This window comes from Cetorhinus maximus, chromosome 12, assembly GCF_964194155.1.
Source record: "Cetorhinus maximus chromosome 12, sCetMax3.hap1.1, whole genome shotgun sequence".
In the NCBI taxonomy this organism is placed as follows: domain Eukaryota; kingdom Metazoa; phylum Chordata; class Chondrichthyes; order Lamniformes; family Cetorhinidae; genus Cetorhinus; species Cetorhinus maximus.
Window position 1 is genome coordinate 78203537 of NC_135890.1, and position 101562 is coordinate 78305098.

At 42.8% G+C, this 101562-nt stretch overlaps 1 protein-coding gene across 1 annotated transcript; it reads right to left on the reverse strand.

The window, feature by feature from the left end:
* Window positions 1–23879: 23879 nt before the first annotated feature.
* Window positions 23880–98598, reverse strand: LOC144687610 (solute carrier family 2, facilitated glucose transporter member 11-like). The gene is made up of 13 exons (XM_078553957.1): window positions 95941–98598; window positions 74938–75076; window positions 65798–65896; window positions 65535–65695; window positions 55961–56085; window positions 54661–54790; window positions 52533–52681; window positions 47378–47565; window positions 35165–35275; window positions 32643–32744; window positions 27900–27975; window positions 27056–27183; window positions 23880–25415 (listed from the first exon to the last, which is right to left on the reverse strand). The coding sequence occupies exons 2-13, from the start codon at window positions 74944–74946 to the stop codon at window positions 25257–25259; spliced, it is 1437 nt and encodes a 478-aa protein (XP_078410083.1). The 5' UTR covers window positions 74947–75076; window positions 95941–98598; the 3' UTR covers window positions 23880–25256.
* Between the last annotated feature and the right edge of the window lie 2964 nt (window positions 98599–101562).

Genomic DNA, 101562 nt, shown 5'->3' on the forward strand with positions numbered 1-101562 from the left:
CAAAGAATACCAACAAAACTTCACTTAGCACCGGATGTCACCTGTCATGGAATATATCAGTGCTAAAAACAAAAAGCTAAAAGCTACTGCGGATGCTGGAAATCCAAAACAAAAACAGAATTACCTGGAAAAACTCAGCAAGTCTGGCAGCATCGGCGGAGAAGAAATCAGTTAACGTTTCGAGCCTTCATGGCCCTTCGGCAGAACTGCAGCATAGTTTCAACAAGGGAGAAATATAAATTGGTTTAATTGGGTGGGGGGTGGGGAAGAGACACATTGAGGGTGTGGTGTGAGCAGATAATCAAAAGATGTCACAGACAAAAGGGTCAAAGAGGTGTTGAAGGTGGTGGTCTTTGTCTGAGAAAAGTGCTAATTAAGAATGGAAAACAGGATATTCAAAGTACAGCTCTAGTGGGGGTGGGGTGGAAAGACTAAAGGTTTTAGTTTTAGATTTAAAAATAATGGAAATAGGTGGGGAAAGAAGAACCTATATAAATTATTGAAAAAAAAGCGGGTGGGGGGGGAAAAAAAACGGGGTGGGGATGGGGGGAGGGGGAGTTTAAGATCTAAAGTTGTTGAATTCAATATTCAGCCCAGAGGGCTGTAAAGTGCCTAGTCGGAAGATGAGGTTCTGTTCCTCCAGTTTGCGTTGGGCTTCACTGGAACAATGCAGCAAGCCAAGGACAGACATGTTGGCAAGAGAACAGGGTGGAGTGTTAAAATGGCAAGCGACAGGGAGGTTTGGGTCTTTCTTGCGGACAGACCGCAGGTGTTCCGCAAAACGGTCGCCCAGTTTGCGTTTGGTCTCTCCAATGTAGAGGAGACCGCATTGGGAGCAATGAATGCAGTAGACTAAGTTAGGGGAAATGCAAGTGAAATGCTGCTTCACTTGAAAGGAGTGTTTGGGCCCTTGGACGGTGAGGAGAGAGGAAGTGAAGGGGCAGGTGTTGCATCTTCTGCGTGGGGCCAACGCAAACTGGAGGAACAGCACCTCATCTTCCGACTAGGCACTTTACAGCCCTCTGGGCTGAATATTGAATTCAACAACTTTAGATCTTAAACTCCCCCTCGCCCCCATCCCCACCCCGTTTTTTTCCCCCCCCACCCGCTTTTTTTTCAATAATTTATATAGATTCTTCTTTCCCCACCTATTTCCATTATTTTTAAATCTAAAACTAAAACCTTTAGTCTTTCCACCCCACCCCCACTAGAGCTGTACTTTGAATATCCTGTTTTCCATTCTTAATTAGCACTTTTCTCAGACAAAGACCACCACCTTCAACACCTCTTTGACCTTTTTGTCTGTGACATCTTTTGATTATCTGCTCACACCACACCCTCAATGTGTCTCTTCCCCCCCCCCCCCACCCACCTTAAACCAATTTATATATATCAGTGCTGCTGTTTGCCTACTTACCTGTAGAAATCTGATTCCATAGGCTGAGATTTGATGCACCAGAGGACAGTATAGGATATTCCAGATAACTAAGACTGACTGCTCTGCATGTCAAGCTCACAAGGAAGCCAGAGCTCTCAGTGGGTGTGACCAGTATAATTTGGATGTAGTTATCACTCTTAAGTGACAAGATTTATAACCAAAGCATGACAATCACTTGATGCCAATAAATAGAATGAGTTACTGAATTTTAGCTCACATTCCAATGGGAATTAATCCAGGGAACAAACATTAGCACCTCATTTAACACTACAAGTCTCTATTTTTGAATCTGGCTGTTAGACTTCAGCTTGTTGGCACATTTGTGTAATTAATAAGGCTTAAATGATCAAACTGTATTGTACACAAGCTGACTGATGAAAAGTTTTTGTAAGTATTATTGGGATGATTCATGAATTTTGGGGTACGTTGTAACAAAAGTCTTAAAGTTTAAATGCCAAATACTGTGATGTAGCTTTAGGCAAGAATACATGGGTCCTTTGAGAGTGAACTGAAGTAATAGCTAGGACATATTTGCACATTTGGGTTCCATTGAGTCTAGCTTAGCAGTAAAGAGAAGCCAAAGCTACAATGATGATTAGCCAGGAAGGTAGCCTAAGGACTAGATGTTCCAGAGTCTCCTGTCAAAGATACAAGTTATAGTTTAGCAGTTAGAAGGGACGCCAAGGCCACAAAGCTGATCGGCTAGAAGGATGGTCTTGGGCTTAGAAAGTTCCAAGGAACTCTGGTTAGAAATACAAATTTCAGTTAGGTTGTGGGGACATTAGGGAAACTCTTCCCATTGGTCAAGAGTTGCAAATATTGGGTTAGAAGTCTTGGTTGTGTTGTTTCAGGTGCACATACTTGGGCTAAATGTCACAAAGCTACCTGCAAAAAGGGTATAAAAATAGGAGTGCATCATTGAGTGCACTTGTCAAGGGTTAACATTTGTCACAGGATACTTACTGGAAGACATTTGTCAGGAGAGAGAGTCAGGAGTCATTTGCTAGGATGTTAGCATTTGTGTGGGACATTGCCAGTCGATGGGTATTTGTCACAAGTTGAGGGGTTGACGTAAGAACCCAGTATTATGCTTACTTAGTGACTAAAGTAACTGATACAGGGCTGAGGATTGCCTTGTGAGCTTGACATGCAGAGCAGTCAGTCTTAGTTATCTGGAACATCCTATACTGTCCTCTGGTGCATCAAATCTCAGCCTATGGAATCAGGTTTCTACAGGTAAGTAGGCAAACAGCAGCACTGATATATTCCATGACATGTGACATCACGATGCTAAGTGAAGTTTTGTTGGTGTTCTTTGCAACGTAACAATTTTACTTTGCCAGGCCACCATCTTGGTGATAGAACAACTTATCCTTTTCAAATTCAAATCTGACCTGGGCCGATAGATGAAAGCCTCCTCTCTTTGCAAGGTTCCTATCAAATAGATTAGGGGACAGGGTTGCAGTTCATTTAGGGTCAGATGTCTGTTGATACCAGATTTAGTTATGTGCAGTTTCTGAAACAATCTCAGCTTAACATTTAAGATGAAGCCATGTTGGATGTTCCTGATATACTATTATAGATAAAAAACAGGTGCATTAATGAAATAAGTAGAATTTACAGCACAGAAATAGATCTATGCCAGTTTTTATGCTCCATACGAGTTTCCTCCACCTTCATCTCACCCTATGAATATATCCTGCTATTCAGGTCTGTGACCTTCATCAAAGTGCATTGGAACCAGCTGGAACCTGGAAACCTTGAGTATTAGAGATCAGTGGACCCAGTATAGACAGAACTCCCAGGGCTAAAGTAATTGCCTTAAGGGAGAGTGAATAAAAAGCATATAATCACTTAGCTACAGAGGATTCATTCAGTCAGTTAAAATCTAGCTTGGGAGAATTTCTTTTTTCATTTATTCCATGGATGCGGGCATTGCGGCAAGGCTAGCATTTTTTGCCCATCCCTAATTGTCCTTGAACTGAGTGGCTTGCTAGGCCACTTCAGAGGGCAGTTAAGAGTCCACCACGTTGCTGTGGGTCTGGAGTCACATGTAGGCCAGACCAGGTAAGGATGGCAAATTTCCTTCCCTAAAGAACTTTAGTGAACCAGATGGGCTTTTACATCAATCAATGATGGTTGCATGGTCGTCATTACTGACACTAGCTTTCAAATTCAGAGCTTATTAATTGAATTTAAACTCCACCAGCTGCCCCAAAGGATTAGCCTGGGTCACTGGATTACTAACCCAGTGACATTATTTCAACGCCACCATCACCTCCCACTCCCACTCAAGTTGAAGTCCTAATTTGGTTAAGCTAAAATCTTGGAAGGATGTCGTGAGACAAGAGATCAGGTTGAAGGAACCAAGAAGCGAAGACCCCAGAAGTTCTGAGATTTATGGGAAAGGTAGACCAACATGCATTGAACTTGTGTGTTGTACCTCGACTAATGAAGTATTAAGTATCAATCTTTATTGTCCAATAAACCTTGTTAGCTAGCTCTCTAAATTAGTGATGTTGCCAATATGGTTATTCCTCGACAAGAATTTTCTTCCTCTGGGGTTTAGTATCGAGTCCGAATCCCTACAAAGCTATACTGGCATAAATTAATCCTGTTTCTGTCAGAAAATAGGCTGAAGTTCCATTCTGCTAGAACTCCACCACTTTTGCATTGCCCCATTTTCCACCATTTTTTCCAGTTGCACCCCACTTCTATTTCACCCTTAATAGTTTTTGCTCTCGCATGAACAAAACTACCATTCAGGGACTGCCGCCTCCAAAGAAAAGACAAGAGTGAATAAATAGAGCACGGTAGACATTGTAAAATTGGTAGAAATTTTTAGGGGTGCCTTTAGCCCAACTCACCCTTTGGGAACTGATAGGATTGAGTGGAACACCCATTTAACCCCTGCCTAATGTTACATTCCATTCAATTCCAATTCAATTTCTGACTTGATTTTTGGTACCAATGACTTTCCCATCTACTTTTGTGTCTTATGCTGCAGGGCATCCATTTCCGCATCCCCTCCAACTCCAACACTCCACCCCTATCATTTCAGGCAGGGTTAAATGGGAACTTATTGGTATTTTTGGATTTTGTAAGAAGAGGAAGCAGCAATGGGGGGATACCAAGCTTTCAGGCAACATTGGAGGTGCTTGATACTCATCACTAGTGCTTGCCCGCTTAAATATATAGGCAGGAGTGTACATGGCTTTCTAATAAGAGGCATGGAGTATAAAAGCAAGGAAGTTATGGTAATTCCTTATAAATTACTGGTTAGGTCCCAGCTAGAGGGTATTGTGTCCAATTTTGGATTCATTCCAATTGGCCAATGTGGTCATTAGATACGTATTTGGGAACTAATGAAGTTCAGTTCCACATGCCTGGATGGGTCCAATTGTGGAAAACACTCAAGAAGCTCAATACCATTCAGGACGAAGCAATTCACTTCATCGGCAGTCCATCAATCACCCTTAAACATGCACTCCTTTCACTATCAGTGCACAGTGGCTTCAGTGTGTGCTATCTACAGGATGCACTGCGGCAGAACCTTTCAAACCCCTAAGTCCTGAACCATCCCGACTTTGGACATATATTGCTGTTCCTGCATTAGTGCAAAGTTAAAATCTTGTAACTTCCTACCAAACAACACAGTGAGGGCATCTTCACCACTCTCACTTCCAGTTGATCAAGAAAAAGGTAAACCATCACACTATCAAGGGTAACTAGGGATGGGCTTAAGTGCTGGCCTTGCTTGCTATGGGGTCAAACCAAGGCTTTCTACTACTGAAGCATCATTTCCTCCCTTTTGTATTCATTTCCTTTGTATTCCAGCCTCCCTTGAAATAAGAACCTACATTTCAATAGCTATTTCTGGTTGTTTTTTGTACCTGACTACTGGAGTTTAATAATTTATGTACTTGGACTCCCAAATTTCATTGGTCCTCTACAGTCCCTAGTTTCTCACCATTTAGAAAATACTCATTTATCTTTCTCAGGTCAAAAGTGGATGACCATACACTTACCCACATCAAAAATCCATTTGCAATAATTATGCCCACTCACTTAATTTGTCTCCATCCCTTTTCATCTTTTGGTTCCCATCTATACTACTTACTGTCCCTCCTAACTTAATGTCATCTGTAAACCTGGATAAAGAAAGAAGGAAATACTTGCATTTATTTAGTACCTTTCATGATCTCAGGGTGTCCCAAAACATTTTACAGCCAATGGAATGCTTTTGAAGTATGGTCACTGATGTAATATAGGAATATACAACTCTCTATACCTTCATTGAAGTTATTAATAAATAAATATGGTGAAAGGTTGAGGCCCCAGAGTGCCTATCTTTTATCCTTACTATTGTCTGCCAACCAATTCTCAACCCAAGTCAAAAGGCTACTTCCAATTCCATGCCCATTTTTGCTAAAAAATTTCTTGTGTGGAACATTAGAGAATGTTCTTATGGATAAAGGTAACATCCATACACACTTCCTTTCTACGTTATAAATGAGCTGCTCAAAAGATTCAATTAGAACAGTCAGACATCATTTATTCTTAACGAAGCCATGTTGGTTCTCTCTGATCAACTCATATTTATTTACCACCTAGAAGTTCCTTTCCAAGTCACTCACCATCCTGACTTGGAAATATATAACTGTTTCTTCATTGTCGCTGGGTCAAAATCCTGGAACTCCCTCCCTACCAGCACTGTGGGTGTACCTACACCTCATGGACTGCAGCGGTTCAAGAAGGCAGCTCACCACTACCTTCTCAAGTGCAGTTAGGGATGGGCAATAAATGCTGGCCTAGCCAGCGATGCCCACATCCCATGAATGAATTAAAAAAAAACCAGTCTCTCTATCACTAATGACAGATTCTAGTAAATTTTTGTAAATAATTGAGTGACATTAGCAAATTTCTGATCTAATGCACAGTTCATGAATCAAAAGGGCTTTGAAAAATAACTAACACTTCTACAATTCCCTCACCTACTTATTTTAATACCTGAAACCATCAGATCTTGGAAGTTTATCTATATTAAATCCTATCAATTTCACCATTACCATTTTATTACTTATACTGAATCCTGTAAGTTTCTCCCTTTGATTACTTTCTGATTTCCCTTTGGCATCTTATCCTCTTCCTCTACTGTGAAAATGCATGCCATTACCTTATTATCTATATCATCTACATCTGTCTTTAATGGACTCACATCTTCCTTCGTCACTCTCTTATTCTTAATATATCTAAAACTTTCTCTATTTGCTTTTATATTACTTGAAATTTTTTGTGTTTCCCTTTCACAACTCAAAGTTTTCTTTGTGCCTCTTTATTGCTTTCTATATTTCTCCCAGCCGTCTGATTACCACTTTTGAAAATTGTATAAGTCACATCCTTTAGTTTTATACTCTCTCTTACTTCATCTGTTGGCCATAGTTGTAGACTGTGCAATTGAAACTTTTTTTTTCTCTTTATATGTATGTATTGGCCTTGTACTAAACATTTATTCAAATATCTCCCACTGTTTTACATGTTAACAGCTCAGCCCAGTTTAATGTTTTCAGCTTATGCCTCATCCCTTCAAACTCAGCCTTACTTAAGTTTAAAACCTTGGTTTGTGTGTGATCTTTCTCCTTCACAAGCTTAATGTCAAACTCTATCAAGTTTTGGTCACTATTTGCATGATGCTTCCTTACTGTCAGGTGATCAATTAGTTCTGGCTAGTTAGTCATTACTAAATCGACTATGGCTGTTTCCTGTTGGTTCAGCATATTCTCTAGAGTTCATTGCCTTTGTGACTTGAGCTGTTTTGCATCTTCCAATCTATGTGCAAATTAATCCTCCTGTTATAACTCCTTTGCCTTTGCATCATGCTTTCCTGATCACTGTCTCACTGCTGTGATGAGATCTGTAGACAACTCCCATCAGCGTTTTTATCCTTGGCTATTTCTTAACTCCAATCAGTCTTTCCAATGCCTGCTCAGCCTCATTCGATGTCCTTTTTTCAACTGATGTAACATTATCCTTTAGCGATATTGATACTCGTCTTCATTCATTTCAGGGCAGTAGGGTCATTTGAGACCTCAAGGGTAGTTGCCCCTGCCTTTTTCTGAATCATGCCAGGCCCAGGTAAGTGTTTCATGCTCAGGGTTACAAGCCATGGTCAATGGCAAAACCAGCAAATTTTTGGTGGTGATGGTGGAAGAGTTAGAACCACAGGGCACAAAGCTGCTTAAAGGCAGAGGATGCTTCAGGAAGAGGACTTGTATTTCCTTAAGTATACGAGAAGGCAACAGAAAACCACATCATATATTCTTTTCCCTAGTCTTATTGTTCATTGCTTATTGGAGTTGAAAATGAGAGGCTCTTACTGACAACTGAAGAGGGCAGCGCAGGACCACAAGACATGGATAAATGGACAGAGGACCTGCCCTTGGGAAGATCACTAACCTCTTTAATCTATTTCCCTGTCCTTTCTAAAGGCCTTATAACCTGGAACATTAAACACCCATTCATGACCAGCTTATAGCCGTTTTCCTGATATGTAATTTATGCTCCTAATTTGCTTGTTTTACTCCACATATCGTGTCAATGTGCGTAGAGATTTCTGATTTGGCTAACAGCCCATTGTCAGTTTTGACTAGTTTCTACCTTGGAGAGACAGTGGAGTCGTGGCAATGTCACTGGATTAGTGACCCAGAGGCCCAATATTTAACTCTCAATTAATATCAATAAAACAGATTACCTGCTGATTATCACATTGCTGTTTGTGTGAACTTGCTGTGTGCAAATTGGTTATCATATTTCCTACAAAAGTGGCTACAATTCACAAGTACTTCATTAGCTGCAAAGTGGTTTTGGATGTCCTGAGATGGTGAAAGGTGCTTTATAAATGCAAGTTTATCTTCTTTCTTTACAGTGAGCAAGTCACCAATGTACTATTTACTAAAGCAAGTAAATTTATCTCCTTCCTCATGGTTAATCGGGGCCAGCACCAAACGGTTGTCAATGATGTCATTTTGGAACAAGCCCATACCACAGAATCTAAATGTAGTTGTGATCTTTAAAGTATGATACCTTAGGGCGGGTGGGGTTATGGGGTTAAATTCTAACATGCGGTATAATTGAGGGTCGAAGACACAAACTTGCCCACTTCCACCGACGAGCCCAGTGGACAGTTGACCCCTGAGAAGGGAGTCTCGGAAAAACCAGCTGAGGCCTTTGAGCTATGACGCTCATCACGTCTGAAGAAGTCCTTTGTAGTCTTCCTTTGTAAAGTGAAGTCCCTACATACACTGCTCCTCAGATAAGGTAAATTGTGGTTTTAAATTGAGCATTTTTCCAATGAGATCCAATCACTAGTGCAGTACTCCCAGGAGTGATGCTGGTTCCCTTCCTGGTAATGTTTATTAATGATCTGGAACAGGAGTTAGAAAGTAGTTATTAAATTCATGGATAATGCTAAATTATGCACAAGAATTAGGGCCATTTTTTATGTTTTTGGTTATCAGGTTCACTTTGTCTGGTGAACATTAGCTGCGCTCTTGATATTAGTTGGTGCTTGAAACAATATAAGCAGAGACCGATTAACTGAACAAACACTGGTAGTTTATTGGAACTAAGAACAGAGCAATAACACCATGTGTGCTTCTTCAATAACCTCTAGCTGTAGACTTCCAGTTAATCAAGAAACCCACGCTGTGTACCGATTGGTCAATATAGTCACATGGTCAACTAACTACATTCTCTTAAAGGTACATAGCACTCCAGTTTACCACATCCCTTCCCCTTTACTTGAAAGTACAATTGACAAGCATGACAACATGAACAACTATTTACAACTCAAGTCTCTCAGGGGACTTCTTCAGACATGTTGAGCGTCATAGCTCAAAGGCCTCAGCTGGTTTTTCCGAGACTCCCTTCTCGGGGGTCAACTGTCCACCGGGCTCGTTGGTGGAAGTGGGCAAGTTTGTGTCTTCGACCCTCTCGGGTCCAACAAGCCCCACCGGGACTTCCAAATCATGTGACATTTCTTCCATGTGCAGTGTAGACTCAAACACAAATGATGACAGCATTCCTTCTTCCGGGACTGTCTCTCTTCTCCTGAGATGATCCACGTATTGTCTAATTATTCGGCTGTTTACCAACACATTATAGGAGAGGGGTCCTGTCACAGCAGTCATTTTGTCTAATAGCCAATTGGCCCATCTCCAAAGTTCTTCAGGAGAACTGTGTCTCCCACCATTAAATTTCTTTCATGATTATGGCCATCATGTCTAGCCTTCTGGGCCTCTTGGCTTCTCTCCACCCTCCCCTATAAATTCGGCCTGATAAAATTAGACGGGTGCGGAGACATCTCTTCATTAGTAATTCAGCGGGGGCAATACCGGTGGTCGTGTGTGGCATCATCCGGCATATGAACAGGAACAGTGACAATCCGGTGCTGATGGAATCGCCGTCCAGCTTTTTCATCCTGGACTTAAAAGTTTGGACCACCCGCACAGCCAAACCATTAGAGGTGGGGTGGTAAGGCGAGGTTTTGATATGAGGGTTTCCATTGAGGGTTGTAAATCTGTGGAGCTCCCCGCTGGTAAATACAGTCCCATTGTCTGACATGAGCACCTCTGGTAACCTGTGCACTGCAAGACTCTGTTGCAAATGGTCTATGGTGACAGCAGACGTGGATGACCGGACTTCGCAGACATCCATCCACTTGGAGAGGGCGTCTATTTGTAAAAGGAACGTCGTACCCAAGAAGGGCCCCACATAGTTGATGTGGAGGCGCACCCATGGCTGCCTGGGCAAAGGTCATTACTGGCCGAATTACATAGTGCTCACCCAAAGTGAGTGCCGTGACAGGACCCCTCTCCTATAATGTGTTGGCATTAGCAGGATGATGATGCTCACACGCAGCTATTTGTGGTGGCTATGGATGGACGTGGACATCGAAACCCTAGTTAAAAGTTGTCTTCAATTCCAGCAGGTACAAAAGCTACCCCCCCTTAGCTCCATTGCACCCCTGGGAATGGCTGGGCGGCCATGGGTGCGCCTCCACATCAACTATGTGGGGGCACGATGTTCCTTTTACAAATAGATGCCCTCTCCAAGTGGATGGATGTCTGCGAACTCTGGTCATCCACGTCTGCTGTCACCATAGACCATTTGCGACAGAGTCTTGCAGTGCACGGGTTACTAGAGGTGCTCGTGTCAGACAATGGGACTGTATTTACCAGCGGGGAGCTCCACAGATTTACAACCCTCAATGGAAACCCTCATATCAAAACCTCGCCTTACCACCCCACCTCTAATGGTTTGGCTGTGCGGGTGGTCCAAACTTTTAAGTCCAGGATGAAAAAGCTGGACGGCGATTCCATCAGCACCGGATTGTTACTGTTCCTGTTCACATGCCGGATGATGCCACACACGACCACCGGTATTGCCCCCGCTGAATTACTAATGAAGAGATGTCTCCGCACCCATCTAATTTTATCAGGCCGAATTTATGGGGAAGGGTGGAGAGAAGCCAAGAGGCCCAGAAGGCTAGACATGATGGCCATAATCATGAAAGAAATTTAATGGTGGGAGACACAGTTCTCCTGAAGAACTTTGGAGATGGGCCAATTGGCTATTAGACAAAGTGACTGCCGTGACAGGACCCCTCTCCTATAATGTGTTGGTAAACAGCCGAATAATTAGACAACATGTGGATCATCTCAGGAGAAGAGAGACAGTCCCGGAAGAAGGAATGCTGTCATCATTTGTGTTTGAGTCTGCACTGCACATGGAAGAAATGTCACATGATTTGGTAGTCCCGGTGGGGCTTGTTGGACCCGAGAGGGTCGAAGACACAAACTTGCCCACTTCCACCGACGAGCCCAGTGGACAGTTGACATATAATGTGAAAATGGTGACCGTGGAGGTATTGATGGAATTCCTGAACACCAAACACAACAGACAAGCCCTCCTTCTCAATTTGAGAATATCATCGCTCTGCAATACAGGGTGGTTGAGATGTATAACCAATGGGTTGTTCAGAGGCATCCGCCATCCAATGTGAAAGTAAAGCCCCTACTCGATAAGGGAATTCGTCGCAAGTTAAAATCAATTCTTTCTTTGGGACAAAGTGGACCAGTGGGGCTGATGATCTTAACAATTGCTTTACCTTCAGAAACACATCCTGGTGCCAAATCCATTTATGGTTTTCCTTCAGCAATGTGTATAATGGAGCCAGTATGGTTGATAGATTTGGGAGAAATCTTCTACAGTAGTTTATCATGCCTAAGAAGGCCTTTCATTCTTTAGTGTTTCTCAATGCAGGTGCCTCGCGAATAGCCTTTTCTTCCACGGGATGCAGGCCCTGTGCGTCGACCTTATGGCCCAAGTAAACTATCTCTTTGGCTTGGAAAAGACATTTTTCTCGCTTAAAGCGCACCCCCGCTTGTGAGAAGCATTTCAGCACCTCCTCCAAACTAGCTAAGTGTTCTTCGTCAGTTAGTCCAGTGACTAAGATATCATCCAGATAAGCCACGATGTGGGGCAGGCCCTGAAGCAGATTTTCCATGGTACGCTGGAAAATAGCACACACCAATGAGACCCTAAAGGGTAGTCGAGCATATTGATACAATCCTCGATGTGTATTGATGGTCACAAATTCCCTAGAGCCTTCTTCCAACTCTACCAACTGGTAGGCGTGGCTCATGTCGAATGTTGAATATGTGATGCCCGCCCAATTTCGAGTATAATTCGTCAATCTTCGGTATCGGGTGTCTATTAAGTTTGGCCACTCTATTTACAGTTAACTTATAGTCACTGCGTAAGCGAACACTTTGGTCTGGCTTCAGTACGGGTGCTATGGGTGTCGCCCACTCGGAAAATTGCACCAGTTGGAAGATACCCAACTTTTCCAGCCTGTTCAGCTCAGTCTCAACCTTGTCCCATAGAGCATAAGGGATTAGTTTGGCTGTGATAAATCTGGGGGTTGCATTAGTATCTATGTGGATTTTGGCTTGTAGCCTGCGAATCCTTCCCAGCTTGTCACTGAAAATGGAAGCGTACTTTTGTAACAATTCCTGTAAGTTTCTCGTTCTGATTTGAAAAATCTCGGCCCATTGCAATTTAATCTTTTTGAGCCAGTTGCAACCAATTAAACTGGGACCCGCCCCAGCTACTACTATAAGGGGTAAATTTGCAGACTGATCCCCATACTGCGCCACATAGTTGACATATCCCTTTCACTCTTATCTCTTCACTCATATATGTTTTTAATTTAGTGTCCGGTTGTTCCAAACTTAAAGGATGGACTCCTTTATTCAAGTGTCTGAATGTATGTTCTCCTGTGACAGATATTGATGCCCCAGTATTGACCTCTATCTTGATGGTTGTTCATTGACTCTAATGACTACCTGGATTGGCTCAGTTCTACCCACTTTCAGGCTGTATAATGAATAGATGTCAGAATCTGCTTCCTCTGGTTCTTCAAGGAGACAGATTTCATGATTTATATCTTTGTTTATAAAACACTGTCTCAGCCGGTCTTTACAGAGCTGCATTATGTGACCATTGGGGTGGCAGAAAAAGCATTCGATATTTCTGAACTGTCAATCTCCTGCAGGCTGCCTGGATGCATTTCTCTCATTAATGTCGTGGGTTTTCACTGTAGTACTGTTGTTCATCAATGGTCTGTACGTAGTGGGCGTTCCCTGCCGTTCTGCAGAGTCCGACGTTTTCGCGCCTTTTGTTACCGGCCCTTCCCACCCTACAAGATGGACGCTGCCATTTTGTGTATCTTTTATTGCCTCCGAGTCTCTCACACGGAGTCTCCATGGCTGTTGCCAATTCTAATGCCTTACTGAAGTCTAGATTAGTTTCAGATAGCAATCGCTTTTGAATAGCACCATCCCCAATTTCACATATCAAACGATCTCTCAACTTGTCATTAATTGAAGTTCCAAATTCACAATATTCCGTTAATTCCTTTAAAACAGCCACATTGCCAGCGACTGTCTCTCCCGGGAGCTTATTCCTCGAATTGAGTTTAAAATGCTGCATAGTGACTGAGGGCTTTGGCTTCAGGTAGTTTTTTACAATGTTTACTAACACGTCGAACGTCTTCGTATCGGGGGTGTTGGGTGATGTGAGGCTGTGGATCAGCCCATACGTTTTTCTCCCGCATGTAGACAAAAGAATTACCCTCTTCTTGTCCTCCCCCGCGATGTACTTAGTGGTAAAGAAGAATGCTAGGTGTTTGACGTAATGAGACCAGCCATCGGAAATGGGGTCGAATGGTTCAAGATGCCCAAACTGCGGTGTACTCGATGACTAAGGAGACTGCGCTTTCAAACAGCTTTCAAGGTAGTGGCGAAGTAACATAGCTGGCTCCCTGCGGCTTTCTTGATTGCCGTCAATTGATCCGGTTTATCCTCGTTGCCAGTTTTATGTTTTTGGTTATCAGGTTCACTTTGTCCGGCAAACGCTAGCTGCCCCCTTGATATTAACACATTAGTTGGTGCTTGAAACAGTACAGGCAGAGAGACTGATTAACTGAACAAACACTGGCAGTTTATTGGAACTAAGAACAGAGCACTAACACCATGTGTGCTTCTTCAATCACCTCCGGCTCTAGATGTAGTTACCCGAGAAGCCCGCACTGTGTAGTGATTGGTCAATACAGTCAAATGGTCAACTAACTACATTCTCTTAAAGGTACATAGCACTCCACTTTACCACAGCCATAGAAAGAGAAAACAGATTGAGGGAGTGGGCCCAAGACTGACAATATTACCATATATCACTTGCTCTAAATTGAACCCTCAGTTGAACTTCTGAGCCATTATAGACTGAAGAATGACAATTGGTGCATGGAGGAACACCACCCGTCTTCCTTTCCCTCAAAAGTGAGATCCAAATGTCATCAATGGTTGGGATTTGGAATCTGACCCAGTGAATGAAAGTCAAAATTCTTATTGCTGCAGTTGCACTACATTGAAAGTGATTTCCTTTTATTACACAGAGATTATTTTGAAAATTAGTACAGTGAACACGGCATCATGTGTCTATGATTACAAGCCTAGACTTGAAAAGAAACACAGGAAAAGAAACACAGTGCCACAGGTAACATTAAGTAAAACAAAATATTGTGGATGCTGCAAGCCTGAAATAAAAACAGAAAATGCTGGAAAACACTCAGCTGGTGAGTCAGCATCTGTGGAGAGAGAAACAGAGTTAACTACCCCATAGCCCCCCACTCCACACCACAAAGACGTGTGGTTTTGGTTCAGGTGAGGGTTCAAAATTTTTTAAAGTTAAAATAAGATCCCAACCAGCCTCAAACATGCCCACTCCAGTTCTCATATAGCGATGATGACTAATCTGTTGGCAGGTCGGCCACATAATAGGGAGGTCCAAAGTTTGATGCCTGGTCAGTCCTGAATTGCTGTTCAGTGACCCCTGTTAGAAAGTGAAAAACAGAATTGTATCATATGAACATGTGAATTAGGAGCAGGAGTAGGCCATTCGCCTCCTCAAACCTGCTCCACCATTTGATAAAATGATGGCTGATCTCATTGTTGCTTCAATATCACTTTCCTGTCTACCCCCGATACCCTCTGAGTCCCTTGTCAATCATGAATTTATCCAACTCAGATTGTGGTCAATTCATCAGCTGTCAATCATTGTCTGATCTTGTATAAGTAGAATAAATACTTGATGAGCTAGCAAGTATAAGCTTGCAGTTGTGAAACTGTATCCCAGTGCTTGTCGGTATCTTCAGAAGACGTGAAGTGAAAAAAGTGCAGAGAGTTTACAGGGCTAAATTATGAAGATAAGTGGCATAAACTTGGCTTGTATTTCCCTGAATATAGAAGATTGAGGGATTATCGGATTAAGGTGTTAAATGTTATTAGGGTCAGTAAACAGAATTTTATGGTGCCCTGTGGGCAGGTTTGCAGGTGGGGGGGTGGGGGGACGTCTAAAATTCTATGGGTGCCTTTCCTCCTATCTACCTGCCTGCCCTCAACCTGGCCATGATTTAACAAGCAGCAGGCGAGGCCTTGGGTGGTCCAGCTGTCCTCATGCCAATTGAGGCCCTTAAGTGGCCAATTAATAGCTGTTTAAAGGCCACTTCCTGCTCGGCCACAATGTTTCAGCCAGCGGGAGGAGGTCAGCGATTGTTGGGAAGCCCAGCAGGTAAACCTGCTTGGGCCTTGGGTGGAAAAGAGATCATGTCTCCTTCACAGGCTCCCTTTTCTGATCAGAGGGCCCCCACGTGTTCCCTCCACTCCTGGCCACAACCTCCTCCACTCCCCTCCAGGCCCCACTGAGAACCCCCAACTTTGCCTTTCATCCAGCTCCTGGTTCTTTTCCTTTGAGGACTGGATGAAGTCCCAGTGGCCATCACTCCCAACCTGATTGGCTGGTAGCTCTCAGAGGTGAGATCTCTTCTCCAAATGAGGGTGGAAGACCCACCTCAAGCCATTTAACCTGCCTCAGAGCATTAAATGCTGTGGGACAGCCTGCAGGACTGGGGGTGAGTTTTACGGTGACTTTTTCGGTGGTGGCGAAAAAAGGGTGTAACGATAAACCCAGCAACTACAGGCCATTCAGTTTAACCTCAGTAGTGGGGAAGCTTCTAGAAACATCACTTGGGTGAATGCAGGTTAATTAAGAAAGCCTGCACAGATTTGTTGAAGGCAAATTATGTTTAACCAATGTGCTGGGTTTATTGGTGAGGTAACAAAGAGGGTTGATGAGGGTAATGCTGTTGATGTGGTGTACATGGACTTCCAAAAGGCATTTGATAAAGTGCCAAACAACAGATTGTGAGCAAAGTTATAATGTATGGAATAAAAAGTGCAGTAGTGACATGGATACAAAATTGGCTGAATGACAGAAAACAGAGTAATGGTTAATGGATGTTTTTCAGACTGGAGAAGAATTTGTAGTGGAGTTCTCCAGGGGTTTGTTTTAGGACCCTTGCTCTTCCTGATATATATTAATGACCTAGACCTTGGTGTACAGGCAACAATTTCAAAATTTGCAGATGATACGAAACTTAGAAGCATAATTTTGAACTGTAAGGATAGTGTAGAGCTTCATGGGAGATTCTGCAGTCAAATTAATAATTACATGCAATGGAGTACTAGTCTTTTCAGTGTCAGTAAGGGATCAGGAAATGAGGAAGGATGTATTAAGGTCAGGAAAACTTCTCTGTACAAAGTAACAGTGCAGAAGCCTGGGTTCAAAGCCTTACATATAAGGGAGGCCAAGAAGACCCTCCAAGGATAGGCTGTGAAAACAGCAGCTAGTCCATTTTGTCCACAGAATCTTGGAGCACTCTTGTATGTGAAGCCTAGAAACCCCCAAAATCTGTACTGCTGGCCATGCCAACTTGGTGCAAGAACATGATGTGGGCTCGTTTGTACATAGATGTAGATCTCAATTTTGCGCAATAGTGTAAAACAGGCAATGAAAAATCGGCAGCCACTTTTACCTCTCTCCCTAAAACAGAAATAAAAATGGGGAGACATGTAGACGTGCTCCTGTTTTAAACCATTGCATAAAGCCAAGATCTATCTCAATTCTTTTAAGTTAGAGGAAAAGGGCCTCAAGACAGGTTGTTCTCCATCACTGGTCCATCTCTTGGCTGCTGGGCAATATTCATTAATTCAGACATGTACCTGTCTATAAGATAATTAATATAAATGCAGAAATAAACTGACACATATTAGCATTTAACCTGCTTCCTTATATGGTTCATCAGATGCTTTAAGTAAGCACGAGACTTAATAGTGTTGTACACGGAACATTCTTAATTGATAACCAGCAGCAATCAGCCTAGCTGTATACAGAGAGAATAGGTTTTTGGTTTCTCTATCATTCAAGTGCTATTAAAAACCCTGATCCTTTATAAAGCATATTTTCCCTAAATCAAAGGTGCTTGTCACAATTTTGTCTTCATGATATATCTATTCTCAAATCCTTTGAAGACAATTTATTCAAGTAACAGTTGTAGTTCTGAGGAAGAATTATCCTGAGCTTGAAACGTAACTCTTGTTTCTTTCTCCACAGATGCTGCCAGACCTGCCGAATTTTTCCAGCACTTACTGTTTTAATTTCAGATCTCCAGCATCCACAGTATTTTGTTTTTATAAACAGTTGTCGTTGTTTACTTCAAAGCTACTTCGCTCACACAAAATATCTAAGCCCGAATTTTCGCTGCAGGCACAGGAAATGGAAGAAGGGATCATTTCCAGGTCTCAAACCCATCCCCTGGAGGAAACAGAAATGGACTCTGAGTTTGACGGGGCGACCCCTTAATTGATATGGAGATGGGGGGATTTGACAGCCAATTAAAGACGGTGGGGGTGGGAACAGAGTCAGAACAACTCAAGTGCAGGCCCAACTTAAACTGTCATGGCTGCTGCTTTGCTGCTGTGACTGAACAGTGAAGGTTCACAGAAAATTTCATTTCCACAATGTCTCAGGAGAACTAAAGACCTGAAACCCAGGACAGGGCAGCCCTTAGATTTTCAGATGTGGGCCTGGAGGTCATCTTGGAGATTGTGAGGAGGGGAGGGAGGTCTTCTTCCCAGAAGGTAGCAGCAGAAGGCCACCCACACAGACCTAACTGACATGGATGGACATCACTGCCACTATCAGCAGCAGAAGTGTGGTGAGAAGGACCTGGATTCAATACAGGGAAATGTTCAATGGCCTGATACGCTCTGGCAAGGTGCAGGTGTGTGCTACTCCCAACCTTCAGGATAGGTCTCTGGGTACTCACCCTCCAGTAGAAACATCAGCTGAGGATGCATGCTGCTCCTGAACATGGAAGGAATGTGTGCCCTGGATACTTACTGACATCTCAGAATGGCTCAGAGCCATGCGCTGCTGAGGTCTTGTCAACACTGAAACATGCAGCTTCTAATGTCAAGAGCAGTTGGCATTGACTGTAGAGGTCAGCAGTACCTTATCTCCCTCTCTTCTGTCCTTGCGGGAGAAACGGTATTTAATGCCCAGGAGGGGGACCAAACAGGGTGGAGGTGTCCCCTAGCTTCACAGCATCACACCAGTGAAGGAGGGAGCAATGGAAATAGTTGGAATCACAAGCCATGAGGAAGTCAGCCCTGGCAAGATGAGCACTCATAGCGGAGATGGTGAGTACAGAGGGCAATGTGCTAAATGCACTCCACCCCATCAGCATGCAGAGCACTAAGCTGCATTGGGAAGCCTCAGCACATGCTCAGCTTTTGCTCTCCAAGGCTAGTTCTCATCATTTCTTCTTGCGTCTCCCACATGTGCAGACATCGACCCAAGGAGACCTTCTCCCTTCCAATAACTGGGCCAAGAGAACCAACAAAGAGCTCTAGATGCAGCGTCACACCTTACAAGCATACCCTCCACCAACACAGATATACTTACACCTTGGTGGGTCCTTGCATGCATACAGATAGGGTGGCGCTAGGTGAGGAGCCGGCATTAGTGAGCTGGAAGAGGAGGCAGGGACAGAGGTAGCTTTGGGCAGTCTCCTTTGGAGGATGGAGGACAGACACAGCCCTGTTCAGTTAGGCACAGATGCAAGGCCTCAGGAGTCAAAGAAAAGGAGGCTCTACCTCAGTGGTATTCATGAGAAAAGTAGTACAGGCCAATTGGGTGGAAAATTTTAATTGGGTTGCAAGTAGATTTTAAAAATATAGATTCACTGTTACTTTTTCTTCAAAAAGGTATCTTTGTACAAAAAGCACAAAAAATGATAAAAGTTAAACTGTACAGATTATGCCAAGTGTATAGTTCCTAACATATTTTATAACTTACTCTTCATAACTTACTAACCCTTATAACCGATTAACTCTTTCTACTTACCTCCTGCTCGCCATCTCCCTCCCCCTCGCTGACCCTCCTACTCATCAACCCTCCTGCCTGTTGTCTCTCCCAAACCCTCACAGTGAGTGAAGGCTTGGGAGAGGTGTAGTAAGAGGGAGGAAGCAAGTGAGGGAGCGAGGGACTGGGAGTGGGAGGGTCAGGTAGAAGGTAGGTGGCAAGTGGGAGGGTCAAGAGAGGCGGCAAAAAGGAGGGAAGTGGGAGGATTAGGGAGGGAAACGGCGAGCAGGAGGACCAGAGAGCCGGAGGGTCAGCGACCCAGAGAGTTGGTGAGCGGGAGGGTTGGTGAGCAAGCCACAGCAAGGATAAATGCAGGCGGCAAGCAGCCCCAGACCTGTGTAATGAATACTGTTGCTCCATCTAGACCAACAGCAACAAATATGTGTACATATGTCAGGGCTCACTGAGGCAGTACTGGGTCATGGGCTGAGATTGGAGTCGTCGATTCAGCTCGTGTGCATCACAGTGGTTCAGGGTTTTGAGGACATTAGCTCCTCTACTGAAAGAGTGGCCAATCTCATGGAGAGCCATGTGTGACAGCATTTGGAATGCATGCAGGAAATATGCACTGATATACATAGAATGCAAGGCACACATATATGGATTTGTCCAGTCAGTGCTCCTGATGGTGCAGAGATGTTTGGAGTATTTGCAAGTTGTACCCCTGCTGGTGCTCCCTTCCAGTTATCTGGAGCGTCATCCAAGGGCTGAGGATGTCACTGAGGAGGATGGTCAGTGTTCCACCCCTCACGGGGTGCCGTCATCATCTTTGGTCTTATTGGCTCCTGAAAGTGGGAGAATCAATGTAGCAGGGCAATGAATGAGAGTACCATCACCCCTCCAAGCCATTCACCATCCTGACTTGGAAATATGTCGCTGTTCCTTCACTGTCGTTGGGTCAAAATCCTGGAACTCCCTTCCTAACAGCACTGTGGTATACCTACACCACATGGACAGCAACGCTTTAAAAACGTGGCTCAGAACCACTTTCTCAAGAGCATTTAGGGATGGGCAACAAATGCTTGCCTTTTCAGTGATGCTCACATCCCAGGAATTAGTAAAATAAAATTGATTGGTCATTTTTTTTTAACAATTATTTGTGAATTGAACAATGTCCCTTTGAGCAGCAGTAAGGCTGATTTTAGTTGCAGCCTTTTAAAAATTGATTTTTAAATAATACACTGTTAAAAACAGTTTAATTAGCATGTCAATTATTTAATGATACATACATTGTATGGGACTGTTTAAGCCCTGTTCAGGAATTTGACTGATATCACCCGAGTAGATAGCACTGTTGGAAACTTTGGATACAAGTACATCTTCAACATCATAATTCAAATGTGCTTTACCATATTACAGTTATATACAATAGCACTCACTAATTCTCCAAGAATGCAGCATTATAAAAGATTCCTGCTCATGCACTGATTCTATCCTGTCTCTGATTCAGTGATTTTGCCATGTGCACTCAATCTGAGGTGAGCTCAAGAGCAGCATTTGTTTAACAAAAGTGTCATCATGTAATAAATACTATTATTTTCACTTAGTTCATAGAGTGTTTTATATTGTCCCTATACGGTTCAGCAAATTAATACTGTCCTCATATTGATGCCTTTGGAGAGGATCAGTCATCATAATTGGACCTTTCATTATCAAATTTTGATTGTCATGATGCAGTCTATCTTCCATACCATTAAACTGATATTTCTGGTATCTGTTTTCATTCAGCAACTCAAATTTTTCACTGTTTCATTGACTGATTCCCACAATCTCAGATTAATCGTATCCTAGCTGTGTTATTAACACCTCCGCGTACTCTTACTCTTTTCACAACTGTTGCTGTTTCTTGTGATTTTCCTGCATGTTTTGGTTTGGTCCTTACATCTCCCTTATCTGAATGACATTTAAACTCTGTACACACCATTGAGGTTTCCCATTTACCTTCTCTTTTCTGGGCTGTAAAGCTTAATTTAAGCATCTTTAGTCTTTCTTCATAGCCCTTTATTCATGGGAATCAACTTCTTGCTCTTCTCCATATCTTCAGCAAAGTATAAATTTCCTCTCGTACAATTGCATCCAGGTCAACAAACAGTACTTCTAAAGGGACCTAATAAGTGCATTAAGAAGCTTCAGCATAACTTGCATTTGTATGGTTAAAGGTAACCTGAGATGTAGTGTACTTGGCTTTCCAAAAGGTATTTGAGAAGGTGCCACATCAAAGTAAGAGCTCTTGGTGTAGGGGGTAACATATTTACGCAGATGGATGATTGGTTACCTAACAGGAAGCAGACAGTAAGGATAAGTTGATCATTTTTAGGTTGGCAAGCTGTTACAACCTATACCAATGACTTGGATGAAGGGTCTGAGTGTATGGTTGCTAAATTTACCGATGACACCAAGATAGGTAGGAAAGTAAGTTGTTAAGAGGACGTAGAGAGTCTGCAAAGGAATACAGGCACGTTAAATGAGTGGGCAAAAATTTGGCACATCAAGTATAATGTGGGAAAATGTGAGCTTGTTCACTTTGGCAGGAAGAATAAAAAAGCAGTATATTATTTAAATGAAGAGAAACTGCAGAAGTTGGTGGTCCAGAGGGATCTGAGTGTCCTGGTACATGAATCACAAACGTTTGTATGCAGATACAGCAAGTGATTAAGAGGGCAAATGGAATGTTGGTATTTGTTGCAAGGGGAATGGAATATAAAAGTAGGGAAGTTTGACTGCAGCTTTATAGGACATTGGTGAGACCACATCTGGAGTACTGTGTACAGTTTTGGTCTCCTTATTTGAAGCAAGATATAATTGCATTAGAAGTAGTTCAAAGAAGGTTCACTTGACTCATTGCTGGGATGAAGGGCTTACTTTATTAAGAAAGACTGATTGGGCCTATACCCTTTGGAGTTTAGAAGAATGAAAGGTGATCTTATCAAAATATATAAGATCTTGAGGGACTTGATAGGGCGGATACCAGACAATGTTTCCTCTTGTGGGAGAGACTAGAACAAGGGGACACAATTTAAAAATAAGAGGTCTCCATTTGACTATGGAGATGAGGAGAGTTTTTTTTCTCTCAGAGGGTCATTCGTCTGTGGAATTCTCTTCCCAGAAAGCAGTGGAGGCTGGGTCATTGAATTTATTAAAGGCTGAGTTAGACAGATTTTTGATGGACAAGGAAATCAAGGATTATGGAAGGCAGACAGGAGACTGGAGTTGAGACCACAATCAGATCAGCCATGAGCAAGCTCGAAGGGCCTACTCTTGCTCCTGAGTCCTAGTTTCCTATGTATGGTGCCTTTAACATACAAAATGTGCCAAGAAATTTTTAAAAAGGGGGAAAAAACAAAATTAATAAAGGGAAGGACATTGAGATATGGTTGGATAGTTAGGAGAGATTGCTAAAAGCTTGGACAAAAAGGTTTAGAGGCAGGGAGAGAAATGGAGAGAAAGACTCTGGTATCAATTCTGGTATGGAGATAGGAGCATGTACAAAAGGTAAAGCTTAAGAACAGAAGGTGGGTGACGTTACTCCGGGAGGTTGGGTCAAAGCCAGAAAGGACTTAAAGAAGGAAATAAGGATTTTAAAAGCAATGCCTTATTGGATAATAAGCCTTTGTACGAATAGCAGGTTCAGGGCAATGGGCATTGAATTCTGAACATGAGAAAGGTGGTTAAGTTCTGAACAGGTTGGAATCTAGTGGGGAAAGGGAGGCCAGAAAGGAAGACATGGATGAAATAAAGGGCCAGATTTTTATTTACCTGACCTGCCAAGGAATGAGAGTCAAAATGGAATGGCGAACCTGGCTGTCACATTCCCATTCACACTGTGGAGTTTTAATGCATGATATCACTGATCAGTTCCTGCCCAGAAGCCAGCCTGATTGCCAGTTTTGGTAGCTCCACATCAAGATAGGGCTGACCTTGGAGTCATGGTGAGGGAGAGGGGCTGGTCACAAGGGTTCCTCTGGAAGGCACACTTGACCCAGGAAGTAGGTGAAATGGCACTCACCTCCCGAATGAGAAAAGTTAAATTCAAGAAGCTGAAAGACAATTAGGTTCGCAGTCTCATTATCATATTTATGGTGTTAATCCACCTCCATGAAACAGTTTAATCCCCCACCCACCTTCTTGCCTCAGGTTAAAGCCAGAAATGGGCTTTAATGAGGCAAGTTTAGGTCGGTAATCTGATTTTTAAGACTTTAATCCCACATTCAACCCAAACAGGTCCATTTTTTGGGGGTTAAAATTCTCAAGAGTCTAGACTGACTAGCATTTTGCAGTGACAGGGTTAAGGTAGTGGCAAAGAGTGGTGATGTTATGTAAGCAATCTTGATGAACAGGATGTGGAGTTTGAAGCTCAGCTCAGGGTTGAACAGGATATCAAGGTTTCACACAAACTCTCAGCTGAGAGGACAGACCCTCAGCTTTGTGACTTCCTGGAGACTAATTACTTGGAAGAACAAGAGGTGGTGATGGGGTTGAGATGGTGGTGGTGATGTTTAACAACTGGATGTTTAAGTGTACAAAAAGAAGCTGATTCAACACGTTGGACAGTATCACCAAGTGGCAGCATACAAATAAGGAATAGGACTGGACCAAGTTTAGATCCTTGGGGAACTCCAGAAGTAATGTCGTAGAAGTAAGAAGAGATGGAGATTGTTGCAGATGCTGTAACTACAATCAGGTTGGTAAGAGTGGAACCAAGCAATGGCAGTCCCATTAAGTGGGACAATGAAAGGGAGGTGTTAGAGAGGGAGGATGTGTTTAATCATGTCAAAACTCTGGAAAGAGGTTGAGAAAGTGGAGGGGCTGTAATGCAACATGGTTATAGTCAAAGAGGATGTCACTTGTGACCTTGGTTAAGGCTATAAGGCAGTGCAAGGAACAACTGGAGGAATTCAAACAGGGAGTTGTAAGAGAGATGGGATTTTATACAGGAGGCAACAACAGAGTCAAGGAGTCATTGCAGCACAGGAGGCGGCCATTCAACCCATTGAGTTCACGCCAGTTCTCTATCGAGTAATCCAATGAGTCCCATTGTCTCGCTATATCCCCATAGCCCTGCAAGTTAATTTCTCTCAAGTGCCCATCTAATTTCTTTTTGAAATCATTCATGATCTCTACTTTGAGCACCCTCACAGGCAGTGAGTTCCAGGTCATTACCACTCGCTACATAAAAACATTCTTCTTCGCATACCCATTCATCCCTTGCACAAAAACTTAAATCTGTGTCCACTAGTCTTTGTACCACCAGCGAAGGGAAACAGCTTTTCTTTATCTACATTAACAAAACCTGGCATAATCTTATATGCCTCGATCAAATCTCCCCTCAAACTCCTTTTACTCCAAAAGAATAACATCACCTTCTCTAATCTAACATTATAGCTAAAATCCCTCATCCCTGGAACCATTCTGGTCAATCTCCTCTGCACCTACTCAAGAACCCTCACACATTCTTCCTGAAGTGTGGTGACCAGAACTGGACGTAATATTCTAGCTGTGGCCTAACCAAAGCTTTGTGAAAGTTCAGCATAACTTCCCTGCTTTTGTACTCAGTACCTCTATTAATGAAGCCCAAGATCCTATATGTTTTGCTAACTACTCTCTCAATATGTCCTGCCAACTTCAAAGATTTATGTACATCAACCCCCAGGTCCCTCTGTCCCTCTACACAATTTAGAATTGTGCCATTAAGGCTATATTGTCTCTCACTATCCTTTCTTTAAAATTGCATGATAAAGGACATTGGAAAGGAAACAGAGATTGGGTATTTGCATGAATATGCAATATAAACCTTCATCTGTCATGAGCTCTCAATCCAGTGAAACAGATAATAGGAAAGCTAGACTAGCCATCAGCCAGCCAGACTCTACAAATGAAGTCATGCAACCACAACCATAACAGATATATGCACTAGTAATTACAATATTTTCACAAGTCACAACTCGCTGATCCCGTTGAAATTACGTTTGTGAAACTCCTTGGAAATTTCCAAAAAGGTCTTCCCCTTTGTTTCTGGCAGGAAGATTCCAATGAATAAAGCAGCGACGAAGCTCAGGCAAATGAATGGCACATAACAGAAACTGCCCAATCCCTCCTGAAAGGCAGAAAGGCAAGCATACAATGTTTTTGTTCTAAAGAATGAAGTCATTTGGACGTTTTCTACTTTTACCTTATGTCAGGTTTCCCTCTCCCACCCCTTTACAGCAGTTCTGCCTCTAGGCTTCACCAATGGTAGAGATCCCACCTTAAATCAAATGGTTGTGATTAGTCTAACTCCAGAGAATTGAGCACATAATCTATGTTTCTCTTCTCTTCTCAGACAGCCCCTGGGGATCGAGGATCACTTGTTTCCACTCAGGTTCGATGGGCTCTGAAATGGCTCATAATTTACGATCTGCAGACTCTGCCACATGGGGCAGGTGGTTGAAGGGTTGGGTAGATAGTCGTTTGGAGGGTAATCTAGGCTACCACTTCAGCGCAATATTGAGAGGCTGCAGCACTGTCGGAGGTGTCACCTTTCAAATGGAACTGAGGCCTGATCTATCCTCTCAGGTAGATAAAAAAAGATTCCACCAAAATGTTTGTGACTGAGCATGGAAATTGTGTGTCCTGGCCAATATTTATTCCTCAAGTAACATCATTAAAATGATTTAGCTGACTGTTGTTTGTAGGATCTTGCTGTGTGCAAACTGTTACTGTTTCCTATATTACAACTTGACTACAGCTCCAAAACACCTAATTGGCTGTGAAGCACTTTGGGATGTCCTGAGGATGTGAATGATGTTATATAAATGCAAATTCTTTATTTTCTCTGTAACTTTTACAGAAGTCACCAGGTAGTGACCAGGAACAGCTGTAGGTGGCTTCCTCAGTGGGTAAACACCTGGCCTTGAATTGTACAAGCAGGACTGGAAAAGCATAAGTTTCAAAAAGTCGGCACAGAAGTGAAGGGCCAAATGTTCTCCTCCAGTACTGCATCATTCTATGAAGGTGGGGTTGATGGAATGGAGATCCTGTTCCAATACCTTATCTTCTGCCTCCAACACAGCACCTCATCAATCCACCAACCAAGATTACTACCAATGCCCAAACTACCCAAAACTGTGGGGATCTGGGGTGAAAGAACAGAGTGGAGCAGTAACTGTTCATAATTGGCCTGAGGTTCCCAAACTCCATTCCAGTCCATGATGCTTTTATGACATATACTGGTGCAATGTTCCCATTGGCCAAGAAGAGGGAGAAATCTACCTAGAATCAGCATGAGCTCTGGTTTTGTTGGTTTAGATTTGTTTAGTTAGTGCTGCTGTGAAACTGCGCTGCAAGATGCCTGGAGCCACGTGAGTGATTATCTACATGATGAATGGTGCTGATGGAGAGCAAGAGTTGAGCCAAAGCTCAACTGCTCTTAAGGGACAGCGAAGGAAAATCATTCAACCAAGTACCCTAGGCGTCTGCTGTATAGCTCCCAGCCACTGCCTAAATAGCAGCAAAGGCTCAACAATAGACCCCTCTGCCCCTCAAGCTAGATAATTCTACAAAGGTCTCATGAGAACAGGGAAAGTGGGGGAAGGAAAAGGATTTTTTTTTTAAATAGGAGAACAATCCATTATAAAGAAGGAGTCAGAAAGCATGCAGAACATCACAAGGGCTGCGGTTGTTAGGAAGCAATATGACAGCGAGAGGGTAGCTTGTCACAATATTAAGTATCATTTAATCTGTGTTCAAGGTACTTACAATAATGAATGGGAAAGTCATTCCTACAACAATAAGGTTTATCCAGAGCAGAGAGCCATTGATCATGTAGGCTGCCGGCCGTGCAGTTTGGTCAAAGATCTCCATCGGTATGATCCCAGTTACTCCAGCTAAGGGCAAAGAGGTCACAATGGATTTAGAAGTTGGGGTGCACAAGCAAACTTAGTATTTGGAGTAACAAGCAGTCAACAGAAGAGAATATCTCCTCACATGTTATGGTCATTATAACTGATACACAACAGAAAGCACTGGTGTAAAGAAAGACCTGCAAGGAGTGACACTGAACCAAATGGGGTCCCAGTAACTCCTCATGATTATTCACACATTACTGCTCACCACGCCCAGAAGCTCATTTTCTGATAAGAATGAACAACATGTCACAAAAGTGCTATTTCATTGGCCACTTCTCCTACTAAGTTACCCATCCTCTGTGGGATTCCAGACAAATGTTTTGGCATTTCTGTATGAAGAAGCTGAGGTTTTAGTGCTAGGTAATGAAATAAAGCTCCCTTACATCACTACAACAGCTTCCGAATCAGGCATGGCAAAGGTAAGATGCAGCATTTCTTGCTTTTCCATTCTGCAGGTCTCATGTCATTCAATCCATTACCTCCCTTGATGTGACTAGGGTACGTGTTGTCCCCACTCCCTTGGCTTTTTTGGTCCTGATTCTATAAAATGCATATTTATCTTTCTGTTTTGAAGGGCTTACTGTGAAATGTTAACCTGTCTACTTTTTCTAGATGTTGACTGACCTGTTCTGTAATTATAACATTTAGAGTTTTTCCTTTATGTGATTATAATTACAATTCAGTGAGTGACCTACCTGGTCCAATTCCAAAGCTTAAGATGGATGCAAAGATACAAATCATGCTCATGTATGGCATCCAGCTGATCTTGTTCTAAGTGATGACAGACAGTATCAGTAAGACATGCAGGGCTTATCTTTCCCATTTACAACTAACTGTTGGACAAATTAATTCCAACAGTGCAACAAAAAAATTATACTCCGACAATGACTAGGTTCAAAGAGCTCATTGAGTCGTTGAATGTTTTTTCGAATGAGAAGTTGAGCCACACAAACCTCTCCCAGATCTGGTCCCTGTTTTGAGTAAGTTTAACCTGGACACTGAAGAGCTACAATTAATCTCATCACCAATGGGTTGTGGAGATAAATCAGCTGAAGTTTCCACTCTGGATTGTTATGCAGCAATCCCTGGTCTAAGAGCTGTGTGTGGCCACTGGATACGATACCCCTACAGTCAACAGTCTGTCCCATATTCACAGACAAGACTGACATGTGAATAATGTCCACTTTGGGCATGGTATTGGAGGAACCATAACCCAGCAGGGAGCCTATGCCCTCAAAACATAAAAGGAAGGAGAGGGCAGGGGAGGAGTGGTGAGGTGAGAAAAGGAGGTGAGGGCTGGAAATTATCAACAATTGATAGTTTATAAATGGTGAACATGGTTGTATCACATCGCTCTTACATTAGTAGCTGAGTTTGCCTGTTTATTTTTTATAAAGTTGTTCCAGTACAGCTACAACACTGGCATCTACCTGTCAATGTGGAAAATTGCATAGGTACATCCTATCCACAAAAATCAGGATAAATCCAACCTGGCCAATTACTACCCTATCAATTTACTCTCAATCATCGGCAAAGTGATGGAAGGTGTCACTGACAGTGCTATCAAGCAGCACTCACTCAGCAATAACCTGCTCGGTATGACTCCAACTAGTGGAGAGTTTTCCCCCTGATTCCCATTGACTTCATTTTGCTAAGGGCTCCTTGATGCCACACTCGGTCAAATGCTGCCCTAGTCTCAAAGGCAGTCATTCACACCTCACCTCTTGAGTTCAGCTCTTATTTTCATTTTTGGACCAAGGTTGTGGTGAGGCCAGGAGCTGAGTGGCCCTGGTGGAACTCAAACTGGGCATCAGTGAGCAGGTTATTGCTAAGCAAGTGCCGTTTGATACCACTCTTGATGACCCCTTCCATTACTTTACTGATGATCGAGAGTAGACTGATGGGGCGGTAATTGGCTGGGTTGGATTTGTCCTGCTTTTTGTGTACAGGGCATACCTGGGCAATTTTCCACATAGCCAGGTAGATGCCAGGGTCGTAGCTGTACTGGAACAGCTTGGCTAGGGGCGCGGCAAGTTCTGGAGCACAAATCTTCAGTACTATTTCCAGAATATTGTCAGGGCCCATAGCCTTTGCAGTATCCAGTACATTCAGCCATTTTTTGATATCACATGGAGTGAATCGAATTGGCTGAAGGCTGGCATCTGTGATGCTGGGGACCTCCAGAGGAGGCCGAGATGGATCATCCACTCGGCACTTCTGGCTGAAGATTGTTGCGAATGCTTCAGCCTTATCTTTTGCATTGATGTGCTGGGCTCCTCCATCATTGAGGATGGGGATATTTGTGGAGCCTCCTCCTCCAATGAGTTGTTTAATTGTCCACCACCATTCACGACTGGATGTGGCAGGACTGCAGAGCTTGGATCCGTTGGTTATGGGGTCGCTTAGCTCTGTCTATCACTTGCTGGTTATGCTGTTTGGCATGCAACTGGTCCTTTGTTAATAGTTTCACCAGGTTGACACCTCATTTTTAGGTAGGCCTGATGCTGTTCCTGGCATGCCCTCCTGCACTCTTCATTGAACCAGGGTTGATCCCCTGGCTTGATGGTAATGGTAGAGTGGGGGATATGTCAGGCCACGAGGTTACAGGTTGTGTTCGAGTACAATTCTGCTGCTTTCCCAGTCTTGAGTTGCTAGATCTGTTCGAAATCTATCCCATTTAGCACAGTGGTAGTGCCACACAACACGATAGAGGGTATCCTCAATGTGATGGCAGGACTTCGTCTCCACAATGACTGTGCGGTAGTCACTCCTACTGATATTGTCATGGGCAGATGCATCTTCAGCAGGCAGGTTGGTGAGCATGAGGTCAAGTATGTTTTTCCCTCTTGTTGGTTCCCTTACCACCTGCCGCAGACCCAGTCTAGCAGCTATGTCATTTAGGACTTGGCCAGCTCAGTCAGTAGTGGTGCTACCGAGCCACTCTTGGTGATGGATATTGAAGTCCCCCACCCAGAGTACATTCTGCGCCCTTGCCACCCTCAGTGCTTCCTCCAAAAGCTGTTCCAACATGGGGGAGCACTGATTCGTCAGCTGAGGTACATGGTTTCCTGGCCCATGTTTGACCTGACGCCATGAGACTTCATAGGGTCTGGAGTCGACTGTATACCACTGCGCCGCCACCTTTGCTGACATTCCTCACAGGAATCATAACCTTACAGATAACGTTCCAGACTCCACCATCACCATTTCTGGGTATGTCCTGTCCCACCGGCTGGACTGTCAGGCTGCTGCTTGACTAGTCTGTGAGACAGCTCTCCCAATTTTGGCACTTGCCCCAGATGTTAATAAGGAGGACTTTGCAAGGTCGACAGGATGTCACTGTCGTTTCCGCCTCGGTCAATGCCGGGTGGTCCGTTCGGTTTCATTCCTTTTTTGTGACTTTGTAACTGAGGGCATTACTGTGTGTCTGGAGTCACATGTAGGCCAGACCAGGTAAGGATGACAACAATCAAAAATGGTTTCATGGTCATCATTAGACTTTTAATTGCAGATTTTTATTGAATTCAAATTCCACCATCGGCTGTGACGGGATTCGAACCCAGGTGTCCAGAGCATTACCCTGGGTTTCTGGATTACTAGTCTAGCGACAATACCACTACACCATCACCTCCCTTTGGTCTCACCATATAATTGAAGTAAGGCTTCCCTATTCTTATACTCCAACCCTTTGCAATAAAGATCAATAAATCATTTGTTTTTCTAATATGAGCTGCAGTAGGCTATTTGGCTCTGCAAGGCTGCTCTACCATTCAATAAGATCATGGCTGATCTTCTACCTCAGCATGACCATTTCGCATTATTCCATATCCCTAATTCCCTAGTATCCAAAAATCAATCGATCTCAGTCTTGAATATACTCAATGACTGATCATGCACAGCCCTCTGGAGTAAAGAATTTCAAGGTTTCACAGCCCTCTGAATGAAGAAATTTCTACTCATCTCAATCCTATAATAATTGACCCCTTATTCTGAGGCTGTGATGCCTAGTTTTAGGCCTCCCAGGTAGGGGAAACATCCTCTCAGCATCTACCCTGTCAAGCCCCTTCAGAATGTAATATGTTTCAATGAGATCACCTCTCATTCTTTTAAACTCTAGATCTAGTTTACTTAATCTCTCCTCAAACAGCAATGCCTCCATCGTAGGAATCAATCTAGTCAATCTTTGTTGCACTCCCTCTCAGGCGCGTTTCCATTCCTTAGGTAGGGGGATCTAAACTGTGTACAATACTCAAGGTGTGGTCTCACCAAGGTGCTATATAATTGAAGTAAGACTTCCCTATTCTTATACTCCAACCCTTTGCAATAAAGATCAACAAACTATTTGCTTTCCTAATTGCTTGGTGTAACTGCTTATTAACTTACTGTGATTTGTGTACATGGTTACCCAGGTCCCTCAGAATACTGATCTTTCAAACTCTCACCTTTCAAAAAAATATTCTGCTTTACTATTTATCCTCTGAAGTGGTTAACTTCATATTTCTCCACATTATATTCCACCTGTCACATGTTTACCCACTCACTTAAACTATCTATATCCTTTCCAGCCTCTTCGTGACCAGCTCACAACTTACTTTCCCACCTAGCTTTGTACTGTAAGCAAACTTAGATACATTGCACTTAGTCCCCTCATCCATTATGAGGAAGATGAGAGGGGGAAAACACGTTCAAAGACTTAGGAAATATGAATTACCAAGGCCAAAAAGTAGTAGGAACTGGTATGAAAACCTCGACTAAGTAAGGGTAAGTAACTGATGCCTGATGGCATGAAACTGGTACCAGTGGAGTTTATTCAGTACGATCACTAAAACAGATCACAACTGTTTCAGGCAATATCTATTTGGCTCCTCAAATAGTGCAAGGAGCTTTCAGTATGAAATACTTCCTGCACATGTTTATTTACTCTCTCATTTAATAGTTGAAATATTCAGGTTTATTACTGGCCAACAACCTGGTGGAGAAAAAGGGCCTCATTGGGCTTCCTAGCCGGGGAAAGCTTCCCTGCCAGTGAATGCAGCTATTTAAAAAGGTTTGGCATGGTCAGCACTATATCAATCTGAAAATCAACCCAGATTGAGATTTGCAAAATGTGATGCTAGACACCAGGAGGCTTTATGCTGAGGTGGGATAAACAATGCCTTTACATATTTGTTTCAACATCATTCCTGTAATTTACTAACTGAAAATTTCTCGTCGTGGGGATCCCAAGAAGTTTGAGAATTTTGATACTAACTCCACTTCAGCAGACTCTTCCCATTCTGTTCACTTCAATGAAAATACAAGCCGAAATCAGGAGAATTTACAATGGGCCTATCCTAAATAACACCCAAATATAAGTTGTCCTGAAATTGGGAGTCACATTCTGAAAATGCACGAATTTCAACCTTTCTTTTAACAGTGAGAAAGAGACTGTGACTCACCTGGAGAGTCAATGAGATGGTGAACAATATTCCAAAACCAACCATCAAACTGTAACCTCCCATAAGTAGCACTCTGCGCCCAATCCGGTCAATAAACAGGTTCTGATGAAGGAAAACCATGTACAACATGTTGATTACTCATACCTCCTTCTACACCCTGCCCCAGTGAAGGTAGTAAACCTTCCCAGGTCTGGTAAGATACACTGCAAATTTGTGAAAACTCCCACACTGTCTAAACAATAGCAAAGCACAGAACCTGGCATAAACCCATTCTCATGATGCATCTGGGCTCTGATTCTGTAGCTTACTGTGATCTACAGTTTGGAATGGTCTTTTGGATGCCTCTGCAGTCTGCACCATATACTAGCTTATTCATGTGTTGGCTTTGAATAGGTTTGAAATCCCGGTCATAATATCATTCGATATTAAGTTTCAGTCTGCACCAGTTGAGTAATATATTTACACGCCTGCATGGTACAGTATAGTAGTGCAATAACCCATTTACAAGATGACCTAGTAGAGTATAATAACCTGTTCACAGCCTGGCCTAATCTGGATCAGTGCAATAACCTATTTATAGCTTGGCCCAGTCTGGACCAGTGCAACACCCTAGTCTTGTCTGAATCAGTGAAGTAACTCATGCACAGCCTGACCTGGCACAGTATAGTGATCCATTCACAATCTGGTCTGGTACAGTATAGTAATCCATTCAACACCCATGACAGTACTAGAATACAAGATCACCAGATAATCAAAGATGAAGGAAGCCACTCAACCCATCCTGATTCAGCTATTCAGGCATGTCATTCCAATGTAAAATCCAATTGTTCCCTAAACAATTCCAGGGTTTTTGGCTCTACTACTCTCTCTGGAAACTTATTTAACATGCTGAATATTGCGTGAAGAATTTTGCAATAATAGTCCTTGTTAGCAGATTTCTTAGTGGTTACTATTGCAATAAACTAAATTGTGTGAGTCTGGCGCAATAAATCTGCTTAGGATTCACTCCCGCATGGTTTTTTTAATAACAAGGTTTATTACAGTAATTTGATCTTCCAACTGTATTAAATGACAGTCAAATAATACAATGTGGTTCTCAGGTTCCAACTGACATCAGAGGGCATTCTTGGAAGTAGAGAAGATCACAAGCCCTGGACTGAGCAGCTTCTGGCACTCAGGCCCATCATCTAGTTGCATTGCATCTGACCCTCGAGAATTCTCTGATCTTAAAGGGGACTTGGTTCTATTCTTATACTAAAATACAACCTAGGCCTGTGCTTACATTAGATGTAGTTTGCACATTTAGCTGAGGTGGCAGTTATAATAATTTCAGCCTTTGCCTCTTTGATACGAGCTTTGTTCATAGTACAGTAAATACTTAAACCAAATGTTCATCCCATTTCCTAGTACTACTGTTCATATCTAGAGACAAGATTCTCTCACATTTGCTGTACCACTAAAAATACTAAAAAAAAGGAATGCTAGGATAGATTGACTTTTAAGATCATCTTAAAACATTCTAAAAGTCCTAAAATGACCTTTTATTAGGTTGAACCCTGAAGTTTTACTTCAGCAGTTTAAAGTAATATTCCCAATCAACATTTTCTATCTGCTTAACAGTCTTCCACCTCCTTAACAGTCTTATAAACCCCTATAAGATCACCCACACCACATGGACTGCAGCAGTTCAAGAGGGCAGCTCACCACCACCTTCTCAAGGGCAATTAGGGATAGGCAATAAATGCTAGCCTAGCCAATGATGTCCACATCCCATGAACGAGTAAAAGGTCCACTATTCCTAGGTTCATTGCCTTAGTTTCACCCTCAAATATCTCAACACTATTCACGGAATTCACAATGTTTATTTTTGCTGTCTCAAGGTTGCATTGTACTGAAGTGAGAGACTTTTCGCCTGTCACAGTTTCCATAATAACCAAAGAAAAATGAATGAGGCAGTTATTAGAAAATAACTGTAACAATGAACAGCTTGCTATCCAGCAGGGAAATTAAAGATTTTTAAAAATTTACACTATCTGATTACCCTATATCTAGCATTTCAGTCTGTGTATTAACCAGTACCTGACACCCTGTAGCCTCAAGACAATCACACCTTTGTCTTATCTTCTAATCCTCTCCAGTTTGTCATTATCTTGCACATAACATGTCCTGAGCACAGTACCCAATCTTGGACATAATGCAGTTCACCCAATATACTATCCATAAAATAATGCCTCCCATCCCATAGTGTATAGTATTCTTCAATCTGTGTATTACCCTGTGTAAAGCACATTTCAATTTTGTATTATCCCTTTCAATTTACAAAGAAGAAGGGTCCTTGATAACTGTTAAGTTGTCCCATGGACTGAACATGAGCCAAAATGGAAGGTGGGGAGATGATTCTACTCTAGCACCACTATGCTCGCTGTAATTTGTGTGGGAAACAAAAGGGATTTGGAGCAAAATAAATAAGCATAAGCAAATAAACTAATAAATGCAGTGAAGCAAAGGAAAATTAAACGTACACTTGTTACTGCAGTGATGAACTCACAGCACCCAGTTCCAATTGTAACATACTGGATCTTTTCATTGGGAATTCCTGCAGCACGAAACACATACACAGCGTAGAAATATATCTGGTGGAGAAAACAACATTAAACCCTGAGTCCAACAAAATATATACAGGCTCTGGTAAAACACTTATTATGCAGTGACATAAATAGAATACATATAAACACAGGGCTTGCTGTTCTCTGTATAATATAATAGGCTCCACAGGCTGTTATTTCCTGTGATATACATTGTTTAATATAATACACACATGGCCAGCTATTTCCTGTTTTATACAGTGCATTTTACAATATACACAAGGTCTGCTATTCCCCATGATATACAGGGTTTTATATATTATGCACATGGCCTTCGACTCTCCGTGATATACACTGCATTAATATACATAGGGCCTGCTAGCGCCTGTGATATACAGTGCCCTACATAATATACACAAGACCCACTATTCCCCGTGATATGCAGTATTCTGTTATATGATACAAGTGCAGCTGATTTCCTGCAGTTTTGCTCTCAGGTAGTCAAGAGTTTTGAAGCCTGTTTGGCAAGTATGTTAGAGATATCTGCCTTACCATTAACAGTGTACTGATTTTACTGTAGTGAGTTCCATATTCTCCACACTCTGAGTAAAGAAGTTCCTCCTGAATCATTTTTGGATTTATTAGTGATTATCTTACATTCATGTCCCCTAGTTTTGGATTCCCGACAAATAGAAGGATCTTCCCTACATCTACCCTATCAAATGGCTTCACAATTTTAAAGACATCTATCAGGTCATCTTTCAGTCTTCTCTTTTCTAGAGAAAAGAGCCCCAGCTTGTTCTGTTTTTCCCAATTGTGTGATATGATCCTTGTAAATCTTTTTTAAACATCTCTGGTGCTTCTCGATGTCTTTGTTGCTATATGGAGATCATAGTTCCACACAGTGCTTTAAGTGTGGTCTAACTGAGGTTTATGTTCAACATAAATTCTCTGGTTTTGAATTCTATTCTTCTAGAAATGAAGCCCAAGGCTTTGTGATCATTTTTACAACTTTGTTAACTTACAATGTCAATTTTGATTATTTATGAATCAGTACCTTTTGACCCCTTGGCACCTCTACCATGTTTAAATAATTGTTTTCTAAGTAGTGGGTGCCCTCCCTATTCCTCCTACCAAATTGCACCACCTCACACTTACCCAACATTGACATTCATTTGCCGATTAAACACTAATTTTGCAAGTTTGTTAACATTTTCTTGTGATCCCAAGTGCAGGTCATTTATGTAAATTGTGCATAATTCTGATCCCTGTGGAACAGCATTTCCCAACTAGATGTTTTTCTATTACATCTCTGAGTAAGGATTCCAATATCTTTGTTATCAGTAACATTAAGCTAAATGATCTATACGTCCCTGAACTTTTTCTATCTCCTTTTATAAACACAGGAATAATACTAGCTATCCGCCAATACTCTGTCACAATTCACTTTTCTATACACATACCTAAGTACAAACTAAACTTGTCACAGAACATTGTCTTCTCAATACATGCATTAGCATCCTTTAAACACTGATAACTGTTAATTACTGTCAATCAAACTCTCAGGCACTGAAAATTAATTATTAAAAGTGTTGATATGGCAGTGGTAATTGTCAAGCTGACCAAATGCCAAAGAGAAACTTGGTCAAGCTATCACAACGATTTGCAATTTGTATTTTTATTACGAGAAGGTATGTGTACTGAAGTCAGAAGTATGTATACTGAAGTCAGAAGTAAAGGTTCCACTACCACTTCTGGAGATTTTCTAAAACATTAATTAACAAAAGAAAAGAAAACGTAAACACATAAGATTACAGTTACACAGTTAAATTTAGTCTTACAACATTCCCCAAAAGATTTCTACTTAGCTAGACTTACACATAAACACTCTTTTCCAGGCAACAGTCTCTATAGATTCTTAATCTATAAAAAATCCAGTAATATTACCACAAGGCACCCACTGCTACTACTGGGGAGGTATTTCACAGGGCTTCTCTCTCCCTCTCACTCGACAATAGAAATCCAAGGCTTGTAACAAAACCTTGCTTTCTGGAAGAAACAAACACTTCTCTGGGGTGGCTAGAGGCTGCTTTCTTCACAGGTCTGTCCTCGCACAGCACATTCTTCAAGATCACATGGCCACATCTCTCATACAGTTTTCAATCTTTCCTTACATATGTCTTTCTCTTTCATTTTTAAACCCATTGTCTGTAACTTTCTTTGGAAGTTACCTTTCCCAGAATATAAAAATCTTCCATGTTGTCTTTATGGCCACTGCTTTTGGGAAAAATAAACTTAATAACTTGTTTTATTAATTTATGATCTTTGCCAGTTGTAAAACCTCCTTTCTTCCCTTTGAAATTCAACAGCTAAAGATTCAACTCTTCATTTATCTCCTAATGCAAATTCCTATTCATGTTGCATTTACTTGTATCCCATCTTAGCTTGTTCATCTCCACATCAAAATGCCTGCTTTTACACCTAACTCTTTGATAATTTAAACCTTGCAGTCTGTCTTCAAGTTAATTAGTCACACAAACACACACACAGCCCCCACAAGCCTGCTTCACAGTGCCCCACAGTAATATTAAAAAGAATGATTTTTTTTTTTACAGGCATTAATTGTTGTTGGAGATTTTCTAAATGTTAGATTCTAATTTTTTAATAAAAAAATGTATTTTTTCCCTCTGCGTCCCATATCATTTAATTCAATCTTTCTTTCCCTTTGCTGCATCACTCTTTCTGTACTTGATTTGGCATTGTATTCAACCAATAAATTTGCACCTCCTTTTCTGTCCTTCCTCTATATAGTTCTCAATCCTTCAATCTGATTTATTAAGGAGATTCACATTTGATTGCCCTAGTCACTCAGGTCCCAGATGCAATGTCATCAGCGCACACTTCCAGCCACTTGCCATAGAGTCATTTATGGCACAGGAGATAATCATTTGGCCCATTCAAGTCCATGCCAGTCTCTTCAGCGCAATCCTGTCAGTCCCACTCACTCACTTGATCCCTGTGGCCCTGCAAGTTTATTTCTTTCAAACGCCCATCCAATTTCCTTTTGAAATTATTGATTGTTTCCGCTTCCACCATCCTCATGGGCAGCAGGTTCCAGGTCATTACCACTCGCTGCATAAAAATGTTCTTTCTCACATTCCCCCGAATCTCTTGCCCAAAATCTTAAATCTGTGTCTCCACGTCCTTTTACCATTAGATAAGGAGGAAAATTTTCGATGCACATACATTTTCAGGTTCCTCCGTTCGTGTTTGTGGTGAGGCGGTGGCGTAGTGGTATTGCCACTGGACTGGTAATCCAGAGACCCAGGGTAATGCTCTGAGGCCAGGGTTCAAATCCCACCACGGCAGATGGAATATCTTGAAACCATTGTTGATTGTTGTAAAAAACCCTTCTGGTTCACTAAGAAGATCTGCTGCCCTCACCTGGTTTGGCCTACATGTGACTCTAGACCCACAGCAATGTGGTTGACCCTTAAAAATGTCCTCTAAACAAGGGCAATAAACGCTGGCCTAGCCAGTAATGCCCACATTCCATGAACGAATAAAAAAAAGCACTTGTACCATTAAATCCATATTGCCTCTTCCTATCCCTTCTGCCAAAATGCATCATCTCACTTCTCTGTATTAAATTCAATCTGCCACTTATCTGCCCATTTTGCTGGTCCACAATGTCCTGTTGCAGGCATTTTGTATAATCCTCACTGTTTGTCTTCTCCAATTTTGCTATTATCAGCAAATTTTTTGAAAATTTAATCCATATTCCAAGATGCAAGTAATTTAACATAGCAAAAAAAGCAGTGGTCCTAGCTTGGGGAACACTACTGTCGACCATTCTCCAGTCCAAAAAACAACCATCTACCACGACTCGTTGCTTTCTGTCCTTAAACCAATTTTTTACTCAATTGGACACAGACACTTCTATTCAATGAGCCACAATTTAGTTAACCAGCCTTTTATGTGGTATCTTGTCAAACGCCTTCTTAAAATCAATACAGAAAAATCCACTGCATTCCCTTCATCAACCTTCTCTGTTACTTCATCAAAAAATTCAATTCGATTACTCAAGCACCATCTTTTACAAGCTGTGCTGAATCTCCTTAATTAACTCAAACCTCTCCAAGTGCTTGTTGATTTTTTCCCCGAATATGGATTCCAAAAGCCTTACCCACCATTGATGTTAAACTAACTGGCCTGTAGTTGCTAGGGCTGCCCTTCAGCCTTTCTTGAATAAAGGTGTCCCATTAACCACTCTCCAATCCTCTGGCACCTCCCCCATTTCTAGAGAAGATTGAAAGATTAACCCTTCCTCTACCTTCAACCCCACTTCTTTTAGCAATGTGGGATTCAAGCCGTCCAGACCAGGTGATTTATCTACCCTAAACATGGCCAGTCATTCCAGTAGCTCCTTTCTTTCAATTTTCGCACTGTCCATTGCCTCCACTATCTTCACTTCTACCAATACTTTGTTAGATTCCTCTTCCTTACTAAACACTGATACAAAGTGCTCATTGAGTATTCTAGCCTTGCCTTGAGCCTCTAAGGATTCATCACCCTCTGTTCATCCTGAACAGGGCCCAATCTACCTCTTACAGCCTACTTACTATTTACACGCCAGTGGAAGATTTTGGGGTTCTCTTTTATGTTGACTGCCATTCTATTCTCATACTCTCTCTTTGCTAGTCTTATTTTCCTCTTCACCTCCCCTCGCAACCTGGTCTCATTCTCACTTGAAAAATATACTCTCTGTTTTTGTTTCATATAATCTCTATCTCACTCATTATCCAAGGAGCCCCGTTTTTGGCTCTCTTACCTTCTGTCTGTACACAAACCACCTCTTCCTTAAATATCACCCATCGTTCCATTACAGTTTTTCCTGTCAGTGGTTCCATTTTACAATACTAGTTCCCTTCTCAACGCATTGAAATTAGCCCTCTTCCAATTTAGAAGCTCGATGTTAGATTGTTCCTTGCTCTTCTCCATTATAAATCTTAACTTTATGATACGATGATCACTCTTATCCAAATGTTCCCCCACAGTTACTGGGCCCACTTGGCCCACCTCATTTCCTAGCACCAGATCTAGCAATACCTCCTTTCTAATTGGGCTGAGAACATACTGATCAAGGATGTTCCCCGAACACATTTCAGAAATTCGTCCCCCTTATCATCTTTTACTCCAACATTATCCCAATTGTTATTTGGGTAATTAAAGTCCTCCAGTGTCATCAATCTATAGGTTTTGCACATCTCTGTGATTTCCCTGAAGATTTGTTCCTCTATTTCTCGCTCACTATTTGGAGGCCCGTAGAATATTCCAAGCAGGGTGATGTTACCCTTTTCGCTTCTCAATTCTAACCAAATGAATTCTGTCCTTGTGCCCTCTTTGCAACATTACAATGTCTTCCTTGATTAGTACTGCCACCCCACCTCCCTTTATCCTTCTCTATCTTTTCTGAAAACTTTATATCCTTGAATATGAAGTGCCGCGTCATCACCATTCTTAAGCCATGTTTTCCATTATTTCCACTACATCATATTCCCAAACTGATATTTGTGCTTGTTGCTCACCAGCCTTTTACACCACACTTTGTACATGTACATACATGCATTGAAATCACGGGCAGGACTTTCGGGTCGGCGGGCACGGTGGGCAGTCCCGGAAGCGGCTGGAAAACGGGCCGCTGCCTGCGATTGGCCCAGGACCGCAATTTCACGCTGGCTGGCTGTTAATTGGCCAGCCAGCGTGAAAGGCACACTGAAAGGCCCAGTGCTACCGGGGTGGGGGGGTGGGAAGAGGGTGAGCGCTGAAGTCAGCACGGGTGCAGGGGAGCACGGAATGAAAGCTCCCTGAAGGCAGAGAGCTACTTCAGGGAGCTGAAGAATTTTAAAGACAAAAATAAACATTATGAAATTCCAAAAAAAAATCCCACCCATAAGAATCACTCACCTAAACATATTGATGATAAAAATTCTGCCCAAACATTTTTTTTTTAAATTAATATCGGAAACCTCATCCTGCCCTTGGATGAGGTTTCCTCAAAAATCCAAAGGCCACCTGGCTAATTTGCCTGCCCGCCAACCGTAACGTTGGACGGGCAGTGAAAAATCCAGGTCAATTTCTACATTAATGGCCTTAATAGGCCTCTTAATTGTTGGTGGGCGCACTGTCAACTCTTAAGCGCGCCCACCGACCGAAATTTTGTACAAGTGCAACATGACATTGGGACGCTCACCTGACATCATTGCGTGCTATTTTACACCCAATTGGGTTGGGCACATGCCCACCCGCGTGATGTAAAATTCTGCTCCATGTCTCTGCATTTCTCACAGTCCTTCTTAGTCCCCTCCTATCTATTATGCTACTACTTCCTTCTCTACTACTGTCCAACATTCACTCATTACACTTTATTCCTCTTTTCTACTTCTATATACTGGTGCCCACCCCCTGCCAATTTAATTGAAACTCTCCCCAATCACATTAGTGAAGCATGCAAAAAATTTAAAAACATAACCATGCGCAAGGAAGTCTAATGGCAGGCACCATCTGCTACAGTAAAATCAATGCCAATGTTATGACAGGCATTGCTCCCTGGAAAACTATGCGCGGAGAGTAGAATGGGCAGCCATTCGCCGCTATAATTCTGCATTATAGCAACTGAATCAGGTGGAGTGAGAGCAACACAGGACATATCTGAAAAGAGTGCTGAAGGGTGGGCTCCCAAGTAATATTTAAAAAAGTACTCCCATGCTCTCTGCCTCTTGTCCTCCTGCTTTGTACAGGTCCTTTCTCCAATACCAATGATATGACAGGAAACTGGCTGGTGCACAACGGGCACCTCTTTACTAGATGCTGGCAGCCCCAGCACATCATGAGTGACATGCATAGTTATGTAAATGAGCTGGTCATGCAATATTGAATAAGGTCAGTCTGCTTGTGTAGGAGGCACCTATGTGCACAGGCCAAGCACAAGGTTATTGTCACCTCAGAGTACTCTGCAATATACACAGGATCTTTTTAGCTTCTGTGATGTGCTCTTGCCCCTATAGCCCTGCAAATTGCTACTTTTCAACTATTCATCTGATTTTTTTTTGAAGGTGTGAGGAACCTATTTTTGGAAAATTTGAAGGACATTGAATGTTAGACATTCTCCCTCCTGAGTTATTTTTAAAAGTCTGCAAAATTAATTCGGGACTGTGAGAAACCACAGGTCAACAGACAGATGTCCAGTGGAGACACTTGGAGAAGGAAGAGGTACTTTGTATATCTAAGTTAACAAAGAGCTGCTGTTACCAGGCTAAAGACTCTCGCTGATTGGTTAAAAACACCTAGCCTGAGGGAAGTATTCTCTGAACATTTTATTCTTTGAAACTCTCAGAGAGAGTGTGTATGTTTGCCTTAGAAGCAGGCTGCAAGAAGACTCTCTTTCTCTCTCTGCCCCACCTTTGCGTTACATGCGGTCTAGAGTAAGTTAAACTTTCATCAGAAATGTGTCATGAGAATAGCTCGTCTGTTTTTTTTTGAAAGTCTGCAAAGTTGTGATAAGTAAAAGTCATCAAGGACAGTTTCACCAAAGGTCCATCTGAAAGAACTTCCAGATCTATTGTGACCTGAATTCTGTTAGATCAACAGAGTTGAGATCTTTTCAAATTTTATCCTTTTAAAAGAAACATTCCCATATTCCAGCCTCTGCAGGGAACTGTGTTTGTTTTTTCCCACTTTGTGTTTGTGTGAGTGTATGGGGGTTTGAATATCTGTTTTTCTTCAAAATGGGGAAAATTGTTACACTTCTAAACTACAACATGTATGTTAACCAGTTTTATAACTTGTTTTTAAAGAAAGAAGTTTGTTTCATTATAAATCAAATTTATTTTGTGTTCGCTGAAGGGAGCCTGGTTAGAGTCTTTTTATACTGGGGATAACAGTATCAAAGGTAAACAACTGACCAGTTTTGATGGTGAGTTAGATATTTAAACTATTGCTACGACGTGTGGAGAAGTGGGGTTAGAATTGACTGCGCACTCTCCCATCATGGTCTGTAACATAAGATTGGGGTCTCTCATGGGATTTGAAATGCAGACAACAAATGATTGGATGCAGATTAATAAGAATTGTCAAAGGATAAAAAGGCAGATACTACTTTTCTGAATCATTGGTAACCAACATGGCTTTGGAAGTTGCTATGACTTTTTTAAAGATGGAAGATTTATCCCTGACTGGTTTACAAATAGTAACCAAGGCTAAGCTAAGGGAATTGGCAGATAAATTGAAGTTAGAATTAACCGAAGAGGCGAGGAAAGCAGACATAGTTGAATAGCGCAGCATTTGAAATTGGAAGGGATGCAAGTGAAACCACATTCTCCAGGGAGTGAGTCAATTGAGTTAGCTAGGATTCAGTTGCAAGTGGAGCAGCTTGAACATGAGAAAGAAATGGAGAAACTTAAACTTAAACAGGAAAGAACAGAAAGAGAATGAGCATTTAAGCAGCTAGAACTGGAATTTCAGGCCAGAGAGAAGGAATGAGAAAGGGGATACCAGCTTAAAAGGCTGGAATTTAAAACAGAGGCACCAGATGTTGGGGAACGTTTTGCAGATGGAAGAACTTATCCTTACCCAGAGTCCAGTGGGGGGATGTTTAAATTTGTACATGTCCTTCCAAAGTTTGAGGAAAGGGATGAAGAAGCGTTCTTCATTTCATTTGAGAAGGTACCTAAGCAAATGAAGTGGCCAAATGAAGTGGCCAAAAGAAAATTGGACATTGCTTCTGCAAAGCAGATAGTGGGGCAGAGCTCATGTGGTTTACACATCGCTTTCAGAAGTGGTGTCTACGGTTTATGATGCAGTAAAGAAGGATATTCCTAGTGCGTATGAACTGGCCCCTGAGGCATACAGGCAGAAGTTTTGAAACATAAGGAAACAGCCTGAACAGACCTACATTGGGCAGAATTTTGCCCTTGATGGGCGGGCAGGCGTCACCGGCTCAGCGGCAGGCGGGCAGCCGATCGCCGCCGCCGAAACGGGCCCCGCCGCCATTTTAAGTGGGTGGGCCTTAATTGGCCCACCCAGCGGGCCGCCCGATGGGAAGCGCTGTTGGGGGGAGGGGGGGATTCCCCAACTGTCAGAGTGCGCGAAAGAGCGCACATCTCCCTGAGGCAAAGTGCTGCATCAGGGAGATCGCTGAAAGGCTGGCAAATATAAAAAATAGAACAATACAAAATTCATTAACATGTCCCCTTCATGTGAAAATGTCACACGAGATGGGACACGTTAATGAAATAAACAAAAACTTTATTAAATGCTTTTAAAACCGCTATCAAACCTCATCCCGCCACTGGATGAAAAAATCACCTACCCGCCTGCCCGTTGGGCCCATGCGCCGAGCCAAAGTTTGCACGAGCCCCTCAAAATCGTCGACGATTGGCAAGGTAAGGGCCTTAACCAGGCCTTTAATTAATGGCAGGCATGTGCCCGCCGACCAAAATATCGCGATTCCGTGCACTGACGTCGGGACGCGCGTGCGACATTTTAAGCGTTAGCATGCAGGCTCCGCCAGCCGCACGCCAGCCAGAAGATTCTGCCCATTGAATTTGAGAGGGTAAAGCAAACTAACTTTGATCGTTGGATACGGGCACTAAAGATAGAGGCCGTGTATGAGAGCCTTAGGGAAATAATTCTCCTGGAGGAATTTGAAAATTCAGTTCCTCCAGTAGTAAGAACTCACGTAGAGAACTAGAAGGTTTCAACAGCTAGACAGGCAGTGGTAATGGCTGATGATTATGAACTTGTCCATAAATCCAAACCCTTCTTTCATCAGCCCCACAAAACCCGAGAAGGATAGAAAGTTGGAGGGTGAAAGGAAGGCACGTAGCCAGGCAAGAGAAGGGACAGCTGGGAATGTGCTGAAATCTCCTCCTCAGACCAGAAAGGAAATTTCTGAGGGTGGGTGACATCTGAAGGCCTTAGTTTTTCCATTGTAACAAGGTGGGACACATTCAGGAAAATTGCTGCAAATTGCGTAGGAAATCCATGGGGCGTAATAGAAAAAGAGCCCCGGCTGAAAATACAACTGATCAAGTTGTAATGTTAACTGCAGCTGTGAGTCCGAGTGTGAACACTGCTGAAAGTACGGGGGAGGTGAACAAGATACCTGAAAGCTACACGGAATCCCTGTCAAAAGGAAAAGTAGTTCCTTATCCCTCAAGTGAAGCAGGTAAACCTATAGTTAGGGATACAGGGGCAACCCAAACTCTTTTGCTGGGGAAAGGCCTGACTTGTCTATCAGAGAGTTCCCATCACGGTCCGTAACAAAGGTTACCATTGAATTTGCTTCCACTACCCATTCAAGCAGTGCAGGTCATATCAACTCGCTGCATAAAAAAGTTCTCATTTCCCTTGTGGGTCTTTGCTAATTATCTTTCATCTATTTCCTCCAGTTTCTTGCTGGAGAAAATAATTTTTCTTTACCTACTCTGTCAAATTTTAGCTTCTCTAGCCTCTCTACATAACTGAAGTCCCTCATCCTGGTGCCAGTCTAATAAATATCTTCTGCACCATCTCCAAGGTCTTGACATCCTTCCCAAAATGTGATGCCCAGAATGGGATAATACTGCAGCTAAGGCTTACCTTGTAATTTATAACAGTTCATCACAATTTCCTTGCTACATATGAATAGACAAATTAGGAGCAGGAGTGGGCCACTCGGCCCCTCAAACCTGATCCGCCGTTCAATAAGATCATGGCTGATTTGATTGTAACCTTAGCCCCACATTCCTGCCTTACCCCAATAACCTTTCACCCCCTTGTTAATCAAGAATCTATCTAACTCTGCCTTAAAAATATTCAAAGATTCTGCTTCCACTGCCTTTTGAGGAAGACTCACTACCCTCTGAGAGAAAGAATTTCTCCTCATCTGTCTTAAATGAATGACCCCTCATTTTTAAATAGTGACCCCTAGTTCTAGATTCTCCCACAAGAGGAAATATCCTCTCCACATCCACCCTGACAAGATCTCTCAGGATCTTAAAAGTTTCAATCAAGTCGCCTCTTACTCTTCTAAATTTCAGTGGATACAAGCCTAATCTGTCCAACCTTTCCTCATAAGACAACACACCCATTCCTGGTATTAGTCTAGTATACCTTCTCTGAACTGCTTCCAATGCATTTACATCTTTCCTTACATAAGGAGACCAGTACTGAACAGAATACTCCAGATATGGTCTCACTAGTGCCCTGTACAACTGAAGCATAACCTCCCTACTTTTGTAATCAATTCCCCTCACAATAATGATAACATTCTATTAGCTTTCCTAATGACTTGCTGTACCTGCATACTAGCCTTTGTGATTCATGGATTAGGACTCCCAGGTTCCTCTGAATCTCAGAGCTCTGCAATCTCTCATCATTTAGATAATAAGCTTCTGTTTTATTCTTCCTGCCAAAATGAACAATGTCACATTTGCCCACATTGTACTCTATGCCTCTATTTATAAAGTCATAGATCCATTATGCTTTTTTAAAAAATATCCTTAACAACTTGTCCTGCAACCTTCAACAATTTATGTAAGTGAACCCCTTGGTCTCTGTTCCTGCACCCCCTTTAAAATTGCATCATTTAATTTATATGGCCTCTCCTCATTTTTCTACCAAAATGTATTGTGAAATGTAGTCACAAGGATGAAGGCCAGCAGAGGATTGGAAAAATTAAGGCTTTGTTATTAATGCCTTTTGCAACACATTCTAATGAAAGTTTACATTAGCAGCCCTGCCTACGTAAGATCCTGGGCATCAAATGGAGAAAGCATCACCAATGAAAAAGTACTCCAGCGGACTGGTCAGAGGTGCCTGCAGGACATCATGATGGAGAGGCGACTGAGGCTGGCAGTAGAATGGATACCACCAGGTGAATGAAGAACATGGGGCTGGCAAAAGAAGACCTGGCAAAATACATTTAAGGAGGACCTTCAAGAACAGGGCACCAACTGGTCTGGAGCGAAAGAAATTGCAATGGACCAGGGCAGGTGGTGGAGACTTGCTGCCTGTTGTCCTGCATGGGACAGGGGGAGCTAAATCTAAGTAAGACTTGCTTTTTACATTTCCAGGTGCGAAGCTTCCAGTGATGTCAGTCCTACTTACAATGTCATTCCCACATAACTGTATTGCGCTGCCCAGCACCAAGGTGATGATCAACTGCCACCGGACGGAGCGGTCTTGGAAAAGATCCCATAGTCCTTTTGCACTTTGACCTCTGAGCGCTGTTTGTTCCTCCAGCAGTTCACCCATTTCCGTGGTGAGGTCAACATCACCACGTAATCTATTCAATGCTGCAGAAACAGAAAGGGTGATGCTATTGGCAGTCAATCGGAAACATACACAATCTGATAGATTCACCAATAGAAGGCCTCTGTAAATCTCTCACACAATTAAAACTTACAATGTTGCACCAACTCTTGTTACATATTGCTAGTGAATTTCCTATATTATTTTGTCTCCCAATTCTATCACAATCCAATTTTTCTCAATGGATGATGCCTTGGATATTTGACAGAGTATCTCCCCACATTGCCGAGAGGATTCAGCACCATCCAGGAAAATCTCAGATTTGATGTCTGGCCAGAGTTGAATTAGAGGATATTAGGAGAGGAGCAGTAGTGTTGTAGAATTGGTGTTGATGCACCCCGACTAAGGGGAGAAAGTCAGATAGCCAGTGTTCCTGCTTCTAAATACTGTTAGGAACGTATGAACCAGAATGCGCCATTCAGTTCCTTGAGCCTGATTTGCCAATCAATTAAATTGTAGTTGATCTGTTTCTTAACTCAATTTACATACATTAGTTCTGCAACTCTTAATACCCTTAGGTTAAAAAAAAATCCATCAATCAGTTTTGAAATTTTCAGCTGACCCAATTCTCGCCCCCCTCAGCCTCAACAACTCTTGGGGAAGAGAGTTCCAGATTTCCCTGAGAGAGCAAAGATCTGCCTATCCCAACCTTAAATATATTCAATGATAGAGCATTTACAACTGTCTGGGGTAGACAATTCCAAAGATTCATAACCATCTAAATGAAGAAATTTCTCTTCATCTCAGTCCTAAATGATTGACCCTTAACCTGAGATTGTGCCCCATGTTCTAGGTTCCCCATTCAGGGGGAACAACCCCTCAGTGTCTACCCTATCAAGCCCCTTCATAATCTTGTATGCTTCAATGAGATCAGCTCTCATTCTTCTAAACTCCAGACAGTATTTGCCCAATTTACTCAGCCTCTCACCATGGGATAACCCTATCATCACAGGAACCAATCTAGTGAAGCTTAGCTGTGCCAGCTCCAATGCAAATATGTCCTTCTTTAAATATGGAAACTAAAATTGCGCACAATACTCCAGGTGTGGTCTCACTAAAGCCCTATACAACTGTAACAAGACTTCCTTATTCTTGTACTCCAATCCCCTAGCAATCAAGATCAACATACCATTTGCCTTCCTAACTGCTTGCTATAACTGCATGCTAACTTTCCGTGTTCCTTGTATGAGTACACCCAAATCTCTCTGAACATCACATTTTGAAGTTTCACATTTTTAAGAAAATTCTGCTTTTCTGTTGTTACTATCAATGCGAATAACCTCATAGTTCTCCACAATATACTCCATCTGCCACCTTGTTGCTCACTCACTTAACCTGTTTATATCTCTGCAGTCTTTTTGTGTCCTCCTCACAGCTTACATTCCCAACCACCTTTGTATTGTCAGCAAACTTGGATACTTCACTCTTGGTCTCTTCCTCTAAGTCAGGAATATAGATTGTAAATGGCTGATGCCCAGCACTGATCCTTGCGACACTCCACTAGTTACTGCCTAACAACTTGAAAAATTCCCCGTTTATCCCTACTAATCAATCTGTCTACCAATCAATCCTCCATCCATGCAAATGCATTATTTCCAACTCCATGAGCACTTATCTTATGCATTAACCTTTGTCTGATGTTGTATTGAATGCCTTTTGAAAGTCCAGGTATACTACATCACTGGTTCTCCTTTGTCTACCCTGCTGATTACATCCTCAAAAAGCTTTAATAAATCTGTCAAACTTGTTGTTGTTGGCTTTGTTTGATCATACTTTGATTTTCCAAGCACATTGTTAAGACTTCCTTGATAATAGATTCCAGCATTTCCCAATGACTGATATCAGGCTAACTGGCCTGTAAGTTCCATGTTTTCTCTCTGACTTCTTTCTTGAACAGTGGAGTTACATTTCCTAGCTTCCTATCCTCTGGTACCATTCTAGAATCTAGAGAATTTTGGAAATTTATAACCTGTTTATCCACTATCTCTCCGGCTACCTCTTCTAGAACCCTAGGCCATCAGGTGCTGGGGATTTGGTGGCTTTCAGTTCCTTAAGTTTCTCCAATATTCTTTCTCTGCTGATATTAATTACCTTAGGATCTTCACTCTTAATAGCCCCTAGGTCACCCTTTATTGTCATCTACATTGAAGACAGATAAATTATTTGTTCAACTTCTGTCCTATTTCTTCATTCTTCATGATAATTTAATTGTTGGCATAGACAGGAGAAATTAAGAGACCAACATTTACTTCAGTTAGTCTCCTTTTTATATACTGGTAAACGCTCTTATAAAGTGTTTTTATATTCCTGACTGCTTGACTCTCATTCTATTTTTCCTCCTTTTAATCAACTCTTTGCTCACCCTTTATTGGTTTCTAAAACAATCCTCAGGGTTGCTACTATTCTTTGTAACATTATAAGCCTCTTCTTTTAATCCAATACTATCCATAACTGCTCTAGTGGGCCTTGGATAGATCTTTCTTGCTTAGATTTTGTTTTTTATTGGAACGTACTTTTGTTGAACATTTTGAAATTGTTTAGAGTCATAGAGGTCTACAGCAGAGAAAAAGGCCCTTCAGCCCATCAAGTCTGTGCCGGTCAAACAAATGCCTAACTATTCTAATCCCATTTTCCAGCACTAGGCCCATAGCCTTGTATGCCATGGCATCACAAGTGCACATCCAAATACTTCTTAAATGTTATGAGGGTTTCTGCCTCTACCACCTTTTCAGGCACTGAGTTCCCACCACCCTCCGAGTGAAAAAATTCTTCCTCACATCCCCTCTAAACCTCTTGCCCCTTACCTTAAATCTATGCCCTCTGGTTATTGATCCCTCCACCAAGAGGAAAAGTTCCTTCCTGTCTACCCTATCTATGTCCCTCATAAGTATAGACACCTCAATCATGTCCTCCCTCAATCTCCTCTGCTCCAGGGAAAATAACCCCAGTCTATCCAATCTCTCCTCATAACTAAAACTGTCCAGCCCAGGCAACATCCTGGTAAATCTCCTCTGCACTCTCTCTAGTGCAATCACATCCTTCCTATAATGTGGATTCCAGAACTGCACGCAATACTCGAGCTGTGGCCTAACCAGCGTTTTATACAGTTCTAGCATAACCTCCTGCTCTTATATTCTATGCCTCGGCTAATAAAGGCAAGCATCCCACTTGCCTTCTTAACCATTTTGTCGACCTGTCCCGCTACCTTAAGGGACCGGTGGACATGCACACCAAGGTCCCTCTGATCCTCAGTACTTCCCAGGGTCCTACCATTCATCGTGTATTCCCACGCCTTGTTTCTCCTGCCCAAGTGCATCACCTCACACTTATCCGGATTAAATTCCATTTGCCACTGATCAGCCCATCTGACCAGCCCGTCTATATCCTCCTGTAATCTAAGGCTATCCTCCTCACTATTTACCACCCCAACAATTTTCATGTCATCTGCGAACTTACTGATCAACCCTCCTACATTCAAGTCTAAATCATTTATATAAATACCACAAAAAGCAAGGGACCCAACACCGATCCCTGTGGAACCCTACCGGACACAGGCATCCAGTCACAAAAACACCCCTCAACCATCATCCTCTGCTTCCTGCCACTCAGCCAATTCTGGATCCAATTTGCCAAGTTGCCTTGGATCCCATGGGCTCTTACCTTCGTTATCAGCCTCCCATGCGGGACCTTATCAAAAGCCTTACTGAAGTCCAAGTAGGCTACGTCAAGTGCATTGTCCTCATCTACACACCTGGTCACCTCTTCTAAAAATTCAATCAAATTGGTTAGACATGACCTCCCCTTAACAAAACCATGCTGACTGTCCTTGATTGCTCCCTGCCTCTCCAATTTCTTTAAATGTTTCCTACTGTTTATTTATCGCCACATCTTTTAGTCTATTTGCCCAATCAATCTTAGACAGCTCTCCTCTCACACCTATGTAATTGGCTTTATGTTTCTCATTTGGGACTGAGTATGTTGCTTTCAAACTTAATATGGAATTTATTTGTATTATAATCACTCTTTCCCAGAGGATCTTTTACAATGAGATTACCAATTAAATCTGCCCCATTTTACAATCCTAGTTCTAAAATAGCCTTATCCCTTTGATGCTGCCTGACCTGCTGAGTATATCCAGAATTCCAGCAACCTAATTTTTCTCATTTTTGATTAGCTTTATCCCTAGTTAGTTCCTCAATGTATTGTTCCAGGATGCTGTTGTGAAAACATTCTACAAATTTATCTTCCAGATTTTCCAATTTGATTTGTCCAGTCTATATGAAGATTAAATGCCCCCATTATTATGACATTGCTTTTGTTACAAGTTCCAATTACTTCTTGCTTAATGCTCTGTCCAATAGTATAACTACTGTTCGGGGGCCTATAATCTACTCCCAGCAGCATTTTCTGAGTCTTGTTATTCCTAATCTTCATCCATTCTGATTCTACTTCCTGATTTTCTGAGCCAAGATCCTTTCTCACTAATGTCCTTTATTATCAGGGCTACTTCTTTTCCATTCTGTCTGTCTTTTTGAAATGTTGTCTACCCTGGAATATTTATTTCACAACCTTGGTCACCTTGTAACCATGTCTCTGTAATTATGATTAGATCAAAACCATGTATCTCTGTTTGTGCCACTAATTCATCTATCTTATGCACATCTGGATGTCAGATGAGGATGAGATGACACAGCAGTTACCCACCTTATAGTAAAATGCACTGTGCACACTCATTGGCAAGGTGCATACATGAAGAATGTTATTTGGGTGGGGTGGCAAAAGGCTGTAAGTCCTTTTGGACCCATATGCCAGGAAGATAACATTTTCAATAGTTGAGCAGAGAAAATGGAAATAGTTCTGTGTTTTAATATAGTGCAAGGCCTAGGGTAACCTCCAAGATTTCTGAGCCAACGGGCAAAAATATTTATTCTCTCCTCTCTGAACCACTTACCCTTCACGCACAAGTTCTCGTTCCCCCTGTCAATCAGCAGGTACCTGGGGCTCTCTGGGCACCATGGCAGAGTGATGAGTTGGATTAGAGCTGGCACTGCACAGGACGCCAGCAGTAGAGGCCACAATTCTTCACTGCCCAAAATCTCCCTGCAATTAATATTATGAAATGGCTTCATTTCCTTATGAATAGACTTTATGCTACCAACACATTCAATCTACATAGTCACAATATGCACAAAGGAACAGCAGCGGGCAGCAAATACAGTACAGTCCCTATCATTTGATCGTAATTACAGGCTAAAGGAACCCGAATTATCTCTGAATGTGAAGGCCCCAAAAGCTCCTCTTGCTTTCCATCCGTACAACACATTGGCATCTGCTTGAGAACTGTTGCAGAACTACGGTGGCACCAAGCCCTCCTTACATTTATTATAACCATAGAAATTAATAATAAATAGCCAAACTGAAGTGTAACAGAAATCACACAACAGACAATTCATGATATAAAAAGAATTGAGAATCAAGTGTTATAGTATGCAACACTTCGATGTTAGGTAGATGGACATGTAATTGTCAACCACACTGACAGCTGCTGACACCATAAAACCAGAAATAACTGTGCTTCATTTGATAGTGAGCTATGTAAGAAGATATGAGGTGACTGAAAGCTTGGCCAAATTGGTAGGTTTTAAGCAGTGCTTTAAAGGAGAAGAGGGGTAGAGAGGTTTCAGGAGCAAATTCCAGAACTTAGGGTCTTACCAACTGAATAATTAGTTCTCAGTGCTTAGTCCTCAGGGTGTGAGATACAGGCTGTAAAATAAACAGAGAACAATGGATATCCTGAAATGAGTTACAGTTTGTATGTAGAATATAATGTACTGATGATTGTAATATTGAATACTATCTACCTGAGAGTGAATTAGAGACTTGGATTTAAACCAAGTTCAAACAGTTTACACAGAGTATAATAGCTACCCAAGAATTAACTACATGCCGATCAAAGGGTTGGACAATTCAGATATAAAATAATTACGTCCAGACCTGTCTGGCCCTTTCAACTGTGGCTCATGCAACTTCCTTTTTCCATGTGCTCTGGGGTGTGGGAATGAACATTAATCCCATGTAACTCAATGAGAGCTGGATGCCACTGTAGCTCTGTATCAGTTCTCAATCAGAGGTGAATGAATTGTAGGGATGGAAAACAAGAGGATCTTTTGGTGCCTTCACATTCAGAGATAACTCAGATTCCTGTAACTGGGAGTATTTCAATAATCAAGTGTTACTTTGCCTGAAACTTAACTAACAACAACAGCTTACATTATATAGCGTTGTTAATGTAGTAAAACATTCAAGGTGCTTCACGGGAATATTATCAAACAAAATCTGATACTGAGCTATATAAGAAATGCTAAATATGTAAACATGGCTGAAGTCTTAGAATGTGAGGTGAGGAGAATTTGTATTTTTACATAAATCAGGGCAGTTTGAATTTCAAAGAGAAGCTAGGCTAAGCATTGTGTTTATTTTTCCCAAGGGTTACTGGCAGTATTAGCATCATAAAAAGATTTATATTATGAGAAAGGTAAAGTTCCAAAGACATATGGGAACAATGGAATTTACATTAAAAGGGAGAAACATGTATAAAGGAGAATGAAGCAGTGTGTCAGAAAAAGCAGTGTAAGATCTAACAGGAGTGTGAGAAGCCTCCAGTATTTGTGCATTAAGCCTGCTGTCTACAGAAACCAAAGCTGGGAAAAGCCACTTGAATTCTACTATCCAGGGAATTTTTATTGACTTTCCTGAATCTGTTTAAAACCTATTATTTTATATACTGTTGCCTTAACGGGGGTGTAACTGGAAGCCAGATTAACTAGGGCTTTTAGGAGTTATTATAGTAGTAATTTGTAGACCTATGTATGTGCTAGAAATCTTTTCTTTTGTTAATAAATGTTTAAGTTAGTTTTCTAAAAAATTCTCTGAAGTCTTGGTGGACTTATTTTTTCTGAATTCAGAGCACGCATCTCGAAATAAATACGAAGTGCAAAACCGTTGTGACCATGTGATCAAGTTTCCCTCGTGGATTTGATCTGCCTGGCACACATCATCTGCCCCGTCATAACACTTACTTAATTCCGACGGTCTGTCCCAGCACTATTCCAGCTGCAGTGAATGGAGCAAATGATAGGGCCACCATGCCTCGGATTTCCTTTGGTGCACTCTCACCAAGATACAGGGGGTTAATGTTCATTCCCACACCTCAGAGCAAAAGGAAAAAGGTATTTGCATGAGCCACAGTTAAAGGACTGGACAGATCTGCAGCAATGGACCTCAAAAGGATAAAACAGTAAAAACTGGGAAATAAGAATGCTGGTCCAAACTGGTCTTGTATACCTTAAAATGGAACACCAGTAAAAACTGGAAAATAAGGGTACTGGCCCGAGCTGCTTTTTTCCCTTCTAGGACTGCAGCGGTTCAAAATGGTGGCTCACCACCACCTTCTTCAAGGCAATTAGCAATGGCAGCAAGTGCTGGCCTTGCTAGTGATGCTCACATCCAATGAAAAAAGAATCTGGGTGTTCTTATCCATTTTTGTTTATAATATTGCACTGATTAATTCAGCCTATAAACTTGGTCCACAATGCACTAGTTTCTAGCTTGGATGTCGGCTTGTGTTAAATAGCTGCACTAAATTTTTGCCCCATCTTCCCTTGTTTTCCCATAGCTCTCTGAAACTACTGACTTAATGAGGGAGTGCAGTTTTACATGCTGCTCACTCTTCGTGTGTGAGCTTGGATGGTGCATGTAAACAGAGTCTTTAACTCTAGGAAGGGAAAGGCTAACGCAGCCTCACCGAATTCTGCTCCCAGCTTACGTCCAGACACGTGTCATTTTTCAGCATGGTCAGATGACTGTGGTCAGGAGTGCAAACCCCAACTGATTTTGCTCCCCTCCTATCCTGAGGCCAACTGTACCAATTGACTATAACCCAATATCTGGCATGTACCAGATCAAATTCTGCATATGATAGTTTTGTTGCTTCCAGCTTTGAAAAGCAAAGGCCATCAAGGCAGTACACTGTCCCACAGCTGACTAGTAGAGGGCAATGCCCCACTGTTGCCAAGAGGACGGACTATGTTATAGCCATTATGTGAAGATAATCCTCAATTGAGCTGGAGTACAGAACTTTTAATCAGCCGGAGAAGAGTTTCCAAAAGTCCAAGCAAATTAAAAAGTCAATGCTTGGTTAAGTGACCCCAAAACTTCAACACTGAACTTTAAATTTAAATGACTTCCAAGATAACAATGCCCTTGGTGCAATTCCTATCTCTATATCATTCTCAGTGCTGTCCCAAGATATAGATGGCTGTATGGTTCCTTTGCATGACACGGTGTGAATGCAATCTTAAATTGTTAGACAAAAGATACCTGCATTTATTCCAGTAAAGAATCTCCCGATTAAAATCATCTCAAAGGATTTGGCTGTTCTGCTTAGCCCCATTATCAAAGCACCAACGAATATGAAAACATTGCTTAGCAGCATCAAATTTCTCCTGAGGGTAAAAAGTTACGAAAGTCAGTCAGTAAAATGTGTTGGAGGTGCCTCCATGTTATGGTAATCATAACGGCAGCAAGTTCCACTCAGCAACTTAGCTTCACACCCCAATTTCCACATTTATTTCAATGGAACTGAGCCCTGAAGAGGGGCATTTGGGTCAATCCCCTGATTCAATATCAGTGCGGTATTGAGAAAGATCCCAGGTCCAATCTGCAATCTGTGGTGACCTTGTGACTGCACACTCTGGCCAGGATTCTGTCTGGCTGATGGGGTTGGATGGGAACCGGCCAGTTCTGTGGGGGCGGTCTGACGGAATCATGTGTCCTTCAGGGACTTAATTGGCTACTGTCAGGCCTTAACGATTGAGGTCCCTGGCAGCAAAGTCCCGCCCACTGAGTGCTGCTGACCAACCAGAGGCTGGCAGCTCCTCATGCCACCAGCATCAGTGGGAGCAGTGGCAGCTGTGGGCACTGTATCCACCTGAGGCCTAGGACCATCATGGGACACCAGACCAAAGATGAATGAAGACAGGATGAAGATTATGGGATGTGGATCATGGAGTCAATCATGGAGTGACGGGGGCGGGGTTCGAAGGAAAGGAAAATGGGGTACTTTCAGCAGCGCCCCCCCCTCCGCTTTCCCAATGCCGGGTTCCTAGATCAGGAATGGAGTGCCTGACTATGAGGGGCAGCCCCTTTAGGCCTCTGGCAAACCCGCACAGGTTCTGCTGGGTGCCTTCTGGAGGCATGGGCAAGCTGCGCAGCCCCCATTTAATCCCTAATCCACCAGTAAATTACGGTGGGCACAGGGATAATGAATGTCAATTAGCTCATTATGAATCTAAGTGACATCCTGCCGTCAGCAGCTAGGACCCCCATTTCTGATCCTTCCCCCTCCAACTTAATTGGGGCAGGTTTTGCCTCGACCAAAAGACAGATGTGGGGCCTCTCCTGCAATTAAGAGGGCCTGGCCACCATGTTTCCATCACAACAGGCTGCATTTAATCCAGCCCTCTGAGTCAGAGGGTTGGGGATTCAAATCCCACTCCAGGGACTTGAGCATAAAATATAGGTCAACAATCCAATGCAGAATTGAGGGTGTGTTGCACTGTCAGAGGAGCCAACTTTTGGATGTGATATTAAACTGAGACCCCGTCTACCTTCTCAGGTGGATGTACAATATCCCTTGACGCTGTTCGAAGAAGAGCAAGGAAGTGTTCCCCACTGCCCTGGCCAATGTTCAGCAATAAATATTGTTTATTTTGCACTAAATTTCACTGCTTGCTTTAAATTCTGTCGGTCTTAAGTCCTGCCCCAAATTCAACTCATTGGCTAACACAGTGGTATCAAGGGACACACCAAATATTGATCCCTCAATCAGCGTGTAAGAGACAGATTATCTGGTTTTCACATTGTTGTTTGTGGAACCTTGCTGCGTGCAAGCTGGCTGCCTCATTTCCTGCGCTTGCAGGAAATGTGACTACACTTAAATAAGAAGTACTTCACTGGCTGTAAAGCACTTTGGGGCATCGTGAGGTCATGAAAGGTGTTACATATTGCAAGTCTTTCGTTTTTTGTGATGGTCCCTGGATGAGGCAGACAAAAACAAACAGCTAGGTGTTCCCAGTACTGATCATTATCCAATGACTCCCGCTGGATTGCATGCAATTCTGTGATGCTCACTACAATTAAATTGTTTGCTGATACAGTGTTTAGTGAGGAGTGGTATTTAGGCAAGGTACCAAAGGGCAACTAGTGCCTGTGGAAGCATACTTTTCAATATTGTATTCTATTACAAAGGAGAGCAAGGCTCACACTTGTCTCCGGATACCTTCAACTGGCCCTTCTACAGGACTAGAAGAAGAAAGAGAACTATTCCCAGCCCATCTTTCTAAAGACACTAAGATCCTCTCGCTCTCCTTTGTCCCAGTAGTATTCTTGGGCAAGAGCTGGCCATGAACAGCAAGAGAGGAGAGGAAATAAAACAGCCAACAGAAAGCATACAGAGAAAAACCTGGAGAAAAAGAAAAGAAAAGCAGTTTAAAACAAACTGGAATTTCTGAACCTTGCCTGGATACAATAGAGTCACAGGGCTGTAATACCACACTGGGCTACAAAGATATCAGAGACAAGGGCAGAAAAGGCAAGAATGATTTAATTAGATTATCTGGTCAGTGACTTTGCAGTTCTACCTTTGAACTACGTAGTTTTGCTCCTGTAATTGTAGTCTGAATTACTAATATTCGCAACTGTCTTGATCTTCTGAAGTGATATAGTAATCCATACAAGTTAAAATACTCAGACTTGCCTCCAAATGACTTCTGCAACACAGGACTAGGAGGAGGAGGAATAGGAATATTATCACTCCTATCTAAGGACAGTAAGGTCTACTCCCTCCCCCTTGTCTAAGTAGTATTCCAAGCAAAGCTGAACCCCACTCTACCTTAAAACTCCAAGTGTTTGGGGAAATCTGGACTTCTGAATTTCCCCATCCCAGTAAATATCGAGGACTATGCGTTAGCATAGTCGCATTTGTAAATCTACAAAGCATTCACAAGCAAAGAGCTCTAATCTCATTTTCATTCAATGGCATAACCAATCTAATCTTGAATGTTGACATAGTTTCTGCCTCAATCACTAACCCTGAGTGAATTCCACAACTCTCTATAAAGAGGCTTCTAGCCTCTGCTCCAAATCTCTTGCATTTAATCATCTACCTACTAGCCCTCATTTTTAACCCCTCAACCTCTCTGAATTTGTACGTTCACAAGACACTATTCGAGATTCCCAAATTTATTTCACTCTGAAACCTTGGAACCAGCAGCGAAAGCCCTTCATTCTATTTGCTTCAACTGGGTTTAAATGGAGAGAGTCAGGATAAAGCTCAGGCCATCATTGCCACTGGGTTTGTCAACATATTGGTACCAAAACGCCAGAAAAACATAATGCCCAACTTCTAACAAAAAAGTTCTGCAAACGCTCAGCAAATAACACAAGCCACTGTGGAGAGAACAATAAGGTTAAGGTTTTAAGTTTGTACTCTTTGTCCAAACTGGAAAATGTTAACGATAAACAGCATTTGAAAAGGAATGGAACAAGGGTAAGGAGGACAGAAAATACCCTGATGTACAGGGCACAAGTTTAAATTTGTGGATGCTACAAAACTTGGAAGCATTGTGAACTTTGAGGAGCATAGTGTAGAACTTCAAAAGGACACAAACAAGTTGGTGGAATGGGCAGACAGGTGGCAGATAAAGTTCAATGTGCGGAAACGTGAAGTGATTCATTTTGGTAGGAAGAACATGGAGAGACAATATAAAATAAAGGATACAAAGAGGGTGCAGAAGCAGGGGATCTGGGTGTATATGTGCATAAGTCTTTGAAGGTGACAGGACAAGTTGCGAGAGCAGTTAATAAAGCATATGGTATCCTAGGCTTTATTACAGGGGCATGGAGTACAAGAGCAAGGAGATTATATTGAACTTGTATAGGACACTGGTTCGGCTTCAGCTGGAGTATTGCATTAAGTTCTGGGTGCCGCACTTGAGGAAATATGTGAAAGCATTGGAGAGTCTGTAAAAAAAAAAGTTCACAAGAATGGTTCCAGGAATGAGGAACTTCAGTTATGAAGATAGATTGGAGAAGTTAGGATGTTTTCCCTGGAGAAAACAAAGCTGAGAGGAGATTTGATAGAGGTATTCAAAATCATGAGGGCCCTGAGTAGAGTAGATAGAGAGAAACTGTTCCCCACCCATGAATGGATCAAGAACGAGAGGGCACAGATTTTAAGTAATTGGCTAAAGAAGCAAAAGCGATGTGAGAAAAAACGTTTTCACTCAGCGAGTGGTTAAGGTTTGGAATGCACTGCCTGAGTGTGGTGGATACAGGTTCAACTGAAGCATTCAAAAGGGAATTAGACTCATCTGAAAAGGAAGAATGTGTAGTGTTACGAGGAGAAGGAAGGAGAATGGTACCAATGAACTGTTCATTCAGAGAGCCAGTGCAGACACAGTGGGCCAAATGGCCTCCTTCTGTGCTATAATAATTCTGTGATTCTGTGACACACATGCATACAAACATGAAAAGCAACAGAATGACCAGGAAAGTGCTTAAATGCAAAACAGAAGACAAAGTACGAAGACAAAAGTGATATAAGCATGAGCCAATAGGAAGCATTATGAGAGCTATTAAAAAAATAAGGTACACAAGACACAGAGAATGAGAGAATAGCTTGCAGAAGATAGGTGAAAGTGATACAGGAAGAAGTAGCATGCACCAGTAGCTCAGGAGCCTATATAAGGAAAATAACCAGGCTGCCAGCACAATGCAGACCCCTATGGAGTTCTGATGGGCCATCTCCACACCAAGGACCAAGCTGCTCCTTGTCGCCATCCCCAGAAATGCTGGTAAATTAATCCCTGCAAACTAAAACTGAAGCAGCAGATCCATGGGAACACCACCATGTGCAAGTTCCCCTCCAAGTCACACACCATCCTGACTTGGAATTAAATCACCATTTCTTCATTGTCGCTGGGGCAAAATCCTGCAACGTTGGTGTACATGGACTGCAGCGGATCAAGAAGGCAGTTCACCACTACCTTTTCAAGGTCAATTAGGCATGGGCAGTAAATGCCTAAGAAAGAAAGATTCTAGGAAAAGGATGCATTATCCAGGGTTAAAAAAGGAAGTTAGGATAGCATCACATTAAAAAACAAACTAATCCTACATTGCCAGTACTGCCTGCTAGGGAAAAAGATGGGAGCTGTAATTAAGGTAACAATGCAGTAACTAGCAGAAAGATAAGCTGCAGTTCCTGCAGCTTTCCTAAAATTAATTGGAAAAGTGGAGAATGCCAAAGGCAGAGAGGTCAGATTGGGACTGGGAAGCAACAGGCAGCTCAGGGCCATACTTGTGGACAGGATGGAGATGTTCAACAAAGTGGTCACCTAACTTGCACTTGGTCTCCCATTTATAGAGGGGACTCATACTGCAAATAGAAATTTACAGGCTCTTGTGCCACAGGTGATTGCTCCACTTTGCCAGTTTTTTAACGCTTCCCTTTCACCCGCCTACTCTCCAAACCTATAGCTATTCACACACCCTCAAAGTCTCTTACTTGATTGCTCTCATTATACCTCTTACTGCCTCATGCCTATATCACTTCTGTCATTACATATACCTCATTCCAGCCTTGGTCCAAACATGTGCAAAAGAGCTGAACTGCAGAGGTGAGGTGAGAGTAACTAGCCTTGACTGAGCATGGTATCAGGTAGCCCTAGCAAAACTAAAGTCAAAAATTGAATCAAGGGGAAACCCTCCACTGGCTGGAGTCATATCTAATAAAAAGGAAGATGGTTGTTGGAGGCCAATCACCTCAGGCCCAGGACATCACTGTAGGAGTTCCTCGGGATAGTGTCCTAGGCCAAATCATCTTCAGCCGCTTCATCAATGACCTTCCTCCATCATAAAGTGAGAAATGTGGATGTTCGCTAATGATTTCACTGTGTTCAGCACCATTCACAACTTCTCAGATACTGAAACAAAAACAGAAAATGCTGGGAAAGCTCAGCAGGTCCAACAGCATCTGTGGAGAGAGAAACAGAGTTGATGTTTCGAGTCCATATGACTCTTCTTCAGAGTTACAGAGAATACAGATGCTGTCAGACCTGAGTATTTCTAGCATTTTCTGTTTTTGTTTCAGATTTCCAGCATCCGCAGTATTTTGCTTTTATCCTCAGATATTGAAGCAATCTGTGCCCACATGTAGCAAGGTCTGAACAGCATTCAAGCTGTCAAGATAAATGTCAAGTAACATTCGCACCACACAGGCACCAGGCAATGACCATCTCCATCAAAAGAGGGTATAACCATGACAAAACAGCATTACCATCACTGAATCCCTCATCAACATTCTGGGAACTACCATTAGCAAGAAACTTAGTTGGAACAGCCATTTAAACACTGTAGCTCCAAAAGCAGTCCAGAGGTTGGGAATTCTATGGCAAGTAATTCACTTACTGACTCCCTAAAGCCTGTCCACCATCTACAAGGCAGGAGTGTGATGGAACACTCTCAACTTGCCTGGATGCATTGTGAGGAACTCATTTTTGGAAAATTTGAAGGACAGTGAATTTTGGACATTCTTCCTCCTGAGTTATGTTTTAAAAGTTTGCAATATTAATTCGGACTGTGACTATGCCTTTCTTCAAGAAACCACGGGTCAAGATAGATGTCCAGCGGGGAACACCTGCTGAGGGAAGAGATACTTTGTATATCTAAGCTAACAAAGAACTGCTGATTGGTTAAAAACACCTGGCTGAAGAGAGGTATTCTTTGAACATCTTGGTCTTTAAAACCTGAGTGTGTGTGCAGGTGCCTTGGAAGCAGGCTGCAAGAAAAAAACTCTCTCTTTCCCGCTCTCTGCCCCACCTTTGTGTTAAAACTTCCTCAGAAACATCTCATCAGGATACCTCATCTGTTTTATTTTGAAAGTCTGCAAAGTTGTGATAAGTGGGAGTCATCAAGGAAAGTTTTACCAACAAATCCATCTGAAAGAACTTCCAGATCTACTGTGACCAGAATTCTGCTAGATCAACAGCATTGAGATCTTTTCGAATTTTATCCTTTTAAAAGGTACGTTCCCATACTCTAGCCTCTGCAGGGGGCTGTGTTTGTTTCGGCTTGTTTTGTGTTTGTATGTGAGTGTATGGGGGTTTGAATCTGTTTATTTTAAAAAGGGGAAAATCATTACACTTCTAAACTACAACTTGTATGTTAACCAGGTTATTAACCTGTTTTTTAAAAAGAAGTTTATTTTATAATAAATCAATTTTTTTTTGTGTTCACTGAAAGAAGCTGGTTAGATTTTTTTAATGCTGGGAATAGCAGTGTCAAAGGTAAACAACTGGCCATCTGGAATACTGTGCACAGTTTTGGTCTCCTTATTTGAAAAAGGATATAACTGAGTTAGAAGCAGTTCAGAGAAGGTTCACTCAACTCCTTTCTGGCATGAAGGGCTTATCTTAAGAAGAAAAGTTGAACAGGTCGGGCCTATACCCACTGGAGTTTAGGAGAATGAGAGGTGATCTTATTGAAATATATAAGATCCTGAGGTAGGGTAGATACTGGCTAGATACCAGGCAGATGCTTCCTCTTGTGGGAGAGACTAGAACTAGGGGACACAGTTGAAAAATAAGAGGTCTCCTTTTTAAGATGGAAATGAGGATTTTTTTTTATTTCTCAAGGGGTCATTAGTCTGTGGAATTCTCTTCCCCAGAGAGCAGTGGAGGCTGGGTCATTGAATTTATTCAAACACTTTAGATAGATTTTGATAGACATAGGGGTCAAGGGTTATGGGGGGCAGACAGGAAAGTGGAGTTGAGACCATAATCAAGTCAGCCATGATCTTATCGAATGGCGAAGCGGGCTCAAGGGGCCGAATAGCCTACTCCTGCTCCTAAGTATTATGTACCTAGGTCCTATGTTCCCAGGAACAAAATAAAACAAAAACATATCCTGTTTTTTACATATGTCATTCACAGGTTCCAATGCTTTTCCTGTGTGTATTTATGTTTATTTCCCTCTCCTTTCTCCTCGTTCTGTTTTGCTGCTCATCTGTAATATCTTCCAGTTCTGACTGAGGGAGCAAGCGTTAAATTTTAACTTCTTTATTGCTGGCCTGCTGGTTGTGTGTTTCTGTGTATTTTTTTTTGTTTCAGATTTCTAGACCCTACACTATTTTGCTTTTTTTTTCTGTATTTAAGCTTCATTGTTGTGCCAATACTCTTCCTGTGTGATGATCTGAATTCATTAACTGACATATTAACACCAACAATGAGAGACCTACAACCACCAGCGCTCCATACTAGTGTTGTAGAACTCAAAGCACTGTGCCCAGACACAGTTCATGTTTAGAATAACAAAATCTCAGCAGTTAAATGAAAGTTCTGCAGCTCCCCAATTCTTATTTCTTTTTATCTATTGGCATTTCAGACGAATCTATCTCCCCCATTATAAGATCAACTCAAGGTAGTTTAAAATAAGAACAAAAAAAAGCCAAAAATGCATAATGAGGCTTGGTTGAAAGCCCAGGCATCTATTAGAGTATTGAAGCTGCTGGGCATTGGGGAAAACATTGCTCAATTGACAGCTCCAGCTCTCTGATCTGTTCTGTCAATTGTACAATGTTTATTTACATAAGGTAAAGAGAATTCACATGCTTACAGTTTCTGCTTTTGATACTTTAAAGGGTTTGGATGATTGACGCTTTTATTGGGCTAGAGTTATAGATGTTTTTTTAAGAAAGTGGAAAGTAATGAATGATTTTTTTTCAAGCTCTTTTCACACGTCCTATTGTCACTATAGGGTTCATTGGTTCTATGCTGAGTGTATAGAGGGTGAATGGGATTGGAAGCACTATAGTTTGGCATGAAGGGTATGAGAGGCTGTGGGGGGTGGGTGAGGGGCATTGCTTGGCAAGGATGGTATGAGGAGCCATGGGGGGGGTGGATGGAGGGTCACAGCTTGGAATGGAGGGTGTGAAGGGCCAAGGAGGTAAGTGGGGGGCATAGGTTGGCATGGGGGTATAAAGGGCTATGGGGGTAGGTGGGGGTCATAGGTTGGCATGGGGGGCATGGAACTTTTGTACTTGTCTTTCCGTAGGTTCCCTCATCTAAACTATGGTTCAACACTCCTTTGAGGTGCCATGAACCACGAGTCCTGTAACAGCTGGCCCAACTCCATGAAAATTGTGGAGGACTAGGAAATGCCTATCCCCGCTATGGGGCTGGCCAGGTCTGGAGTGAAGGATGCAGGTTTGTGACCCGCAGCAGCTCACACCCTTAATCCGCATTGGTGAAAATTGGAAACACCAGGAATAGGGCTGGGAATCTGGAGTTGGGTCCCGGTAGCCATTTTCACACCTCCATGGAGTCTTCCCAACTCCATGAGAATCCAGTCCGACGTTTTATGTCAATGACTTTTCATCAGAACTGAAGAAAGAGAAGTGTAAGAGATTTTAAGCCAGTGGAAGGGAGCAAGAAAAACAAAGGAGAAGATCTGTGATATGGTGGAGGCCAGGGGAGATTAAATAACAAAGGAATTTCATTTCCCTTGGCATGACAACTAATTCTTTTGCCCTCAGAAGTCTTAAAAAATCACAACTCTATCAAAGCTTTGAATATAACCCCATGTGGGGGTAATCATCTAAAACCTCCTTTCACATTCTTGGACAAAACAAAAGAAAAGCTTTGTCATCCATCAGGCAACACCTCTCATTCTGAGCTTTCTTCTCCATACCCTGGTATCACTTTCGCCCTGTGCTACGCTCCCATTTATGAAATGGATGATTAACAACCCACTCACAGGACATAAAGATAAATTTTTCTTGGCAGTGAACAGTCTGATTGTTGGGGTTTAACCCTAACATTCCCCCTGTAGTTCATACCTTCCAAATCTTATGGCCATGGGTCCAGTAATAAGGGCTCCAACTAATCCTCCGATAGAAAAAGCGGCCACAATGAAGCTCCAGAGCAGTGTGATGACCCAGCTCTCCAGCTGCATGCCATAGCGCTCAGTCCAAGTCTCATTGATAAAGTTTTGGATGAACTGTCATGGTGAAATAAAGAAAAATACAGATTTAGTTTTAATTTTGCCTTTACGACTTGGATACAACTGACCTTTACATGTTGACCATTGGTCTGGACTCACAGTTGTTGGTGCATTGATGATTGTCAGGTTAAACCCGTATTGGAAGGTGCCACCAATGGAGGCAGCGAAGATAGTCAGGAGGAGACATCTGATCTGGAGCTACAAGTACACAAAGGAAATAGAAATGATTACCTCCTGGCAAGGCTACTTCAGTTATACAAACAAGAAGTTTGACAAATGCTGTTGTCAATACCACACAACATATATTATATAGAATTATATCTCCTCCTCCATGTTTAAACTCTATGGTCCCACACCAAGTTTGCAAATGATCAACACAAAATGCTGGAAATACTCAAACCTGCTGCATATTTCCAGCATTGTCTGTTTTTATTTCAGATTTCCAGCAGCTGCAGTATTTTTCTTTTGCAAATGATCAAAATTGTCAGTACATCTTTCCAGCAACAGGCAATCGTCTGTCATCTCCAAATGGAATTTCAAAAACCAATTTATTTTTAAATCAAAATTATCTGCAAGAGCAACTATGCTTGCTTTTTAAATAATTAATATTATCCCACCTTCTAAATAGAACCAAGGGCGAGACCGTTGTACAGTTAAAAATCTACATTAGGTATTTGGCTCCTTGTGTCTATATAACTCTTACTACATTCAGATGGAATGTCAGACATTAGATAGAGCTTCAGTTTACGTAGGGCCTTTCATGTCCACAGGACTTCACAAAACACTTTGCAACCAATGGATTACTTTTGAAATGTTGTCATTGTTGTTATGTAGGCAAAGACAACAGCCAATTTATGTACAGCAAAGTCCCAAAACCAGAAAACGACCAGATAAACTGTTTTCAGTGGTGATGGCTGGGCACCAGGACAACTCTGTGTTCTTCATTGGCCAGCACCCTGGGATCTTTTACGTTATAACCATCCAAACAGGTGGATGAAGCCATATCTCATCCAAAGACACTGCAGCATTCTGATTACTGCACACACTCAAATTAACAGTGGGGCTTGAACCCAAAGCCTCCTCAGAGGCAAAGTAAATTACAGGGACCAAAATAGCTAATTTACAGAAGTGCTTCCAGATCCCGCAGTGCACTGGATAAGATACAACACAGCGTAAGTATTTCCATTTCCTTACAGTCTTTCTAAGAGAGTGACTATTAAAAACTTTTTTCTCATTCATGTCCATGGGACAATTCCAGTCGGGAGAGAAAAGGATTTCAGCCTTTCAGTCTGGCATTGATTCCAGCCAATAGTAAAATAACAGTGAGTGAGCAAGCAAACTCATGGACATGCACACACATTGAGAAGTTTCAGGTATAGTATATTCTTTGCAATTGACAGTATATCACATATGTGCAACTGTACTCTACTTGCCAGCATTAGTTCAGTGGTAATGCACTGAGGCAAGAGGGTTGTGGACTCAAGTCCCACTCCAGAGACCCCCCACATATCATCCAAGTTGATACATCAGGTACCACACTGAGGAAATGCTGTACTATCGGAGGTACCATTCTTCAGATGGGATGTTAAACCGAGGTCCAGTCTTTTCTCGCAGATGCATGATTTCGAAGAGCAGGGGTATTCTCCCAGTGCCCTGTCCAACATTTATCCCTCAACCAACATCACCAAAATAGACTGTCTGGTCATTATCACATTGTTGTCTGCAGGAGAGGATTGGCTGCTGCATTTTCTACACCTACACCTGAAAAGTTCTCCGTTTTCTGTAAAGTGTTTTGGGTGGCCCAGAGGTTGTGAAAGGCGCAATTTTTAAAAAAAATCTTTTTTCATGAGCTGTGGGTATTGCTGGCAAGGTCAGTAACTGTTGGTCATCCCTAACTGCCACAACCAAATAGCTTGCTAAGCTATTTCAGTTAAGATTCAACCACATTACTGTGGGTCTAGAGTCACATGTAGGCTAGATCAGGTAAGGACGGCAGGTTTCCTTCCCTAAAGGACGCTAGTAAACTAGATAAGTTTTTACAACAATCAATGATAGTTTCATGGTCACCATTACAGAGGCTAGTTTTTCAATTCCAGATTTATTAATTGTACTCATTAATGAATTGTATTCAAATCCCACCAGGTGGGAATTGAACCTGTGTCCCTAGGCCATGAGCCTGGGCCTCTGGATTACAAGTCCAGTAACATTACCATTATGCCACCATCTCATAAATGCAGGTCCTTTCCTCCCACGTCAGTAATCCTTATGTCTCCTCTAAGTGAGATTGACAAGTTAGTGCCATTTAGGGGTAATTCCGTGTCCTCTAGACTCAACAGTGCCTACAATCACTGGAAACTGAGATGACAATACCCAAACTCATCTTTTTTTCAAACTTGTTCAGCCAAATTACTTGATCCTTACTGCCAAAAAACAATGTAGGAATTAACCCCATTACTTTACACTGTATCTGAACTTTTGGTAGCAGAGGGGAAAGGCTTAGCTCTTAGTACGACTTAGCTCTTCTTTTCATTTCCTATTTTTTCCTGGTACTACTGGTCAAACATAAGTAAATATGAAGTGCTGTGCCGCTGGCAATGCTGGACATACAGACATCAAGTAATTGATAATCCAAGGTGGTAAACCTGCAATTATTCAATAAGAGCTGGCTGCTGCCAGGGCATAAGCAGTAACACAGGATCTTACAAAATTTACACTACATAGTGAGAAGAACAATTCAACCTGTCTGGGCCCACTCCCTTGTTTAGGTCAAGGGTCAGGACCTGCTTAGGCTATTCTCATTCTCTTCCTTCCTGAAAAACTTTGAAACTTGATTATGACTATGGTCAATGCCAAACTATAATAGCATGGGTATGTTTTAAGTAGCCAAAATCAATATTTATCCACCATTCTAAACGTGCTCCAAGCTCATAACTCTCAGTTTGGTGGCCCCGACTGTAAACTAATCAAATGCTGATATATCCAGGTTCTCTAGTACTCAAACAATGTGATTAAGAGGTAAACATTCTGTTGTGTACAGAGCAAATGCCTTAGAAAACATTTTTACATTACACTTCATATTGTGGTAAGAGTTATGAATGAGTAATAAATCAAGTCGATGGACATATTGATAAATGTGTCGCCTTCACAGACTGGCAGTAACAAAACATTAACAGTTCTCATCCTGCTCAAGTGGATCAGTATCTGGATTGGAACTGCACAGGATCTGAATGAGAAAGGGAGGGGGTAAACACACTGGATGCAAACCTTCATTGGAGCTCTCATGAGGAATTACACCCAGAGGATTAACCATTCAGATGCCCATCAAGCACATTTCCAGCATGTGCTTTGGTATTCTTGTTCTTTGACTAGAAACCGTTTACCTTAATCAACTTTTTATAGTATAACTTTATGGTTTGTGGTTTTTCTCCTTTCCTTTCATCCTACCATTTTGTGTCAGCACTCAACACTACCTTGAAAACTATTTCAACCATTGATACCTACACAATACCCTGAAGTTACCTCTTCCAGGACTAACAACTTCCTATGTAGAAAACTTTAAAGTTTTCATGAAACCAATTTTAACAACTCATACCAATAAAAAATATATTGTGTTTTCATTCTTCGAACTGGAGAGAAAGAAATTTGAGGCTCTAACGAACTATCTAAGTATCTGAGCAATGTGCCTTGCATTATCCAATTACGCTGTCTTCAGCAAATCACATGGTTATTGCGGTGATCAGTGACATTAAACAATCAACATACTGAGCATTGTTTTAAATGTAATTGAACTAAACATTCCAGGATGCTATGCCAAAAATTACAACTCATTGAGTACTTGATGATTTATTCAACTGTTCAAGCCCAGCTGACTTATAAATTGCTTCTCACTGTCGACTTCTCTGTTGTAATACTGAACCTTACCCTTTAACAATCCAAAGCACATCTACAACTAGCCACAAAACATAGCAATGTCAGAGTGACTACTTTCAGTTTTCCACTGAAAAGGAATGGTAGGTGCTCAATGAACATCTGTCAGTGGCTTAAGAATTGACAAGATCTGCGTTTCACAGGGAGAGGTTTGCAAATTCACTGCAGAAAAATATGAAATCTGTAATGATTTAATGGATTCGAAATTCAGATCCGTAGCACAGTTGGAGGTGAAGTTATGGAAACAAATCACCCTCCTGTGGGTGCCCACTAAACGTCATGCAGCCAGTGTTCCTTCTAAGCTACACAGCAAATTGAAAATCCCCGTGCATTGGCCCTTTGAATTCCAGTATGTGTGTGGCTGTGCAAATGTTTTACAGGGGCCACGTACTTAAACAAATCACCTGCCACTCCGAAGAAAATTAGAGAGAACATTGTCACCAGCCACTTGCAGCTGAGAACAGCGCTTGAGTGAATTTCCCCTGCAAATACCGGAAGCAATTGAACTGGTGATATCTTGACATCGCACAGCCTTGCATGTGACAACCAGTTTCCAAATTTGGACCACAGAAGTCCATTCAACAAATTTGCACATCACTCATAAAAGGATTAAACATGAAGCTGCAATATGTTGGGACAGGCAGTCAGCAGCACCTAGAGGAAAGTGCGAGAGGAGAACCCTGGGGCAGGCAGGCAGCAGCACCTAGAGGAGAGTGTGAGAGGAAGACCTTGGGGCATGCAGTCAGCAACACCTAGAGGAGAGTGCAAGAGGAAGACCCTGGGATAGGCAGTCAGCAACACCTAGAGGAGAGTGCAAGAGGAAGACCCTGGGACAGGCAGTCAGCAGCACCTAGAGGAGAGTGCGAGAGGAGAACCCTGGGGCAGGCAGGCAGTCAGCAACACCTAGAGGAGAGTGCGAGAGGAGAACCCTGGGGCAGGCAGTCAGCAACACATAGAGGAGAGTGCAAGAGGAAGACCCTGGGATAGGCAGTCAGCAGCACCTAGAGGAGAGTGCGAGAGGAAAACCCTGGGGCAGGCAGTCATCAGCACCTAGAGGAGAGTGCAAGAGGAAGACCCTGGGATAGGCAGTCAGCAGCACCTAGAGGAGAGTGCAAGAGGAAGACCCTGGGACAGGCAGTCAGCAGCACCTAGAGGAGAGTGCGAGAGGAAAACCCTGGGGCAGGCAGTCAGCAGCACCTAGAGGAGAGTGCAAGAGGAAGACCCTGGGATAGGCAGTCAGCAGCAGCTAGAGGAGCAAGAGGAAGACCCTGGGACAGGCAGTCAGCAGCACCTAGAGGAGAGTGCAAGAGGAGGACCCTGGGGCAGGCAGTCAGCAGCACCTAGAGGAGAGTGCAAGAGGAAGACCCTGGGATAGGCAGTCAGCAGCAGCTAGAGGAGCAAGAGGAAGACCCTGGGACAGGCAGTCACCAGCACCTAGAGGAGAGTGCAAGAGGAGGACCCTGGGACAGGCAGTCAGCAGCACCTAGAGGAGAGTTTGAGAGGAGGACCCTAGGACAGGCAGTCAGCAGCACCTAGAGGAGAGTGCGAGAGGAAGACCTGTTTGTACCTGTCAGAGCTGAAATGTGACGTCAAAGGAAAACAGGTAGGTGATTGGTAGGTATCTCTTCCTTGCCCCCTGTGGGATGGTTCCCCGAGCAGACTGTCAAAGTCATTTGGCAGAATGCCTCATTGCCAGAACTTTCCAACAAGCACCAAGACGTAGCTTGGCTGGTGGTGAGAAAGGCCCTCCCCGTCAGATCCTTCCTACACGCCAGGAGTCTCACCCCCTCTGCACGTTGCCCTCGAGGTGGCTGTGGTGGGGAAGAGACCGTTGTTCACCTCCTTGTGGATTGTGCCTTTGCAAAGAAAGTCTGGAGAGAGATGCAGTGTTTGCTGTCGAGGTTCATCCCGAGCAGTTCTGTGACACAGGACTCTGGGCTCTACGGGCTGTTCCCAGGGACACACACCGAGACAAACATCGACTGCAGCTGGAGGATCATCAACTCGGTGAAAGACGCGCTTTGGTCTGCCCGAAACTTGTTGGTCTTCCAGCGCAAAGAGTTGTCCCCGACCGATTGTTGCGGACTGGCACAATCCAAAGTCCAGGACTACGTGCTGAGGGACGCACTAAAGCTTGGGGCAGCTGCCGCAAAGGCGCAATGGGGAAGGGTCGCTGTCTAAGACCTTTCTGCCACAGCGCACCGAGAGACTGGGAACTGTTTAGAGCCCCTCGGGCTGTACAGCTCAAAATGAAAGGCTGTAAATGATTGTAATATTGTTTGTACTGATGCACCTGGTGATACATTTTGTAAAAGTTTAACCTGGATTGTACCCTTGTAATGGTGTTTTTGAAATGGTTTGGAATGTGATTGAAGATATTTTATGAATAAAGTATATTTTTGCAAAAAAAAAAAAATCTCTTCCTTGCGTCTTTTGATTGGCCAAGTGGTTTAAATCAGGATATGTTATTACAGCTGCACAGTACAGTTAAGAAATTTACTTTTAAAATATTCAACATCCAAATTAATTAAATAGAATAGAGATTGCTGGGCAGACGATGTGTTGCAGCTATAGTATGTGGGAGCTGGTGGACACCAGCGTGATCCACAGTGACCACATCTGCAGCAAGTGTTGGTTGCTCAAGGAACTTCAGCTCAGAGCTGATGAGCTGGAGTCCGAGCTGCAGACACTGCGACACATCAGAGAAGGGGAGAGTTACCTGGACATTGTGCTTCAGGAGACAGTCACACCCCTTAGATTAATTACATCAAATTTGGATCGTGGTCAGGGACAGGAGGGTGTGAGTGAGGCAGGTATGGGGATCCAGAATTTAGCTTTGGAGGAGCCTCAGCCAGTGCCCTTGTCCGATAGGTATGAGGTTCTTGCTCCTGGTGTGGACGAGGGCACAGGCTGTAGGGAGGATGAGCAAACTGACCACAACACCATGGTACAGAGCGCCATTCAAGTGGGGGGAGAAAAGAGAAATGTAGCAGTAATAGGGGATAGCATAGTTGGGGGAATAGATACTGTTCTCTGCAGCAAAGACAGAGTCCCGAAGGCTGTGTTGCCTACCTTGTGCCAAGGTTAAGGACATCTCTACTGGGCTGGAGAGGAACTTGGAGTGGGAGGGGAAGGATCCAGCTGTCATGGTCCACATAGGTACCAATGACATAGGTGGGACCAGGGAAGAGGTTCTGCTGAGGGACTAGGAGCAGCTTGGGGCTAAATTAAAAAGCAGAACCACAAAGGTGATAATCTCTGGATTACTACCTGAGACATGTGCAAATCAGCATAGGGTAAGTAAGATTAGAGAGGTAAATGTGTGGCTCAAAGATTGGTGTGGGAGAAATGGGTTCTGATTCATGGGGCACTGGCACCAATGCTGGTGAAGGAGAGAGCTGTTCCATTGGGGTGAGCTTCATTTGAACCATGCTGGACCAGTGTCTTGGCAAATTGCATAACTAGGGTTGTAGGTAGGACTTTAAATTAATTGGTGGGATAGAGGGTTCAATTGAAGGGAAGTTTAAAAAAATCAAAAAGAAACAAGAGAGCAGAGGTGCAGGGTAATGAAGAGGTAAACGATAATCAAAGTGTGACAGGAAGGGGCAGAAAATATAAGCAGCAGAGCGCAGCAGAAATCAGAACCAGAATGAGCAATAATGGTAAAACGTCAAAGCTTATGGTACTTTATCTGAATGCATACAGCATTTGTAACAAGATAGATGAAAAAATGAATATGACTTGATGGCTATTACAGACATGTAGTTGCAGGGTGACCAAGACCGGGAGCTCAATATTCAAGGGTATTCGACATTCCAGAAAAATAGGCAAAAAGGAAAAGGAGGTTTGTTAATAAAGGAAGGTATCAGTGCAGTGGTGAGTGGTGATGTAGCTGCAATAGATCGTGATGTGGGATCAATTTGGATGGAAATAAGGAATAGCAAGGGGAAGAAGTCACAGGTAGGAGTCGCCCCTGAAGTGTTGTCTCACTATATGACAAAGTTTTATTGGGAAATAATGAAGGTGTGTAAGGAGGGCGCTACAATTGTCATGGGTGATTTTAATCTGCATATTGACTAGACAAATCAGATTGGCAGGGTAACAGGGAAGACAAATTTGTAGAGTGCATCAGGGATTGTTTCTTAGAGCAATACGTTGCAGAACCTACCCGGGAACAGGCTATTTCAGATCTAGTAATATGTAATGAGGTAGGATTAATAAGAGATATCGTAGTTAAGGATCCTCTAGGGGGTAGCGATCACAACATGGTAGAATTTCAAATTCAGTTTGAGGGCGAGCAACTCGGGTCTCAAACCAGTGTCCTCAACTTAAATACGGGCAATTACAGAGGTATGAAGAAAGAGTTGTCTAAAGTGGGCTGGGGAAATAGACTAAGGGGAAGGTCAATGGATGAGCAGTGGCAGACATTTAAGCAGATATTTCATAACGCTCAGCAAAAATTTATCCTGGTCAAAGAGAAGGACTCAATGAGAAAGATGAACCACCCATGGTTAACAAAGGCAGTCAAGGAGACTATCTAATCGAAAACTAAGGCATACAAAGCAGCAAAAACTAGTGGTAGGCCAGAGGATCGGGAATTGTTAGGAATGAGCAGTGCACGACTAAAAAACATGATTAAAGAAGGAGAAAATTGATTATGAAAGTTAATTGGCAAGAAATATAAAAACAAATAGCAAGAGTTTCTGCGGGTATATTAAAAGAAGGAGTGGCTAAAGTGAGCGTGGGACCCTTGGAGGGTGCGACTGGAGAATTGATAACGGGGAACAGCGAAATAGCAGATAATTTAAACCAATATTTTGCACCAGTCTTTATGGTGGAGGACACTATAACCATCCCAAAGATATCAGATAAGCAAGGAGCTAATGGGAGGAAAGATCTCTTAACAGTCTCTATCACGAGGGGCAAAGTATTTGACAAGCTAATGGGACTAAATGCAGGCAAGTCGCCAGGACCCGATGGCCTGCATCCAAGGGTTTTAAAGGAAATGGCTGCAGAGATGGTGGGGGCATTGGTCGAAATACTCCAGAACTCATTGGATTCAGGGAGGGTCCCAGCGGACTGGAAAACCACTGATGTGACGTCCCTGTTCAAGAAGGTGGGGAGACAAAAAAGTAGGAAACTATAGGCCAGTCAGCCTAACTTCTGTTGTTGGGAAAATGCTAGAGTCCATTTATTAAGGAAGAAATAGCGTATTTATTTATTTATATGACAGGAGCAACGACACTTAACATCATCACCACCATCAGTAACACAAAACTCTACCAGTGATGGAGTGCAAATAAATAACTTACCAGTTCCATCTATAAACTTTTATAGTGAGAAAGTTAGATGGCGGGTCAGATCCAGAGAGAGGACAGCACCAAGGTTGAAAAGGGTAGAAGAGAAGATGCGGTAAATCAAGTTTCCTTGCTCAAGCACGAGGTGAATTACCTGTTCCGTAAAGACAAAACAACAGATGGTCACTGCAATAATCTGTGTGTCTTTGAAGTAGCAAAAGGAACTGAATGACATTCTTATTGTCCCCTTCATTCAAAACATTATTTCTAAAATACTTTGGCGTTCTTTGTGACGGTTCAGGGAAACTATTGCCCAGTTCTAAAACTCAGGGATAAAAGGCCATTGAATCACTTTTCTTCACATTTGTCTACTAGGCAAAGACAGAACAAGCACTCCAGTAAGAATGGTTTATTGTGTGCACTCGCTTGGCAAAGCATTGATGGCTACCTACTGAGTGACAAAGAGGACTGAATATAAAAATATTTATGTAGAGCAGAAGGTAATTCAAATATACTATGTCTCATACATTTCTGCATATTGATGTTGAATCCTCTACTTCTTTTCAATCAATGCCAAGGTTTTAAAATGTTACTAACAAATCATAGATACTAGAATTACTTTCTGCATGCATTCTTTGATTGCTTTGATTAGTTTGGAATGCAATATGGAGCATAGGCATCATAATGTTCTCCCCTCCATTAAGCATGCCATAGAGAACATCTGAAACTCAATAAACCCTTCACTTATTCAACAATGTAGAGGTTACCACCTTAGTACTCTTTAGTTTTGTTCACTGCATTAATGATTGCTTTGCTCCTAGGGGAAGAGTCTCTGAAGGGAAACAACTTCCCACCTGGGCCAGTCTGTTGTTCCTTTAACATATGTCATGAAAATATAATAATTTACATAATACTATTGTGAGTTATTGTAAAGGTAGGTTAATAGTGGGGTTTGGATTAGTTTCTCTATGTGGGGGATTTAATTGAATTGGAGACAGCTGGTCTGGAGCTTTAGAATTATTAAAAGGAAAGCTAAGTTTGAAATGCTAAATACATAAAGTTTTAGAACATTTGTGAGGAACATTTGAACTTTTAGATAAGATAGAATAGCTTGAATTTCAAAGAGATGGTAGGATGTTGCACCTAGCTAAAAGAAGCTAAGCCAGTGTGTTGATTTTTCCCAAAGGTTATTGATAATATGAGTACTATGAAAGATTTATATTATGAGAAAAATAAAGTTGTAAAGACATATTGGAACAATGGAATTTGCATTAAAAGGGAGAAACATGTATAAAGGAGATGAGGTTATATGTAAGGGGAAGGCATTCTAAGATCTAACACAAGTGTGAATAGCCTCCAGCCTCTGTGCACCAAGCTGCTGCCCAGAGGAACCGAAGCTAAGAAAGCTCATTTTGAACATTACTGTACAGGGTATTGTGTGCTTTGCCTGGGTCTGTTGAAATTTGTTTTTACTGTTGCCTTAACAGAGGTGTAACTAGGATCCAGATTAATTAGGGGATTTAAGAGTTGTTATAGTAGTAATTTGTAGGCCTATCTATGTGCTTAGAATCTTTTCTTCTGTTAATAAGTGTTTAATTTGGTTTTGTAAAAAACCTCTAAGTCTCGCTGGACTTATTACTACTGAATTCACGCATCTCGAAATAAAATACAAATTGCAAACAGTTGTGGCAGCTGTTTCAAGTTTCCCTCTGGGATTTGAACACCTCGGCATTTACCATCTGCTGTGCCATAGCACATAAGAATGTAAATGTAGTAGTAGGCCATTCGGCCCATTGAGCCTGCTCCACCATTCAATTAGATCCTTTCTAAGCCTTTCTCCTTACATCTTATTTCTTTCACACATGGTGAAGATCTTGTTATTTTAACCTCATTTATTGACAGGAGTAGTAACACTTCTGCCATCTTCACTGTCAGTTATCTACACAACACTCTACAGCAATAATGTTTAAATAACTTAGCAGCTGCGTCCATATACATTTTTTCTAGTGAGAAAATTAGGTGGAGGGTGAATTTAATTCTTGACAGATCTTTAGTAATTAATTTTCTTCCTTGTTATAGGTTACTTTAAACACAAACGCAAATTCTTCTGAACCCAGTTTAGATTCTTGGAACTTGTCCTAATCTAACAAGGCATCAGGCAGATCTATAGAAGTTGAATGTTACTACAAAGATAGAACATAATTATCTGCAAGGTTTGACATTTCCTATACATGACTAAGAAACTTTGATTCCCAGGGAAAGCACTGCTTTTTTAGAAGAGATGATAGAGTCACTCCTTAAGCAGGTTGTGTTAAATTAAGGCATTTTCATGACCAATTCACCCATATGGCCAGTGAGAAAGCCAGACAACTCTTGGAGATTGACAGTCGACTACAGAGGGTTAAATAAGGTACTGCCTAAATGCACACCCATTGTTAGAGAAGTACCCACATTGCTTTCTGAAATACCAGCAAGAGCTAAAGTATTTTCTATACTGGATATTGCAAATGGACTCTGGAGCATACCAGTAGCAAAAAGAGATCAGTGCAAATTTGCATTCCCATTTGAGGATTATAGCTTCACTTGGATGGTGATCCCACAGTGCTTTTATAACACTCCTGCTATTTTCCAAAAAAGAATGGGAGAAATTCTGAGACCCTTTCCGCAGCCAAAGTGTTTGTTGAAGCATGTGGATGATTTATTCTTAGCCATTGAAACAGTTGATGAACATCTTAAATTATTAAACGACTCGCTGTCTTTGTTATTGAAGTCAGGTTTGAAAGTTAACCTAAGAAGGTTCAGCTGTTGCTCCTGTTGATACTGTGGCCTGAGTTCAGTCACAAGGTAGAAGTCAATCAGTCAACATCCAAGTCTGCACTTCATTCATTTTTGGGATTGATGGGTTACCAGCGCAGCTTTATTCTGGGTTTTGCAGAGATTTCCAAACCTCTCTATGGGCTTCTTAAAGGCAAGGAAGATCAAGTATTGTCTTCGTGGACAGCAGAGCACACTGACGTGGTGGAGAATTTATAAGTAGCAGTTATGCAGGCTAACAGTTTAGTGCCAGAGGCAGAGCAGTTATTTAATTCAGAAGCAGCTCCCAAAGAGGAGAGTGTAACGGCAGTATTGGGACAGGATTGTGCAGGCCACAGGCATCCAGCAACTTATGCCTCTCACATCCCACAGTGGGCAGAGAAGTCTTATTCGATTTGTGAATGGCATTTGTTAGCTATCTTTTGGGCAGTATGCTCCTTTACTTATTTCACAGGCCTACAGAAAATCATCATCCATTCACTTCATACTCCTTTGAATCTATTGATGAAGCCAGGAGATACTTTAGTATCCTCACAGAGACTGGGTAGATGGGCACTAGAATTACTTCAGAGACTTAGATGTGACCCCACATAGTATTATCCTTCTTCCAGTAATGATGGTGTATGAAGGCCAACCTCACAAGAGTCCTTTACCATTGTTGGATTTTTGAGCAGTTTGGGTTCCTATTAAAACTCCTAATGTTTATATTGATGGTTCATCACACATGTCAAGGGAGTTCTTCACACAGGATTTGCAGTGCTATTGCCTGAAAGTACCCTCAAGTTCAAGTGTCAGATTAAAACTGCAGAAAAGTAAATATTGCACTTTGGTCTTTTTCAGATGGTGTGAAGTCTTCAAGGTCCGAGGCTTTGAAGAAACAAAAACAGACTTAGAGATATAGATTTGCAATGAGTATTTAAAGGGGGAAGGAATTGTTTCTCTCAGTCTCGAGGTGGGGAGTCTGTTAGAGTTCACCTTGTTGGCACATTTGTGTAATTAATAAGGCTTAAATTATCAAATTGTACTGTACATAAGCTTACTAATGAAAAGTTTTTTGTGTATTATTGGCGTGATTTGTGAGTATTGAGGTATGCAAAAGTCTTACCGTTGGCATCTCTTTAAGTGTTAAATACTGTGATGTAGATTTAGGCAAGAGCATGTGTGTCCTTTGGGAGTGAACTGAAGTTATAGCTAGGACACATTTGCACTCCAGTGATCCTGGCTTAGTAGTAAAGAGAAGCCAGAGCTACAATTCTGATTGGCCAGAAAGGTGGCCTGAGGACCAGGTGTTCTAGGGCCTCTGGTCAAAGATACGTTATGTTTAGCAGTTAGAAGGGAAGCCAAAGCTGACTGGCCGGGAACTCTTTCGAGTTACCAACAGTCACAGATTGCAACTTCTTTCGAGTACAATCACAGTTCTTGGTTTTCCAGGAGTGGGACATGAACCCACAACCCTCTGATTCAAAGGCGAGGGTGCTATGGACTGAGCCACAGCTGACACCTCCTGACTGGCCGGGAAACTCTTTCGAGTTATCAACAGTCACAGATTGCAACTCTTTCGAGTACAATCACAGTTCTTGGTTTCCGGGAGTGGGACATGAACCCACAACCCTCTGATTCAAAGGCGAGGGTGCCTTGAACTGAGCCACAGCTGACACCTCATTCTTTCGAGTTATCAACAGTCACAGATTGCAACTCTTTCGAGTACAATCACAGTTCTTGGTTTCCAGGAGTGGGACATGAACCCACAACCCTCTGATTCAAAGGCGAGGGTGCTATGAACTGAGCCACAGCTGACACCTCCTGACTGGCCGGGAAACTCTTTCGAGATATCAACAGTCACAGATTGCAACTCTTTTGAGTACAATCACAGTTCTTGGTTTCCGGGAGTGGGACATGAACCCACAACCCTCTGATTCAAAGGCGAGGGTGCTATGAACTGAGCCACAGCTGACACCTCAAGGGAGGGTCTTTTTCAACTCTTTCGAGTACATTCACAGTTCTTGGTTTCCGGGAGTGGGACATGAACCCACAACCTTCTGATTCAAAGGCGAGGGTGCTATGAACTGAGCCACAGCTGACACCTCAAAAATTTTTGTCATCCTGTCTGAGTTACATTTATAACTCTTTCGAGTTATCAACAGTCACAGATTGTAACTCTTTCGAGTACATTCACAGTTCTTGGTTTCCGGGAGTGGGACATGAACCCACAACCTTCTGAATCAAAGGCGAGGATGCTATGAACTGAGCCACAGCTGACACCTCAAAGGAAGACACATCAGAGGTGCTGGTGTGGAAGGCAGCATCAACAGAAGCAACTCTTTCGAGTACAATCACAGTTCTTGGTTTTCCGGGAGTGGGACATGAACCCACAACCCTCTGATTCAAAGGCGAGGGTGCTATGAACTGAGCCACAGCTGACACCTCATTCTTTCGAGTTATCAACAGTCACAGATTGCAACTCTTTCGAGTACAATCACAGTTCTTGGTTTCCGGGAGTGGGACATGAACCCACAACCCTCTGATTCAAAGGTGAGGATGCTATGAACTGAGCCACAGCTGACACCTCCTGACTGGCCGGGAAACTCTTTCGAGTTACCAACAGTCACAGATTGCAACTTCTTTCGAGTACAATCACAGTTCTTGGTTTTCCGGGAGTGGGACATGAACCCACAACCCTCTGATTCAAAGGCGAGGGTGCTATGAACTGAGCCACAGCTGACACCTCTGACTGGCCGGGAAACTCTTTCGAGTTATCAACAGTCACAGATTGCAACTCTTTCAAGTACAATCGCAGTTCTTGGTTTCCGGGAGTGGGACATGAACCCACAACCCTCTGATTCAAAGGCGAGGGTGCTATGGACTGAGCCACAGCTGACACCTCCTGACTGGCCAGGAAACTCTTTCGAGTTACCAACAGTCACAGATTGGCCTGAGGGCTAGAATGTTCTAAGGACCTCCAGTTAAGAGATACAAATTAAGGTTAGATTGTTGTGGGGATGCTAGGAGCGCTCTTCCCATTGATCAAGAGTTGTAAATATTGGGTTAGAAGTTGTTAATTGTGTTGATCCAGGTGTACATACTTGAGCTAAATGTTGCAAAGACACCTGAAAAGGGGTAAAAATAGGGGTGCATCACTGAGGTCTTTGCACTTGCCAAGGGTCAGCATTAGTCTCAGGACACTTGCTGGGGTAATTTGTCGGGAGAGCGAGCTAGGAGTAGGGCATTTGCAGGGAGGGCACGTGCCAGGGGTAGGGCACTTGGAGGAAGTTAGCATTTGTGTAGGGCATTGCCAGTCGACGGGTATTTGTCACAGGTTGAGAGGTTGCTATAAGAGCCAATATTGGCTTACTTAGAGACTAAAGTAACTGTCACGGGGCTGAGGATTGCCATAAGATTCCAGTGTTAGGGATCAGTGGATCCAGTATAGACAGAATTGCCAGGGCTAACGTAATTGCCTTGGGAGAGAAAGACAGAATAAGAACACTCAGCAGGCAGCTGTGAAGTGTGTAGCTTTAGCAATTAAGGTGGACTGGGGGCTTTAGCAGTTAAGGTAGACTGGGAAGTTGTGAGTTGGAAAAGGATCACTAGAGTTGGAGTCTTAAAGATGCAAAGGGATTTGTATGTATGTCAGAACTAAAATGCTAAGCCAAAATCCAGATCTTAACCACTTGCTGTGTGAAAATGCTTCTCACGTCATCATTGCTTCTTTTGTCAATTACCTTAAATCAGTGCCCTCTCGTTCTCAATTCTTCCACCAGTGGGAAAAGCTTTTCCCCATGTGCTCTGTCCAGACCCCTCATGATTTTGAATACCTCTATCAAATCTCCTCTCAACCTTCTCTTCTCCAAGGAAAACAGTCCCAACTTCTCAAATGTTTCCACGTTTTCTGAAGCTCCCCATCCCTGGAACCATTCTCGTGAATCATTTCTGCACTCTCTCTAATGCCTTTACATCCTTCCTGAAGTGTAAGCACAGAACTGAACGTAATACTCCAGTTGAAGCTGAACCAGTGTTTTATGCAAGTTTAACATTACCTCCTTCCTCCTATTAATAAAGCCTAGGATACTGTATGCTTTCTTAACCACTGTCTCAACCTGTCCTGCCACCATCTAAATTTATGCACATATACACCCAGGTTCCTCTGCTCCTGTACCCCCTTTAGAATTGTACCATTTATTTAATATCGTCTGTCCTTTTTCAGTCACTTCACATTTCTTTGCATTGAATTTCACCTGCCACTTGTTCACTCATTCCACCAACTTGTCTATGTCCTTTTGAAGTTCTGCACTATCTCTTCACAGTTCACAATGCTTCCAAGTTTCATATGATCTGTAAACTTTAAAATTGTGCCCTGTACACCAAGGTCTAGGTAATTAATATATATCAGGAAAAGCAAGGGCCCCAAAACCAACCCCTGCAGAGCTCCACCACAAACCATCCTCCAGCCTGAAAAACATCTATTAACCACTAAATTCTGTTTCCTATCACTCAACCAATTTCATATCCATGTTGCTACTATTCCTTTTATTCCTTGAGCTATAACTTTGCTCACAAGTCTGTTTTGCGGGCACTGTATCAAATGCTTTTTGGAAGTCCATGTACACCACATCAACAGCATTACCCTCATCAACCCTCTCTGTTAACTCTTCAAAAAAACTCCAGCAAGTTAGTTAAACAAGATTTGCCTTTAACAAATCCATGCAGGCTTTCCTTAATTAACCCACATTTGCCCAATTAATTTTGTGCTGAATTATTGTTTCTCGAAGCTTCCCCACCACCAAAGTTAAACTGACTGCTCTGGAGTTGCTGGGCTTATCTTTACACCCTTTTTTGAACAACAGTGTAACATTTGCAATTCTCCAGTCCTCTTGCCCCACTCCTGAGTCTAAAGGTAATTGGAAAATAATGGTCAGTGCTTCTGCAATTTCCGCTCTCACTTCCAGTGCAGAATAATTTTTTTCCAGAATAATGCCCCAGTCTACCAACAGATTGCTCACTTTATGAGCAATGTGTTTAAACATACTCCTAGTACAAGGTTTAGTTTGCTTAAGTCTGACATCAATAACAAAATAAGAGCAAAACAAGACAATGTGAAGATGAATCATGACACGCAAGGTGTGAAAATTAGAGAGTTCGGTGCTGGTTAGAAGATTGTGGTGAAAATCTACTGAGGTGATAAGGAGAAGTATGTAATTGGAGCTGTTGTAAAGAGGCTAGGTGCATTCACATATCTAGTGAAGTTTGGAGAAAGACTCTGTCAGTGTAATGTGGCTTATTTGCTTGAAAGAGGAAATCTGATGAAAGGAGAGTGTGATAAACCTCTTATAGTCCAACTTCCTCCTACAGTCCCAAGTGAAAGTCAGAAAGAAAGTAAAAGTCACAAAGAAACTGAAAGTTTGCTGGTATCACAGAGTCCACCAATGGAGAAAAGCAAGCCAGGGTCTTTGATTAAGACAAATCAATCAATGTCACAATCCCAACCATTAAGTGGAGTTGGTAGTCAAAGTCAAAATTAAGGTTTGACAGAGTCAGTGATGTTGAGAGAGCAGAGTCAAGCTAATGGAAATGGAAATGAAATAAGGTACCCAGACAGAAAGAGAAAGAAGCCAGTTAGATTAATTGAAAGTACATAGGGAGAAAGAAGAAGAAAATTGTTCTTTTCATTATTTTTTGTGGGGATCAGTGAGTTCAATTGGCAAGATAGCTAGAGTGTGGTGCCAACAACCTGGGTTCAATCTCTGTACTAGCTGTGGTGGTTCATGGAGGGCTGCCTCCTTGCCTTGCCACACACTTGATCTGGAGAAGTGCCTATCAACTATGTAACCTACTATCTCTCCTTAATAGACAGAGATGTCCATGGTCCTTCGTGGGCTACAGCAAATTACCTGTCAAATTATGATATTTTTGTTAAAGATATACTGATGTTAAGGGAAAACATTTTTTTTCTTTACATGTAAATTACTCTAGAAATATTGGTCATATATGATTTGGCTGTGATTAGAATCACAACAAATTTGCAACTCAACCTGTTAAATCTTCAGATGTTATGATGTTGGTTTCGTCATTTTGTATTCTGGGAAATTATGTGCATGTGCCACTTTGCATTTTGATGTATGATTGTTTTTTTTAAGTGGGGTGGAAGTATCGTGTAGAACCGTCTCTGCTGCACTCTCTGTTGGGCAGGTGTAAATAAAATTGTTCAATAATGGTGGTCTCCACATGTGTTAGTCTTAGTGCAACACACAATTATCAGCGTAGACTTGGATTCTGAAGTAGTATTTTCAGATGTTGCTAGGGGGCAACATGGAGATGAGGAGTAAAAGGGGATCAAGGATAGATGCTTGGAGGACTCCAGAGGTATTGGGGCAGGAGTGCTAAGAGAAGCTGTTTCAGGTGATTCTCTGGCTAACACTGAATAGATAAGAACCAGGTGAGAAGTGGGGAAAAAAGACTTGGGACTTAAACCGTAAACAAGTCAATGATGGGATTGCCGTAAGAGCACCAAAGATAAGATTATTATTAACATACAAATGGCAAATGACATCTGCAATAACAGACCTGTCACAAAGGCAGATACTGTCACTTCGATAACTTTTCTCCACCATCCCAGACAGCTGAAGGAGATTATTCACCTGCTGCATCATGTCATTGACAGAATCTGTGTTAGTGTGCAGGCTGAAAATACTCAGGCACACTGACACAGTTACATTTCATGCAGCTGGACTAGACTGAGATAGTGAACAGGTTGATCCTGTGTCCAATCTATTCATCTTGTTTATGTACAACCTGCAGCCCCTAGCTCTGAGATTCTGCTACTCAAATCTTTTTTGAATCCTCTGAAGTCATATTTTCAGAGGATCTGGAGCCAATGCTCCAGTACTCCTGTGGTTGAAATGGCATGGTAATACCATGTGGAGGTCCGTCCATAGCTCAGCGGCTATAACTCTGTAAACAGAAAAAAACTGATCAATTCAATACAGAAAACACGCCATATATCTATCACAATAACAATATTTTTTTTTCAACCTAGCTTACAGAATCATAGAGCTTGCAGCACAGAAGGAGGCCATTCAGCCCATCCTACCTGTGTCAGTTCTTTGATAGAATTATTCAATTAATCCCATTCATTCTACTCTTTTCGCATAGCTTTGCAAATTTTCCTTTTCAAGTATATATCCAATATATACTAGTAGTTTTGCAGCAGTAAATATAATCACCGTGGCACTGTAAACGTTGCCTAAATTGGTTAGTAATTGCAAATGGCCACCAGAGAGCGCACTGATGTCTTTATTTTTAACATAAGTCATTTTATTCACTTATATATTTGTTATTGCCATAGATTTCATTTGTTAACAGTCTGTTTCCACCTGCATGTCCTTCAAATTTTAAGAAATTAAATAATAAATAGGAGCTGGAGTAAGCCATTTGGCCTTTCGAGCCTGCTTCACTGTGCAACAATATCATGACTAATCGTTTACTTCAGCTCCGCCTTCCCATATTGTCTCTATATCCCTTAATTCGCTTAATACTCAAAAATTTATTTACCTCTGTCTTGAATATACTCAACCACCAAACATCTACAGCTCCAAAGATTCTGAGCCTTTCAAATGAAGAAATTTCTCTTCATCTATATGCAGCTTGAAATACTGAGATCCTTCAGCTATTCAATCTTTGGTGCAATTTAGAAATTACTGGAATGTCTAGTCACAGGCTAATCTCTATTGTTGAGATCCTGCTATCATTAAGCTGTTCCTGTTGGTGACCTGTGTCAGGTGCCCTGAAAATGACCATGAATCCACATTGAATGCATATGCGCATTATAATGCACCATGGGAGTTCATTACACATATCGCAATGTGCACCTTTGTGGGCAGAGCTGACCATCAGTGCAGGAATCTCCATGTAGATTAGAATTGGCCATTTCAAATGATAAACTCCAATGCATGGAATTGTTTAGTATTTTCTGCATTCCTAACATGAGTTCGGATGCAATCCCCTTAAAGGATCAGCAAAATGAATGCTTTTAGTACTTACACATATTAAGAAATTACTGGAATTAACACATTTTCCAAACTTGCAAACTGGCATTATGCCATCCAAAGCAAGGCTTGAAACCTAGATTGCAATCAATTCAATCAGTGTGCTATTCAGACAGTTCCAGTTAAAACTGTAAATGAGGAACATAGCACCAACAGGTTGGAAGAGCCTCCAAAATATGTACTGGCCTTGCATTATACATACATTCTTGATCTCTGCCCTATCTTCTATTATCAGATTCCTCAAGTTCTGGTGCTCATTTGGTTCCACTGCAGAGTCTGAACTAGGTTGAAAAGCAACTCAGAATCTTAAAACTAAAATATCTATACTGTCAATGACTTTGAGCTGATAAAATTGCAATATTGCACATTAACCAATTTGCAAACATCCTTTCACTCTCAACTACAAACAGCAATCTATATGACTAAGTTTTTTCCGAACATATCAATTAGGAGCAGGAGTAGGCCACTCAGCCCCTCCAGCCTGTTCCGCCATTCAATAAGATCATGGCTGATCTGATTTTAACCTCAACTTGACATTCCTGCATACCACCAATAAACATTCACCCCCTTGCTTATCAAGAATCTACCACTGCCTTAAAAAGATATTCAAAGGCTCTGCTTCAACCACCTTTTGAGGAAGAGAATTCCAAAGTCTCACAACCCCCTGAGAGAAAAAATTTCTCCTCATCTCTGCCCTAAATGGGTGACCCCTTATTTTGAAACAGTGGCCTCGAGTTCTAGATTCTTCCACAAGAGGAAACATCCTCTCCACATCCGCCCTGTCAAGTCCCCTCAGGATCTTCTATGTTTCAATCAACTCACCTCTTACTCTTCTAAACTCCCGTGGATACAAGCCTAGCCTGACCAGCCTTTCCTCTAGGACAACCCACCTATTCCAGGTATTAATCTAGTAAACCGTTTCTGAACTGCTTCTAATGCATTTACATCTTTCCCTAAATAAAGAAAAATATATTCTCTCAAATAAGATAAATTTTTCACAATTCAAAATCTTATGTACATAGACTCACTCCAAAATATCATTAACCAATTTGCCCAGAATTTTTCCCCAATTACCCACACCTTAAACCAACATTGTTTCAATCCATAAATATCTAGGAAGAAGTTTTGCGCTTATTTAATATATTATCTTCAAATGAAAAACAGTCCTAATTTTAGACTTGCCTTTGTTCCTATTTTGTTTCAGACTTGAGAAGATTTTTGTATTGGAAACTTTTTTTAAGAAAAAGAGGTTGTGTGTGAGGGGCGGATTTTATTAGTGAAGAGCACGTGGGTTTGGGAGTGTCACGGACAGGAGGGGTGTTTAATGTATACAGCCCTGATTTCTCCTCTCATTACCTGTCTGTAAACGGAAATGTGTTTTTGATTTCTGATTTCCCCCTTTATAAATGGTGGAGTAGTTTCCCCAACCCTTCAGTTTAGGAGTGATCCAATCATCTATTAATAATCCCACAGCAAACTCGAGATAAAGTAAAATACGAGTGTTGATTTATTTTACACACGCACAAAACGCGGGAAGGGATTTCACAACGTCCGCCCCTTTTTGCACTCATACAATAAAAGAGGGAAAAGAGAAAGAAAGGGGTGCAGGGCAAGACCATGATAAAAATAAGAGTTACGGTTTCACGTGAGTCCAGAATCAAAAGTCCAATGATGTATTCCTTCAGATGATAGCAGGATGAAACAGTTACAGGGTGATCCACCTTCCCAGAAGTGGTGACTTCCCCGTGGAAGAAGGCACGTAGAGGTGAATGAGTCTTATAGGCACAGATACAGGAGTTCCAATGTTCCAGTAGTACACAGTGTAGATGAGGGCCAGGCAATGTATCTGGACATTGCTCTTTCTGCTGCTACCTGTTAGGTTGTAAAATGGTAGACTGCCTGAGTTCAGTTCCACACGGCAATATTACAGGGTCTAGCAGCTCGGCGGGAGGATTGAGGGTGGGCACACATACCTCCCACTTCTTCTCCTGGGTGTTGGACAAAGGATGCATTTTAACAGGTCTGGAATCTTGAGATCTTTAATAGAGGGGTCAGGGTCCTTTTGGTCCTTGCAGACATACCAGCTCCATTAGCCACAGTTCTGCCTTAGAAATGTAAAGGGTGCAGGTGCGGATGCCTCTCTTTGGAATTTTATTTGCTGCAGTCATAGGGAGAATTAGCCTCTATTTTAAGGTAACAAGGCCCCTGCTGGTATGAATCATGGCTAGTCAGGCATGTCAGGGTAAAGCCTTTATCCATTTTAAAAATAAAAATAACAACTTTATAAAATAGCCAGGTTGATGTAGATATATATTTCCCTTCCTGTCTTCTAGACGGGACAGGAGTCAGAAGGGTTATTAAAATCGGTGAAAATGCCATCGCGTCCAGAAGACATGCATCACCGTGCTGTTCATAGAAGACAGGAAGGAAAATATATATCTACATCAACCTGGCTATTTTATAAAGTTGTTATTTTTATTTTTAAAATGGATAAAGGCTTTACCCTGACATGCCTGACTAGCCATGATTCATACCAGCAGGGGCCTTGTTACCTTAAAATAGAGGCTAATTCTCCCTATGACTGCAGCAAATAAAATTCCAAAGAGAGGCACCCGCACCCGCACCCTTTGCATTTGGAACCGTGGAGCCCAAAGGTATAATGATGATTAGGCATCTAAGTTAAAATCACATGTTCCAACGTGCCAAAACGTTCCGTGGGTTTCACATGTGCTATCGCCACCCTCTCCCCCCTGCCTTGTATGTCCTCAGGGTGACCCAAAGTGCTTTGCAGCCAATGTAGTACTTTTGAGGTATAGTTGCTATTGTCATGTAGGCATTTGTGGTAATTTGCACACATACAATAACGAGCTAAATGATCAGGTCCTCTGTTTTCATGATGTTGACCAGGACCCTGGGAGAAATCATGCCATGGGATATTTTATATCCATTTGAGAGGGTAAATGGGGTCACGGTTTAACAAATGCTGACACTATTACATAGAGGCAAATGTTGCAGTTCTGGTGGATTATAGCCACTGACGGATTATAGCCACTGACTTTTACATTTGTTTCTTCACCAGTAGTTATCTCAGGGAATTCCAAAGTTCTGAGACATGGTGTGTCACCTCTAAATTCACACCAATGAATCTTTATGTTGGCTCCTCTTTCAGCGAGTGCTGATAACACTCTGTAGAATGCTCAAATGTCTTCCCTTGTATTTTTGATGGGCTAACTAGTCTATAATTCCCAGGATAGAAAACCCAATGGTAATCCCCTTCCTAATCACACATCCAATCCCAGGAGAGTTAGCCTTTCCCAGCTCCACTGCTAAGTAAAACTTGTGAATCCGGGGAACTGTGGTAAGTGCTTTCCTGAAATGTAGATGGCCAACATCCTTATCCACCAGATTGGTAATCCTCCTGAAATGGGTCTGACGTGGATGAATCCATACAGGCTCTCTCTAATCACACGCTGCCCTCGGACAGCAAAGGGAAGCTCAGCAGCCCCCTTAGTTAACCTTTGGGGACTCAGTCTCAGAGCTGGGCTGAACTCTGCTTGGCCAAGCTCGAGTGCCTTATTGACACCACCGTGTCAACAGGTGGGCGGGACTTAGGACAGCACTTACAACATTTGCTCAGCAAACAGCATAACCTATCTACACGATCCATTTAAAAATTCGCTGACAACCAAAGCAAACAGAGCTCAGCACCTTCTCCCATGAAGAAGCCGAGTGATTTCTCCAGCAAATTGCAGTGAGCGGAGCGTAGTTACATACCCAATCCCAGTCTCTAATCCAGGCTGGCATTCCAGGGAGTGCTGCACTGCTGGAAGTGCCGTCTTTCGGATGAGACGTTAAACCGAGGTCCCGTCTGCCCTCTCAGGCGGATGTAAAAGATCCTGATACTATTTCGAAGAAGGGCAGGAAGTCCCCTGCGGTGTCCTGGCCAACATTCACGCTTCAATCAACAACCCAAACACAGATTACCTGGTCAGTATCTATCTCATTGCTGTTTATGGGAGCTTGCTGTGCACAGATTGGCTGCTGGGTTTCCTACATTGCAACAGATGCGCTCCGAAAGTTTTTAATTGGCTGCAAAGCACATTGGGATGTCCTGAGGCAGTGAAAGGTCTATTTAAATGCAAGTCTTGCTTTTGTTTTACAGCAGTGCGAGCTCTAAGTGAGATCTGTAGGTGTCAATCACCTCTATTCCAGCTGGAACTTGTGTGGACACTACATGCAGCCTTTCAGATGCAGGCTCAGAAAATGGAGTCAGAGTGTGCAGCAGGACCGGTTCCCATGGTAACCCTTGGTCAGGACACCAAAGTCGGGAATGTTTCTGGGTCCAGACGCTGCCCCAGGCTGGAGGGGACACATTCACAGCCACCCCTGATTTTCATGGAGAGGGTTGCAAATTGGCCAGGGGGGCAAGTTGGGCAGCCAATTAGCAATTGCGGGAAGGGGGGATTGTGTAAGTGTGGACCCAATTTAAACAGACCATAGCAGTCATTAATATATTTTATAAATAATAATTAATAAAAACAGAAAATGCTGGAAAAACTCAGGTCTGGCAGCATCTGTGGAGAGAGAAACAGAATTAACGTTTCAAGGCCGTATGTATGACTCTTCTTCAGCTCAGATTTCCAGTATCGGCAGTATTTTGCTTTTATCATAGCGGTCATTATTCTGACTGCCCTTTTATTCAGTGAATTGAAGCAGCAGTGACAGGAGAGGAAAGACAGGGGGCTGGGGGCCCGGGGGGCCAGGGACCGCGGGGGCCAGGGGGACCAGGGGGAGCGGGGGGGGCCAGGGGGACTGGGGGGCGGGGGGGCCAGGGGGCGCAGGGGCCAGGGGGGCCGAGGGTACCGGGGGGCGGGGGCCAGGGGCCAGGGGGGGCGGGGGCCAGGGGGAGCGGGGGCCAGGGGGAGCGGGGGCCAGGGGGACCGGGGGGGCAGGGGGGACAAGGGAGGGTGGGGGGCAGGGGGGACAAGGGGGGGTGGGGGGCGGGGGCCAAGGTGACCGGGGGGCGGGGGCCAGGGGGACCAGGGGGGTGGGGGGGGGGGCCAGGGGGGGTGGGGGGGGCCAGGCGGGGTGGGGGGCGGGGGGGGCCGGGGGCCAAGGGGACCGGGAGGCGGGGGGCCAGGACTGGGACCAGGAGCAGGGCCAGGACCAGAAGTGGGGCCGGGACCGGGAGCAGGGCTGACTTCTTGCTTCATTGTCACTGACCTTGAGGTCCTCCTTGTGGCAGTGAGGGAGAGGAGGTCCTCTTTCTGGAGGGTGGCATTTTCCCAAACCAAGCAGGCATGCATGGATTGAGGTGGCTGGGAACATTAGCAGACTTGGTGTGCTCAGGAGGAACTGGATCCAGTGTCAGATAAGCTTCAATGACCTTATTCACTGTGGCTAGGTCAAAGCAATGTTGGACCCTCATGACAGGCCTCTGGGTATGCAACGCCCAGCAGAGGAGTCTGAGGGGGTTACTCTGCTCCTAAACATGACAGGAATGTGTGCCCAGAGTACTTACTGAGTCTTCAGCAAGACTCAGAGCCATAGTGCTGCTGAGGACTTACCAGCACCAATACATTAAGCTTCCTGTGTGAATGAGCCATTGGGATTGGCCATTGAGGTGTCTGATCTCTCCCTCTCTTATCCCTTTAAGAGGGAGCACATAACGCACAAGAAAGGACACAGACAGGATGGGGGGAGGGTCCCCTGTCTGCACATCGTCCCTGCCGCAGAGGAGGGAGTAATGGAGAATGCCAGGGTAGCAGCTCAGGGGCAGGTCAGGGAAGGTGAGATAGGCATTCCTGGTGGAGAGAGTGAATAGATACTGCAATCTGTAGGCTTCACCCCACTGACAGCATGCCAAAGACTCAGCTGTATTGGGAAGCCTCGGTAATGCAGGGGTTTTTGCTCTCCAAGGCTAGTTCTCATCATCTCTTCTTGTGTCTCCTACTGATTCGGACATGAAGGGGGAAGGACAGAATCCTGCAACACTACAAGGAAAGTTACCGTGTAAACACCATGACATCTTACACACACGGCCCTCCACCGCCACCGACATTCACCTTGTTGGGGCCTCACACCCAATTAAATGGCGTGGCACTGGGTGATGAACATGGCATTATTGAGCAGGAAGAGGTGAAAGAGGCAGAGGCAGCTGTGGGCTGTCACCCTGGGGGGAGGGAGGACAGACACAGCCCTGCTCAGCTAGGCCTTGGGAATCACAACAAAGGAAGCTCTACCTTAGGCCAGCAGCAACAGATGTGTTCCCACATATTGGGAGTTCCCTAAGGGAGTGCAGATTGGAGGAGTCCATTCAGCACATGTGCAGCACAGTGGCTGAGGGCTTGAGGGACATGAGCTCCTCTATTAAATGAGTGGCCAATCTCATGGAGAGCCATGTGTGGCAGCACTCAGAATGGATGCAGGAGCAGTGCACTGACATGCACAGGATGCATGCCACACTCTGTCACATTCACTGATCAATGGCAATGATACACAGAGATATGTGGAGGGGATCCCAGGTGTGCCTCAGCTGGTGCTCCCCTCCAACCATCCAGAGCGCCAACCAAGGGCTAAGGCCATGACCAAACAGGATGAGGATGCCACCCCTCACAGGACATCATCATCATCATCATCAGTCTCATCCATCCCTCTGACTGAGGGGCCATCTACCCAACTGGGCTATTATGACACAGCCGATGGTAAAGGCCGAGTTGTTCAAATCCCAGAGGGAAACTTGAAACAACTGCCACAATCCATTTTTTGCAATTTGTAATTTCGAGATGCAGACTTTGGATTCAGTAGGAATAAGACCACCGAGTCTCATGGTTTTTATATAAAACTAAATTAAACATTTACTAATTTAACAACAAATTAAACACATACATATAGCTACAAATTACTACTATAACTTTTTAACAAATCCCCAAATTAATTACCCCAGGTAAATCACCACTAAGGCAACAGTAACCCATAGATTTAAATAGACACCAGGCAAAGCACATTTGACCTTACGAATTCCAAATGAGGTTCCTTTGCAAGTTGGTTGGAGGCATACAGGCCTTAACTGCCTCTACCTTACACACACAAACTCCTTTCTTTATATACCTAGCTTTCCCTTTGAATGTAAATTTTCCACTATATCATTGGGTCTTTTGAACTTCAGCTCTTCTAACAATAAAACCCCTTTCATAAGGGGGGGTTCACCAATTTTATTAGTAAGCTGAAAAAATAAACACATTGTTTGGCTTTTTCTAGCTAGGGGCAAGGTTTTACCCGCAGTCTTAAAAGGTTTATTCAACAAATGCAAATGAACACTTTACCTTACTATTCTCAATGTAAATGTGCACTTCTCATATTTTCCAACATAATGTAAATATTGATATCTGAGGCCATATGTGTAAGCTTCCATTCTTTCATAGTGAAATAGGAAAAGAGTGAAAAGGTGATGAAAGGAAGCAAGGGTCCTGCAAGAGGGACAATGAAACCTGTGGACAGACGTAGATCATTCATTGGCAGTAAGAGAGGATCTATTCCAGGCTGCTTCTACAATGGAAGTGCTCTCCCAGGCAGCTCAAAGCGAGTTCCAGATCATGCCATCCTCTAGGGTTAAGAGGGCTCAGCTAAAACATGCCCTAATCATATGATCCCTGCTGTTGGTGGACGTTTTGATGAGACAGCCAAGTCCTGTGCCAAGCCCAGCTTCCTCCCTGTGCAGCCAGAGAACCTCTGTGTTCTGCATCTTTCTCCTCCTCCGATGAGCTGTGTCGTTCCAGAGCCTCACTGTCCACTGCTCTCTGAAGGGCTGTGTTATGGAGAGTGCAGCAGACCACCACAATGCACAAGACTCACGTATTTCAGGGCACCAGACCGGCCCAGGTACTGGAACCGCATCTTCACAAGCCCGATAGCCTGCTTGATGGTGGTCCTTGAGAGCAGATGGCTTAGATTGTAGCACCACTGCAGTTCCATCTTGGGGTCTCGTAGAGCGACGAGCAGCCACCTTTTCAAGGGATGACTTTGGCCCCTAGAATTCATACAAATGGTTTGGGAGATGGAATGAAAAGCTGCGGCATCCTGGGCTGCTAGAGCATGAAGGAGTTGTGGCAGCTGCCAGGGAAGCGAACACACACATACTCTTGGTGTGGTCGTAGACCAGTGAACTTTGAGGAAGTGGAAGCCCTTCCAGTTGATGGGTCTCACTGGATGATCACTGGGTGCCTTGATGGCCACATGAGTTCAATTGGTGTTGCCCTGCACCTGTGGCAATCCAGCAAAAACCTAATGCCCTCTGCCCCTACGAGGCCACCTCTGTCTGAATTGAACGTATTGTCCAGCTCTTACAAATAAGGCATCAGCTACCTGCAAGTTGCAGTGGTGTGCAGTCAGTGTTAAGGCACAGCGGATGGTAAATGCCGAGCTGCTCAAATCCCAGAGGGAAACTTGAAAGAGCTGCCACAACTGTTTTGCAATTTGTATTTTATTTTGAGATGCATGCCTTGAATTCAGTAGTAATAAGTCCACCGAGGCCTAGAGATATTTTACAAAACTAAATTAAACAGTTATTAATAGAAGAAAAGATTTTAAGCACATACATAGGTCTACAAATTACTACTATAACTCCTAAATCTCCTAATTAATCTAGCTTCCAGTTACACCTCCATTAAGGCAACAGTAAAACAAAATAGATTTAAACAGACCCAGGCAAAGCACACAATACCCTGGACAATGATATTTACAATGAGTTTTCTTAGTTTCGGTTCCTCTGGACAGCAGCTTGGTGCACAGAGGCTGGAGGCTTTTCACACTTGTGTTAGACCTTAGAATGCCTTCTCCCTTACACATAACCTCATCTCCTTTATACATGTTTCTCCCTTTTTAATGTAAATTCCATTGTTCCAATGTGTCTTTGCAATTTTACTTTTTCCAAAAAACAATCTTTCGTAGTACTCATATTATCAGTAATCTTTGGGAAAAATAGACACACTGTTTGTCTTAACGTTTTATGGCTAGGTGTAACATCTCATCATCACTTTGAAATTCAAACTACTCTGGTTTATCTAAAAATGCAAATGTTCCTCACACTTCACATCCTAAAACTTCAGCCATGTTTATGTATTTATCATTTCAAACCTAGCTTCTCTTTTGATATTTCAAAAGCTCCAGACTAGCTGTCCGCAATTCAATTAAAACCCCCACACTACACAACCTCACACAGAGAAACTAATCCAAATCCCACTATTAACCTATCTTTACAATAAATCACGATAATATTTTGAAAATTATTATATTTTCACGACAGCCATTGTGAGATGTCCACAGCTGATCCTTGGAAGGACACAGAGGCAAAGAAGTTCAAAGCCACAGTGGATTTGATGACAACTGGCAGGGTGTAGATGGCAGTGCCGTGAGGTGTGAGTCTCTGTCAACAAGGGCACAAATCTCTGTGACCATTTGCCTGGAGAATCACCGTCTCCTGCAGCACTAGTTCTCCAATACCTCCAGGTAGCTCCTATGGGGAAGGTATGGCCTCCATTTCCTTCTTGCCCCTCGTTCCTCTCCACTGCGCTCCTGATCACAAGAGCTCTGTCTTCCCTGGAAGGGTGTTGCTCCTTATCGCCAATAGACCCAATATTGGAAAATTGTACTTGTGTCTCCAGCTATTGCCTTCCTTGAGCTCAGGTGGGCTCTCAATAATGTCTGGAAGCCTGACCCCCTCCTGCTCTTATGCCCGAGGTGGCAGGAGGGCAAGTGTGGGCGACCACTCTCCCCGGAACCTGTGTGGCGATGGCTGAGCGGCACTCTCTCAGGGTGCCACTCTGACTGGCAATGTACACCCGGGTCAGTCCCTGGCACCCCCTCACAAACTGACCCTGAGCCCTCAGTGGACTCCTTCACCACCTGAATTGGCCTCAGAGTAATAGCGAGTCCCTCCCCTCTCCTCCCCCAGGTTCCTGGGGTCATCCTGTGGGGCAGGTGGAGGGGAAGCTAAAAACAAAAAAACTACTGCGGATGCTGGAAATCCAAAACAAAAACAGAATTACCTGGAAAAACTCAGCAGGTCTGGCAGCATCGGCGGAGAAGAAAAGAGTTGACGTTTCGAGTGCACATGACCCTTCAGCAGAACTGAGTGAGGTCACTGGCCCAGGTCATTTCCCACACTCTCTCCCACCGCCTCCCTACCTGCTGCCGATCCTTCAGCAAACGAGTCGACATTCCCAGCGAATAATTAATTCACTTTGCCACAGCTTCACACTTCATCCCCTGAACCAATTCCATATTCCCCACCGACATAATGCAGCTCATCGAACCGCCGCCAGGATAGTCCTCCGGGCAGCAGAGGGCGCTGAGCCCGCCGTTTCTGGGCTCCTCCGGGGAGCAGAGGGCGCTGAGCCCGCCGTTTCTGGGCTCCTCCGGGCAGCAGAGGGCGCTGAGCCCGCCGTCTCTGAGCTCCTCCGGGCAGCAGAGGACGCTGAGCCCGCTGTCTCTGGGCTCCTCCGGGCAGCAGAGGGCGCTGCCTATAGAAAATTCAATTTGGAAACAAAGAACATGGAATTTCGTTTATTTTTATTTATTTTGTCGAAATATAGTGCTAATCCCACCAAATCAAATCAAGACAGAAATATAAAATCAAGAGATTTGGTGTAAAAATTATGAGCTGCTTTTTTCTCCCAAACATAAACCATTAATTAGAGATTGACTATTGATTTATAAACCTTCATTTGGCCTAAAACAGGTAAGAGTTATTTACAAAACCACTTAAAGTATTGTACAAACAAAACTGCTTGTGTTCCACAGCATTTCCCACACAAACCAATGGAGTGAGATAATATGAGGGAACAGGTTCAAAGGGCTGAATGGCCTACTTCCTTTTCTACCTTTCTCCCTCTGGCATTCCTGGAGTCTTGGTCAACTACCCTGTGAATGGTGAAGATTGAGGAGCCCACACACACCATCCTCAGTGGTGAGATCTTACAAGTGCACAACCATTTTCCCCGAACCTAAATTTGACAAGTCCACAACATTGGCTATTTTTATAATTTGAGCTGTAAGGATAAGTGATATTTTGCTCACTAAGAATGGACGGGTGAGGGTGACACCATTGCAAGTGATGGGCAGCTGTAGATTTTTAGCTTGCACTGAGAGTGACTGGATGACATCACGGGTCCATCGAAAACTGGAAGTACCCAGCAGTCAGTAATTACTCTGTCAGATTGAACACTCTGGGAGAGAGCTGTGGACACTGAGAGAACATTGTGTGTGGGACATAGATTGTTTTCAGGTTCATTGTGTTACATTGTAAAGTGAATAGTAACCTTTTTTTTAATTCATTCATAGGATGTGGGCATCACTGGCTAAGCCAGCGTTTATTGCCCATCCCTAATTGCCCTTGAAAAGGTGGGGGTGAGCTGCCTTCTTGAACCGCTGCAGTCTATGTGGTGTAGGTACATCCACAGTGCTGTTAGGAAGGGAGATCCAGGATTTTGACCCAGCAACAATGAAGAAACATATATTTCAAAGTCAGGATGGTGTGTATCTTGAAAGGGAACTTCCAGGTGGTGGAGTGCTTCATATGCAGTTTGCTGAGCGAAGGAGTTCAGTGAAGAGGAAAGGAGGTGCTCCTTTCCTTTTCTACCTTTCCTCAGAAAGAAGAGCAGTGGCCTTGGCAAGTAGGACTTGGTGAGTATTTCTACTTTCCTTAATATTCTCTAAATTAGAGGAAGTAAAAGTAAAGGCAGTAATTTAAAGGTAAGTCATGGCAGGGCAGCTCGGTCATGTCGAATGCTCCTCCTTGCAATGTGGGAAGTCAGGGACACTTCTAGTGTCATGGTGACCATGTGTGCAGGATGTGTCTCCAGCTGCAGCTGCTTGAAATCCACGTTTCGGATCTGGAGCTGCAGCTGGAGTCACTGTGGAGAATCCGCAGGGCTGAAATCTTTGTGGATGGCATGTACAGTGAGGTGGCCACACCGCAGCTAAAGAGTGCACAGGCAGAAAGGGAATGGGTGGCCGCCAGACAGAGTAAAGGCACTAAGCAGGTAGTGTAGGAGTCCCCTGGGTCCATCTCCCTCTCTAACAGATCTTTAACTTTGGATGCTACTGGGGGAGATGGTTTCTCAAGGGAATGTGATAAGAGCCAAGTCCATGGCACCACGAGTGGCTCAGTTGCACAGGAGGGGGAGAAAAGAGAGTGGGGAGAGAAATAGTGATAGGGGATTCTATCATAAGGGGAGCAGATAGACTTTTCTGCAGCCACGGGCATAACACCAGGATGGTATGTTGCCTCCCTGGCATCAGGGTCAAGGTGGTCACTAAGTGGCTGCAGGACATTCTGAAGGGGGAGGGTGAACAGCCAGAGGTTGTGGTTCACAGCAGTGCCAATGACATAGGTAAAAAGAGGGATGAGGTCCTGCAAGCAGAATATAGGGAACTAGGAAATAAATTAAAAAGCAGGACCTCAAAAGTATTAATCTCAGGATTACTCCCAGTGCCATGTGCTGGTGAGATCAGGAATAGGAGAATAGACCGGATGAATGCATGGCTGGAGAGATGGTGCAGGAGGGAGGGATTTAGATTCATGAGGCATTGGGACTGATTCTGGGGAAGATGGGACCTGTACAAGCAGGACGGGTTGCACCCCAGCAGGACTGGGACCAACATCCTCACAGGGGTATTCGCTAGTTACTGTGGGGGATGGGAACCTGAGCAGGGAGACACAATAGAGGGAAACAAAGATAGGAATGAAAGACAGAAAAGTAAAAAGCAAAATTGGAAAGCAGAGGAAACAAGGGCTAGCAGCAAATAGGGTCATTGGACAAAATAAATGTGTAAAAAGACAAGTCTAAAGGCATTGTATCTGAATGCATTCACAATAAAGGTAGACGAATTAACAACGCAAGTAGATGTAAACGGGTGCAATATGATTGCAATTACAGGGAAATGGCTACCAAGCCTGGGAACTGAATATCCAAGGGTATTCGATATTTAGGAAGGACAGGTAAAAAGGAAAAGGAGGTGATGTGGCATTGTTAATCAAAGATGAAATCAGTGCAATAATGAGAGACGATATTGGCTCAGAAAATCTAGATGTAGAATCAGTTTGGGTGGAGCTAAGAAGCAACAAGGGCGGAAAACATTAGTGGGAGTTGTCTCTAGGCCTCCAAACAGTAATGATAAGGTAGGGAACGGTGTTAAACAGGAAATTAGAGAGGCATGTAACAAAGGTACTACAGTAATCATGGATGACTTTAATCTACATATAGACTGGGCAAACCAAATTAGCAACAATTCTGTGGCGGATGAATTCCTGGAGTGTGTACAAGATGGTTTTTTAAACCAGTACATCGAGGAACAACTAGGGAACAGGCTATCCTAGATTTGGTTTTGTGCAATGAGAAGAGGTTAATTAATAATCCTGTTATACAAGGTCCTTTAGGGAACAGTGACCATAACATGATAGAATTCTTCCTTAGGATGGAAAGTGAAGTAGTCCAATCCGAAACTAGGGTCCTAAATCTAAACAAAGGAAACTATGAAACTATGAGGCGTGAGTTGGCTAGGACAGATTGGGGGACTTCATTAAAAGGCATGCTGGTGGATAGGCAATGGTTAATATTCAAGGAACGAATGTATGCATTGCAACAGTTATGTATTCCTTTTTAGCACAAAAACACAACAGGAAAAATGGCCCAACCATGGCTAATATAAATTAAGGATAGTATCAGATCCAAAGAGGAATCATATAAAGCTGCTAGAAAAAGTAGTAAGCCTGAGGATTGGGAGCAGTTTAGAATTCAGCAAAGAAGGACCAAGAGATTGATTAAGAGGGAAAAATAGAGTATGAGACTAAACTTGCAAGGAACATAAAAGAGGACTGTAAAAGCTTCTATAAGTATGTAAGAAGAAAAAGATTAGTGAAGACAAATGTAGGTCCCTTACAGTCTGAAACAGGAGAATTTATAATAGAGAACAAGGAAATGGCAGAGCAATTAAACAATTACTTTAGTTCTGTTTTTACAGAGGAAAACACAATAACTTCCCAGAAATACTAGGGAACCAAGGGTCTAGTGAGAAGGAGGAATTGAAGGAAATTAGTATAACTGAAAAAACAGTCCTGGAGAAATTAGTGGGACTGAAAGCCAATAAATCCCCAGGGCCTGATAATCTATATCCCAAGATATTAAAGGCAGTGGCCAGAGAAATAGTGGATGCGTTGGTTGTCATCTTCCAAAATTCTGTAGAGTCTGGAACAGCCCTGGCAGATTGGAGGGTGGCAAATGTAACCCTGCTATTTAAAAAGGAGGGAGAAAACAGCGAATTACAGACCAGTTTGCCTAAAATCAGTAGTAGGGAAAATGCTAGAATCTATTATAAAGGATGTGATAACAGGACACTTAGAAAATATCAATGGGATTAGACAAAGTCAACATGGATTTATGAAAAGGAAATCATGTTTGACAAACCTACTGGAGATTTTTGAGAATGTAACTAGCAGGATAAATAAGAGAGAACCAGTGGATGTGGTGGATTTGGATTTTCAGAAAGCTTTTGATAAAGTCCCACATAAGAGGTTAGTGTGCAAAAATAAAGCACATGGGGTTGGGGGTAATATATTGGCATAGATTGAGAATTGATTAGCAGACAGGAAACAGAGAGTAGGAATAAATGAGTCTTTTTCAGAATGGTGGGGTACCGCAGGGATCAGTGTTTGGGCCCCAGCTGCTCACAATACATATCAATGATTTCAGTGAGAGAACCAAATGTAATATTTCCAAGTTTGCTGATGACACAAAACTAGGTGGGAATGTGAGTGGTGAGGAGGATGTTAAGAGGCTTCAAGGTGATTTAGAAAAGTTGAGTCAGTGGGCAAATATATGGCAGATGCAGTATAACGTGGATTAGTGTGAAGTTATGCATTTTGGTAGGAAAAACAGAATGGCAGAGTATTATTTAAATGATGATAGATTGGGAAATGTTGAAGTACAAAGGAACCTGGGTGTCCTTGTACACCAATCACTGAAAGCAAGCATGCAAGTGCAGCAAGAGTTCGGAAGGCAAATGTTATGTTGGTCTTCATTGGACTTGAGTACAGGAGCAAGGATGTCTTACAGCAGCTGTACAGGGCCTTGGTGAGACCACACCTGGTGTATTGTTTGCTTTTTTGATCTCCTTACCTAAGACTATACTTGCCATAGCAGGAGTGTAGCGAAAGTTCATCAGACTGATTCCTGGGATGGCAGGATTGTAGTATGAGGAGCGATTGGGCTAACTAGGCCTGTATTCACTAGAGTTTAGAAGAATGAGAGGGGATCTCATTGAAACGTATAAAATTCTGACAGGGCTGGACAGACTGGCTGAAGGGATGATGTTTCCTCTGGCTGGGGGGTCTAGAACAAGGGGTCATAATCTCACGATACGGAATAGGCCATTTAGGAGTGAGGTGAGGAGAAACGTCATCACTCAGAAGGTGGTGAACCTGTGGAATTCTCTACCACAGAGGGCTATACAGGCCAAGTCACTGAATATATTTCAGAAGGAAATAGATAGATTTTTAGACTCTAAAGGCCTTAAGGGATATGGGGAAAGAGCGGGAGTATGATGTTGGGATAGAGGATCAGCCACGTTCATGTTGAATGGCAGAGCAGGCTCGAAGGGCCGAATGACCTACTCTTCTTCTATTTTCTGTTTCTGTGTTTCTCTACACCCCAGGAATGACTCAAGTGAACCTTCACTGAACTGCTTCTAACGCAATTATATCCTTTTTCAAATAAGGAGACCAAAA

Coding starts and splice junctions, on each gene's coding strand:
- LOC144687610 (XM_078553957.1), bottom strand. Junction 56,086..65,534: donor ATGGCCATAAGATTTGGAAG/GTATGAACTACA, acceptor TTTTACCCTCAG/GAGAAATTTGATGCTGCTAA. Junction 47,566..52,532: donor CGAGAACTTGTGCGTGAAGG/GTAAGTGGTTCA, acceptor CTGTTTCTGCAG/CATTGAATAGATTACGTGGT.